General features: G+C 38.5%; 2 protein-coding genes across 2 annotated transcripts in view; both read left to right on the top strand.

The window, feature by feature from the left end:
- EIF3E (eukaryotic translation initiation factor 3 subunit E) overlaps positions 1-558 on the top strand; it is a 21,894-nt gene extending 21,336 nt beyond the window's left edge. Inside the window, exon 13 of the mRNA XM_083862042.1 lies at positions 397-558. Coding sequence (XP_083718168.1) covers positions 397-435 — 39 coding nt within the window. The 3' untranslated portion in view covers positions 436-558. The remainder of the gene's footprint in view (positions 1-396) is intronic.
- A 23,352-nt stretch (positions 559-23,910) lies between these two features.
- On the top strand, positions 23,911-123,983 carry RSPO2 (R-spondin 2; the record flags this gene model as incomplete). The annotated part of the gene is made up of 5 exons (XM_083876516.1): positions 23,911-24,004; positions 79,232-79,420; positions 85,320-85,463; positions 86,174-86,362; positions 123,316-123,983. The coding sequence occupies 5 exons, from the start codon at positions 23,911-23,913 to the stop codon at positions 123,423-123,425; spliced, it is 726 nt and encodes a 241-aa protein (XP_083732642.1). The 3' UTR covers positions 123,426-123,983.
- Positions 123,984-144,179: the final 20,196 nt, after the last annotated feature.

Genomic DNA, 144,179 nt, shown 5'->3' with positions numbered 1-144,179 from the left:
AGATTATGAAGTTTGACACTTATAAAAGTAGTTATAATACTTTTTCCAAGAGAATTGTACTCTAAAGTAGTGTAGATGTATATGTGGTATTGAAAGGAGAATGAATGGTGTTTAAGATTGGAACATGGAGGAAGAATTGTGCAAAACCCTGACTATAAAACCCATTTTGTGAAATTCTAGAAATGTAATTAAGTCCTTTACAGGTTTAAGTAGAACCAGTGTAAATGAGAAAGTTGGCAAGATCATCTGGTTTTACTTCCCTCCCCATTAACACATTAACAACATTCTCACTTCATGTCCATATACAGTATTAGAACTGTTAAAATTAATGTGTTACAAATTTCAGTAAGTATTGGGTAATATAGTAATTTCTTCTGATCTTTATTCATTTTTTAGGCACCTAACTGGGCTACTCAGGACTCTGGATTCTATTGAAAGACTTCTACATTGGGGACAAATCTGTTTATTTGACTAAAAAGCACATAAATATGTAACCTTTCTGAGAAAAGTAATTATGTGTTAGAGCTAATGGTATTTGAATAAAATTGGCTACTTTTATCGGTCTGTGTGTGTTTGATTTAAATAGATTCTTATGTTTTATAAGGACTTATTAACATCACAGTATTCTACTGTACTTTTGATCACATCTTGCAAAATTTAGGATATCAGTTGTGTTAGGTTTGTTTGTACCAAAGAATGCTTTTGTTTTGAGGGCTCTCTGAGTTTGGAAGCAGGGATTTATAGATTTTTATTACCTATTGCAAATGTTGCATTTTAAAAAAAATTAGAAGTGTGTGGTGCAAACAAATAGACCATGTTTGAGCATGTGCTCAAGCCAAAATCTTTTTTTGCACTTCCATGTGTTTGTTGCAGGAGAAGCTTGGAAGAGTGAAGGCATATGTAGCCAGTATCTTTTATGAGACCTAACGTAGCCCATGTGTAGAACAATTTGAGTAGACCTCTTGTGTTCATGCTTCAGAATTTTTCCTGTTTGAAATCACATTTCTAATCTTGTCCTGTGTTGTAAACTTTCTGGAGTTTTTTTAGGTGGGAGGGAGGATTACAAAAGGCCTGACGAGTGAACTGCATATGATTTAAAACTTCCATTCTGAAACTTGAAGTTCTTAAGATTAATGATGCAAACATAAGGGAACAGAACTCTAGTTTCAACTGTTGGGAATTTGGAGGGGGTTTGTAAGTTTCTGGGGTTTTCAACTACTGTTTCACACTTGTCTGGATTGCCTTAGTACCTTTGCACTGCAGAATATGCCTTAGTATCTTTAAGAGAAAATCACAGATCCTTTTTCTGAGTTCTGCCAAGTGTAGTGGCTGATCGCTGAGGCGAGGGTGGATGTTGGAAAGGAAGAGGCACTATCACTGCATACTGTTTTGTGTTCAAGTTTGAGGGAAACACCAATAACTCACCTTCATCTTGTTCCAGCTGTGTGCCTGTTTCCCTGTTAGCCCTTTAAGTTCTGGGATTCATCTACGTGTGTAAAGCTGTTTTAGCTTGCCAAAACTCCTGCTTACTGTCTGGAATTATGTGTTGCCTGGGAAAGGAGAAACAGTTTAATGATAATCAGCCTTAGGGCTAAGACCAGTTTTTACTATTGTGTTCAGTCCCTTCAGTGGGAAGATTCATAAGACAAAGTCTTCAAGCTGTGTGGAGACAGGATAAGTGGCAATGGGCACAAGTTAAAACATGGAGGAAATCCAGTTAGATTTAAGTGGCAATAACAGCCTTTTTGGTTTTATAACCTAGAAGGTGATCAGGCACTGGAAGCAGTCACCCAGAAAGGATATGCAATCCCCACCTTTGGGTTTAGTAAGTACCTCAGCACACTCTAGACCTAAACCTGCATTGAGAAGGGAATTGGACTCTGGCCTTCAAAGGTCCCTTCCTTGGCTGAGCAACTGGAATTTAAGAAGTGGTGGTAATAAGGAGTTAAAAGTTGATTGCTGCTGGTCTATAACCGTGGTACAAGAAATCTGGTCTACAGCACAAGGATTGACTTTATTTCTAGGATTGATTCCTAGGATGGGGGTGAAGTGTCTAAAACACAGCTAAAGTTAACAAGTTGCTTTTGGAGAACAGTTTCCTAAGGCTGAGTGTGCTCTATGCCAGCTTCCTTATTCCCTAAGTTTTCTGTCAAGGGATTGACTAAATTGCATTCTGTAGATTCACTCTATATTGTTACAGCCCCAAAACAGTCACTTTAGAACAATCTAGATTTTGTAATAGCCACGTTCCCTGTTAACACAATCATAGAAGTGCAGTTGTGTAATAATTAAAGAATTTTTAAGTGAGATAAAAGAGGAATGTTTTTTTGTAAACAGCAGGGAAAGGGCCCACACGCAGCTTTTCCTTTGACTGGAAGAATTTACTTGAACGTACAGATTTTAAATCATCTCATCCCAGGATTGAGATACTGTATTGTCATAGATTTCTGTTCTCTGTTTTGGACTTTTCATGTACCAGCTGTGTAGGCACAGAAAAGGTACATGCAGCTTGTAGCACTACTGAAATGCTTGGCAGGTTTGTGTCATGTCATGTCAGTGAAGCTTTTAGCTTTGAGAATGTTGTGTAAATGTGAAAGCCTTAAAACTTCCATTCAAAATGATAACAGTACCTTCTGTAAAAGTTTTGAACAACAAAGTATCTTTGTCATCTCTACACTTAAGTTCTTGCACCATCAAGATGCTCCATGAGTCAAAGGGTGTCCCATTAAAGATTTCAGTCCAGCTCACAAACCCCAACACTTTTACAACCTTCCCGTTCCATAAAGAAATAATCACTACTCTTTTATTTGGTCCTTCTCAGGAAGCTCAGAGGATGAAGTTTATTCAACTTGTAGATGTAAAACTATTGCTTTATAGGTTGATTCTGATTTTTTAAGGAGGGTGGCAGGCTAGGAGTTTCTTGGTTTTGCACTGTTATTTAAATCCTGATGCTGTCATCACTGACAGTTTTAGTATGCAGGTGGATTTCAGGACAGGATTTCAAAACAATTCATACTAATTTCCAGAAGAGTCAGTTTACTAAAATTGAAACCATGAATGTAAGACTCAGAGCAAACTATATTCACTGGTGAGATCTCAGGTAGATGCAATTCTATTGTATGTAATACTTCCCATTTTCTGAAATTGCAGTTTTAAATGAAAGTTATTTTAATTATTTAATTTAATTTAATTTTAGTACTTCTGTCAGTGCCCCTCATTGCTGCTTAGGAGAAATTTAGAAAATATTCTTTTCACTCTTCAAAATAAAAAATGAAACAAAAGGATGGTTGTGTAGTTGGAGAGTGGTTCATGTGTTCTAAAGCCTACCTGCTGTTATACACTTAGGGTAATGTTTCTAAAAATCATTCTTGTAAATTGATAGATCTCCCCTGGTTTTAATGGCTGAAAGGGAAATGCCTCATTCAAAAAGTTGCTATTGAAGCACTTTAGTTCCAGGTGCCTCTTGGTGAAGTAAACCTACTGTGCTCTCAGCAGCCCAGTAAGAATTCAGTCTAGTCATTTTTTTTCTTTATGTGCCATCACTTATTCAGAGAAGAAATCTTAGCTGAACCTACATGTCCAAGAAAAGCCTTGTCATGGGCTCTCCTGATGGTGCTGAACAGCCCTTGGCTCTGTCAGTGGTCTCCCGAGGGCTTTTCCATGTGGCTGAACGTGTGCTTGGCTGGGAATGTCACTGTGGTTGTACATTAAAATAAAAGCTTAACCTGAATCCCACCTGCAGCTTGGAAAAGCTGACATATTTTCTATTCCAAGTCATCACTCGGTTTTATAGCCTAAGACTGTTGTGCCAACAAAGAGCACTGACTGCTGGAATTGTTGAGAGTCAGAATGAGGAAAAAGCAAACGTAGGAGATCGACAACGCTGACAGCACTGAGGGGCTGAAAAGTTGACTTGGCTTTCCCTGGTAATTTTGTAACTCAGCAGAGGATTTGGTGTATGAACTACCTTTGTAAATAAACAAGACAGCAACAAGTAGATGCCTTCCTCTGTAGAACAAGACTTCCAAGGCCAGTGGCTAACAGCCTGGTAAGGTGATTAGTACCAGGAATAGGCTACCCAGGAACTATGGGAGATGCATGTGAGCTCCCTGCAGCTGGGTTCATGAATGGGAGTGTCCTTAGAAAGGATGGCAGCTGGCAACAGAAGCCAAACTGTGAAACAAGTTCATTGCCATGTATGAGTAGCAAGCTGACCAGCTGTGAAATAACTTCCTTCTTTACTTGTATCATGCAACATGGACTAAATAAAGCCTAATTTAAAGATGTGAAAATGCAAATCTGCAAGCATCCTAATGAATACTCTCATTTTGTGTGAGAATGAGCAATGCTTTGCCGAGAGCAAAACCACCACTGATGTACAGCTCTCCAGATTGCTCCATTAGTTGTTCACACAGAGGATGCCTATGGTTTCAAACCAGAACAGCCAAATAACCACATCTTCCTTGACTTCACACACATCTCCAGAATAGTCTACTTGTTTCTTGCTTGGTGCACCCTCAGTGATAGGAGGATATTTTGAATTAAGGGTATGAATAATCCATATCTCACCTTGTAAAAAAAATAGACTGCATGGTAGCAGACTAGACCAGGCATGGCAGGCCTCACCCATCTACCCTGTGCCGGTGGAAAAGTCCAAACTTCTCCATCCATTCTGTCCCAAAGTATCTTTTGCGTGAGGGTCTGTGTTCATATGTGCACTATGGCCACTGGACAAAGCTGAACTTCAGCAACAGGTGAAATCATAATGCAGTATACACATTCCACAGCTTGAGGCATTTAAAGGGTGTATGAATTATATTATTGTCACGTTGGATCTCATCTCCTGGAGCTAAGCAACCCTGAATATACTAAGCTGGCCACGAAGAGAAATTTTAATGCAAAGAACATAAAAGTTTAAGCATGTTTCAGTAGATTGAACTTCTTGTTGCAGTGAACGTCTACTGTAAATGTGAGAATTTGCCTTAAAAAGAATGAGACGCTTAAGAGAGCTTGCACACACTGCAGTAGCAGTTTGGAAAGGTGCTGGCCATGCTGCTCAGCTCCAGCTGCCTTGGCTGAAGTGGCCACAGGCTCAAAACTGCACTGTGTCAGTTTGTAAGAGCTGGGAACATGCAGATAATGTTCCTCCAATAATGACCCTTGGACAAGGCAATTTTTTAAGATAATTATCTGCTTATAACCATGATGAGAAGACTGAATTGAGTTCCTGCAGAGATCAGAAGTGATGGTAGTTGAGGAAATATTGTGCTGTGCCAAATAGCCATTCACTGAAAGTGTAGAAGTATTCACCTTGTGACTGAACCGTGGGGCTGCCTGTAGAAGGATCAAGATTGTACATATGGCTCAAACAGAGATTTCTTGTTTAATCTCACAGCAAAGAAATGTATGCTTTATGTCCTCTCTTAGGAATCAGAAATCAAAGTACCTCTTTGGAGTCTTGGGCTGTTAATTACTTCTGTATGTTTTCATATTTTACAGCAGGGCCCACAGAAATGCATTGTGTTACTTGATAATAATTATTCATGTAATGCATAATTTAGGCATTTCCCCCCTATTTCTACTCCTTTAAGGTGCATTTTCCCTCCCATTATGCCAGATTGATGTATTTTTGAAGAGGCAAAAGGCGATGACATTTAGCTAGTAATGGTTTATCCTACATCAAACTGTGGTTCCTCCGTCTCACTTAGACAAACCTTGTGTTATAGGATTTCCTTGATGTAAAAACCCTTTTCCTAATAAATTTTAAAAAAGACATTTTATTTACAATATAGGAAATTTTAAAGTTTGATCAGTGTATAGAACAGAGAACAGCCTGTTTGTTTCTTTTCCATAGGTTATTTTTGACCTAACTAGCACTATCTGCCTTCCTTACTGCATATGTAGGGAGAGGCTTATTTCAACTTCTTTTCTTCCCTGATCCACACTTCATATTGCCTTGTAAATCTCTCTGAAGGATCTAAAACTCACTCAGGGCAGTCAGCTTCCAAAACTTTGAAAACACTTATTGGAAATTATTAGTAGGAAAAAATATAATCCAATATTTTGTATTATTTGAATATAAAGCAAATGTTACCCAGAATGGGAAATGTCAGATAAATACTGTGAGTCTCCAGGAGGTTCAAATTAGGTTAAAAGTAACAATAACACTCATCTATTTTGGCTTTCAACAAGGTTAGATATTAGTTTCCTGGACAAATTCAATGAGTGTTTTCAACAAATACAGAGTTTAAGCTACAATTTAAGCTACCATCTTAAAGGTACTAATAATTTGTATTGTCCCTGCCAAGTAAACAGAATTTATGAGAGGTCAAACACTTGTGATTCTTGAGTAATTACTGATATAGATAGCTACAGATTGAGGAACCTAATTTAGACAGCCACATCATTTCAAATTTTGGCTACATTTAGTGGAGTACTATAGGAGCCTTTTGGATCAAAGGGGCCTTGTGTCAATAGTAAAGTGAAGGAATATCCCTGATGTGAAATGAACTTTCAATTTTGACTTCACTCCATCCTCATCCCTCCAAAAACTATCGGACTCCATCTTGTGTATATAATTTATCTGTCAATTTTCTCAAAAAGGACAGCTTATGTTACTTGGAGGGCCTTCATGCCAATTCCAAAATGAAAAGCAAAACACACTGCCAATACAGCAATTGCCTGCAAGCTTATTGAATTTCTTTCTTCACTCCTACTCACCACCAAAACCAGCTCAAGGGAAAAAAAAAAATTCCCCCTAAAAAGCTTGTTAGAAGTCAGCAGAACTAAAAGCTGATAAAATACTAAGTGTTTTCCTGGGGAGAAAAAAAAGGAAAAATTAGATATTAAACATTATTAATGAGCTGTCATGTAGGTGATTTGCTCTTGACTAGAGCCAGACTCAGCAGGACTATTGAATGTATAGGCAGAGGGAGCCACAAAGAGATATATGTTATATTAGTTTAAGGCCACATATTCCAGTTCCCCACCATGTTCTCTTTATCTTCACTTGCTCTACAGCTTCTGAGTTGGTCCCATGGAGAGGGTCAACACAGCCCTCCCCTTCCCTCTCTCTGTTATTCCTACATTTGTGAGAAAAGTAAATAGGATATTAAGGGATATCTGTCTGCTGGCAGGCTCCATCTAGTAACAAGTGGCATCCATCCCTTAGTTAAATATTCGTGATGCAGGAACCATCAACCCAGTATCATTGTTTCTGGAGCAGCAGGGAATTTGAGATGCAGTAATTTCCCCCTGTGGGTTTTTCCATCTGTATTGTTCTCAAACTGAGGAATTTTTATGGACTCGTACAAGGGAGTAAAGATAAAGGATGTGAAGGGAAGTCATGAGAGGAGCCTCTACTCCAGAAGTGTTTGAAAGGGATGTCTAAAGGAACAGGAGAAGGCAAAGGGAGGAGAAGCCTGGGAGAAGTACAAGGACAGTGTAAAACAACATAGAGCATGTTATGAAAAAGAGACAGAAAAGAAGCTGTCAGATAAGAAGAATCAAAAAGTACTAAGCAAATTTAGGGAGAAATTAGAACGGAGATACAGGCAAGGTAAAAATTCCAGATAGCCACGAATATGGGGGAGAAGTGTTAAATTTGCATCAGTGCATGGGGCACATCAGCCAATGACATTGGTTGAAATGTAATTTCTAAATATTTGTTGGTGTTAATGGTAGTAACTGGGACATAAAACCTGGACAAAACATGATGGGAAAAGAAAGAGAATGAAACACACTCTGCTGTTTGTCTCTTTATTTTATCTGTTTTCTGTGTATTTGCTCATTAAGTATCCCGCCTGCCTGCCAAGAGAGAAACCATTTTGGGTTTGCATAGTTGTAGCCATATGGGGAAAAGATATAGTGTTCTCCCTGAAAAAAATTGTTTTCTCTCTAATGTAAGATAAGATATTTTGGACACACCATGCTGTTTGCATGGAAATATTACAGTCGAGGAGTTACATGGCAGAAACAGAAATGGAATAATACACTTAAGGGAAGTAGTCTGGTTGGCAGCTTATTGGAGGTTTTGGTTAGTATTTATGACAATCCAAAGTCTTCTAGTACCACAAGCATCTTTCTTTTCCTTTTGGTTTATTTGTGATGAGAGAAGAATGACAGAAATCATCCAGTTTTAAATTTCCAACATATTTATATTTTTTCTCCTGTGTTTGGAATGGTGATTTATTAAGTGACAGGGAAGAAGACTTGCCACTTGGGGAATGGCACATTGCAGCTCTTGCTATCCATTGGACAAAACCTCTAAGCTCTAATTTGCACAGGAGCTCTTATACAAAATGCCACAAATAAATAACATAATGTGGGGATGGCTGAGAGTAAGAAGTCACTGCAGTCCAAACCTCCCTGAGCTAGAGGAGAAGTCTGGCTGAACGATCCTTTGTTTCAACAAGGGATAGAAGGCTTCTCATGTTGGGGCAGCCTGCCAGGAACCTTAAGAATCAATTTATTATAGCTAGACTGATCTAAAATGAGGATAAAAATTTCCAGAGCATAGTTGTTCCAAGCACTATAGGTGGCTTGTGCGTCTTGATGCTGTCAAATGGCCTGCAATATGGAACTAGAAATGTAGCTGTTGTGTTAGTCAGGAGCTTCCAAATCCAGACCTGATTTCAAGATCATTCCACATAGTGTTTCCAGATGGAATGGAAAAGGTATAAAGTTCACTGAAAAATTAGGGCCTTAAGCTTATTCTTTAAATTCTCCTGATCTGCCCCTACAAGTTTTAGTAAATAGCCTCAGGCTACCTCATAAAGACATTAATAGCAATGAAGATGCTCTGTTGCAGGACTTGGTGCATATGAAGAATCCCAGGAAGACCTGGATGTTCTCAGCAGGTGCCCAGCCCATGGTGAATCCCAAACCACTGGCACTCTCCTAGCACCTGTCTGCTGATACCCTTGGAGTTTTACTTTTAGGACAGGCTTAATCTGTGTATTAAAAACCCCCTAAACTATAGTGATGTTGGGATTGCCCTGTAAATATCAGAAAGAAAGGATGTGCTGTATTCCTACAGCAGTATTGCCCTAGCACACTGTGTGTTCCCAAAATTGTCTTGCTTTTAGGTGAACAGAATAACTATCTATACATTTATGTCTGGCATCAAGTCTGTAACAGGTTTCCTGCAGTCTTTACTCAGCTCTTCCAAAACTGAGAGAATGCTGTTTTGTAAATGTTTGTTTCAACAATAGTTACTGATAAAGAAACCAGAAGGATGAGATGTGTTAGTTTGCAGAAAAGGAAGGATGAGATGTGCTAGTTTGCAGAAAAGGTTATGTTAATTTCATGGGCAGAAATGCTTAAGAACACAGTATTAACCACCTTTCTTCAGCCAGGTAGTGGGATTAAATTAGTGGCGAATATCTGAAAACTATTATCCCATCTGTCATCAACCCACAGGCTTAATTAGTGATAGAAAATAGTTTCATTTTCAGGAGCCTACATCCAAAATATAAACCTACTATGCCTTCTATAGCTGCAATCTAACCCTTAAGACTTCTGAATTCCCCATATAGCTAAATGCCCAATTTCATACATGCAGGCTGAGCTTTGCAGGAGCTGCAGTTGTGTTCCTTTTCCTGGAGTCCATCCTACCTGTTGGGCATTCTCTGACACCTGTCCTATCAGGAAAACAAGCAAAGAAAATGAAGAGGGATTTGTCATCTGTATAGCCTAAGAGCATGCTCAGGACATTTAGCACTGGGATTATGTCCCTCTTTTTCCTGATTTTACAACAGGGATTTGAACCTCAACATCTCACCTCTTACAGGGCACTAGGGGGCTTTCCTGGTTTTTCTGGATCCTAAATGATTTCTGGATCTGGACTGCCCCAGCAGGTTTGATAATCCCTCCCTTATAATCAATGTTTAAATGCTTTTTTCAAACACACCAGCTATATCTAAGAAAAAGAAACAATATATTATTTAGGAATCCAGTAACCCCAAGACAAATGCTTTCTATACCTTGTATACAATATGATGCAGTTTATGGAAAGGTTTTGGTATAACAAAAACTCTCCAACAGTGTAAGCGAAGTGACAAAATGGATTTATTTTAACTGAGGTATCAGCTAGTGATATCTGAGAGATAAGAGATATCTGCAGCGGGAATCATTCTTAGCAAAGCTACGCTAATTGCTTACTTCAGGTTTTTGACTCAAAGAGTAGCTTTCTTCTACTGTTTGAACACGTTACAAAGTATTGCAGGATTTTTTGTCTGCAGTCTCAACACTGGACATGTTCGACGTACATAGTTTAGGTTTTTAACTTTTTTTTTTTACTAAAAATATTATTTTTTTTCGTTAGCTATTCTGGTGGTTTTTTTCTCTATGAACATACTACTTGCTTTTACGAAAAACTCTCCACTTACAGAGTATCTTGCTGGAAGATTGAAAAAGCAAATAATGAAAATTATTATGTTGTGTGTGTTGCAGAGTGAAATGGAAAAACAGTTGTTGACAATTTGGCATTTAATTAAACATGCTGCAGCTACCTCAGCCAAATGTCTCACGTGATGTAAACAACACTACCAGGTTAGATGATGTTAAAATAATATTTGTAATGTGATCTTTTATGGCCCCTCTTCTGCTGGATCTGGAATTTTATGGTCATGACAGTTTATTGGCCTCATTAGACTGCCCACAACCAGGTTCAGATCTTTTGTCCTCAGGCTTCCTAAGCAGTCTCAGATCTGACACCTCAAAACAGGTGTCCATCTCACTTGGCCTGTCTGTGCCAGCTCAGAAGACCCACCATCGTTTTTCTCATTTCAAGAGAGGCATGGACTTGCTGGAGTGAGCCCAGCAGATGGGGACTAGAACATCTCCCTTGGTAGAAGAGGCTGAGAAAGCTGGGACTGTCCAGTTTGGAAAAGCAAACGCTCAGGGAATCTTGTTCATACATATAAATAGATACCTGCTGGGACAGGATGAAAAAGAGTAAGCCAATCTTCTGAGTGGTGTTTGGTGACAAGTTGAGAGGCAGTAGTCACAAAGCTAAAAAACTAAATTCAATCTGAACACAACCTCCCTCACACTTTTTACTCTGAGTATAATCAAACACTGGCACGGATCAAACTTTTTCCTCTGAGTATGATCAAACACAGGTTGCCCAATGTGTTCCTTGGACAAATTCAAAAGCCATCTGGACAACCAGCTGTTGATACATGAGCAGGGAGGTTCGAGCAGGTGACTTTCAGAGGTCCATTCCAACCTCAGCCATCCCATGGTTTTGTGATAATTTTTTCATACATGAGACCACAGAAGGGAAATGTGCCAGTACCAAACCCTGCCATGTACCCAGATTTAATACAAAACTATAAAATGGCAACACAGCTGTGCCGGAGCTGAAGTCAGGCCCCAGAAATTACTAGGTGTGTATTCTCCAAGGCTGGCATGACACAGGTCTAAGGTCTCCCCTAGTACAAACCATAAACACAAGAACAATAGTTGGAAATGTCCAAAATTAATTCCTCCCAGCAATTTCAATATGACTGTGTCCAGGATCTGGCGCAGGACAGGACAGGGCTGAGTTCTGATGCAGGTCTGAAAGAAAGCTTGGTTTGATCAGAAGATGGAGTAGTTTCTTGCTTCTGTTGTGAACACCTGAGTCATAACTTGAGCATAAACATGAATAGAGAGGGTCCTAGAGGAATCATCTTCATTTAAAGGTAGTTTGTATTTTGCATTTTACAGGAGTAAAATATTTTTTTTGGAGCAAAGCATTTTTCAGGAGAAAACTTTAATGTAAGAATGATGTATCACAAGAGAGAGTGAGAAAAACATCAGTGGAATGGAAAAATCTGCTCTATGTCCTGCCAAGGGCTTCATGCTCCTACTCTATTGCTGCTACTGCCACTGGTAAGCCTGATTTGCTACCTTCCCTCCCTGTAAGCTTACAGAAGCACTTCAAAACTTCTCCCCTCTTTCCAGATCCCCTTTTAATAATGGCTGATTTTACAGTTGTGAGCTGTGGTTCCTTTGTTTTGGCAGCTGCTGGACGTCCTGCTGCTGGCTGGGCAAGAGCTCCTGCTCCTGTCCCTTCCATGGATAATGCCATTTCCCTTTCTCCAGACCTCTTCCAAACAGGCAGTGGTCATTTTGGATAAAAAGTTAGCAGGATAGTTTCCTCACAAAACTGTATGCTGTGATCCTCTTGTCCTGGTTTTAGACATCTTCTGTGTCCACTCTTTGTGGTTTTTTTTTTTTTTTTTTTTTTTTTTTTTTTTTTTTTTTTTTTCTCCAAGTAGACCACATCCAAGCACAGAGAAAACTGAAATTTGAGAATTCAAATGCATGCACCCTCATGACAGTCATTTCTTAATACCAAAAGAAGTGCATGGAAAAACTTACCTATCTAGACTGGTTTTGTGTGGTGTTCCTTGCCTTTCTTTTCTACCCTCTTCCTGCAGATGATCATAATTTAAGCATCAAGCATCTCTCAAAAAAATCTGTAGTGTTATATGTGAATTATAACCTGAGGTAGCAAAGCAGTATTCACACAACCTTTCACAGGATCACAGCCTCCTGGACTGACCCATCAACAAGGTACTTGGCTTTATCAGTGTATCAAATGACATTAGAGGAGCAAATACCAATACAAAGCATCTTGGCATGGGTTGCCTTTGACTTGGATGAAAAGACATCTCAGTCTGAGGCACCTGAATGAGGCTCAGCAAACACTGCTGGTGCTGGGCCACTTTTTGATCATGCTCTCATCCTTGACTTGTGAAGGGCATTTTTAAAAATTTGTGAAACCATAGTGACCCAGACACCTCTGCTCCCATCACAAATGCTCAAAAGCTGATACATGTCCAAGGCATCACATGGAGCTGCTAAGGAAACTTAGGGGAGCTGGCTTACAGTTTCCTGTGAGTGATGTCCTGATCAAAGGTATTTGGGAGACAGCAGTGTTCCTGCACCTCTCCAAAGAGCCACCATAAGGGAGATACTGCTTTAACCAGTGAAGAAGGTTGAAAAATAGGGTCACAATGTGCCCTTACCTACAGCCATTTTGTCAAAGAACAGACTCAAATTCATAATTCTCTATTAAAAAAACCTCTTAAGGTCACGTCTCTATTTGATACTGTCTCACACAGATGGATAAATATATCATGTGATGGGGGAGCAACTGGCTCACAGATTTGGCACAAAGGGTTACAGAGAATGGAGTCACATCAGACTGGAGACATCACTACTGGGGTTCTGCAGGGCTCCATCCTCAGCCCAGTTCTCTTCAACATCTGCATAAATGACTTGGACACAGGACTGGAAGGGATGAACAAGGATGAGCTCAGGGAAACTGAGCAAGTTCTTATACAATGCAAAACTGGGAGGAGCTGTTAGGTCCCATGAAGGCAGGGAGTCCCTGCAGAGAGACCTCGACAAATTATAGAACTGGGCAATCATCAACCACATGCAGTTCAACAAGGGACAGTGCTGGATTCTGCTCCTGGCATGCAGCAATCCAGGATTTATGGACAGACTGGGGAATGAGATGCTGGAAAGCAGTGCCATGGAAAAGGACCTTGGAGTCCTGGCTAATGGCAAGGTGACCATGAGTCAGCAGTGCCCTGGCAGCCAGGAGGGCCAACCCTGTCCTGGGGGACATCAGGCAGAGCATCACCAGCCAGGCAAGGGAGGGGATTGTCCTGCTCTGCCCTGCACTGGGGCAGCCTCACCTCCAGTGCTGGGGGCAGTTTTCACTGCCACGATAAAAGAAAGACATTAAACTATTAGAGAGTATCCAAAGGAGGGCAATAAAGATGGTGAAGGGCCTTGAGGGAAGGCATCACTGTGGTTACAACTTCCTCATGAGGGGAAGAAGATGGGCAGACACTGACCTCTTCTCTGTGGTGTCCAGTGACAGGACCCAAGGGAATGGCCTGAAGCTGTGTCAGGAGAGGTTTAGGTTGGATATTAGAAAAAGATTCTTCACCCAGAGGGTAGCTGGGCACTGGAACAGCTCCCCAGGGAAGTGGATACAGCACCAGCCTGACAGAGTTCAAGGAGTGTTTGGACAATACTCTTGGGCACAAGCTGTGACTCCTGGGGATGGTGCTGTGCAGGGCTGGGAGCTGGACTCAGTGCACCTTGTGGCTCCCTTCCAACTCAGCTTATTCTGTGATTCTGTGCAGTAATTTACAGGCTGAGCCGCTCAGCTGGGGGTGAGAGATGGGCACTCAAGAATGTCCTCAGGCTCAATGTACATTGAGATCCACATCTACTGCTCCCCAGGCACGGGTAGCCATGTGTTTGCCTAGCTGGAATCATCAAGAGATGCATTGCTGCCTTCACTCACAGCAACATCATGGACAATGTTTGCAGACAGAGCTTGTCATGGGGTGATTGCTGCAAAGGCAATTTATAGCTGAGGGCTTTCAGCTCCCCATTCCAAAGTAGTTTTCTGTAGTGGGACACATAATATTTTAAGCAGTAACTGACAAATGAAAACACAAATCTTTTGGGAGACAGAAACAGGAAGCCATACATGGATCTTTCCTAGAATGTGGGCTTCTTTCTCCTGCTTCTTTCTAATCTAACAAATCTTGATTTCCTGGGATTGTTTAGATCACTTTGTCCCCATCCTGCCTTCCACTACTAATTACTTAGGATACATTCAGAGATGTAGGTTTTGGTATCATGAAGCAAATGGGAAATAGTCACTTGTGTAGTGTTAGGGTACTGTTGCTGTCTAACAACAAAGTCACCACAGTTGTGTTTTGCAAGGATATCATTCCTGGATATTTTCTCAGAATGTATCTGATAAACCACACTGGCAGGGCTAGGGGCATAGACTGAAAACACTGATACACATTTCATGTTTGTTTTTCAAATTAAAATTTGAGAATGTGTTTGCTGAAGAGGGTCTCAGCCTTCTAAATTTGCCAGTTTGAGGTGGAAGCAAAGCCTCCAGGATCTTTGAAATCAAATTAAAGGGTGCTGTGAAGTTTAAAACCTACAGCTGAGAAGCAAGTCAAAATAGGATTTTTATTACTATTGGTTATTTTCATTTTGGATTTAGGTGCAGCAATTCAGGTAAAATTTAGTTGCAAACATTCAAATATGTTTTTCAGGGATTTAGCCCCTAGTCTCTATCCCATATATATAAGGGGTAAGAGACAAAGTACCTTATCTTTCCCTAATAATAAAAAGCATCTTAAGTTTTGAAGGTGACACTTTGTAAGGGTCCAACAGTAACACAACATGAATTCCCTTTTAAAAATCCCTTGTCTGAAATTGTCCCAGCCACACCCCACTTCATCCCTCAGGAGGGGCAGATAAAATGTGGATTTTGGTACTTCAACAATTGCTTACTGTGCAAGATGCTGTTCCCCAGAAGTACTAAACAGCAGGGAGTGGACTTGGGCCCAGAGATATTATTAGATGCATTCACCAAGCCAGCTATCAGTCAGAAAATATTCATCTGCTAGCTGTGTGCCAAACCAGCACTGGGGTAAAGGAAAGTTTGGGACTGTCATGAGGGCATTGAAGATGATCAGTAGCTGTTTTTAGACTGAACCATGTGATTTGTAATATTCTCTTTGTTAATTTTTATGCTAGTTAAAAAAAATCCAAACTTAGTATTTTCCCCAAGGAGAGAAGTTGACATTAAATAATGACAATCAACACAAAGGTCCATCTGATCTGAAAATATCCCTCAAAGTGATGATAAAACACTTCAGTATTGAGCTCAGAGAAAGGAAAGTGAAATATCTGCATTTGGCATGGCCTCACATAGTCCTCTGCTTGAAAGGGCTCAGTGGACAGAAAAAAATGTCCAAAATAAAGTAGAAATTAAATCTTCTAGATTATCATATGTATTATTCTGCCAGTGCATGACTGAGTCCTTTAATACTTATTTAAGCCTTTCAGTCCCCAAGGAACATGATTTATGGGCTTTCTGCTGATCATCAGAAGATAGACATGGTTACAGGCTACAACTACTTATGTACTGTGGTTCATGCTTTTGGCTCCAGCAGTCTCCTCAGCCCCTGGGGTACTGTTGGAATGGCAGACATCACAGTTTCTCTGCCCTATTCTCTAATTTAATTTTACTTTGAAGAATTGTTCTGAAGAATGATGACCTTAAATTTTCACTTTTTTCCCCTTATGTGGCTTTTCTCTATCTTATTGTAAGGACAGACATTATTCTAATTTTGGTTACAGAAGATAGATTTAGTACACTTCTCCAAAACTCGCAATGAAGTAAAAGCTGCCATTCAGCTCCCATCATGACTGCCAGGGTATAAAGCTCAAACAAACAATATCCTACTGTGGTTTATTGCACTTTTTTAAAAATTAAAAGCTTTATTTTGTGGCTCTCTCACATTTTAAAAATATGTCTTCAGTTACATCTGTACAATTCCTCTGACAAAACTGAATGTAAGGTCTTTTAAAGTTGCCCTTTCACTAAGACCCTTCATTTCTGTACTTAGGTATTTGTGCACAGTCATGTTGGGGTTGCATCCCAAGTGCACTGAGATCATGCTCCCTTTTCCTATTCCTGTCACTATTTACTCCTTCAGTGTATTATCATCTACAGCTCCAGGCTCTCTCCTGAACTGGCCTAAAGGAGGTGACTGTGTTTCAGAGAGAATGTTCATGACTTCTCTTTTAATTTGTTTTCCTGAGCTGTTTGTTCAATATATAAGACAAGGAGTAAAAAATGATGTGACAGTGGAAAAGTATAATATTCTGTAGATTATAAAACTGTCTTGAACATATGTTTTTTTATTACTGGAGACAAATTTATTTTTTAAAGTCAGTGTAGATTACTACACAAATTTCAGGATTTTATCTAAGAATTCTCAACTGTCCAAAATTCTTTTTAAACTCCTTTCTTTATTATCATTTGGCAGAGATACTTCTCGTATATTCCAACAAGTATTGCAATCACTTTATTGCTAAATAGATATGCTGGAGAAAACATGCACTTAACATCACAACATTTAACACTTAGCCTTTATTAACATTAAATAGTAAATATCTCTAAATTGTACTAGGAAGACATCTCCAAAGCCAGTTACTAAATAAGAAGGTTATTAAGAAAAGATGTTGAATACAACATATGCCTATGCTGAACAATGCTTCTGTTACGAGAAAATAACCCACAAATTTTGACATTTCAATAAAAAAGTTTACATCATTTCACTTTTCTCATTTTGAGACCCATTTTTCATTGTCATTGGTCATTGTGGTAACAGTTCTGTGTTTACAGGTACACAATCATTGCTCCCTTTCCTTCTGCTACCAACAGAAACAGTGGGAAAACAAACAAGACATTTCAAGATGATAGGGTTAGTCTCTTAAATATTTTCTCCATTTAATGCATAGGTGATAAGGAAACAGAGGAAAAGCAAAATAGAAATAAAAAGTAAACATGCATTTAAACCAGAATAGATTATATATATATAATATATATGCATATGTAATTTTAATATATATTTATTATATATATGCAATTCAATATAAAATATATATCTACAAACATATATACATATATATTCAGGTATGAAAGGGAGTTTATAAGAAGATGGGGTTCACAGAGAAAAGCAAAAGAGCAATGATTACAACTTGCAATGAGGAAAGTTTTCTCTGGAGATATGGCAAAAATTTTCACTATGAGCATAGACAAGCACTGGAAGAAGTCACCCAGAGAACCTGTGGAATCTTCCACCTTGAACTTTGTCAAACCTCAACTAGATAAGGCTCTCAGTAACCTGACCTAACTTTGAAGTTAGCTCTGCTTTGAGCAAGAGATGATCTCCCACGGCCCTGTCCAAACTCAGTTACTCTACAATTTTTTTGTGGTGGGAGGGGTGGGTTTCTATGTGTATGAGAGATAAAACAGTGATTGCATAAAGCTTAGGGCACACGGTGTAAAATCTTTGTAAAAAACCTACGCAAATACCAGCTCACAATTTCATATTTGCATTCCTTGTGAAGCCATTTTGTTGAGATCATATAAGAGCAAATTTAAACCCATATATATGTGTTGCAAACCTCCTCTGTAGCTGCAGTGCCATGAAAAGCATTGCAAAACAAAAAGCCTGAACTTTGGTATACATTAGTTTTTCAGTAATTTTCTGATCTATATGCTGGCAAACTAAAATCACCATTCTCCAAAAGGAGTGGATTTTCTGCAGCTGCCAGGCTGGAATTTGAACTCTCACCTCCAGAATGCAGTATCCACACAGGAGGACACTGGCTCTTGCACACTCCAAGAGAAATATAGTGTCTAAAGCTAGCAGGCAGGAACTAGTAGTCTGGTGCCCATACAGACTGGGAATGGAGGATACACACCATTTAGAATACCTTTTGCTTACTAATTTCTGTGTTTCTTTCCTTTCTTTAATTTTTTTCCCTTAAGAAAGAACTTAAAATTACATTTGAGAGCTACAGAATGTATTTTAGGGTTGTTATCCCTTTCCCCCTATCTTTTCTTCTCTGAGCCATTAATAAAAACATACAGCTTTGATGAATTAATGACTTTGTTCCTTAAGCAAAATGCTCATGTACACTCTTGGAAGCTCTGAAAGAGCAAAGTCTGCAAAAGGAGGTAAAAAATTGGAGTTTGATCATATTTCAGAGAGGGAGAAGAGTCAGAAGTATGACAATCTTTTGATCTCCCCAGGGTTTGAATGGAAGAGATGTGGGTGTCCAGAGGTGCCCAGGGCAGTCCTCTCAGCCTGGTTTGGGAGCTCATGGATTTTATAGGACTGACAGATCCTGAAGGTTGGCAGGGACCTTGTGGGGTCCTGAGTGCAACCCCTTGCTAAAAGCAAGTACAATCAGCAGAGGCCAGACCAGGCTACTTAAGGCCTTGCTGTAGGAAGGAGAGTCCACAACTTCTCTGGGCAAACTGCTTCTAGTTCTTACTCATCCTCAGAGGGAAAATTACTTTCTATTATACCCAGCACAAATCTCCCCTGTTTCAGTACCTGACCACTGTCTTCTGTTCTGTCCAGCACCTCCATAAGGATCCTGGCACTTCCTGCTCAGTAACCTCCTCATAGATGTGGAAAGGAACTGTTTGGTCTCCTCTAAATAAATCCTCTCCTTCAGGGTGAACAAGCCCAGCTTCTTCAGCTTTCCTACACAGGACTAGTGCTCCAGCCCCCAAACATTATGGTTCTCCAGCAGTCTTGCTCTCTGGTTTGAGGAGACCCCAAACTGGGCACAATATTCCATTGTTGTTATTATTTCAGAAGACATTTTGAAGAACTAAAAGATTAAGTGTATTTTAAGAATTTAAAGAAGGTAAAAATTGACTTAGAAATAAAAAGTTTGAACCTGGGTTTTATATGAATATATTTCTTTTTGAAGGTTAGATGTAAAGCATGCCAGATTCATTCATTTCTTTCACTGAAAATAAAGATAAATCTTTTCTACTGCAGTGTAAAGCTGCTAAGACTTATGTATTACTGTTGAGATTCTGGTCTTAGGAAAGATCATAACTTTTATGTAGCAATGAGTTGCCCAGTTATAAGAATACGGATAAATTTCTTTTAAAGTAGATCTTAGTATTGCTTATTTTAAGATGATGAAGTTAGGATATTTACAGATCAAATCCTATGGAGTCCAATAAAGAATTGAAAGATTCAATCACAATTACTTTTTATTGCAAAAGCAGCAGTGCTTTGTCTTTAATACAGCTGAAATGTAGAAGGTAAGATCTTTTACAGTCAGTGAAACCTCTGTGGAGCACAACACATAAAAATTAATTTTCTATGAACTGAAATTTAGTTCTAGAAAATAATATGATTTTTGAACTGTGTAATGAATCATCTCAGCACTACTCAAATACATTAATTTGGCTGCTGAGAGTTTTGAACAATTTATGTAAAATACACCCATTCTTAGCTATCCCCATTGCTAAAGTTGTTGCCCAGACTGTCATCATCTGGTATTTCAATCATTGCCACATCATCTACTTGGGCCTCGACTAGAGAATTCTTTCTATGACTATGTTAATTGAACATGCTCGGATAATTTTCCCAGTTCCTCACTGTGACAAAGCTTGCCTTAGAATGAGTGCAGTGTTCATTAGAGCTGCAGGACACACGAGGCACTACACCTACAGACAAATCCTCTCTGCAGAGACAAAGGTCTACCATGTCCTACAGAACTCATCCCAGTCCTTTCCTTCTTCTGCTTTTTGACCTCCTGGAGCCCCTGACTTTTTTCTCCTCTAACTGTAAAAATGTTCTGGGCTCTGCAGACTCTGTTTTGGCATCCAGGCCACTGACACCACGCTTTGAGAGATGTCAGTCACCTTCAGTGCCAGCAGGACACCTGTCAGAAAGCCCTTTCTTACTTTTATTTCAGACACTTCCAGAAGTGGAGCTGTGTAAGTGGGGAGATCCTGGCATCGTTGTTTGCAAAAAGGACTCCAAGACTCTAGATAACTGTTGTAGAGTCAAAACTGCATAATTATGGGTTTGTAGATGTGAAACAGTAAAGGAGATTAGTTCCTGAAATCCCCAGAGAAGTGTAGTTAACACCTTTGTTTGATTTCCCCTTCTTGTAGTTTGAGTTCTCTCTCTCCCTGGCATTAAAGCCTGGGAGGATCTCTAGGGTGCTGGTACATTTCTTATTTCTGCATCAGAAAATCACAAGCACATACTCTAAATATAGTGCTAATGCAAAAAGTCTCATTTTTAGCTGTTGAGAGTACAAAACATGTCACATGAAATTAGAGTGGATACAGAGATTACACATCTTGGAGAGCTCCAGCTGACAGTAAACACACTTGACTGAAATAAATTATGTCCTCAGTTGCAGCAAGTTTTACAGAAAAGTTTCATTGTCTAAGTAGATTGGGGAAAATAAAGACCATAAACCACATATATACATGCCTTTTTTTGGCACTCTTTCCCTTAGTATCCACTCCAAACCCACTTGGATACCACTGACACTGAGCTAGACTAACCTTGACTGACTGACTTCTTAGATCTGTCTTAATTAGTTGATAGGTCAATCTTTGCAATTCTTAGATTATGACAACACTGAAAGGTACTGGTGCTCTGCACAGCACAATGGAATCTCACACACTGTAATCCCACAATGACAGCTATAATAAGTAACTATTTTGCATCAGAAAATATATCACAGAATCATAAAATGGCTTGTATTTGAAGGGACCTTAAAGAACATCTAGTTTCAACCTTTCTGCCATGAGTAGGGACACCTTCCACTAGATGAAGTTGTTCAGAGCTCCATCCAACTTGGCTTTGAGCATTTGCAGGGATGGGACAGCCACAGTTTTTCTGGGCAATCTGTGCCAGTGCCTCACCACCTTCACAGTAAAAAAATTATTCCTAATAACTAATATAGAACTCTCAGTTTGAAGACATCCCCCCCCTGTGTCACTACAGCCCCTTGTAAAAATTCTCTCTTCTCATTTCTTCTAGGCTCTCTTCAGGTACTGGAAGGCTGCAATTAGGTCACCCCAAAGCCCTCTCCCAGACTCAATAATTCCAATTCTCTCAGGATTTCCTGAAAAAGTGCTCCATCCCTCTAAATAGTCTTGCTGGCCTCCTCTGGACTCACTCCAACAGGTCAATGTCTTTCCTGTGCTGAGGACCCCACAGCATCCCAGGTGGGTTCTCATGAGAGCAGAGCAGAGGGACAGAATTGCCTCTGCTGACCTGCTGCCCACGTTGCTTTTGACACAGCCCAGGACACGTTTGGCTTTCTGGGCTGCAAGTGCACACTGCTGGGTCATGTCCAGCCACCAGGACCTCCAAGCCCTTCTTGGCAGAGCTGCTCTGGTGTTGGTACTGAGGGCTGCCCCAATCCAGGTGCAGCACCAGCACTTGGTCATGTTAAATCTCATGACATTCCCACATGCCCACTTCTTGAGCTTGTTCAGGGTCCCTCTGGAGGGTTCCCATCCTTCAGGTGTGTCAGCTGCATCACTCAGTTTGGTGTCTGCTGCAAACTTGCTGAGAATGTAATCAATCCCTACTGTAATGGGACTTTAAAAAAATCTTCATATTTTATACTTGTGATTAAACTAGTGTAGTGGTACTACTATACACTGGAAAAATATAAAGAAGGGCAGCACAGGGATTACAGAAATATTTGAGAGCTTGGGAAACTCAAGACAGTCTCATAGGCCTCTTTTGCTTTCAGACAAGTTATTTACTCTCTTTGTAAGTCAGTCTTCAGTATGGAAACTGATGATACTGATCCTTCTCTGCTCCAGAGGAATATTATACAACAAATGCAGTAAAAAATTCTGAGGTCTCAGGATGGTATGGCAAACACCATACAGTCAGACTTCACTTATCTGTGGTTAGACTGTTCAGGCCATGGATGAAAAGCCAGCTTGGGTCTAACACGATATATTAGCTCAGGCACAGTGCCACATGAATGCAGCTATGTTCTTTCTAAGGCCAGCTCTGCTGTGGAAAGAGTACATCTGCTTTTGTGAGAACTTAACTGGCTCCATCCCGAGGCAGCTCAGGTATTTCAGCACCAGAATTACTGGCGCGGGGTTCGGGGGGAGGAGGCAAGAAGGAGGAGCAGAAACACCCAGCACAGACCCAGCCTCCATCCTGGGTCCTGCCGGGTTTATCAGACCTGGCTTTGCAGCAGCTGTAGCAGATCCACGCTGTCTCCCAGCTTTTGCACCTGCTCCACAGCGCTCCAGGTCCTGCGGGGCTCCTTGGGTCAGGCACAACGGGATGGGCATCACAAGAAAAGAGTCACCGCCTGTCCATGCCTGTAGTGCTGGGAGTGAGGAGCAGAGAAATAAACGGCACTGAGGAGTCAGTGCAGTGGATGCTATGAGGAATTAACAGACTTTCCTGTATCAAAACTAAATTCACTTGTAAACTCTTGGCTTCCCCCTTGTTTCGGCCTTCCTTATCTCCACTACTGGGATTCCCACTTTACAATACCTTTGCCAAGCAGAGATGTGGCTGGAAACCAGTACAAATCACTTACTGAAGCCACACTTCAGGACTTCTAGAGCCATCTTGCTAAGACAATGAAAGTGGTGTTTCAAGGAAGGGACTTTGAAACGTGTCAGATCAGACTTTGGGAAGCCAGAGGAGGAAAAGGGGGGGTGGAATAAATCAATCAAGGTCTTAAATCCAGGGCTGAAAGACACAATTATCAAGAAGAAATGAAAAGGGGAAAAAAATAAAAAGAGAGAGAGAAAACAGGGCGAGAAATGAGGAGGAGTAGGTTGCAAGCAGGGCAGAGAAAGAGAAAGGACGAGGTTTGCGGAGAGAGAGGGAGGTTTGCCCGCCGAGGAAGCGCCTCTAGGCAAAAGCATCAGCGGCTGCGGGGCCCGGCAGAGGCGGGAGGGCCGGGGCACCACCCCCGTCCCCCGTCCCGCATCCCCCGGAGCCCGCACGGCCCCGCCGAGCCGCATAAAGGGAGCGCATGTGCCCGAAGCCCCCGGAGCCCGCCCGGGGCTGCCCCGCGGCCGGAGCCGCGCTCGGGACCCGCCGGGACGGGACGGGACGGGGCGGCCGCGGGAGGTACCGGGGGAAGGGGGGGAATGGCTTCGCCCCGCCGAGCCGCGACCTGAGCGCCTGTGGGCGGGGAGCGCCCCGCGCCGCGATAAATAGCGCTGTGCCCCGACTGACAGCCCGGCCCGCGGCTCTCGGGGACTCCGCGCCTGCCCCGCTCCTGCCACGGTGATTTCTCCTCTCTGTTTGTGTTTGGAGAGAGCCGGAGCAGGGGAGGACCCGGGTGCGAGCTTTTCACCTCCCTCTCCCTGCAGCGCGGGGGAGATGCTGGGAGCGGCGGGGAGCTCGCAGCGCCCGGGAAGGGCGGCCAGAGGCGCGTAAACTCCGGCGGTGCCCCCGACCCTCCGCCCGCCCCTCCTCGCCCCTCGCCGCCGCCGGAGGAGGCTGCCCAGCCCAGCGGCCCAGGATGCGGTTTCGCCTCTTCTCCTTTGCCCTGGTCATCTTGAACTGCATGGATTACGGGCACTGCCAGCCCGGCCGCTGGAGACGCAGCAAGAGAGGTGAGTGAGTGAGTGGAGCGGCGTGGGCTGAGCCCAGGGAAAGGGGCTGCCGGGGACCAGGATGTGAGCGGTGGGCCCCCGGCCCCCACGGTGTGTGTACTTCCCCGGGGTGTCGCTGGTGTGGCCGTCGCTCCTCGTCCGGCGGCTCACGGCTGGATATCACGGGGGATCGGGGATAGCCCGTTAGTTCAGAGTCGCGTGTCCTTGGGACGGACTTTGAGCTGCTCTCCGTGGACCTTTCCGAGGCAGAAAGGCGGCTTCTCTCTCCCCTTCCATCCCCCGGCACCGCCGGAGCGCACCGCGCCTTGCCCAGCGCCGAGGGCATTTCTGTGCCCCAGCCTTGCGGAAAACGTGCAGATCCCCTGGAGGAAAGGACGTGAACGGCGCGCTGGGGTTTCATCGGATTCCATGAACGCCGGTGTCGGGATGCCGGAGCGGTGCAATGTGCCAGTACAGCTCCCGTGTGGACGGAGAGGTTACTGCAGCGCCTTCCTCCTGGCAGCCTGGCTGAGGCTTTTTATTTTTTTTTTTTTTTTTTTATTTTTTTTTTTTTTTTTTTTTTTTTTTGCTAGGGAGGTTCACCTTATTGTAATTTTTTTTTATTATTATTAACATATTCTGAATTATTTTTCTGCCCCTTTTCCTGTTATGTTTTCTCTGCCGCGCATCCCCTTCGCGTTTCTAAGTTAGATGAAAATCAGGTGGCTCAAGCTTCTGAGAAATCCGTATTTCTGAAAGAATTGTGCTTTTGGTGGTATTTGGAAGGGGTGGGACTTAACATCTCCAGTGTTAAGGTGCTATAAATAGTGGTAAAGTTGTGCAAAGAATATATAGTTTGCACTTTCATGCGTGTATCACCTCCAGAGTGGGTACAAATAAAATTGTGAGGCAGTTCGGTCTTGATGGTTTTTCAACAGATGGTTTCCAGAGTTTAATTTATGTGTGTGTGGCTAAAACGATAGCAGTCCTTTAAAGTGACCAGACTATCTGTGCTAACAAAGGGTATACTGTGTCTTTAATTAAATGTGGAACTACTTAGAGTGCTGGCTAGACAGCGGAGGGTGATAGTGGTATTTCTGCTTTACAACAGAGCTTAAGGGCTGCATTGTGGGAGTGCTGAAATGAATAGGCATCTAACCCAAGTTGTGTGAATTGTCCTCCTACAAAAACTTAAGCTGGTTTTAATTGATCTCATGTTTGCTGATTGATCCTGGACCGATTGTTGTGCTTGTTGAACAGTTGGCTTTTCCAAAGGCGATTGATTTAAATTAGTTTTTAGTTTAGTTATTGGATAAATACGATCGCTATTGACAGTTGACTTACTGGCACTGTTTTGTGCTATCACCTAAGGGTTTTGTTTTGGGCTTTGAAGAATGCAGTCTTTTTCAGTTAATAAGTCTAAAGAAGTAAGCATAGCCAGTTGTAAGCACAGAAAGCACAAGCTAAGAACGTATTCAAATTGTAATAGATATTTGCCATGATACATCCAGTCTGAAGTAATGCTTTCATACAGGACCCAAAATTCCAATAATTTCACAATTTTTCCATATCCCATCTGCTAATAATCAGGCAGTCACTGTGGGGTACTGGCAGTTAAAATTTCTTTGGCATTCTGTTTTGTCTGTTACATGATCTCAGATGCTCCATAATACCGTTTTCTTAATGAAATACAATTTTTGGCATAGATTAAGTCTCCTGTGTGGTAGGAATCAATTCCATTCAGTCTGGAATTATGGGCAAAATATCATGTGTAGCTGATTTTTTAAAAGCAGCTAAATGTGCAATAAACTTTAAGTGTATATGCCTGTATTGCCATTTGTGTGGATTTGTTGCTCATGTAGAATACTCTCGTAAAGAAGACTTAAGTAAATTTGGGGAGATGTTCCCAGAATTCCTCATTCACCATCTGCTTGCAACCCTTTCCCAAATCAAAGCTTGCAAGATTGCAGTAGAAGTGGAATAACAAAATAGGGTTTAGAAAGTGGTTTCTACCTTGCATTGATTTGTGTTTTGCTAGTCAATGTCACTTCACTAAATTTTTTTTTGTTAAATATGTAATAATCAACAGGCTCTACTTATTCCACTGCTGCTCCTAGTTACTTTTTCAGCTCATTAGAATATTGCTTTGCATAGTTGCTCAGAAAAGAACCTTACTTTTCTTAAGACACTCCACCAAATTCTCCCTCTGAAAGTCACTGCCTTGAGCAGGTAATTACGGCCTTTTTTTGCCTTTCCTGCGGAAGATACTTGAAAACCTGTTTAAGGTCAGTGGTGTAATATCACAGCTGGCTTAGCCTAATCTTTCTTTTTCTTGTTGAATTGTATAACTTGATTTTTTTGTTTCTCATGTAAGCCTTCTCCAATGAAAATATACATCTCTTTTTTTTGCATTTCTCTTTATTGGTCGGTATAAGATAGGCAGTTTCAGGTCTTTGCATTTCACTGGATATCACAGGGTGCATGAAAGACCAGTGGTTTTTCCCTTTGAGATGTGATGAAAACAACTTTTCCGAAGAGTACCACAAGTCAAAATTGGGGTGCATAGATGAAGGCTCTCAGGCTGGCTTACTGGGAGGTGTGATGGTATTCTGCAAAAGTTTTGACAGAAGAGAATATAAGGAAAATTATAAACAGCCATCAGAAAACAGATACTAACAAAATCCTCCAAGGGAAAAAAGTCAATATGATAGCAATGTGTGCATTGATGGGAAGACTCAGGAGTCTACAGGGAGGCTTTCTACAGTTGGTGAGACCAACACAGGAGTAATAAAAATGTGAATGGGACACATTCACATAGTTAAACCAGAAGTTGTTTATATCCAAGAACTCAAAACCCGTGGCTGTAAAGTACTTGTTTATCCATTTAATCCCTATTCATGGAATGTCATGAGGGCTAAGTTGAATACTTCTCCTAGATACTTGCACTCTGTGTTAGAAGTATATAAAGGTGGAATACCTGTGGCAATGAGTGAATAATGAGTGGTGATGGCAAAATATCCACAGGTGAAAACAGGAGGAATACACGGGGCAGGAAATTTTCCAAGTGGTTCTCAGACCTCAATATAACTTTGTGCATACTATTTACTGAAGTATATGCATAAATGGAGGGACACAGTTGCTAGGTTTAAAATTATGTCAATTAAATACTTATGATCATAATGTAAGATGGGAATCTTGACTACAAACCTGTTGTTATTATATGGATTTTCAACTAGAAGAAAAACTTGCTTGGATATTGGGGGTTGTGATTTAGCTTTCCTAACAAGGAATTTACCTGGGATAATCTTAGAACCTGTCTCAGTTGGATTGTATGGTCAGGCTTTGGGAAAGATAGATGATTTGAGCATTAGGGAAAAAGAAATACTTGACTGAAATAAATACCACATCTACTTTTACGAAGACTGTACTAGCTCCTAAAGAGTAATTTATCTCACAAAAAGTCCTACTACATGACTTTTGATTGTCTAGCATTACCCAAATATTCTGGCTATTATTAGCTATTCTGGCCTTCTCTCTTTGAGGTCGAAATATGTTTTATGTTTGAAGGACAGTTAAGTTTTTATCTGTGGGCTAAGACTTAAAATCCTATGTGGAAGCTGTATTTTGAGATACTTTTTTCCCTCACGTATGACATTAAGCAGTTGTAACAGAACCTGTAAAAGAACTGAGTTGTGCTAACACAAGTGGTAATTTTTCAGGTACTCATGATCAGGAGAAATGCTTTGGAGTGTAGTTTCTGTTCCTCAGACCTGTACTTAGGATAGTTACTAATCATTCTTCATACATACATAATTACTACAGCAGTTAGAATATTCTAATGCTGGAACCATTGGAAAGTTAAAACTTTTAAACCTTTGGCTATTTATGCTTATTATTGGCTACATCTGAGGAAGTTTCTTGAACTGCCACAAATCAAAATTTGTGTGAATGACTGGACACTGAACTAGATAATGATGCAGTGTTACTGAGAATAAGCAATGCTCACACTGTATGTGAAGATTTGCAGAAGAATGCTCCAAACACCAAGAGCAGGATTCACTGTCAAAACAGATATCTAAGTTTAGGTGTTTCAGCTTCCCAAAGCTGGTTTGTAATGATGCCTATATTTTAAAGATCTGCTTCTGGGCCTGGTATGTGTGTGATTCTCTTTAGCAACCAGAGGCTGGACAGGATACCTTGGGGCAGGTCCTATGCATTTGACACCTCTGGGTGTCCCAAGACCTGTTCCTGGGAAAGCCAGAAATGAGGAGCATGTTCTGGCACAGTGTTGGTGTGTGTATGTTTTCTTTTCCTTTAGGTTCCATTATAGCTCACTTGGGGTTAGGATGCTGGGCTAGATGGGTGTGCCTGATCAGACCTTGAAGTCTGTGTACATATTTGTGCTAAAACCTGCTGTAAGATTTACACTATGATGAAGAGCTTAGATTTGTATGCTTGATAAACTTGTCTTAACTGTATATTTTCCCCTTTTGGGGGATGGAAGAGATACACATTTTCTAAGGCTTGGCTGAAGACTCTCACTTATGCAGCTCAAAATGTGTGACAGATACTGAAAGTGAGTTTTTACACTAATATAGGGATGTTATGATGATAACAGCAAGAATGTAGTTTCTCAATTCAATGTGTCATTTACAATATACAGGCCAGCATAATTACTATATTAAAGTATAAAGGTTAGCGTTGTTTACATAAGCTGCCTTTAAAAATATGAAAAATATGAAATTATTTAAAAGGTAGAAAGTGGAAGAGGTGCTTACTATCAAAATTCAAAGAATATGAAATAGACAATGGTCTCTTTCTTTGTTGGGGTTTTTTCTTTCTCTTTCTGCCAAGACTCTGACTATTGCATGGAGGTCTGCATTTAATTTCTGATCATCTAGATTTTTTTTTTAATACTAAAACTTTAGCTAACTAGAGACTTTCTAGTCAAACCTGCAGATCATCACAGGCTGAAAGCATTGCCCAGCTTACCATACCTCCAGCTTGAAAGTTTATAGCTCACCATAACATCCTTTCCAAAAATGTGTCCTTGATTTTGAATTCTGGGGTGGGATTCATGTGACTACAGGTAACTATCTGGAGCATGAAGGTCTACATTTTCTTTTATAATTGATATAGTGCTAATTGGTGCAGTCCATCAAGCTGTTGGTACAATTTAACTCATCTTATGGCAGGTGCCTGCCTTTGATCAGATAAAGCATACCCCTAATTAAATAAATATAAGATTACTTGATTACCTCTATCTTTAGTTGAAGTATAGTTCAGCTGTACATGTCTTCAGTGTTAGCCCCTGAACTAAACTGAGATCAATGAGCCTCCAATGAGAAAGGATCCACCACCAATATTAAAATTAAATGTTTGTGCAGCTCTTAACTTTAACAGATACAGTCCCTGAAAGTTCTGATCTCTCCTGTATTAGAGATTGATTTAGTTTCAGGTATTTTTAAAATAAATTCAATTCTTAAAGCATGCCCTTTCTTTTCACCTCAAAGTTTTGTTCAGGCACAGTTGGAGAATCTTCTCTATTTGTCTAGGCTCCAAGTATTTGCTAATCCTTTTCTTAGTGAAAAGCATGACTTCATATGTGTTGGCTGTTGATAATGCACAAATGTAACAGCTTGATCCTTTCATCATGGGCAGCTTTAGACACTGAAATTAGGTGCTGCTGTGGTTTGTATACTCATTGTATTTGTGGTACGTGTTTAGCAGATGTAATGCTTTGGTGTCAGTGTGGTGCTGCAAAGTAATTTTGTGCAAGAGGAGTAAATAGATCATTTTTTGGGACAGTAGTGATGGGTTTAAACCTGTCCCCAAGTAATTTTTAGGGTAGAGGATGGAATAGATTTTGTATCACTGTTTGATTCTTGCATTCTAACTAACACATGTTAGGAAGTGAGGTGTCCAAGTGTCAGTTGGATCTTGCTTGTGAGCACCATAAGGCAGATGCAGAGCTCTCTTTCCTGCCTACATGATGGCTTTGTTCAGGCAGCTCCATCCGTAAAGACCCTCAGACTTCAGTGCTACACTTGTTGAGCTTTGCATATCTGTGGGCAGTAAGGTCACTTGAAAGTCTGACTTGAATTCTGGCTGTGTCACTTTATTCTCTCAATAATTGGCTACTGTCCATTTTCACTAATACTTTTCAAAACTCTGAGGAGAAATGAAGTTGAAAAGGATCAGGATGGTGGTCTCTGCGGCATATGCCCCAAAAATACAGATGGTAATGCTACACAGTGTCAGGCCCAGGAGAGGCAAGAGTGAAAGCATAAGTTTGCCAACACTCTAATGTCGCCTTTCCAATGAAGTTTCTGCAGTGGAGGGGATGGATGGGATGGAGGAATTACAAGAAATCAGTGTTTATACATAATACTATATCAAAATACTTATTTGGTATGAAACCCATGTTCTGAACATGGAATGGAGATGACAAGCGTGGCTACTGTGAAATGGAGTATAATGATGTTTTCCTCTGTAGATCTTCCTCTGACCCTAAGAGGATTTAAGACTTTAGTTGTATGTCCTTACTTTGGGATTTCTATTGTCTTAGCACTTTGATTTCAAACAACTACACACATCTCTGACCTTTGTCTGTCAAATTGTGGTCCATGGAGCAGCTGCTGGCATCTTCTGGATATGTAAGGATCACACTCTCATCCTTGTGTTTTTCACTGAATACCCTTGAATGAAATACTCCAGTGAACTTATGTAGCTGTGCTTTAATCTTTTCATATTTTGATGCAAGTGCTTATTACTTAAATTAAAATTTAAGCTTAAAATTTCTTTTTAGGGGCCAGCATATGAAAGATTGGCAGTTAAATTTTCTGAAATTTCCTCTTGTTTGTGGACTTGAATGTGCAAACTGTGAAATGCAAAAGGATGTTTAAAAAAGGAATAGAACTATAGTGTGAGGAAGAGATTAATTTTTATGGGAAAAGAGAGAAGCAATTAGTATTTGAGGTACTTTGATTCTGTGATCAATGGGTAGTTTTTAAGATCTCATCTGTTAAGATCTGGTGAGAAGTACAAAAAAACCCTTTATGTTCTTTGTTTCAGTAATTAATCTGTTATGTATTTATTTTTGAAATACAAATTTCAGTAGAGCCAAGTACTTGATGTATCTCTAAGATTTTGTTCTTTTATGAGGAAATGTTGTCTCCTTCCTTTTTTGTTGTTTTTATTGTATGGCCATAAGACTGTAACTAGGGAAATGTAAGCAATTACAGGTTGCACACAGAATATTTAGAAGAGGTATGCAGTTCTGTAATTTTTTTTTTAAATACCCCCTCCCCCACACTTCCAGTGGAATTGTGTGTGATATTTGATGAGGATAATGACAAATCTCATGTGTAGTTAACATAGATCCAGAATATCATGAAAGTATTTCTACTGTGATTTTCTGTTTGTAAAAATATTTTTTTTCTCTAGGATTTAATTCTAAAAATAATCAAAAGCATATGATTTATGGACTGAGTCTCAATTTTACCTTTGTCTATATTTTTTCTGACGCTTGTGAAGATTTTCTCCATCTTGATGAAAATCAGACCCAAACACAGATGTAGTGAGATGGAGGAAGGGACATGGAAGATAAGCAATATTTGTGATGTTGGCTTTTAGGTTGGTGTTTTTTTAATCACTGGACAGTTGCATGAGCACTAACTCCAAAGTAGACCATGTGCAGCAATAAAGACAGTGTTTGTGCCTTTTTATCTTGGAAGATACTTGTACTGCTTTTGCACTGCAAAGGGACAAGTGTATCTGTGTTAGAGAATTGCAATGCTGCCATAAAAGACAAACTTCCTGATCCAAGAACGTTATTTTCTTTTTTTTGAGTTGAAATGCTGGCTGAAATATGTTGCACACACACATACACTCTGCAGCCATGTATGGCCTTCTCAGCCGTATGGTTGCCACCTTTGGAATACCAAAAAAACCCCAAACTAGCCACATCAGACAAATGGCTGTTGTGCACGCACAGATTAATCTGCCCATGTGTAGCAGTGCTGACAACATCCATCACATCCATACTAAAACTTTATGGGCAAGATGGAAACAACTGGAACAGCAGTTGTGCTTAGTAAAGATAGGTGTTACTGATTCACTCTTCTTTCTGGAATTACTCAAAAATTTTGGTAGATAACACATGTTTTTATTATAAACCTTCCAAGTTACACAATGTTTCCACTGCCAAGCATGTGGCTTTGACTCTTAAATGGGTACTTGTCTTGGTTTGGGAAGACAGGTATCTGCCAGGGAAAGCTGGAGTTTCCCTTGGAATGGAGAATGTACCTCCCCCCTCCCCTTTCCAAATTATTATAATTTTGCAATTAAAGGCTTTTCAGGCAAAGATTTGGGAATAGGAATAACAGTTCTTTACTAGAAATATTAAGAATGCAAATGTACAAAAAACAAGCAACCAAATTAACAAAAGATCCCAGAAACCCTGACAGAGTCAGAAATACAGCCTGACACCCTGTTGGTCAGGGTGTTGGAAGCAGCCCAAAGCAAGCCCTCCTGGAGTGGCAAATGTAGTTCTGTTGGAGTAGGGATGGTCCTGTAGAAAGGGTCTAGTAATGATGAGATGCATCCGGTCTTCCTTTGGGAATCCAGTGGGAAACCAGGATCCCTGCTGTTCTGGCATCTCAGTTTTTATCTAGGTAGGAACAGTTTGGCTCTCCCCACTGGGTGGAGCATCTCACAGTGGGATGATGTCATGTGTCATGTCATTGGTGAGCCTTAATGGCCCATTACCAGAAGGTATCCCCCTGGAGGGTGTTATGGGAGGGATAAGGAACAATGCCACACCTGGTTTTAACTGCTGGCCCATTATCAGAAGGCACCCACCCCCTTCCCCCTGGAGTTACAAGAGATGAAGAAAGACATCTTCCCAACTGCTTTCAACAGATGAAATAGAATACATATTTTATTTTTTTTTACATAAGTCAAGACAGCACTAAAGTTCCATCATCTTTTGCTTTGTCTATATTGAGATGGTACTTAAAGGTCCCAGCCGAGGTGAAGCCCTGTAGTGCTGGCCCTGCTGAGGGGAGAGCCTCTGAACCAAGGTCACAGAGTGGAAATCAGAAATCTGTCCTGGGTTCTCTTCCCATAGCAGGCAGGTTCTTTGGCCCTTCACGTGAGCTGCTTCAGACCTGGTTTACATCTCAGTTTATACAGTGCAACTAATAATGTGACGGGCATGGGTTCAGTTTTAACTCAGCCAGAGCAGCTGTAACCTGGCACTGTGATGCTCACGAGGTGCATCCGGTTGTGTTCACAGCACAACACAGCAGCTGCTGGTTTTAGTTTGCTCAAAGCTTTTAGCAATTATTGTGAAATACTTACAGCTAGCTTCTGATGTGAGATACTTCAGTCTTGCAACAAACCTAAACCCAAAGAGCATTTCAAAGAGTGTTTGCTTATTTATCTGTCTGCATCAGGTTACATGTTTTACCTTCACCATGAGCATTCTCAGGAGGTGGTTTTACCTCTAAATTTGGTTTCCTATCTTCTCTGAAATGGGTCAGTGTTCTCTCCCCTACTTTGTTGAGTGCAAGGAAGGCTGACACTCTGAGGGACATCTGAGGCAAGGCACCCTTTGGAGTAGGGTAGTTTGATCACAATTTGCTGTTGTGATCTATTCCTGTGGCAGCAGGACTGTTCTTCATCTTAAATTCCTTGCCTGGGCTGTGCAAAATATGCCAGGCCTGGATGCATCTGTCTTGGTCTTTTTTAAGTTGTTCAGCAAATATTGATTGTACATATGGGTACAATCATTATTATACATTATAAGTTTGCTTTTACCTGACATGGTTCAGTGTTGGGAAATCTGCCTCCATGGTAAGAGGGTACCTTCAGGATGTCAGAGGGATTGTTTTTGTTGTTAGTCTTTCTGCCTGTAAAGCTTGTGGTTCATATATGTATACATCAATGAATATGATAACAGAAAATAAATTCCTTTTTTCTGTAAATGCTGAGCAGCTTGCCAGTGTGAAATGTTAATACTATGGCAGTAGGGATGTAAATAATGTCAGCATCTAATTGCAGTGGTGCTTCTAGGCAGGTGCTTTGGCTTTCAACTCCTTACAACACTATTGCAATATGCTGGAGTGCAGCATCTTTGCTGAGATGACACTGGGTCATGGTTTCTCTTTTTAGCTATAATGGAACTGCAGAATTAGAAGTACTTATCATAGTTCTTTTATTAGTCATTAGCTGAATTTTGTCTGTGGCCTTTAAAGTTGTTTTGGAATTCAGTTTTAGGAAATACTTATGGCTGTAGTTAGGAATTAAAATGAGAGGAATCTCCAATATTTTTTGTAGTGTTTAAAGTAATTTAATTTTTTTTTCTGTAAATGCTGTAAAGGCTACTTTGGCTCCACTTTACCTTTTTTATTATTTTTTAATTTTTTTTTAAATATACATTCTTATGGAAGTAGAAGAATATGACCTTTGATGCAGAATGTGTGGTGTGAAACTGAGAAGCAAATCTGCAGAATCTTCTATTTAGGTGAACAGAACTTGTAGAGCACCTAGTTTGGTGCTGTACTGATATGGAGTAGTAAAATTATACACACTTCTTTTGAAGGATTCATGTAGACAAAACTGACACATGGAGAGGAAGAAGAGGCATAGAATAACCTTTTTATTACAGGACAAAGTTGGATATCTGAGCTGTAGTTTGGATTCTCAGATTTGCCCATATTCACTGGATTATGTAGCCCCTCTGTGCTGGGAGTATATACTTGCACAAAAAAAGTATTTTCTCCATTTCAGATTAGTGTTCAGCCTCATCTGTATCTCTTTGAGCAGAAAAGACCATTTTTCTGTTATTGTTCTGCATTTGTGCTGTACGTGCTCTATCTATCTCTTTTGTATGGTCTCTGCAATCCAAGACAGAGACTTGTATATTATTTCAAAGGGAATTTAGTTTTGCTCAGCTTTGAGTACAAGAAGAGGATGGTACTGATTGTTCTTCTCTAAGAATGTCTTGTTATTTGCATCTTATGCCAGCAGTATTCTGGAAAATACCACCAATCCAGGGGACATCAACAAGCTGGAGAAATCAGAAGAAACCTCAAAAAGTTCAACAGGAAGTGCAAAGCTCTGCATCTGGGAAAGAACAACCCCACACATCACTCTAAGTTGGAGGGCAATCAGCAGGAGAGCAGCAGGCAGAAAGGGCTCTGGGGGACATGGTGGGTGCTATACTGAACGTGAGCCAGCAGTGTTCCTGTGCTGCAGGGAAGGCTCATGGTGTTCTGGAATGCCAGCAGATGATCATTCCCCTTTGGTCAGCAATGGTGGAGCACAGCTGAATGCTGTGTCCTTCTCTGGGCTCCTCAGTACTAGAGAGAGTTCAACAAAGGACCACAAGAATGTTTAAGGGACTGGAGCATCTCTCCTGCAGGGAGAGGCTGAGAGAACTGGGTCTGTTCAGCCCAGAGAAAGCACAAAGGGGTTCTCATCCATGTAGCTGAAAATGGAGGGCCAGGCTCTTGCCTGGTGGTCAGTAACAGAACAAGAAGCAGTGAGCACAAACTAAAACACAGGAGGTACCCTCTGAACATCAGGAAAGACTTTTTTACAGTGCAGCGACTGAAGACTGGTGTATGTTGTCCAGAGAGACAGATCCTTGTATCCTTGGAAATACTCAAAAGTCATCCACATGTGGTCCTGGGCAGTTGCATTTGTCTGGCCCTACTTGAACAAGATAATTGGACAAAATGGTTCCTTTCACCTCCAGAAGTTCCTTCCAACTTCTGCCATTCCAACTGTCTCCTGCAAGATAGCTTGGAAACGTATTGGGTACCTGGCTAGAACCTGCTTTTTTAATAGCCAGCTGTGGAGAGGAAACAGTCCATTCCCTTTAGGAATCCTTGGGATAAATGACAGAATCATGTGCACTTGCAATCCCTTTAATGTTATTGGAGTACTAAAATCAAGTCAAAGAAGCTTCTTGGTATTTAGCAGCATCACAGGTCATAAAAATAAGATTCTATGTCATGCTAATTTTGCATCCCATGACTTCCTTACTCTTCCACTTTTCTTCTCTCAAATATTTACAGATACCAAAGAGTGCACTGTGAATGTAATAATTAAGGTACTAGACCCAACTCTGGTCTCTCTCATTTTGTTGTAAATCTGGGGGTGATGTCTATCTCTGTCAGGCATTGTGGATATTCCTGAGATGGTGCTTGCTCTGGGATATTGTTGTCAGTTTGCTGATGGTGTATTTGAGAATTCTTTAGTTACTTTATCTCATTCATCAGACTCCTGGAAAAAGTTTTCCTGCTTTGAAATTTTATTTCAGTTATTGTAATTAGCAATGGCATCAATATGTAAAGGTTTATTTCAACTTTGGAAGAGGCTTTTCTCCAATAGCTTTCCAAGCAGGTGCTAAATGAATCTACTGCATATTGAGCCTGATGTAACACGAGGCTCATTGGGTAAAATAACATTAGTCTGTGCTACTTAACCACACTCTGGAAAGCTTAAGGAGGAGAGGAAGGGAGATATTTGAAGAGATCAACTGGACGTGGTTGAATACATGTAATGTCACCTGAGAAGGATTAGAATTTGTCAAAGCTTGACCTGAATGAAGACCTCCATTTAGGGCTTGTGGTCCTACCAGATCAGCTACAGCAGTTTTTCTATGCACAGTTCTCTACCAGCAGTCATGGAGTGAAAAGTCCAGTGATTTACTTGGCTTCTGTGTCTCAGCTGTAGTAAGTTAAAAAACAAAAAAATAAAAAGGTCTCAGTTTAACATTCCTTCTCCTTATTAGCTGCAGCTGGCATTTTCTAATTACTAAAGTCAACATTTTTTTCATCTGTGTTCTGTTGCTTTTATCTTTGCTGGGAGCTCAGTGTATACACTCTAGCTGATAAGCAGCTACACGTGTAGTCCATATCCATAGATGTGGACAGCTTCAAAAAACATACATGCACTGACACTTCAAATTCCAAGAGAAGACCCCGTGGAGTAGTTAGTAGCAATAGTACTTCATCCACCAGGGTATTTGCTTTCTGAATATGTGGTGTTAGCAAAACCAGTGACCTTTTTCTTAATAACATGATTACTAGGATTGAGTCTTTGAAAAACATGTGTTCTTCTGTTTCATGGTAGTGTTTTAGAGTGCTTGGGATGCTTTCCCATGCACCTCTCTGAAGTGATGGGTGTCTCTTATAGGTGTGGGAATGGAGTCCTGGGGTTACAAAATGGAGTAAAAGTGAATGAAAATTGAGGATGCTTAGTACCTTAGTACTGAAAAAACAAGTCAAAAGTGATGATGTCTTTTTGCTCAAGTCTGCTTCAGAATTGGGATAGGGGTTGAAGAAAATGAAATGAGTGATGGTGCCACCATCATGCAACGAGACAGATGTTCATCACAGCAGGCCCCTACAGCCATTTCTGCTTAATCTGAGGTTTGACTATTGAATGGTAAAGTAGGTAATAATTTTACGTAGCAATAAAAAATTAAATTTTTTCTTAAGATTGTAGGGTTTTTTAGAGAAATTACTTAATCTCATGCTTCTAGATATAGACTTGACTGTCACGGTCTGGGAATACTTTTAATTGGGAGATGAATTTGCCTTTACCTACAAGAGGTTTCTGACACCTTCCTCCAAAGCACTGACTGCTGCTGGAGTGAGCAATGCTTTTGCTCACTAGAAAAATTTCCATGTAAAAATTCTGTTGCAAGATTTCTTTTTCTACACAAAATGGTAACTGAGTCTATATTTTTGGGCTTCAGCAGAGCATGTGCCATTCTGGGCTTGATCTTAAAAATACCTTAAGTCATAGTTAAGTTTGGTGGATATGTAATGACAAAAAGCACACAATGAAATGCAGTGCTGTGGAGGAATAGCATGTCTCCCAAGAGACTTATATTGCAATGATTTAATGTTAGAACTATTTAGAGTTAACCTTCTTTTGCATTTACATCTCATACCACTAAATTATGAAATTGTGACTAAGATGTAACCATTTTGTTTAGCCACAAACATAGTTATCACTGCTTGTTATTGTTTATTTGTTTCTTGTTTTTGTCATTCATTCTTAGTCTATAAAACAGAAACACTGTCCTTGTAGAAGTCATATAGAGATCCCCATGATATTCTACTGTGTGAAATAATTTTTCTTTTGTTTATGTATGTTTAGCTAAGAAGAAATCTGATTAGTTGAAAGCTCTTGATAATATTCAAGTACATCCTAGAGCTTTGCATTTGCTGTTTGATGTTCCATTTTACAGCTTTACTTAAATGCTCTGCAGGGATTGTGGTTTAGTGGTGAGAGCATGAAATTTGAATCCAAGGTGTCTGGTTCTCTTACCAACAGAGCTGGTCAGTGTGTTTAAAACCAGATTCTTCTACCCCACCACCCCGTAACGGATTTTTGCTTGTGTGTCTACAAGTTTTTTTCCCCCCTCTGTTTTTCTTAAATAAATACTGAGCAGCTTAAGCAGGCACTGCGAGTCTTTCTTTCTCTTCTGTACTTCTGGTGTAGAGTGTAGTGTTTTATCACAGTGTAGTTTCTATTATATCAGTGATATGCCTGGCTAACAGGGCCTAGAGTGTTAATCTTTAGGCATTTATATGGTTATTATGAAGGATAATAAGCACATAAATAAGTTTCCTGCCTCCAAGTTTATTGACTGAGCACACACCAGCATGTAGAACATTGCATTCATGACAATGATTTGGGAGCTTTAGAAACTGCTGGCTCTGTCTGATGTGGAGACTTTGGTGCTGTCATGTCTATCAGAACTGAGACAGCAAAATCTGTTTGACTCTACATCAGTGCTCTGTGGTGTGCAGAAAATACTCCTGCCTGTTTTCATTACTAGTATGTGTATGAAAGTAGTTAAATGGGGCTTTATCCTGACATTTGAACTTCCAGATATGAAGGATGGAGCTCTTCAATTTCAGGTAGGTATTTCCAGTAGTGTGACTTAATTTTTGTATGAAGAATTTATGTATTCCCTCCCAATTTTGGGTTATTTCCTTCCAAACTGAGGTAGTTATATTACCAGATGTCTCAGAACTCAGCTGTGAAATTAAGATGTTTCAGATTGGCCCACAGTTAAAGACTTATTAAGCTGAATACCTTACTAAATTTACCTTATCAGAAAGTGGAAACAAACCTTTAAAAATTTTAACATATTCTCAAAATGAAGAAATGTGTATTTCTTGTATTAAGAATAGAAGAGAAGGAGATAATTTTTATCTTTGCCTCTTCAGGGCTTCCACTATGTTTTGTAATTCTCCAGTCTCTCACTATTCACATTGCAAATATAATCTGTGTAATGTCAGCCAAGTAGCTTTTAGTTTTTTTGAAACATATCACCTGTCTGATGTTGAAACTGTATTTGCATTTCCATGGATCATGCAAAAAACAATAATCAATAGGCCCTTGCCAAATACTAATTCTAATTTCTGCTTGAGATGTACTGAATGGTAGGCACTCAGAGTACATAGGTAAATTTACTAGATTTTTATCTTCTTTATGAGGGAATTCTCATTTCAATTTAAAAAAGCCCTGTAGTCATTAAGCATCATTTTTCAGGATGACACCCAGCCTGCTGTGATTTAAGTGGATCTGAAATACAGAAGCTAGTACATTTAATTTCATTTTTAATAGTATTCCTGCAAGATGTGGAGGTAGGTCTATGTATCTGAGAAGCAGATATGCTCCATCTGTTCTAGTTCAAGATTTCTAAGTCTGGTCCATCATCTTTGAAGTCTCAGGCTCTGATGCCTGGGGTTGACAACAGGGAGGATGACAGGAGATTTGGAGGAGGATTTGAATGTGGCAAGTACAAGCAGGATGTAAACCTCAATGATTGAATTAAAGTGATGTCCTGAAGCTAAGTGTAGATTTGTGTAGTGTGGAAACATTCAGTTTGTCTATTTAATATATCTTTTTCTAAATCAGATACTTTATTAATTTCAGAATTCTAATTTTTCAATCCAGTGTTTCTCCACTGTGGTTAAAGACACCTATTCTGCTCTTCTACCTTCCCCTTTCTAGTTAAATTGCTTTGCTGCTCCTTTTCTCAGCCTTGCACAGCTGAGGCAGCATAAATAGCATTTGTTCTTCTTTCACTGTTTGTCCAAGTATCTATAAACTCTTTAATTTGCCTGCAAATCCAGCATTTTCCCAGAACACATTGCTGAAAATTCCATATTTATTTGAAATACCACTTTCTTGTCTCCCAACATTAAAAAAAAAAAAAAAAAAGTCCTTATTGAAAGTGGTTTCATTGGTTCCTTTTTGTCGTGGAAGATGACTTTGTAGGAATTTTTGAGGTTTGTAAAATTTAGTAATTTGAGGGGTTTTTTAAGAGTTCTATAAATTATGGTTTTGCAGTGATTATGTTCAGTTTTGCTAAATGTTGAGAGCAGAAAAACTGCAGTGATAAGGATCTTTCTCAGGTGCACAGAAGATATATTTTCATTTCCTGATTCTCAACATATGTGACCTTGGTGAGGTTGCTCAGAAAATGTCCTGTATCCACCTTTATTTTTCTGGAAAATGGGACATTTACTCCTTGCATTGTCTTGCAGCAGCTCTACAATGGTGAAGACTTTGTACATCTGGGAAATAAACTCATTTCTGTTGTCTAGTATTTTAGTTTTGCTTGTATTCTGCTACATGCTTTTTTTTTTTGTTTGCATGTTTATAACTTGGAAGATCTGTTCCTTAACATTACATGTTTTCTTCTTTGAGTGCCTTTATCTGGAATGTTCTTTGGAAACTTTCTTCCTAGAAGCAACAGAATGGTCAGAATCTCTTGCTTGGACTTTAGATTATAGTATTTCAATTTGCTTAAACTCCTCTCTAAATTCCTTAGGGCAAAGATGTAGGGAGAGTCCTGGCCCTATGAGATGAACTGCCCATCTTATGCTGACCTGGGTGGAGTGAGAATATCACCATTGGTTTAGAAGTGTCAGATGAAATGTTGTAACAGTTGGATGTGTTTGTGAAGAAGCTTTGGTTATCCCATGCTTTTCCTGGGTTCTGGTAGGACTGTTCTCCTGTGTTTGTTTTCCCAGTGGTTTTCATGTCTTACGTAGATTATAATGAAGCCTTGGGTGCCTTAGATGTAGCTGAAGTGAGCTGGAAAACAGGCTATTTCCAGTACAGAGCCAAGCTTGTTACTAATGCTCAATAAAAGTAAGAGAATGGGATTTCCTTCAAGTTTCTGAATTTTATTTACTCAGCTTAGTCTTAGCATGTAAAATCTTATGGGCATGAATGAGATTAAGTAACACACGCTCTAGTTAGCATTGTTTCAGACTTGGCAATAAACAAACTTTGCTCTTTTCAGCCTCTCAGTAGATGAATGCTTCATATTTTATTAGAACAATTTGGCTCCTGACATGAACTGTAAGCCTGTTAAGCCTGTAATATAGTGATTAAAATTGAAAAAATACAGGATGCAAATATGTTTCTTATTATGCACTTTAATGCCAACCAGATATGTAGTGTGCAATCTAGAACATGATAGTTGGAGTGTACTAAGCAACTAGCAAATTGTTGACAAGGCTCATCTGCTATTGGTTTGTTGTTGGGGTTAAGAGCAAAAGACCTTAAGAAATTTCAAGTGTTTGACATTATATGTTGATGCCTGTTGCATCTAGCTGGACACAGCTTAAATAGACAGGGCCAGTACATTGATTACCTTCAGCTCAGTATTCTTCATTTAAGCAAGAAACAGGACAAACTAAAGAATATGTGAAGAATTAATCAGTAAATGTTACAGAAGAAAAAGACTCCTCAGTTATGAGAGTGGTTACTTTTTTACATTGGGAATAATAAAAATAAAAAGTAATTCTAGTCTATGAAGCAGTAAATCCAAGAGATTCTATTTCACCTACCCTGATCTTTTAATGTGGGACTGGTTTTCCTTCCCAAATTTAATTTGAGAGTTGAGATCACTTGAAAGGTGAGAAAGAATGAACTCCTAATGATACCATTGCATCTACTATGAGGATTTTGCAAGTGATGGTCATGGTCTCAATTGCCAATAAATGAGTTGCTCAGTGGAGAAAATCAGCCTCCAAACACTGGAGGTCTCCACACTGGAAGGTGGGGAAAGGAAGGGCACGTGGAAAGGAAGCTTGAAGGCCTTTTGAATAGTTTTAGTTTTCCAATGCTCTGTTTTTCTCTTGGATTTTCAAGATGTTAGACTTCTGCTTGAAATTAGTGAAAGACAGAATATGGATCAAGAGTCCTTGTTATATAATGGAATCATAAAGTCATTCACCTTGGACAAAACCTCTGAGATCAGAGAGTCAAGCTGTTAACCCAGCACGGCCATGTCCACCATTAAACCACACCCTTAAACACCCCATCTGCGTGTTTTCTAAATCCCTGCAGGGATGGGGGCTCAAATGCCTCCCTGGGCAGCCAGTACCAATTCTTCCTTACCATGGCTACAAGAAATATGCAAGTTATCATTGGTATTAATGGTTCTTCCATGTCTGTGGCTAAACTCAGCAATACATTTCTGCACTTGCTTGGATTTCCCTGTGTAAGCCACTGTGCAGCAGCTCCCCAGCCTTTTTCCATCTCATCTGGCACCACAGAGAGCTTGGCCAATGTGGACCAACCTTAACAAACTTTTCATTTGGTGCCAGGAACAGCTTAGACCCCTTTTTAGGTCCTCTTTGGCAGATTAAATCAATTCAAGCCTCCCACATGGTGCACAAAATGTGTGCGCTGGGTTCACACCTCACAGCTGCTTTCAGGAGATGTTCACTCCTTCAGAAATCCCACTCTGTTAAGCTGGAGTTGCCCCAAGAGACAAACTGTCCCTCTGCACTTGTTCCACTGTGCACCTGGACAGGCTCTTCCTCTGGCACAGGACAGCTCACCTCAGCCCTGCCTGCATTCCAACACTGCAGAAAGCCTTGAACTTCTTGCTGAGCCCATTTGTGTCTCTCTACCAGGTACCCCATGACCAGACCACCTGCTCACAGTGGTGATTTGTGATGTTTCAAGGGTTTTTGAAGTCCATAAATGGTCCTGTTGTCCCAAAATAGGTTTTCACCTGAGTACATCAAACTCACCGTGTGCTGTAGAGGTTTGTATTGTTTGTACTGAAAGCCATCATGGTTTTTAACAAAGTCCTTTTCTATTCCATGGAGTTTGTCCTGAAGATATCTGTGTGTTGGCTTCCAAGCCAGACAGACTTTTAGTACGCTTGCATAAGTGAAAGAACCGTCCTTTTATAAATGGAGGAAACATTCTTTTGAAATCACCAAATTGATGATAAATTAATTACTGATTTAATAATGCAGCAAAATTAGTACATTGCATTAGTGTGCTGGTATATTATTTCTTTTCTCTTCCAAGACAGCATAGCAGAAATTTCAGGTCTTCATTAATGGCTTTTATACATGTTCCATGGCACTGGCAGTTGAGCAGTAAGAGATACAGTGAATCTGTGCCCTTACTTTGTCTCTTTCTTAATCCTTAGACCTGTCCTTTAGGATCAAAAACACTGTGCTTCCACAGCAAAGACTGTGGAAAAAGTGAAGGAATCAGTGTACTTGGTGGAGAAAAACAAAAAGGTGCTTTCTATTGGTAGTCGAGGTTTGGCAGAGAAATAGGAAAAAAACCTCTTTTTCATAAAAAGCAGACAACTATCATAGAAGGTATCATTCAGTGAAAAGAAAAATAATTGCCAAACAAGATGTTAGTCTAGAAGCTTACAAGCCCCAGAAAACAGTACTAAATTCATTGGTGTGGGATTTTGGGGTGCAATTTTTATTGGATCTGATAAAGTGTGCTGTGATCTCTCTGGAATGAGACTTCATAGAACTATATTAACAGCCTGCACACAGATTCAGAAAACATTCCTCTATTTGAAGTGGTTTAGCAAAATTCATTTATCCATTAAATCAAGAATTGTGTTTAGGCTGCAGGACCTGATGGTCCACATAATGTGCACTGGGCCCCTACCAGTCATATGTAAACTGGCTAATTGCTCTCAGCTGTGTTGTAACAAATAATTGGAAACTGAATATCCACCAGCAGCCCTACCTGTAGCTGTACCAGTAGCAGATATTCTTAGAGTTCCTTGAAAAAAACGATGAGAACCTTCAGAAAAAGTTTAGTTTTCTTTTTTCTTTTTTCCTGCTACTTTAAAAAGCTGCTGTTGCAGCATGACTTATCTGCCTGTTGTCCATATTGCATTGTTTTCCTTGAACAAAAGCCAGTCCCCTTTTTGGCAAGTATTCTTGCCAGATTCACCATTTGAACAACTGTCAGTGGGGAGAGATACATTTCTGTGTTGATACAGTGATGATTTTAACAGCTTGCTGATGCAGTGGGGGACACTGCAGAAACCTTCCTGGATACAGAGATCTTTGCTGTGAATCCCAGGGTGCTGGATGGTGGTGAACTCTGTTGTGTCCACCAGGTAGACTTTTATGTCTAAAAGACCAGTAAACAGCCATGGTAGCATTTGATATTATTCCTTGCTCACTTTATGTGTGTGGGATGCAAAAGCAATGAAAAAAGTTATATCTGATGTTCAGCAGAAGGCTTGTTTCTGTTTTTGTAATGTTACCTGATCTATTGGAATTTTCCAGATATTGAACTGAGGAACTCAAATCTGCTCAAATGGGAGAGGACCCTGAAGTAGGGTTATGGCATTAGTTAATAGAGCTGTGCAGTCCTCTCAAAAACATAAAGGACACACTTGTGTCAAAAATTAGAAATAGCTGAAGCAAAGCTGTAATGAGATCTCTTGAAAACTATCATTATGTACACTTTCATTTTAACTCAAGTATGAAATGAGAAATCTTTTCTTTCCTTCGTGGCTGTGTTTAGCAGATGTAACTATTTTGGTGTTCTTTAGTTAGCCCAGTAATTAGCTGATGATTGCTCAGCAAAGAAACCAACAAATCAAGAATCTAGTGAGTACAGTGACTCATCTGAGAATATTTGCTGCGTGTTATATTTGATTGTTAATTCTTGGTTATATGATTGCTGTATGAAGTATCCAAGGTTTTGTAACTGGATAAAGGAGATAAAGTGTAAGAGCTGGTTTTCAAAGGAAAGTATTTTCTTGGGTTCATGTGGAGAGGATCTTTCACATTCAGGAATAAGCCAGTGAGGCCAAAACGGGAACGAAAAAGCTTTGGAAGTGTCACTGTGAAGTTGCAGGTGATAGTATGACTTAAACATTTAATTGGGAACCTTGTATTCATCTAAGTTTAGATAGTGTTTAACAGGTGCGGATGTGTATTAACCACCAACATCTTCCAGGATATCATCACCTGCTCTTGGTGTCCTCCTGATCTGAACAGGTGATGGGCTCAGTGAGACGTGAAGAACCTTGCACATTCTCATCTTTGTGGCCTTGTGACCTTCACAGGCTGCCAGCTGGTACCTGAGGAGAACAGTCAGTCTTAAATCATAGAATAGCTTGGGTTTGAAGGAACCTCAAAGATCATCTAGTTTAACCCCCCTGCCATGGGCAGGAGCACCTTTCAGTAGACCAAACTGCTCAGAGCTCCATCCACCCAGGTCTTGAATGCTTCCAGGGATGGGCCATCCGTAACTTCTCTGGGCAACCTGTTCCAGTGCCAGGAATGTGTGGTCTCCTCTTCCCTCCCATTTTCTTCAATGTATCTGTTTCTAATGGCCAACATCTGTGTGGGACTTTTTATTTGTGGACTTTCAGACTCTCTTAGAACTCATAGCAAAAGCTTAAACTTGGTATTAAATGTATGTTAAGTTGAATTTGGCGGTCTTATGGACCTGAAAATTTGTAGTTGTCAGTAACAGAGGGGAGGTAGTTCTTTTACTTCCATTTATGACTTTGAAAATATTCCTTCTTAACTACTGGAGGAATTTACGAAATCTTAGCATTTTAACTACATTTCCCAGCAATAAAGGGATGAATAAAGATAAGGAAGTTTTCTTGTGCTTATCTTTTTTAGTTACCCTCTGCTCTGATTTTGGGTGACATAGCTTTTGATTAGCAGTCCATATATATATGTATGCATACAAGTGCAGTGCAACTATATTTTTCTAAATATTTCTTAAACTTTGCTTCCATGCTGTTTGTTATTTAGGTAAGATGCATTTCAAGAACATAGTCCCCTGAATCTTGAGTATGCACTTTGTTCCTTGTCTCTTGGGTTTTCTATTGTAGCCCTTATCTTGACATAAGGTATAATGCAAGGTATTTTGTAGGTCTGTGATGAACTCCACTGAATTCAGGAGCCATGTGTAAGATCAAGGCCTAAATACTTTAATCAGGAAGACCTAAAGAGTATAAATAAGGAAATGAAGGTGGTAAAAGATGATGCTAATGTAAGGGAGCAGAATGTGACATCAAGTGGAAGGAATAGTAAAAAAGGGAGTTTTTATTGTGGAAGGGAAATCAGTTGAGTTGATTGGTTTCATATGTGAGATTCTTTTTTAAAATATTTGTTTAAGAACTAAATGGAAATTCCTTACTTGGGAATATTGTGGTGGAGTATGATTATATATGTGTGACAGAGGGTAACAATGTATACATTAAAAAAGAAAAGACCCAAAACTACTCAAAATATCAGGGGATTTATGGGAGAAGCACTTCTTCATTGACTTTAACAGCAGTTAAATTGTGTGTCCCTGACCTAATTAGTGTCAAAGTTACTTGGATATCATCATATTAATCTTCTATTTGTAACAGTTAACTGAAATACAGTTCTCAGGAGTTTTTTAAGTTTTAGGTGCTGATGGACGAAGTTTGTACATCTTATAAATTGCATGCACTCTGTAGAACTCTTATTAATTGGTGGGGGAAGTTACAATCCATATTTTAAATAAGTAGTATAATACAGCCATTCAGAATTACACCACAAAAAAGAGAGGGGTTTAATGGACTCCATATGTCTGCTTTTAGAACTGGTTAAGTAAAACTTTGTTATACCACATAATGGTAAACCATCAGTGCTATAATGTCCTTGGGGTCTTTTAAGAACCTCCTTTATAGACACTCTTCTGACAAAGATTAATTCATTAATGGATTCAAACTAACAGGAATATAGTTTATATTTGTGCAGTGAACAGGCATCATTTTTGGTTGCATTGTCCCTTTAAATTCCTGGAAACTGAAATGCAATATCCTTGCTTGTGAGGAAGAATTAAATTTGAACTAGCAGCAGCTTTTCAAGTACTTCACTTGTATTTTAAAACAATTGTTTCAATGCATACTTTAGTTCATGCTCTTTCAGAATAAAGACTAGAATAGTAGATGTATCTAGGAACACAGGAATGTAGGATCAGGGTATCATTTCCTGTATCAGAGATAATTTGGGATATGGAAATGTTAATAACTATTTCTTAAAAGTTGTTTCATGGTTAAGCATTTTAATATAACAGGTCTATTTATAATTTCTAAGTTATAAATAGCTAAGGTACTAATGGGTAGCTAGCCTAGGGCCACATTATTTAAATGGTTTGATGGCCTGCATCTCCTTCCCCCCACCATTTCCCTTCCCCCCACCAAAGTCGTGCTTAAACTTGGGATTATTTCCAAACCCAGTGACTGTACATGTGTGCTGCCTGGCCTAGCCACTTCTTTCTTATTGAAAATTAGATCACTGGGATCATTCTTGATCGATATTCCCATGGGGAGCATGTAAAAAACTGTAGCAATTTTCTCTCCTTCATTTGCACCCCTGGGGCACAGGGTAGTGAGGAATGTGCACACCCCCATCACATCAGGATATTCTGCTTCTCCATTCACACCTGTCTGGGTCTGCTGCTCTGTGGATCAAAACTGCCAGTGGCACCAACACATCATCTGTGGGGCTGGCAGAAACTAAAGGTGGGAGCTGATTGCTCCAGGAATTCTGGACATTGAGACAAGCATGTTTTGGTAGAAGAAAAAGGCCATGGCTCTATTAAAAAGGCATAGACAGGAAGCAAATCATCTGTTTTAAAATTAAAATGATTTGTGCTTTTCAGAATAGTGTATGTTAATCTCTATGTTTTTAAGTATGTGAGCACATACAAGAGAGTTACTACATACTGTTGCAGTTCTTAAGATGTTCCATTGAAGTGTCAAAATTAAAAATTTTACAAAACAAGCATATAAAAATTGTCTTTTTCAAGATTCTTTTGAAAAACTAACAAACATCAATCTTTTTATTACTTTTATTCAAAATTCTTCCATATTGAATTATTATCTCTGCAAAATGTTAAGCTTTTTTAAAAAATAAAGGTAGACTGACTTTGAAAGGAACTGTTTTACTACACACAGTTGACTCCCTCAAACTCATATTCAGAACGTTTTGTTCTTCTTTTCAAAGCAACTGCCCCATGTTCAGATGCATCTCGCACTTCCATAGTCCACATGGATGTTCACACCTCATCTCAGGATGGCTGCATGTGTCCAGGCATGATGGGATGACCTTGGCTGGAGGTCAGATGCCTGCCCAGCCACTCTCTCACTTCTCAGCAGCAAAACAGTGTGGGGGAAATCAGAATATAAAGCTCACAGGCAGAGATGAAGACAGGGAGATCACTTACCAAACGAAATGTTCTTTTGCTACGTGGGAGTAACAGCAGTGGGATCTAATTTTGACTCCTGGAAAGACAGAAAAGGCATATGGGCCACTTCTTGAGTGGTGTCACAGTGTTGTGTTGTGATAATGAAATAAAACAGTTTCCTCAAAACTTAACTGGAATTCCTGATATTTCTACAAATCAAGGGAAATAAAAAAATGTGAACTGCTCTTGGTCTGTAAAGTAGCCCATGTATTTCAAGGCTGTTATACAAACTGACTGCAAACTTAGACGTTGCTTCATCTATTTTTCCTTCGTAGTTTTGCTTTGTTGATTTTGTTTGTGTTTTTTTTTTTTTTTTTTTTTTTTTTTTTTTTTTTGAGAAGACAGAAATGCCATTGCTTGCTCTTTTATTTATCATAGGAATCCAGGACCTATATATTTAGGATCCCATTTTCCCATATCTTAAGTCTTAAAGCAATACCTTTGGAGGTTCTGCATTTCACCAACAATCCAGTTTGCTGCCGGAAGGGAACTATATGGCTATCAAAGAAGGACAGGAGAGGTCTCCTCTCATAGAATTTTATTTATAAGTCATCATTTCTCCTTTCAAAAAGGGCTGATTTTTATTAAATAATTCAGTTATTCATAAGTTCACTTTTTTCATCAAGCAGTAGTTACTGTAGTAACAAACATAACACATTAGTTATTTCAGATGTTGGGATTGAATACATGCTCGCAATTACCTTCTGCACATATGTGATACATTCTAGCTTTTTATAAGGCTGTTGGTTACAAATGGCTTTGAAATAACTACCATGCCTTCCAGCTATAAAAATCCCATAATAATTATTCATTATATCATCATCATCATTTTTATTATGTTAAAAGGGATTCTTCCACACCCCCTCCCACAGCAGAATGTCGTAGAAGAGATTTCTTTTGCCCACATTAATTCAGGATTGTTCAGCACTGCAATGCCACCATATCATCTTTGTTTTAGGGAAAACTGAATGGAGTGAGACAGCTGCTCCATGAAACTCCAGTAATTGGATTCATGTTTAAATAACTTGGGCAAAAAACCCCTTCAGCTTCCTAGCTTAATTCTTTTTATTATCTGCATGTAATCTGAGTAGGTTCTAACTAGAAGTTCTCTAACAACTAGGCTAGCTGGCTTTATAGCTATAATTTAGGCGTAGTTGAACATACCTCTGACAATTCCCACTTCCTGTTACATATTCAGAACATAAAAGACAAGGATGTTGAGATGGTAATTTGTTTCTGAAAATGAATTCTGATTATTTTAACCCCCTCTTCCTTAAGTTTTAAAATAATTTCTGGAGCTTAAGGCCACTTATTTGTGTTCTGTTTTGTTTTCTTCTCTTTCATATTTAAGACTACAGAAAGAATCAGATTTTAACTTAATTTTAATGTGGTATATGATGTTATAATATGCAACTGCTTAAACATATTTTAGGCTATAAAATACACTCATTTAAACTACTTTGGTTCCAGAGCATCTGATTTAGATACTTGTGTGTTCACTTCTTAAATAAAGTGAAAGCATATTGTGTCATACAAGATTATTTTTTTTCTTCACTATCTGATCCTTATGCATTTGAACTTGGGCTTCTGTGACAAAGGCACAGTTGTTTGCCTGCTGATTGAATTTAACAAGAAGCTGGTGTTCTCTAAGTACAAGTCCCTCATTTCCTATAGCATAACAGTACAGTAATGCTAAGGGCACATATGTACAAAAAAGCATTAAACTCCAGAAAATCCCCTTTAATCTCAAAGCTGGAAATACAACCACTGAAAGGTAATTGTACTGAAATTTAAGCCCAAAGTAATTTTCCTACATGGTTAAGGAGTTTTAAATGTGATTAATAAACTGCAATAAAAGTGATCTTTAGAGGCAACTTCAGGGAGATGTTATGAACTCATATGCTGATCAGTGATCATAGTTCCCAGCCAAATGTACAGCAAAAAGATATTTTAAGACCTCTTGGGAAATAATAATAATAATAATCATATTCATTTTACTGCAGCTTTTCATTTTCTTCTGTTAGCTATTTATGTAAATGAGGTATTTTTGGAGATGCTGCCTAATAAACAGGGGCTATAGGCAAGTGTCTCTCCATCTACCCCTGAAGTGTAGCACCCTTGCATTTCAGCAAAGAAGGTAGAGCACTAGTTTAAATTAAAAGTTAGAGAGGGACCCATTTCATTCAACTGCAGCCATCTGAAGGTTATGCTCTGTCTGACTTAGCCATTAGTCAGTGAAACAAAGTGGGCAGCTCAGCAGGGACGCTCATCCCCTTTAGCTTTTAGGTTCCCCTGGTCAGTGGAACACCACGAGAGTCTCCAATGGTAGTTTGTCTTATCCCAAAGGGCTTGCCTAAGAATGAATCATTAAGGTTTTAGCTGCTGAGATTGAGGTGAATTCCATCCCCAGCTCACTAAATATTGTTACTGGAGCATATTTGTTTTTGACTTGAGAATGATCCAGGATCTCTGTGCTGGAAATTAAACCTTACAAACTTTAGTACAGCAGAACATTTGTTTTAATATCATAGAGCAACACAAAATTTTGAATTGGGAATTTCTGAAAAGAAATACCTTTTTCAAAGCTCGGGATCCTCAAGGGTGGGCTCTCGTCTGGGAAGTTTTGATGGAGTCTAATGACTGAAATTTCAGTGATTTTTTTTTTTTTTTTTTTTTTTTTTTAGTATCATTCCATTATGATAAAGGACTATGGTAGCAAAACCCTTTTAGGATTAAACTTAAACATGTATTTTACATTGTGCAATGTGCACAGATCCTGTCCTGTTCTTCATTCCTGTATTTTCTAATCTTACCTGTACAAAAGTTGGAATCAATATATCCTGCAAGCCTTCAAGTGCACAAAACTAACACACTTCTATGAGTGACATCCTTTTTCTCACAACTATCAGTGAGCTGATGAAAATACCCAAACAAATGAAGAAAACTCCTTGTCTCCAATTCCATTAAAACAACTTAAAAGTTTCAAATTATTCAGCAGTATTGTTTGTGGAGCATCTTGCCATAGTACAATAAATTTCTGGGTTGCCTAGAAAGATGTTCTGCTAAGCTTCTAATCTTAGTATGTTCACTTGTTCAGCAGTATTAACCTCTTCATAGTATTCTGTATGTGTAAACAGGTTATTTTGTTTTTCCTCTGGTTGGTATCTGGCTCTACACATTTACCACCCTGAGCTTTTTTTTGGTACATGGGTGGGGCAATGGATTGGCTCTTAAATTGTTTTGCTTTTGGCACTGGTGCCTGACTGGCTTCTGCCTTCCGTTTAACTCCTATTTTTTTATTTTGATTGTAGTCACTGTTCTTTATCTCTGATACTTACATTGTGATGTGTTTGTTTTAGGGTTTCCACAGCATGTGATAGCTTGTTCTTTGCATAGTCCCATATGTTCACCTACTGACTTGGACAGCAAAGAGGAAAAAGGAAAAAAAAAAAATGGAAAGAGCATATGTATTTTTTTTCCAACATTTGTTCTCAACACAAAATACACTATGGAAAATACAGTTATTTCAACAGGCTCAAGGCTGAGACCTGGGTAAAGTTTATGGTTTCAATGAGACTCAAGGGAACAAGTATTTTTCTGCCAACTCTAAAAAGACTTGAAAATGTGTTGAAATCTTATATGTATTGTGTTTGTTTTGTCTGTGTAGGCAAGTGCTTCTGTGTGGCCCCTGTATTTCTTGATGTTCTCTACAGCTGACCTTGTAGCTGGGTTTTATGTCTCCAGTGTTGATCAAAGGGAGTTTGTAAAGTGCTTTTTTCAAGTTCTTTGAGAGTTGGTGTGACTCGTATTTCATGGGTTTGAAGTATTTATTGAAAATATGTTCAGGAAAGTAATTTTTATTTCTATGAGGAATTTTAATTTAGTTTCTTGAGTGCCAGGATTTTTTCCCCTCTCTACTACAAAAAAATATGATTTTTCGATGATATTTGAGTGGAAAACTGAGAATTCCCATTTTATGATTTTATGATCTGTTGTATCTGAGTGTGTAATTTTGCTCATGGTAAAGTTACTGGTCACTTGAAGGCGAAAATATTAGACTTATATGCACCTGTACATTAAGGTAAGATTTTTGGAATGGCATGTGTTGCAACTTCCTACATGTCATTAGAATAATTAGTTCTTCTTCAAACACCTATAATTCCTGTTACCAATTTTTAGTAAATGTTATTCAGTGCAGCTAGGGAAGGGTTAGGGTATTCAGCTGTGCCACTTCAGTTGTCGAGGAGGGAACAGGTACCTGCTGTTTGATGTCAAGTGAAAGAATAGATCTCTGGGACGTGACTTGATTGATTTATGGTCTCAAATGTGCTTGTTTGGTACCACATATTGCCTAAACTCTGCTATAACTTTGAAAGTTACTTTCTATACTGGTGTTTCCAAACAAATTCAAATGTGTACAGACATAACTGATTTTTAATATCCAGTCAAGCCAGGCTGGTTTCAAGACCAGTGGAAGTAAGAGGTGTCAGTACATTTTCCATTTTGGCCGTGTTGGAACTGTTTTCATGAAATTGCTTGCTGAGTTGGATTATGTTGGTAGTGAATTCCTCCAACTGCAAGTGGAGCTGAGCAGAATTTAGCCTTGTCACTCCGTCATGGTGCTTTCTTCAGAGAGTTGTTGTTCCTAATCTGTGAAAGACCTCTGCACAATAAGTATGTAAAGATGGGAGCTGTCACAGGAACATTACTTAAAACTGCACCACATATGTAAGCAGATGTTATTTTGTGGTTTAGAAACATTAACTTTTTTTCCCCCCCCGCTGTGTACCAGCATCTTCCATTTGTGCACTTTCTGGATACAGTCAGGAGTTTATGTATCAGTTTATCAAAGACCAGTCTGTTCTCTCTTGCATTTGTGCCTGATATTGCCAAAGACACTTAGATACATTTGGATGAGCTTTTCCACTTTTGGATGTGTTTTTATTTGTTTATTTTGATACATGATATTTTGAGATTGCTGCTCTGCAAGAGCAGCAGCCAAAAGGAGATGAGACTAATCCTTTGTTTAAACAGTTCAAAGACTAAACTGATATAGTAACTGCTTTTAGACTTTGTTACTGTGTAACGAAAACAATATATTTAACTCTCTCCCTGTTATACTAAACGCAGTTTTGTTTAATCATCTTCTCTATTTGAGAATGAAGTGATTTGGGGTATGGCAGTAGGAGTCCTGGTCAGTTTGGGTTGTCATCTGCCTTCTTTTCTCTTTAGTCACACTGCATCATGGTCTCTCCTTTTCCTAGAAGAGCACATCTCTGCTACCCACATTGGACCTGTTCAGCCACAGAGATTGAGTGTGTGTATGTATAGCTTTCTCTTTTTTGGACAAATTGTTTTCTGAAATTTGTATTAACTCCTGTTTCTAAGGTCAGGTACTTTTCCTTGCCTTCTCTTGTACTGCAGTGTCAAAACATACCTACTACCAGCAGGTGGAGATCAATTAAAAAAAGAAATACATTGGTTGATCATTCCTCTTTATCAAAAGTAACTTTTTCAGATGTGTTCTGGATATCTAACTTCTTTTTTCCTGTTCTAAATCCCACTTCACCATAACCTGTTAATTTCTGCTGGTGGAACAGTTTATGCTGAAAGGGATTTGGAGGGAGATCCCTTGATCTCCAGAAGCCTTTGAGGAAAAGCTGATAAATGGACAGAAATATTGCAGCTGCCCAGAACACTTTCTGTGCCTCAGAAAGCCTGGCAACTCCCTGCCTTTTCAACTGAGGGCCACTGTGAGACTCTTCTCCAAAGGGATGAAAAGCATTCAAGATATCTCTGAGTTGTTTGAAGTGTCTAAATCTAGCAAATCTACCATTTGCTACTGCAAAGCAAGAGGGAAGGTTTGAGGATTTGCATTAGCAGTTAGTAATTTCAGCCTTTTTGATCTGATTCCAGTGAGCTTTTTTCTTGATCGTCCGTTTCGAGGACTTTACAGGTAACATACTACCATGAGAGATCTCACGGTCAAGGTTTTATTTAGCCTAAGGTGGTGTGGTCTTAACCACTGGGCATATGAACTAGGTTTGGGTTTCTTGGAAGACAGCAGCATCAGAAGCTTGGGACAACCTTGACCTGTGCTGGAGGCCAAGCTCTGCTGCTGCTCTCCTCATTGCCCCGTGATAAACAGCAACTTGTAGTTCTGCTGACTCCCTTCTTCCACTTGGGAAGACTGCAGTGCTCAGGTTTCTCTAAGGCTGTGACATTGTGGGGTGGCAGATGCTCCCAGCCCAGCTGTGTGAGAAGCAGCTGTCTGGTTTGCCTCCAGGGAAAAGGCACTGAGCCAGATTCAGCTTGTTAACTTCCAGATGGATCTTACTATCTAGTCTGTCCCAACATCATGCAGAAATAGCAGCTGACATTCAGGAGGTAAGCACTGAACTGCAGACTGTTTGAGAACATACTGAGACAAAATTTGAGGCACCTCTAAAGGCATTGAGAGGACTTTTATAATACAAAGAATTTATCCAATAATCCATTGTCAATTGTGCATCTGAACTGGGATAGGTCAGACCTGAAGTCAGTCGGCACCCTGAAACAGACTGTTAACAAACTCCTTCATTGGCTTTACTTCAGCATTTATTTTATCTTCCTTTTTTCATGAGAATTTTGGTCTACATCCACTCCTCTGCACGCCACTTTCTTCAAGAACCCTTGAAGCCTGAGGAAGTGGTTTAACATTAGATACAGACGCAGGCACACAGACGCACACAAGCATAAAATCCCACTGATAGAAAAGGAGTGTGACTTCCTGTACACAGTGGGATTGATGGGGGTGGGAATGGCACTGTTTCTAAAATGCAAACAGCAGAAAGGCAATCCCCAAAGTATATAAAATTCCTATGATTTAAATTACTAAATCAGCTGATGCTGGTAAATGTTCTACTGGTTCAGTACAGAGTTTGCATAACCCGCAGCCTCTCCATCAACCAAAGTTGGACTGTGGAGCCAAGCATAAGGACCATGGGGGTGGATTATAAAACAAGGTAGTAGGAATGATTTTAAGCATCTTACTACACAAACTTAATTTCTATTTTATTGTCAAGTAGAATTGAAGATGGGCAGCCTATCTGCAGCATACAAAACTTCTTTGTTGAACTGTAGCCTGGGCTTCCTTGTTAATGAATTTCTGCTTCTCCTTTGTTAATATGCATCTCACACACTGAAGTAAAGATCTCAAGTCAATGCATCCTAGCCCACAGTAAGATTGATTGTGATATATTCAAGGTGGAATAGCAGGAAAATGGTGTGAATGTGATGGAGTAATTTTCATTTTTGAATTTATTTTTTTGTCTATACGTCCCCAACTTCCCTATATGTGTTCTCCTCCTGTAAAATTTTTTGCACACTCATCTCCCTACAAACTTGTTGGAACTCCTTCTGAATGCCCTTGATGTTCCCATGTGCCCTCAGAACAGCCAAGCATATGGCCCTGTGGGGTAAAAAGTTGATGTGACCTGCTTCCCTGCTACAGAACCCATTTAATTGGGTACTTGGACATGTAAATGCCTGAGTGTCTTGCTTCTTAACTGAAATATTTCTAATTCTCTGTGCACCTAATTAGAGAATGCAGGTTCTTCCACAGAGATCCATGCTTTGCTGAGTGGTTGTACTGGGGCTGCAAGAGGACCTGGTAAGACTGCATTTGTCTGGAACTTTCCTTTATGAGGAAAAGTATAAGCAGATGCTGGTACAACAAAGAGATTTCTTATGGGCCAGTTGAAGGTTTTAAAGGTGTTTGTCTCTGCAGCAAACTCTAGCAGTACCTGTGCCATCAGTAGGAACAAAACTATGAGAAAGATCATACTCATTTTAAGTAGAAATGAAAAGCAATCAGCTGAATAAACCCAGAAAAATTCATCAGCTCGCTCATTACCAGCCAAGGTAATTTCTTGCTTCTCAACCAGCTATTTATGGGGAAGAAATCCAAATCTTGAAAAGTGGTGTTGAAAAGATCATTTATTTGAAACTCCTTCTAAGCCTCGTGGTGGTGCAGATTTCTAAGACCACAACTCGGATTTGAGGGAGTTATGACAGGCTTTTCTTTCTTTCCTAATCACCAGATTCTTCAAAAAGACTGTCCCAGTATCACTTATTGTTCTCTATTCTTTTTCTCTCATGTTTTTGAATATGATCAACTAAGTTTCACCCTTAGATAAGCTTGTGTCCCTACTAAATTTTATTTAGATGTCTACATTCCTAAAAATAATACATGGATGGAGCATTCCAAGCAGTAAACCACAGCTTCCTGAGGTATCAGTGGCTGTAATGCAGTTTCTAGTTCAAGGATTTTGTTTTATAAGTGATATAACATTGCAGAGTCTACATCCAGTATTGCTTTGCTGTTTGTGTTTTTTTAAAACATTTTTGGGTGTGAAACATGTGTCATTTAGTTGACTAACATAAACAGAAGATGGCTGAGGTGTGTTTTCTGTGATATGTGTTTCCATTCCTCTACTTAACAAGGTTTTTTTAACTATATAGTGCTTCTAGACTTCAATCAAAACACTGCCCACAAGTTTTAGTCATATATTTTATCACATAATCAAAGTGCATTTACTTTTGCAGAAGATTGATGTATATTACTCTGATTCTTGGTATAAATTGTTTTTCTAGTGTCTAAAGCCATGTTTGCTCAAGCAAACTCTTGTGAAAAGGAATCTGACTGGGATTCAGTAGCCAAATGTTTTTTGAAAAGGCATCATAAATGGTAAATTATGATTTCAAGTTCATTTGTTTGGGACAAAGCCAAGCACAATAGGTGTTATGTTCCAAAATTGGTTCAGTGACATAGAGTGAGGACAGATGAAGGGGAGAGAGAAATGGTAATTTGGCAATACCAAAATGCTAAATTTTCATGACAAAGTTCTTATATTTAATGCAATTCCATTGTTTGGACAGCAACCATACACATTTTAATTACTGGCAGTAAAACTAAGGATTTAAGAGCTAAGAGTGTTACAGTTGGAGGAAGCTATAATTAAGGCTCTGTTTTCTTAGGGAAAAGAGAGTTCAGGCAGCCTTTCAAAGGAGATGGTAGTTATACATGAACTTCTGTGTAGACTATGTATTGATAAATACATGTTCTCTAGTCTTACTCCAGTAAGTTCAGCAGTAAAGTGTATCCTAAGTAACTTGTTAATTTGTGTCTCCCGATGTGCTTTCAGCTCTAAGGTGATTGACCTAGTAATAGTTATAATTTCTTCTAATTGTAAGTCAGAATTCCTTAATTCTATATCTTTTATTGTTGACTGAGAAAGAGAGGTGTAGGAATTTAATGGATATGCTTAAGAAGTAAGCTGGTTCTGAAATATGCACTGTGTATGTATTTGCACTCTGTTGTAGCCTGTCTGCTTTGACAGAGTCAGGGAGACACTGCTACTGCTGAGCACAATAGCTGGAAGATTGTTAGTCGACAATAAGTGTGGGTGTACTTAAGTATTGTCAGTCAGCAGGTCATTACATACAACTCAGTCTAGACCATCTTGGAATCACTGCAGAAACCACTGGCATATAAATCCCTCTTAGTCTGATGGGCTTCCCTGGGGCAATATTTTTTAGTCGGGAAAGATGCTGTGGAGGCTGGAGCTTGGAGTGGTGATTGCGGCTGCTCCTGTGCGCTGGAGCTCTCACTTTACCACAATGTTCCAGGGCTGTCAGGATTTTGGCTGCCTTCTCCACTGGCTTCCCAGGCACTGTGGTGAGAGCAGACTGGTGTGTCCTGGTGCTGAGCCATGTGGGCTTCCCCTTAGCCCTAAATATGCTGGAAGGGCGTGAGTACCTGGGAAGGCCTGTGATGCCTGTTCCCAAGTGCCTGTGTCCCTGCTCTTGGTGTGCAATGAAATTCTTTCATCAGATGGGCAGAAACTCACTTATCTTTGAATTATTTATTCCTGTGTTATTCTGCGCTGGAATGAAGATTGATTTGAAACAGGAAGATCTGTAAAGTGGAATAATATTTTCTCAACGTTCCTGCAAATGAGAATGACTGTTTTTTGTATCATAGGATTTTGAAGTACTAGGTAGATTCAGCTAAAGAGTTATGTAATTAGGGAACAGAATACCTCAGGAAACTTTGTTTAGAATGTCATCACATGAGTGGTATAGAAGGATAGTGTGACATATAAAAATCTCTTCTACATTATATTATTTTTCTAATCAATTTAACAGTCATTGGCAGATTAATTGCTGTTTGCAGAGTCAAGAATTTGTGGTGATTTTATTTGAATTTTAATGGGGTGGAGTTCAAGTCTCTAGTGTTAAAGTTTATTTTGTGAGTGGGTTAGAGTAACCAGAAAATTTTGTGTGAGTGTATGTAAACAGATGATTTTGCATGTGAGATAGTTTGATTTTGAGTCAACTTCAGAATCTAGTTAGAGCTGTCCACAGATAAACTGCTGCAGTGCTGTGAAGAGGATGTGTGGTCCACAATGTAATGTCCTGATGGACAGTGCTGTCAAGTGGTGTCCCTGAGGTGCCCACAGTGGGCCCAGTGCTGTTCAGTATCTTCAGTGTTGACACGGTGGGATCACGTTCACTTTGAGCAAGTTTGCAGAAGACACCAAGCTGAACATGTGGATGATGTGCCTGAGGGAAGGGGTGCCACCCATATGGACCTGGACAAGTTTTACACATGAATCCGTGGGAACCTCATGAGGTTCAGCAAGGCCAAGTGCTGGTGCTGCACCTGGATTGGGGCAACCCCCAATATCAATCCAGGCTGGGGGATGAACAGATTTAGAGCAGCCATGCTGAGAAGGATTTGGGAGTGCTGGTGGATGAGAGTCTGGACCCAGAAATGTGCATGTGCAGCCCAGAAAGCCAAATGTGTCCTGGGCTGCATCAAAAGCAGCATGGCCAGCAAGGAAGGGGTTTCTGCCCCTCCACTCTGCTGAGATCTCACCTCGAGTGCTGCATACAGCTCTGGGGCCCCCAACATAAGAATGATGTTTGTGATAAGACAAGGCATAATGATTTTAAACTAAAAGAGGGTAGATTCAGACTAGATGTAAGGAAGAAGTTTTTTACAATGAGGATGGGGAAATACTGGAACAGGTTGCCCAGAGAGCTTGTGGATGCCCCATCCCTGGAAACATTCAGATTGAACAGGGCTCTGAGGAACTTCCTCTAGTTGATGTCCCTGCTTATTTTGCAGGGGGTTGGAATTACATGACCTTCGAATGTCCCTTCCAGCCCAAATGGTTCTGTGAAATTGTTCATGCATCCTTCCATCTGTTTTTTTCATATCTGAATAATTTTTAAAAGCTAAAGTAAAATGAATACGTTTTACAGTGCTTGCGGCTAAGCAGAGATAAGAATAGCACCATGTTTTTGTACAGGTATATATCACAATTACGTTTTTCTCTCCAGCTTTGGAGATGAAGGAGGCAGCTGTTCAATGAGGACCATAATGGAGAGTGAGGGAAAACTGTTCTTTTGGCACCTGGGACTCTTTTCCAGTTTCTATTTTTTACATTTAACCAACCCTGAAAAAGCACACAAAATGTTGAAACACAAAGTGTTAAGAATGACTCTCCAGGTCACAGGTTATGTTTTAAAGTGGAATCATGTTGTTATGGTTCCTGATAATATTTTTGGAATTAGAAACCTGTCAGTGTTTCCATTTGGAGATAGGGAGCTATAACTGGCTATAAAAATATGTTCCCAGCCAAGGCATGCCATATGAGGTTGTTACTGAAAAGCAATTAAAGTCTGGCAGCTTTGAAATAAGAGGCACATCAACAAGATTGGGAAATCTGCTGTTTGCTGTTGGTGCTGCATTTCTAGAAGTCAGGAAATGTATGATGATAGGTGTATGGTGGTTGTTCAGGGTCTGCTTTTATGGGTCACTGTGCAGAATCAGGTCTGGGTGGATGGTTTTGGTTTGTCTTTAGTGTTAGGTTTTCTTGTGCTCTGGATGTCATTTCACAAATTAAGTTCTTGATAGCTATTTTAACACCTTCTATCCATTTCCTAAATCTTTTGTGCAATTGGTCCTTTTCCTTTGGTTCACCACAACTTTAAGTAGCTCCAGCACATTCTTCCAATTTACAATGTCTCCCTGACTCACCAGCTGGACTCCACACATAGTCTTGGTGCTCCAGGAAGGAAGACTTGGCAATAAGTGAGTATGGGGTTAATGAAAGCCTGGAGTGGGAAGTTATAAAAATCAGATGGTTATAGTAATTTTAAGGGGCTGTACGCTGAGTTTAATAGCTCTGTGGGGAATGGTGATATGTATATAAGAGAAGTGGAGAAGGAGAGAATGGGCATAGTAAGATGCCATTATTTATATATATTAATGTGTATATACATACATATATATATATATATATATATATATATATATGTATATATATATATCTCCCTCTTCCCTGTCCCCTTTTATTCCCTCTTTTCAGGATACTTGATATGTTTTGGCCAGAATCCTAGTCTGACCTGACTGCACTACATCATCAAACAATCCCTACAGAAAGCTTGCAGAGAAGGGAAGCTGTTTTCAGGTTCCAGTTTTCTCCTCTGGCTGCCATGAAATATTTGACTCTGATAATCACACATGATTATTTCTCCTGCATTTGGCATGTTAATTCTAAATCATCTACTGTATCTTTTACCATGATCAGATACTTATCTGTTTCCACTTTTGTTCAGGCAGATATAAGCTTTTTTTAAAAGGAAAACAGCCCCAAAGTTAACTTGGATTTTGATTTGCCCCAAATTCAGGGTTAGAATCACATGAACCAATGCTCCTGCTCAGGTGGAAAGAGGTAGTTGCTGGAGGCAGGTAAAATGTTGTCTGTAATCACAAACTTTTCTTGCCTGGCTGCCTATGATGCCCAGTGTGAAGGCAGTGTGCAGACTCAGAGTTCACAGCTCCGTGTGGAGGCACTGGCAGGTGCTGTTTGTACAGGGCTTGGTGCTGCCATCCCTGTCCCTGTGTGGAGCAGAGGGCAGATGCTTGATCTCAGGGAGTTGGACCATTGAGCCTTGTCCCATGACCCTGACTATAAGGAGATAGTGATGTTGCTTATTACGCATAAGAGGACATAAAAATTAAGGGTCGCCTCATGTTGAGGGTTATGCTGTATCTTAATGATTGTAATCTGTGGAAAATGAGTGTTCAGGTAACAGTGAATAGTACTATGTTGAGGCATGATGATTAAAAAAAATAGATAATACAACCTTTTAAATATAAAAAATCTTTTATTAGAAAATATTTTCTATGGGACTGTCTTGCATTCATTCTCTGTCATTCTAGCTCCATAGTACCAAAAGGTGGTTGTTTGTCTTGTTGGCTTTGCAAAGTCAGCATTGTGACAAAAAAATTCTCATATATTTCAAGAACAATGAAAAAAAGTTGTAACCTATATTCTGCTTTTACTTACATCTTTTAACTATGAAGGCTGTGTTTTTAAAGTAGTCTAAAAGAAAGAATAGGGAGTATAAAACATTTGAGGGAAATACAAGCCCTTTTTAAGATGTTGTTTAATTAGTTGTTTTGTAGGGCTGGTTTTGGCAGGCAGTATTAATGCTTGTGTATATGTGTGCATGTACATAAGTGCACACACATGCTCATAACGTGAGCAAACTATCGTGGCATATCTTGCTACTCAGCTGTGGAACACCACTTTTGGTTTAGCAGTCATGTTTTGGAGAGGAACTGTACTTTGAAGCATATTCTAACTACATAATTTATTCAGTTTTTAAAAAATATACTTGAAAACAAGAAATAGCTTGTTTTCTGTATGCTTCACAATGTCAGAAAAATAATAAAAGCAAACAAAAAGCCAATACCAAAGAGATTATGTATCTTGAGTTTTCATTTTAAGTAAAGTGTTCAAATAGAGATTGGAATATAAATGTGTTTAATGATGTTTTTACAGAGGCAAAATTGTGTTAGACTTCCTAAAAATATGCTTCTGGTGGTAGAGATGAAAATGTTCTTATGATTCTCAGCTGCAGCTTTATGTGTTACAAATACCCCTAAAAATCTTAGGAACTAAAAACTCAACTAAGTCTGAGCTACAAAGGGAGAAATTAATTTAAATATATTCCTTTCTTCCTATGAAATAACTGTGAAGCAAACAGATTTATTAGGGGTCATTTGAGTACATTCTCCTTCCCAGTACACAAGCTTCCACTTCACATGCAATGAAGTAAATTCGTTCTCAGTAATTTTGACTTCATGTTCTAGAGCCCAGAGATACCCACACAAAGAAAAATAAGAAAAAAACCCCAAAAACATATTATATATAGTTTTGTGATTTTTTTTTAAATTTTATTTTATTTTATTTTTTTTTTAGGTCTTAATATGGGACTTCAGACAAATAAATAGGAGAGTGTGTTTAGTACTACTAATTTTTAGGCTTCACTTGTTAAATAACAGTGTAGCTGGGACTTTACTCAGGTACTGTTATTTGGGCCGTCCATAGGCTCTCTTGAGAAAGAGTTTTTGCCTGTCGTTACAGAAAACTCATATCATCTACTTTCATCGGGAAGAGAATTTTTCTTTCTTCCAGTTAATTACTTGGAGTCAAAGTGTCTCGTAATGGGAGTTGTGATCATGAGCAGGTTGTGTTAAAGACCAGAGTTGCACCAAGGCAGTACTACACCATCCCTTCTTTCTGGAAAACTACCAACAAACATTTATCATTCAGAAAACTGTACCAGGAGACCTATAACTAGAGCACTCCTGACTGCTCCTGTCTTAGTTGAAATGATTGGAGTCTGTTCATGTTCAGCAATTTCAAAAAAAAAACAACCCTGTTTGAGTATTTATTTAGCTGCCAGGTTTTTAGTACCTCATTGGAAAATTTTTCTGCATTTTTCAATAGCCCTTTTTGTCAGTGGCTTACGTAATTGTTACATCTGGTGGTCTCTAAAAGAAATGGTTTGAGAACTGATAGGAAAAATTTGGAGGATTAATTTTTTCTTTTATTAAATACTCCAGAAATTATTTTTTTTCAATTTTTAATAGATTGAACTCTCTCTCTTTTTAAAATAAAATATAAGCCTATGCAACTTCTTACTTTTAGCCGCTGACCCTCCTTTCATTCAGAGATAGTGAAGTTCTATAATCTGACTTTTTAGAAAGAGGAAAGAATAAGAAAGTTTTTTACTCCAGTCATAAAAACAGCTATGCCCAAATTATTGATTGAACTTATGTATGTCTTATCCTAAACTGAGGGCTCACTGAGCTAGTTCAATCTTCCTCTCAGAGGTACAGCCTTTGTAATAAAAGGGAATAAAAAATGAAGTGATTTAGCATATTGTAATTTGATTTTTTGCAACCAGGAAGGACTGTTACTAAAATACATTGACAAGTATTATTACCTTTTACTCAGATGTATGCGGACTAAAGATTCAAACTGGCTCAAAGCACTCCAATACAAAGTTTACTGAACTGTGTGTCACAGACTGTAGCAGTGACCAAGCAGCCACAAACCACTTCTGGTCCTTGGAAAAGTGAGGATTAACTAAATGAAAATGGTCCAGATAGTCCCAGCTAGTAAACCATGCCACATGCTGTAAGTCTGAGCTGATTTGATGGAAGAAAATTCCTTTCTGTATGTAATCTGATAATTAGGTTGACTCTAAGTATGTTGGAGATGTATATGAATTAGACACAAGTTTTGATCTAGAATATTATTTCCCCCTCATTATGGTCAGTCTCTGATCATTCAGAGGAAGGAAAATAATTTTGCTTCATTCTTGGGAAGATGTATCTGCTGGTTGCATGTTAAAGTTGGCAACCTTTCAAGGTTATTGGCTGGGCCCTGAAGTATGAGATTATGTGTAATTTATAAACTTATGTGGGGAATTGTTAGCAGGTTATTAGCCAGTAGAGGATATTGTCTTGTTCTTTCTTGAATTTCATGGCATTTGAGTTGAGCTGCATTGCTACCTGTAGGTCTTTTCCTCTAGTAAGCAATTTTTGTCTCTTAAGATGACTCAGTTTGTGTGGGAAAGGGTACTTCCAGCTGTGAAGATACCCTTTTTGTTACCTTATTTGGAGTTACAATACATTTCTAAAATGCCTTGTTTCTGTTTCATTCACCGATACTTGTTGCGTCCCTCCATGGGAATTCCTGTGTAAAGGAATATACCTGAACATCCAGAAAACTTTGCATGTCCTCACGTGCTCTGTTATCTATTCCTCCTCCATCAAAGTGTGTTTCACATCATGTAGCTCAAGCTCAGATTTCACTTCAGACAAGAAGTGAAACCTGATGCATCATATGCAGGTTGTAGGACCACAGGCTGGGTCCTGTGAAAGTGACCTCTCTGGCAGGATTTTGAATTTCCTTTAGCAATCTCCTGCTCAAAGCAGGGTCAGGTGTGATGCCAGACCAGGTTAATTGGGCTTTATCTGCTTGGGGCTTGAAATGTGCCTTTGTTTAACTGTTCAGGAGTGTTGTGACAGCACTTGGAGTCCTGGACTTACTCAAACTGAGTAACCCTTGGAGTAACCACAGCATCCAAGTAGCTTTGAATTTCCTTCCTGGGCAAGGATAAGAACAATATTTCCTCTCTGCCTAGTGCTTCAGGAAAAATTTGGCAAAAATTCTACTTGAGTTCTAATGGGTTCAGCCCAAGAAGACAACATGGAACTTTAAGTGCTATCAGTTTTCTACTTCAAACAAATCATTATCTATTCTCTGCAAGTTGCCATGCTCAGGGGATGCAGTGCTGCATCCACACAGTACCCAGCTCAGTTTCCCTTCAGACAAATCATATCTACCAGGAAACTACCAGCTTAGTCTTCCACAATACTCTGAGGAGCAATTTCCTTCTGTGTGGTCAAAGCATCATTCCCAACCTGTGATGCCTAACATGAAACCCCAGTCCTGTCCATTAGGCTTGGACATCTGGCAGATCTACTTGTACAGGCCATCACTGAAACTTGAGTCAGAGCTAGCTTTGCTCAATGTAAAGAGTTGTGCAGCATTCCTTCTGCAAAACTTGTGATACTGTGAATGTAACCTGACATGCCTTTTAAAGTTCTCTACTTAGCTGCTTATATCTAAGGACATGAAATCTTCCAGACTATTCAAGCTATCTAAACCTTAATTTTCTTAATTCCTAGAGGCTACCACTGTCTGTACCTTTCCATTTAATGGTGTTCCCAAAAATGGAAAAAAGCAAAACCTCCATTTACATGCTGTTCGCTATTTCAGATGTTTGGTATTTATGAAACATTAAGCAGTGTGGTCACTGCTGTATAATCTGGAGAAGTAAGGCATGTTGTTCTTCATTGTTACAGATTTACAATTGCAATCAAGCATTTATTTATTTCCTTTGTCATTTCCTTTATGTGCCAGTTCTGTTGAACAATAAAATGTGACAGTATCAATAGCTAAGGTGTGGTCATTAGTTTACTGGTACCTAACATAACAATGCAAATAGCTACTTAGTCTTTGCTTCTGTTTATTTCTACTGGAATTTCTGTATGAATGCAGATTTGGTATCTATGACTTTTAAAATATGTTTCATTTCATCTTCTGGAAACTGAAAAGAAAGACTTTGCTTAAACCCCTTCTCTAACTGCATTTTTTTCTTTGACAGAAAAAATCTTTTCTACCTTTTTAGGAATTTTTCGGTAAAAGTATGAAAAGGTAAAGTGAAATATCACCCATCATGCATAAAGTCTTCTTGTATATCGTACTTTGTGTCTTAAGCAGAGTGTTCTGGATCTTCACGTCTATAGCTTCACTGCTGCCAATAGTGTTTTGTCTTCTGTGGTTTGGGTGGATCTGGATTTGGAGCTGTGTTTTTGTTGGAATGCCTCTACATTGGATCCCTGCAGTTTTCAGTGCTTGGAAAAGTTATAACTTACAATGGAAGACAAAGTAAACCCACCATCAAAGGGGAAAAATTAAATCTCTGTTTATTCACCTGCATGCTAAGATGAATCTTATTCATAGCAGCTAGCTGAAATATTCTAGATATTAAAAGACTTGGAAAAAAGCAAATTTTTTTTAAATGCCTGGGACTTTGTTCCAGTAGGATTTGTGTCCCAGATGTTGATTTGCACCAGCAATATGCTGGATGAAATTTATGTTGAATGTGCTAGCAGATAGTGGCAAAGAATATTTACATGGAAAAAATGCATTTCTGTGCAATTTTGTAATTAAGGAATAAGCTGTGACAGCCTCTGCATTTCTGAATGACTATAGCATGGGAATCTGAGATGGAAAAGTCTAAGAATTGTGTGCAAGTGACTTTTGACCATCTGAGAGGTGAAAAAACACTGCCTTGTGGACTCCACTGGCCAGGCCTCCCCACTGGAATGGTGTTATGAGGAAAGAGTAAAGGAGAGTTAGTAGGTTTAAGTTTTGCTTCCCTTTGCAGCTTTCACACCAGCACTATATATGTAAAGAGTTAGTCCAAGGTATAGTAAGTCTAGCTTCTAGATTTCTAGACTTCTTCTAGCTGCCAGAAGAAGCATGACTATTTTTCTGTATTAGAAATGTACCGAGCAGCCCCAGTTTGAGCATCTGCTCGTGCTTCCCAATGAAATTTATATTCAATGGAAGGCAAATAGAACACCCACTTGAAATAATCTGGGGAGCATAGTGATTTTCATGTCTTCCCTGCATATCTCTTTCCACATACAAAACTTAGAAGGAGCTCCTGTGCCTTATATATAGGTAAGATGTAGTAGATGTAAGTGAAAAAGAGATAAATTCTCAGCTGAGGAATGTGATTTTTCAAAAACCTGTTTGGCAGGACACAGGAATTGGTTTTGAAAGGCCACAATTTCTGCTGTAGATGGTTGAAGGCCAGGTCTGTGCAGGTTCCCTGTCTGAGCAGCCTGGTGTTCAGTGGACACATTCCTGGCAAGACACACACTGTCTACAGCAGAGCTGAGACTGGTGAGGTACTGCCTGGTGTCCTGATGGAGGGGACCTGTTACTTCATTGAAACCAGCCTGCTGGGCCACTGTCCTGTAAAAAGAGGAGAATTCCTCAACCCCTAGCATGGGGAGATTTCCTCAACCATTAGTATCTCCTTTGTCTATCAGTGTCCCAGGGAAGCTGAGACCCTTGTTCCCAACCAGTCTGTCAGTGTCCCATTACAGGGACCCTTCACTGAACAGTCCTGGATCAGAGGGTGGTTTGACTGACTTAGGCAGGGACACACACCAACAGCATAAAGTGGGTCTTCAGACTTTATTTGAGGGTGTTACCTGCTGCTGGTGACTGCTTGTGCCTGTGAAGGATTCAACACTAACAGTTTACAGAATAACACTATTTATTAATATGAAATTGTGACAGATTAAGATTTGAGGATTGCCAGTGGTAGTATCAGACTGCAAAAATGTATTCAAAGCAATATTGCTAATCCCCAATTAAAGTATTCAGTGTGCATAGAGTATGGTTCTTACCCAGTAGAGTAGGGTTGTTACCCCCCTATGGGGGGAAAAATAGATTCAGCCCATTGACTGGTCCCAGCAGTTATGACAGAGTCTTCCCTGACATTTCCCCATTCTCAACTTACTATTTCTTTATGTTTAGATAAAGTGACTAGAGCCACTCAAGTCATACATGCCTCTGTTACTGAGTGGTGTAAAATTATCTTACTTTGCTCTTAAAAATACAGTAAAAAAATACAGAGCACATGTTTAGTGAGGGGTGGTCGTATCTTGGAGTCTGGTAATTTTGGATTAATATTATAATTAGGTAACAATGAACTGAGTTCATCCAAGGAGAACATTTTCACACACTTTTTGGCTCAGCAGCTGGACACCTTCTCCTGTCTCACCTGGCTGACAGGTGCTGTGTAGTTTATCAGCTGCAAAGTACCATCGAGTTCCCCTCCGTGCCAGGATTCCTGCAGAGCCTGGCTGTGGTGTCTCCACTCTGTTCCACCCTCGTTCCATCCCTCTTGATTGCAGATCATGTATGTGGGGAGTCATTGTGGAGCATGCCAGCCAGGGAGCAGCAGCTGTATTTTATTCTGTGATTTCCACAGCATTACAACTTATATTAGGATGTGAATGTAACTTCTCAGTTTCTGCTTATTTTACCCCAGCCCTCTTTCCACAAAGACAAAAGAGGCCCATCACTGCATGAAGGGCATTTCAGAGAGAGCTGAACATTGGGGTAGATCTGAGGAGTAGAGCAGACTGGCTGTCTGGCCTCTGTCCCATCACTTGATTTGTGCAGTCCTCATCAGATGTAAATATTTTGTGCTGTGGCCAAAGTCAATGACTGAGGTGCTCTTCCTCCCTGTCTGAATTGTTGGAGTTTGAGGAAAAACAGCAGCTTCTTTTTAAGGAGTGGTATAGGAGATTTCTACGTTTGACTCTCTAGACATGTAAAGAGGAAGAAATGTAATAATGTAAAATCTAAATAACAGCATTTGAGGGACAAGTTATCCTTCAAAAGAACTGCATATTAAAAGTCCTCTTGAGTTTTATGATTGGAATTTCCTGAGGTTACTCTACATGAAGCTACTGACATTTCATCACATTATCTGGGACTTATAAAGTATCCTAAAACCCAGTGGGAGTTTATGCAAACCTTATATCAATAATATTTTTACTGAGACTGAAGATGCCAATTAAGAAAAAGACTTTTGAGATTTGGAGTAGACAAAACTGCTCAGAGCTGTGCAAATAGTACACAATTGGGAGATACCGTCTTTGTTTCAGCACTGTTAGACCTATAGGGTTTTTAAAAAAGCATCAATCTATCAACTCATAAGGAGATGAAACAGAGGTCATCTTGGAAGGACTCTTCTCAGTGTGATGAAAACTGAAGCAGCCACTTTACAAATCAGCAGCTTCAGCACATTAAAAGAAGTGGCTGGTTCATTTGTTGGAGTGTAATGCAATTTCTTACTGTATCTGAAATGGATTGGCCTATAAATCAAAACTCAGAAATGGGATTGGCAATATACACATGAATGTGCATCATGTAAGACTTTCAAATACCAAAATGGTAGAGAATGAGTGGAGAACTAGGCTTCAAAAGAAATGACCTGTGAGTTGTATTTGTGAACCAGGTTGGTAAGGCTTTGTTGTTGGTTTTGTTTTGTTTTTTTTCTGGACAAACTCTTTAGCTGTCCTGTTTGCATGAACACAATGGAGCAGGTTTTTTTTTTTTTTTTTTTTTTTTTTTTTTTTTTTTTTTTTTTTTTTTTTTGTTTTGTTTTGTTTTGTTTTTTTTTTTTTTTTTTTTTTGGTCTCTGAGTATACTCTATGGTTGTGATACTAGGACCTTTTATCACCAGTGTTTCAAGTGTGTTCAATTACTCTCAGAACAGGAAGACCTAGAATAAAACTGGTGAATCTGTGAACAGAAAATATCAATAAAAGCTAATATTTCCTAGGGCATTGCAACAGGGAGTATGACACTTTCCTCTCTCTGTCTATTTCTGTAGTTGTTTTTTAGGAAGGCAGGTGATGGGGTGGTGTTTATGACCTGCAACAGATGTTCTGTATTTTTTTTCCATCCTGTAGACAGAATGAACTTCCCATGGATAAAATGTAAATTGATGACGGCTCTGGATTTCCATACTGGAAAGACAAGTACCTTTAGCAGGGAACACAGGAAATAAAAGAGTCTGAGCAACCAGGCTGGTCCATTTTCAGGGGAAGAGGAAATGTCTATGAACTAAACAGAGAGAAATTGTGGAAGAGAATTCACATCCCAAGTATAAAAATGAAGCAGCACTCAGTAGTATTAAGGCAAGTGAGGATTGGTAGACTGAGCAGTGGACAGAAGAGGACAAGAGGAGTTAAATGTTTCCAGATGAGCAGGCATCCAGAAAGCGAACTATGAGAGATACCTTTAAAAGCTCCAGATGGTCAAATGTAGAAAGATGGCTGAGATACCTCTGTTAGTAAGAGTTCATCCCAACTGGAAAGAAAATCAGTAGTTTTCTCAAAACATCTAGGTAACCAAGCATCCTGAAACCAACATACATGTAATTTTATTGGTAAAGTACACTTCTGAACTTGGTATGCAATGGTGCTAATGCCTAGAGTCACTAAATATGGCAAAGTATCTCAACATATAGGTGATTCCTTGAAGATTGCCAGGGTGCTGAAGGAGAATAATATCAAACTGATCCTCACAGAGATTCTCCATTTCATGTTGATGGGGAAAACCATACAGAAAATTCTGATAGTATTTGGCTCAATAGCTGTGTAGCAACAGTAAAATGTTTTGATTTGGAAGTGGAATAAAATGCCACTGTCTTTTGAGTATAGATGGAATGAAGACAAGTCTCTTGAAAGTCAACACTAGAATAACCTGAAGGACATTGTATCAATAATGAGATAATGAAATGAGCTGATAAATGAGAATAGTCTTAAGCATAAAATTGTGATATTGAAAATATAATGAAGACCTCCAAAGGAAGTGAAGGAATAATAACCAGGCAAAATTGCTTGCTTACAAGCAAAATTTGATGAGAATTATACCAAACTCATTTAAGTGAAATGCCACCTTACAGTGAATCTATTTTCAGGGGAAGAGTGGGGAACATGCATTTTCTCCGTTGTGGAAAACTTCAAAGAAGAGAAACTTAAGAGATTGGAGTGTTGAAGGCCTGGTGCCCTGAGAAGGAACGCTGAGTGATCTCCTATGAAACAAAATTAAAAAAAATGGCTGCATCCTACCCAGAGCAACATGGTACTTTGGAAATAGTCTCTTCATGGTCAAAAAAAATTACACCACACATGAATGTTTCAGGAGAGTAAAATCTAGGAAAAGTAGAGAAGTTGTATCACTTCTTTATTTTGTATCGGTATAGTTGCTTTTCCAATGCTGGGTTTTTTTAGTATCCATAAGGCTGTTGATAAAATTGTAAGGGATTGATCAAAGTACTGGTTACTTTGCTTTGCGGTGAGACATTCTGGAATCTTGCTCTGTTTATCTTACCCATGAGAAAGCTAGGACTTGACCTGATCAGAGGGTCTGCATTGGGAAAAAAAACTTGAAAAACTGTTAACAAACTGGCAGGCAAGAATATAAAAAGGTCCAGTGGTTGGTCCTTAAAGTTCAAAATTCCACTGCACATTTTCAACAGTGCAAGTGATTAGCCCCTATGATATCTTAACAAAGGTTGTGGTGGTTTCCTTACCACTGACAATTTAAAAATTAAGATTGAATGGTTTCTTAAATGATATGTTTCAGTAAAGCAAAAGTTCTGTGGCTTTTTTGTACAGGGCACTGGCCTAATTTTTCATAAAAATCCCCTTTGACCTTGAATTTCTAAATTCTCTTTAAGATATTTACTAGAAACAAACTAGTCTTTTTTTTTTTTTCCCCTAGTTGAAGTTTTCTGTTGAAAACTTACTTTTGCTTTTACAAAGTTCTAATGAAAAATAGGTATTTTTCTTGGCCAGCTTCTGTTCATAGCCAGTCAGATGTTTTTCAGCTGTGAACCTGCAGTGTTACAGTCTTAGTGCCTTGGTATACTACGTACTGTTGGTTTATCTATAGGGCTGTGGTTTTTGTTCAATTCCTTGGTGCCCCTGAAGACATAAGCCAAGCACAGGTGTATTTTATTGAGATATGTAGGGAATATCTTCAAAGCATTAATTGAATTCAGGATTATGAAATCTACTGTTTTGCAATAAGTGCAGCTTGTAGTGGTCTTTTAGTTCTTCACCTCCTCTGAGTCCCGTCTGCACATCTCATGGTTACAGTGGTGTCTTGGAGACTTTTCTGCTAGATCTGTACTAAAACCCAGTCACCAGCATTACTGTGGCTGCAATCCCAGTTAGGATGAGAGTGTTATTAAGCTGGACTTAATAACTGTTAGCTAAATAACTAATAGCTGAGAGTGTTATTATTGTATCAGCAAGCTGTTTCTGACTTCAGAGAGCTCAAAAGACCAAGGACTGCCAAAGGGAGACTCAGAGACCAGATAGCAAGTGACATTAGGGACATAAGTGAGCACGTTAGCCTGGCTCTCTGAAGAAATGCTTATTAGGCAATGACTTTACTGCTTGTTTCTCTGCCAGGATCTCCTCTTTCTCCAACTGGTTTTGGATTCATTTGCCTATTTCAGCCTGGTTTTTACAGAAGCATAAAAATACCAGGTTCTTGTGGTGAGCTGAAGCACCAGGTTCAAAAGAGTTTTGTGGCACCCAACAAATGGGTATGTAAGAAAGACGCAAATTAGAAGCAGAAGTAGTATGGGCTGCAGGACAGTAATATCACAGGAAATCAAATGCTCTAAGTTCTCTTGCTTACAGAACAATTTGTATTCTTGTGGGGAGCAGGCTAGACTCATTTTGATTCTCTTGTGATTTTAAATAGTCATAACAACTCACTTAAAACTGCTTCAGCAATGTGGCTTAAATACATTTGATCTAGACAAGAGTTAAAGTGATTAGCTGACATTTGATTTTACTTGATATGGATCCAAACCATGAAACTTTGAACACCCTTAGGGTTCAGAAGTGTTTCATTCAGTGTTTGGGTACTAGTCTGTGTTCTCAAGTAACCTTTCAAAACTTGGCAAATTTAATACCAGATTTAAAATAAAGGCATGGGGAATCAAGTCTGTAAATGCTTTTTCTTTAACTATAGAGGGGCTCTGGACTATAGTTGTAGAAGCAGAAGGAATAGAAAATGCATTACCTATATTAAGGTGTGTGCCTGTGTTTATATGCAGTGTTCACACCTGTGCACATACTTATGTGGCTGTACAAAACATTACTCCTGCTGCAAGGACCGTACAGTCTTAACTGAGAGCCAGGGCAATCATATGCTTTGCGAGCCAGAGGATGGTGCTAACTTACAGCATGTGTGCATTTTCATGTGATGACAGCAGCACTCTGACACTGGTTAACATTTGTGGACCCTGTGGAAGGAGCAGGTCTCTATAAGGGATTTGGCTGGAGGAGACCTGCCTGCCTCTGCCCACGGAGATGAGGAGGGTGTTCCAGGCAGGGTTGAAATAAGGATGAGTAGCGTGATGTTTTACATTGCCTGTGATGCAGTCAGTAATCTGGAATGTGATAAACCATGTTTTATAAGCTTGTTATTTTTTCTTGGAAACAAATATAGAGGGGGGAAAAAAAAAGTTATGAAGTATGAAGAAATTAAAAAGGAAGTGTAGAGATGTTTCTGTTCACAGAGCAATTATATGCAAACTGGAAAAGCTGTATGTGATAACAATACATCCAATTTGCTGTGTTGAGAAACTGAGACGGGAAGGGAAGAATTTGAGGCAAGGGAGGATTTTGTAAGATTTAATTATGGCCTATATATTTAGGGCCAAAAGAGGCACAGCTAAGTGGGTATCTTCAAGATGGCATCCTTATGTGACCCCAAAACCAGTGCTATGGTATTTGCTTTATTAATGTGTATGTCCATTGTCCAAGTAATTTGTTAGTAGATCATATCACAATTTTCCCTGGTTCTGGGAGAAATTGAAATAATGGAAAGGTTTCAGAATTCAGAACTTCCCATGAAGCTTGGAAAAGAAAACAAGCAAGAACAACGTGGAAGAAAATCAGTTCAGTGGTACACACCTTACAGTAACTTACTATATACAAATTACCTGGAAATTATTCAGTTTAATGCCTAAGCAGCACAGTGGGAAGTTTTCAGATTCTTTCACAAAATTTTCTACATGCAAATCATATTACCATCTCCTTACCATTGTAATTCTTCAGTGATTTTTAATTTCTTAATGTGCTAAAGAAAGAAAAAAGCTAGGAGACCAAAGCTAGGGAAATTCATCAATATGTGACCATTGATTAAGTGATGCATTTGAACACTCCAAATTCAGTGTGAGTTAAATAATTGTTCATTTAAGTAACAATAAATAAAATATATCTGAGGATTTCAGAGCAGTTTACAATTTTTGAATCTCACAGAATTCCTATAAGAAGGTAAAAAAATGCATCTATAGAAATAAAAAAAAAAAAATTTTAAGCCTGCTCAGGAGATGAAGAAGAAGGAGGGTCCAGATATCATGACTTGGGAAACCTATACAAGTTACAGAATAAATATATTGCTGAATTCTTTAATATATCTCGAGTTGACCTTAAGCTGTGAAAGGTGTGCCATCCATTTCCTGAACAAATAAGAGCATAGGATAATGGAAGATAATTTTATCCTGTTAGCTCCTTTTCTATGGAGCTGAAGCCCAGAGGAGTCAGCATAATTAAATTTGCCTGCAGAAACAAAGGGTTGTCAATAAAGGCTTCTTACCAGAAATGGACAGAAAAGGTGCTTGGGAAGAGTAACACGTGGCAGTAATACAGGAAAGTTGGACAGTAGAGTCAAACTCAGACACATTTTGTGGCCAAGAAGTCAGAGTTTTTTGAAGATCCATGAGAGAAGATGGCAAAAAAAACCTGCTCCAGAGCCTAATTCTTGCTCCACAAGATCATAGAATTGTTTAAGTTGGTAAAGACCTGGGGAAACCTTTCCAAGACTTGACAACCCTTTCCACAGAAAAAGTTTTCCTAATATCCAATCTAAACCTCCTTGGCACAACTTGAGGCTGTTTTCTCTCATCCTATTGCTTGTTACTTGTCCAGATCCCTCTGCAGACCCTTTCTGCTCTCCAGCCAATCAACACTCCTGCCCAACTTATGTCATCTGCAAACTGACAGGAGTCCCCTCAGTCCCCATATCCAGATAAAGACATTAAACAGCACTGGCCCCAGTACTCAGCCCTGGAGGGCACCACTGGTGACCAGCTGCCAGCTCTGTTTACCACCACTCTCTAAGCCTGGTCATCCAGCCTCATTTTTTGTTGAATGAAGAGTACTCCCATCCAAGCCATGAGCAGCCAGTTTCTCCAGGACAATGCTGAGGAAAATGGTGTCTAAGGCTTTACTAAAGTCCATGTAGAAACATCCACAGCCTTTCCTTCATCTGGTATGTGGATCATCTTGTCAATGAAAAGATGAGGTCAGTCAGGCAGGACCTCCTGCTTGTCCTGTGTGTGCTGCATGATGGCACTTAAGATGATTTGCTCCATGACCTTCCCCAGCACTGAGGTCAGACTGATGGGCCTGTAGTTCCCTTATCCTCTTTCTGACTCATCTTCTAGATGGGTGTTGTCACACTGGCCAACCTCCTGTCCGCTGGGACCTCTCTGGTTGGCCAGTAAATGATCCTCCACCAGCTCCCCCAGTATCCTTGTGTGGATTTCATCCACATAAAATTGTATGAGTGGTGTTGCTGACCATTTCCCTGGGGATTGTGAAGGCTTCATTCTGCTCTTTGTCCCTGCCTTTCAGCTCAGGGAGCTGGGTACCAGAAAAAGACTAGTCTTGTTAGTGTTACAGACTGAAGAAAAGAAGACATTATGTACCTCAGCCTTTTTCTTATCCTTTGTCACTCTGTTTCCCCCCACATTCAGTAAAGAATGGAAATTATCCTTAGCTCTCTTGCTGTTGCTGATGTATCTGTAGAAATATTGTTACTGTTGCTTATGGAAGTAGCAGATGAAGTTCTTATTGGCTTTTAGCCCTTGTAATTTTTTCCCTGCAGAACCTCATGATATCCTTGGCGTCCTCCTCTCTCCTCTTCCAAAGTTTATAAGTCTGCTTTTTTTCCCCAAGTTCCTGACAAAACTCTCTGTTCAGCTGGTCTTCTTTCCCCCTGGATTGTCTCTTGGCATGTGGCCATTCTGCTTCTATGTCTTTAGGATTTCCTTCTTGAAGACTTTTTAGCCTTCTTGGACTCTGTTCCCTCAAGGTAGAGGTTTTGGTGACCCTCTTCCTTACTTCACCAAGAACCAAAAAACTTGCCATTTGGTGATCACTCTGCCCAAGATGAGCATAGTGATCTCCAGCCATCACATCCCCCACAAGTCTTTTTCCATTCCCCAGCAAGAGGTCCAGCAGTTGCCTTCCCTAGTTTGCTCCCTCAGCAGCCTGGTCAGGAAGTTACGTGCCCCCACATTCCATCTTTCCTCTTTGCTGTGCTATGTTTTGAACAGACATCTGATAAGCTGAAGCTCCCCATGAAAACAAGGGTGAGTAATTGTTAAACTTCTCACAGCTACTTAGAGAATATTTTCTCTGCCTCTTCCTCCTGGCTGAGGGTTCTGTCACAGACTCTCACCATGACACCTGCCTTGTTGGCTTTCCCCCAGTTCTTACTCATGAACACTCAACCCTATCCTCACCATCACTAAGCTCTAGAGAACCAAAACACCCCTACCTCCACTGAGACAGCAGACTGACAGACCTTGCTAGTACCCTGTCCCTCAGGCTTTGGCATACTGCTCTCAGACTTCAGTGAGCCTTGTTTTATCCTTTTCTCCCTTCAAATCTCTTTCAAGTTCTTTCACTGAGCCCTGCTAACTTCTGTGGAAAGATCTTTTTCTCCCTTTGAGACAGTTTCACCGTGTCTGTTGCCAGCAGGCCTACTGTTTTTTTTTTCCTTTAGCTACATCCATATGTATAGCATTTATCTCTATCCATATATATGTCCATGTCCATGTGTATATGTATATATATATATATTTATATGTAAATATGTGTGAATATATATACCTTTTAGCTATATTCATGCTGTTCAGCAATTGTCCTAGCCCTAAGTCAAAATCATATACATAATTTCAGCTGTTCAAACTCCAAAAAAAACTGAGTAGTGAATAAGTTCAGGCATCTTGCATCCTTGCTTTGGCTTTGTTCCTTATAACTCTTTTCTCATAATACAGGCTTCTCTGAGGAGAATAAGCTAGAGGTAAAGATTTACTGAGTGACCTCCAAGAGAAGTCAGAAGTCTCCAGGATTGCCCACCATGTGTTAAGCAACAATTGCTTTGGTGTACATGGTCACATATTATTTGAAGTGGTTACAGTAAGGCAATCCCTGCTGACAGTGAGAGGAGGGATGCATCCATGCCTGGTTCATCATTTGTTTGTTTGTCTTTTTGTGTGTCTTTGAAGAAGTGGGTTGGGAATGAAAATAGTTACAAGAGGAAGTGCAGGAAAAGTTTTATCTCAAGTCTTTTAGGCAGCAGGAGATGGGAACTGAGTGTAAGGCAGTTGGTCTGTAAGGGTGTCTCGTTACAAAAGGGTTAACTGAGTGCTAAAGAATCATCCATATACCATGAAGGGTAAGGGCTCTTTTCCCATTGAGAGGATCTCACCTGGTGAGGCTGGTTCCAGAGGACTCCAACACTCAGAGTGTCCCACTGACTGAGCTGTTTCACACCAGATTGCTTTGCTTCTTGTCCTGCCTGCCACCCACTAGGATTGTTTGTACAAGATTGGAGTTGAATGCTGTCACACTGAACTTAGTGAGTCCTGTGTGGGGGATGGGAGCAAGGAGGGAATTGGAATGTGGTGTGCAGATGTGTGAAGGTGAGAGTAAAGCTTATCAGCTACTGGTTCCAGAGGTTGGTGGGCTTTTCCTTGCTTTTTTTCCCTGACTCTGCTGGTGAAGTCATCAGTTGAACAACCTCAATTATCCAGCCATACAAGGTAAAACTATAAGATCACTACATAAGGGTGTGAATAATTTTAAATATTAAAAAAATTAACAATTAAGCATAGGCCCTTTTGGTGTGCTGCTCCCTGGGTGGCCTCTTTTAAAAACCTCTTGAAACCCTAAAGACACTTTCTTTTGTTGCATAATACTTTTGTTTTCAGTAAAACAGGTTTCAACTGGCAAATTTCTGTGAAGTCCTGTAGCCAATTTAATATTTAAAACAGACCTGCAAAGTTATGCTGGTTTCAGGAATGTCTTGAGTCATCCTCCCTCTGCTAACCTACTGTGCTGACCCAGCACCTGAGAAGGACTTGACAGCCCATGGGGACAAAGAAGTGTTCTGCAGTTTTGCAGAGAGGCAGGATAATAAAAGCTCATAAGAACAAACAGTGATGTAGCTGAAGATTGTCTTGTAGTTATCAGCCAAGTAATTTGAAAGAGAAATAGAAAATAACCCAACAAAATCAGAGTATAGGCTTGAATGCACAGCAGCTGGTGACCTAAAATGGTAACTTGCACTAAATGTGCTCCTTTGGTAATGTCTGTGCATATGGTTTTCAGCCCATTTTGGGTAAAAATTTTTTGAAGAGGGCTCTTATAACTTAAAAGTGCTTCTCTTAAAACAAAAAAAAAAAAAAAAAAAAAAAAATCTTGATATCCCGTCAAGAAGAGTCTGCAAGAAGACAGCTGTTCTAGGACCCTGAGAGTGAGGGTACAGCACACATTGCTGGTGCTGTACCTGTTCTGCAGAGGCTTCTGTATTCTGACTATTGTTTGCTTCACAAATCAGAAATTACATTAGTGGTGCTGCTCAGTTCCCATGGGCATATCATTCCATGTGCATACATCAGGGTGCTGAAGTTCTTACATTTTGTTGCTGTTGTGTGCTTATGTCCCCAGCTTCAAACTAGAATCCAGCATTGCATTTTTAACTTTATACCCTGAGCTTTATAAAGCTTGGTCTCTGCTTGCCTGTGCCTGTATTTTAAATGTGTGTAAAATCATTAAACTGCCCTGCATACAATTAAAAATTTTAAAATTGCATTTCTTTTTATTCAGTGCCAGTGCAGATGTCTGAAAGTGAGTGCACTTTCAGAACCCTCCATTCAAAACTTTTTGTAGGTATGCAAAAGATGAGTAACGCTTTAGAGGATAGAGGACCACCAGCCAAAATACTTTTCAAATGACCTTAAAGTGTAATTTATCTTCTTATTTTGCAGCTAACTATGGACCAAATCCAATTTGCAAAGGTTGCTTATCTTGTTCTAAGGATAATGGGTGCATCAGATGCCAGCACAAGTTATTCTTCTTCCTGCGGAGGGAAGGGATGAGGCAGTATGGTGAGTGCCTGCATTCCTGCCCCTCAGGCTACTACGGACTGCGAACACCAGACATGAACAGATGCTCAAGTGAGTTATTTTTTGAACCCTTTTGAACATTTTTGTCAGAAGGCCGTAATTCACACTCAGTCTTCAAGATGATACGTTATGAAACAGAGTTGTATTTTCACAGATATCTCAAGATCATCTTAAAACTTCTTTGCTAGAGAAGGTCCCAGCTCATTCTGAGATATATGACATTCAGCAGATTTCTTAGTTGATGAATTGACCTATTTTTTATTGTTGTCATTATTATTATAAGTTTAATTAGAAGGGTAATATATAGAAAAATAATATGATTCATGCAGATGCTCCTAGTTTTAAGAAACAAATTCCCACTATATGAAAATAAAAAGGATTCAGAATGAATTTAACATGTAGGTACACGTCAGTATAAACACTAATATATGGGTGGGCTTCTTGTCATATTTTTTGTTCCCACACAAATTTCAGGTGACCAGACACCTCACACCAGACATGCTTTAATATGTAAGCGTTGGTAATTTAATAAAACAGATGTACTATTAAAAACAAATAACCTACCTTTCACTTTTAGTGAATCATTTTATTTGGAAATTTACAACCTGCTAATGTGCAACAAGATTCTCTGTTTGCATGTTTGTGCCTAGAAGCATAATTGTTAAAATCCATGAGTGCTCTGGTATCACACATTGTTTCACCTCTGTCTGGCAGTTGTGCCTATTCATATTAATTTTTCCATACACTCATATGTGGAGTATTACAATCCATATGGATTATTAATCATTGCTGTTACCTCTAATTCCTGTTTAGGGTGAAAATGTTTTTGTCATAGTCTAACCAGAATCAGGTCACCTGACATAAGAACCTGAAGTGAGAAATAGCTTTTCTTTGTTTCCTGCAATAATCAAGTGTCTGTTGAATGTGTGGCACCTTTCCCCTAATGCTGTGCCATGTCATTTGGAGGCTGTGAGAAAGTGTGTGCTGGTTTTCCCATCACACATAATCTCTCATGAGGTCACTCAGTGGCAGTGTGTGCTGGATGAGGAGCACTTATGGCCATGCTTGGGCCTGTCCCAAGCTATCCCACCTCTTTCTCCCCATTCCCTGCGTGGGCTCCATGGATATAGTATTCCCAACAGCTGTGTAATATTGCAGAGTGCTGCCTAATGTGTACCAGGTGGTTAAATTTTGATAAAAAACTAAATGAGACAGTATATTGTTTATGCATCCATTCTGTAAAGTAATGCAGAATCTTGGCCTTAATTTTCATAGCACATTTAGGAGTTCAACAACTTCTCTACTGGAAAACTTTCAAAACCGGGCTGTAAATACTTCACCATGTAAAAATGTTTTTTGAATATATTTGTAGGTTTAGGAAATAGATTAATTTATTTGTATTAGCCTGTGGTGTGCTCGTGAGGAAGGCAAAGTAGTCTGTATTAGCAATATTTACTTTCTTGAAGATAAAAAATAGAAAAGTAAATTGCAGAAGGTGAAAGGTGAATTCAGTGTAGCTTTTTTTTGTTTTACCACTTATAAAGTGGCCTTTTCCCCTGAATTATGGGATTGATTTTGAAAAGCATAAATGCAAGTTGTGTCTAACCCATACTGGCATGTTTATCTCAGCCTCATGCCTTTGACAGTCTCCTCCTGTGAGAATAATGATGCAGTTGCATTATGGACCACTCCTGGGTCCCCTCTGATGATTTTTATATTGTATATTTTTATGTTAGTGTAACTGCTAACTGGTGTATTTATATATCACTTGGTTTCTTTTTTTTTTTGATTTGGTGATCTTGATTTGCACATATGAAGCATTGTGGACACACAGACATTTTGTTGATTGAAGTTGAGTTGAAATAAATGTCCTTAAAAATTGAATAGTTTTTTTCCTACTTGCTCTTCTTAAGTATGCTTACAGATTCCATTGCTCATATAATATTATCTCAGCTAAATATATTAAAAATTTTGGTTTTGTTGAAATCCTTACGGGAGTTTTAGGGCTTGAATTACATAAACTGAAATAATTTCTGCCCTAATAATGTCTTCATAGGCACAAAAGCTTTTAAACTTTTTTTTTTTTTTTTTTTTTTTTTTTTTTTTTTACTGGAACACTTTCCTGTTTTTATTAGAGAAGCTATAGGACATGTTTTTATGGAAAATGTTCCCTTGATTTTAAAAGCCAAAAATGGGCAGTGCCAAATGTAACACAATAAATACCACAGCCAAGTGCAGCGGCTCTAAAATTATGGAAATTTTGTATTTCAAGACAAATTTTCTTTTCTACATGTAAGCAATATGTGTGCCTAGAATTTGCTAAGTGGTTCTAGACTGCTTTTCTAGTAACAGTGAATCATGAAATTTGAGACTGCTTGTCTCTAGAAATTGGTTTAGAGTTTCTTGCTGGATGTGATTGCCACCTTGCACACTGCAGTATGAGAATGCAGTCCATTTGGACATGAACTTCAAAAGTGTTGAATCTCTTCTGTAGAAGAATGCCCAAGAGACTAGCTACCTTTTGTTAATTTTCCAATAAAATTTTAATAATTAATGACTTTGAACTGAGCTGCTCCAACAAGAGATAATCTCATGAGAAAAAAATGGAACTGAATTTAAAGAGTAAGATGAAACCTGTCAGTTCAGTGGTTGGAGAGATTAATCTATCAAGACTATCTTGAACCTTTCAACTTAGTCCATGGCCATAGTAACCTCTATAATTTTAGGAGAGAAACCACTCAGAGATTAGAAATTACAGCTCCCTTCAGCTTTGGTTGACTATTTATTTGTTTAGGTTCTCCCTGTTTCTCCTAGGTGGGCCTGACATTGTAATTTCCCCTTCCATTCACCTTCAGTAAAAACAAGATAAAGAGAAACTTTTAAACAAATTGAGCATTTATTGAACAGGTGTAATTAATTCAATGCATTAAGAAAGGCAATGAATTATTTTTAACAGTATTACAAAATAGCAAGAGTTCATTAATATGCTGTTACTTGACCTATACTTATGTAGTATAGCAGAACATACGACCTTTGAGAGTGTTGTAATTGCAATTGTAGCAGTCAAGTGGTTCAACTACCAAAAAATTCTGGAGAGAATTAGCACAGAAGGTGCTGCTGGTCTGTGACAGATTGGTGCAGGGTGCCAGTGGACATTGTGGGATGTCAGTGTGAAGTTAGATCTGTAGCATCAATGCTGCTCTAGCGAGCAGCAGACGGATGGGAGCAGGATCTGGAAGGAGTGAGTGTCATGGTCTTGGGGACAGTCTGGAGATTGGTGAAATTAGAAGACTCAGGTAGTTTATCTTCAGCTACAGTTAAATTACCATTATGATTAGCACTCATTAACCCTAAACATTGTGATGAATATCACTCTGATGAATTAATATTTTAACTTCAGAATTCTTACAGTATTCCTAATACTCTTTCAGTTTTTTCCCCTAAATTGCATCTGATTAAATAATAGCTCTTTCATGTTTGGAGCAGTTTATTTTCATAGGAAAAAAAAAAATGAAAATAAACTGTCTTGGTTGAAATCTTCATCCAACCTTCACTCTACCCAACCTTCACCTAGTCAAGCTTCTAAAAGATAATTATCTCAAGGACTCTGCTGTGAGCCAAAAGGAAACTGGCATTGCAGGTAAAGCAGAAAATACAAACAAGATGGGAGTTTTGAAGTATGATCAAAACTGAAAGAGGATTTATTCATTCATTTAATGTTTAAAAAGGGGTAATTCACATGAGTACTTATGTTAAATATAGTTTTATGGAGGGAATCCCCATTGTAAAGTGAGGCTGGCTTCCACCCGCCAAGCATGTCTGTATCATAACAAATGGTAACTCCTGTTGAGAGTTTTTCCTTTAGTCCTTTTTCCACACACAGAGAAAAGCTTTTAGCATGTTACTCCCAACATGGTTTTTGAAAACAATAGTTAAAATGTTGTTTAAAATATGTTGTGTCACTTGGATGTGAGGGAGGGTTGCAAGATGCTGATTTTTCATTTAATGTTTAGTTCTGCATCTTATTGCTGGTACTACACAATTTGTAAAAAGCTTGATGTCTTTTCAAGTGTCTCAGATGGATGGGCAGGAGGCAAATGTTTTTTCTTAATATTTAAACACACAGGATGTTTGACTCAAGCATTTCTTTTAATAAAATACTTGCAGGACACTTTGAGTGTAACAAACCAGATTAGCAGTTAAGTGTTGTGGTACATCTTCAGAGCAGCTCACCTGGTTGGTTTTGCCTTGCAATTCATTAATCTAGGAAAGTGATTTTTCAGGGTCACTGTGAAGACATTGACCAGGATCCTGTTCTTTAGGGACTGGTTCAACCCTTGTGAAAAAGAAATTATTATTCTAAGGAATTTCCTATAAACTGAAGGGTGGACAAGGAGCTCATTTTGTGCTGCTTTTATGATGAACTCAAGTTTTAAAAGCCCCTTTGAAAAATGCTGGACACAGGAGTTGGTAGCATTCAGGTTATGTGTGGTTGTGTCTAAACAGAGGTTATCTTTGTCAGGGCAGGGCTTCAAACTGATGTTCACATTCCTTTTAACCAAGCAAAGGTCACCTCCACTTGAAATATACATTTTTCTTTTCATTCAATCTGCCTAATTTGTTGTCCAGTGTCAGAAGAAATCTGATCTAAAAAACCTCATATTTTCCTAACTGCTAACAAAGAATTTTATACACTTGCACTTGTACACACACTAAGTATTGTGGGATGCCCAGTTTTGGCCTGCTGAAGTTCAAGAATAAATATTTAAATCTGTTTCATAAAGATAGGCTAAATTTGAAGTGTTGATTGGAAATATTTACTAATTGCTGTTTCAGAATAGTGACCTTATTTTTTTTCATTATAAAGGATTGAAGAATAAATGAATGACAGAACTACAAAAATTACTATTATATTGTTGCATTACATGAATAAAAAATGCTTCTTGCTGTGGCTTCAGATAGCTGAAGAGAGCATGCAGTTAATGTAATTTACTTAATTTTGTTAGCTGAAGGATTAGATTTTTAAAAAATTGATTATAAAGTGATCCTTGCTGTTCCAAATATAATGGCTTATCCTTTTTAATCTTTGGTATATTTTTCCCTGGTATTTCTTGTAGGTATGTATGGTATACATATGATCATTCATAACTAGTTCATTTTCAAGTTGACATGTTTTAATATGGAATAGGATATTTCTGAAAAGCCTACACTTGAGTCTGTCATACTATAGTTCATATTCCTCTTAAATTTTCAGAGAAATACAATATTTCATAAAGGCAGTAGTTTTTTTGGTTGGTTTGTTTGGTGTTTTTTTTTTTTGTTTTTTTTTTTTTTTTAAATCAATTGGTTATGGTGTATGTCTCCTAGTCATTTAAGAATGGTTATTTTTTGTGGATTACATATCTTAATAATAGAGAGGAGTTAAATCCAGAAAAATTGAGGCTTTTTGCACATGCATATGAGTAGACACAGGCATCAGATATACTACATGAAAGTATCCACTCAGCTATTTATAGGGCCAACTCATAGAAAAAAAATGTATCCTGCCTTCAGTGATAAATTATAAACTGAAGACCATATGTATAATGCATGTATACTTCCCAAAATAATTTGTTGCATCTCAGTTTCATTGAAATTACTTACACATGAAAATAATTTATATTGAACATATTTCCTCAAAAAAGGTTTCATTATCTCAAGTACAATTAAACTAGGGGCTTTATTTACAGCTTTATTTACAGTTTGATTTTAAAAAATAGGATTAGAATGACATTGACGAAACTGTGGTAAACACAGTTACCTCTTATTCCATCTATATACTGGATGGATTTCAGGATGACAGTATTGTAACATTTCTGGCTTTGCTATTTTATTGCTTTATAAGTCCCTTCATTTTTAGTCTTATCCTAACTTTGCTGTCTCATTGTTCCTTATGATCCTTTTGATTTAGGATGCAGAATAGAAAACTGCGACTCCTGCTTTAGCAGAGACTTTTGTACCAAATGCAAAACTGGCTTTTACTCGCACAGAGGCCGCTGCTTTCGAGGATGTCCCGCTGGATTTGCAGCCTTGGAAGAGCTTATGGAATGTGTGGGTGAGTCTTCCAGCACAGCAGTGTTGCTGAGGTAGCTCTTTTGCCAGGTGCAAATTCAAATATGGCACTATGTTATGTTGATGCTTATTATTTCCTATCAGGAAATACTCAGTAATAAATTATTATTGATTTCTTTACTGATAATACTACTGAATTTTTCCAAACTTTAAAATCCTGCCTCATTGGGAGTGCCTCTCTGTTGTGCATCAGAAAGTTCTGTCCTCTCAACTGTAAAATCACCTTGTATGAAGATTTGCAACTCAGAATTGTTTGAAGATTTACAACTCAGAATTCCTAAGCTTTCAGGACTTGTGTCAGAACAAATGCTTCCTTTCAAGAGTGTTGCTTGCATTTCATGATGGAGAGGACTTGTAAATGTGAAGTTTTCAAACCTAGGTGACAACCAAATACAATCTACATATTAGATACAGAAAAAAGTCAATCTCATCATTTTAGGAGAGTTTTTCAATATTGTCATAACATATCAAACATACAGTTTGATATTCTGATTTTTTTTTGGTTGGGTTGATGCTGGCTAAAAAGATTCAGGTTCTGTAATAGATTTTAATTTTGTTTTTAGCTTTTACCTGCTAATTGTAAAACTGTCAAGTGTTTCTTTCTAACTGTCCAGTGTATTCTAATAAAAAAGAAAAAAGAGCAAAAAAATCCCCCAGAGAATTGCTCACTAGTATTTTCTTTTGCTTTATCAGAAGGCTGTGAAGTGGGTCAATGGAGTGAGTGGGGAACTTGCAGCAGAAATAACAAAACATGTGGATTTAAGTGGGGCCTGGAAACGAGAACAAGACAAATTGTGAAGAAGCCAGCGAAAGACACAATACCATGTCCAACCATTGCAGAATCCAGACGGTGTAAAATGGCCATGAGGCATTGTCCAGGAGGTGAGTATAGTCCGTGTCAGAAAAAAGTTTATGGGCTGAAGGCCAAATTCTGTCTCTGTTCTGTCAGCCAAGGCTGAAAAAGCAGCAATACCACATCAGTCCTAGTCTGTAAAGCAAGACTGCAGGGAAATGCTCAGCAGGGGAGTAATCAGTCCATCAGCAGACTGTGAAATTGTGTTTTTCCTGGTGTGGCACTGAGGGTTTTTCAAAGAGGTGCCTCATGGAAGAGCCATAACAGGTTGCAGTTTGCACTTCAGCATGGAAACAATGCAAATGGTGGAAGAACACCTTGTTCTGCACATGGCAGAAAAGATTATGTTTCTAAACCTCTCTGCAGATGGCACACAGTGTTGGTGTGATGGGTATTTAAATTAAGAGAAGTTAATTACACATGGCAGTGTTAACTGGAGCTATTAGCTGGAACATGTTATTTGTTTTGAATATTGTAGAGTGGGGCCAAACTGTCATAGATGTGATACAAGTAGGACAGTGATAGATACCAAGATTTTCGGCATGAAATTGCCTATGGCAATTGCCCCAAATAAATAAAATCAAATTTCCTTACCTTGGTGTTGCAAGACTTAAATAGTGATGCTGATGTGAAAAAAGAAATCGAGTTTCAAATTTGGGCTTGGTTTTTTTAGACCCCAAACTGAAGACAAATCACTGGTAGAGAGTTTTAAGTTGAAAAGTTTAACCTCTCAGTTATGCATCTTGGTTACTTAACCAAGTTTCAAAATTTGTAGGAGAGGGAGGTGATCAGCGGGTGATAAAGATGCCATTCCCTTTGAAATCACAGGGTTAAATAAAGAATGGACTTCAGGAGATCTCTAGTCCAACCTCCTACTGCTAGCTGGGTCAACTGTGAAATCAGGCAAATTAAAAAAAGAAATAAAGGGTTGAAGAATCCTCAGGAAAGCCATAACATGATGATTAAGATAAACCTGAAACAGTCTTAGAAAAGGTTCTTAAATAAGCTGCTTTGTATTTTGGGATTGTTGAAGATGCCTATCTTGGCTTGAACATTCTGCCTACCAGTGTGTATGTATGTTATACATAGAGTTTTATCTTATGGTAATGGGTTAAATCTCTGAAAGCTTCATTTTTATCTCTAGGACTGCAGGACAGTCTGGAAGAATATATAAAGTTGATTCTCTGGTATCCAGGTTGACAGTCTATGATGTACTTTGCTTCCCTGTCCCACTCCCTGTATTCATACGCATGTGGTTGCACACGTAGGGCATAGTCACAGTGGTACAGGGGTGCATTGTACAGCACAGTTAATCTGCAACCTAAATAAACTTCTCAAATACCCTGAGGAATGAAACCTACAAAATCAACATCTCTATAGGAAAGAAGAAGAAAAGGTAAAAATGAAGGCTGATTTGGGCTGCCATGGTATGTGTGTCTTGGTATCTTTGAATGTTAGTCAGCTGCCTCTACATCAAGGTAGCCACACCTGCTAGTGCTTGCAGCCTGCTGAGTGAGCCAGTTACTTCTAACAGACTATGAACCCCAAATGGGGTTAGTAATCAGAACAGCTGAGGAAATGTTTTACTCCTGAAATGAAAGGAAATAAAAAGGGCCCAAATGCAGGCAGTGTAGCTTGTAGTGGAAAATTTGAGAAAATTGCAGAATTTTTTCAATTCAACATCATGTGGTACAGATTTAGTAAATGTACTGAGTGTTCATAAAGGGAAGTATTTTATGGATGCAGTGTCCAGCTTCTATAAAAACTCCTATCAAGTAGAAATGTGGATTTAGTCTTGACAATTTCGTTAGGATACAAATTATTCAAATTTTTGTAAGTAGTTTGAGGAGTATGTTAAAGTGAACCATAATATTCAAGAATGCTGTAGCATGGTCATGTAACTATGTTAACTTGGAGCTATCAAACATTCATACCTTTTTATGTCTTATTCTCTTAGGTTGTGTCAAATTTTCTTGTCTAGCAATTCAGGTCATTGCCTAAAGATTTACATCTCAAATTTATCTTTTCGAAGGCACAATGGCTTTCCTAAGAGTGAGGATATTTATTGCCTAGTGTCCATATTGTCTCTGTATTAAGAGCTCTGATCAAATCTGTGCCCTTTTTTTCACCACATATCAGGCAAGTTGTAGCTGCAAATGAAAATTTAGTGTAGTAATTGTAGTACTCTTTCATGGACTCCAGCAAATCCTAATGATTACAGTTCTCTCCTCCCATGGCATGGAATTCCCTGCATCTGTTTTCAGAGAGATAAATAAATGTATTCAAAACTGCAGGTTTGAACTCCCCACACTGAATACAGTGTTTAATACTGCTCTGTGCCATCATAGAAAACACCTCCTGGAGTATAAACTCATTTCTCTCTCCTCAGAAACTTCTGGGAGAGTGTTAGTGGCATTTTAAATGCCTGGGGTAAGTCTTCCCTGGACCTGGTTATCTCTGCAGGTGAAGAAGCCACAGAGGCTGCCATGTATACAACTCCTGCTTTGTAGTATGTTTTAACTTATACTATATCCAGGGCTGGTCTAAGGCCCTGTTCCTTTATCACATTTTAATTAGCAGGTTGCCCCATTAGACACTCAGAATGTTTTATTGCCTATTTAATCACTGTGACATAGTGGGAGGCACCGACACGGGTTACAGGTTCTGGTGGCTAAGGAAGAGATTCTGTGTCTTTAAAAATATGATGTTTTCCTAATGTTAGGAATTTTGTAACTGAACTTTTAAACTGAGGAGAAATAAGAGAAAAAAATTGTAAGGTTAGCACTTCTGGGAGACCGAAGAACCATAATCCCCTGTAAATGTCAGTTGAGAGGCTGTTAATAAATCCTTTCATCCTAATGTTCTCAGTACATAAACTCACACAAATGTGGATAATAAATATTGGATTATACAGCTAAAATGATTGAAGATTGTGATGGATTAAGCTGAGCACAGGAAGTAAGGATATTTTTGGTAGAATAGGGTCAAATAAAGTGCTTTTGTCATGTGCTTTCTACTTCTGCATATTTTAAAGTTACTATTTATGGTCCACACTACAGAGAAACTTCCAAACCAGATTTTTATGCATTGGCAGTAGAAGGAGAGTTAAGTTCTGTTTTACTAGTAACTATTTCAGCTTCATATTATTAAGGTGTTACCCAGTTGGCCATATGGCTGTCATACAACTCCAGTTTTTGATGAATTATTTATCACTTTCCCAGTATCTGCAGAGTTGTAGAGATACAACTGGAATACAAGTGAAAGATGATTTAATTTCTTTCCCTATGATGCCAGCAACATAAGGATAATATTGATTTCATATTTGTTACTTGCAGATATTTTCTTAGTGTCAGTAGTTATCTATTTAACTGTTATTATCATATGGAAATGTCACATTTGTGTATCTGTTAATGTTGTGTAATTTACCTGTGGCTTGACTATAATATGAATTCTGCTTTGAGAGGTTAGACTTATTCAAAGGAGATTTGGATTGTTCAGGCCACCTTCTATCCATGCTGGTCTCTTCCTGATAAGGAGTTTATTTAGTTCAAAAAGAGAGAAAACCAGAAATTTTAAAAAATCAGTGGGGAAATAATCAGCAGTCAGAAATGTACAAGAGACTGATAAATCTTGCTCTCTTCATGTTTTCCCATGTATTTACTATAAACATTTTATTTGTACCTCTTATTTGTATGTCCCTCATGTTTACCTCATTAATTGCTCCTCTTTTGTTCGTACACTCCAGGAATCTGCAGGTTGATTTAATTTTTCATATTAAGTGTTACATAAGCAAGCAAAGCAGTTCTCTGCTATTTTAGTGTTCATCAGACTGCACTTCTTCAAGCTGTCTGAAACTTGAATATTGCTCTATGCCAAACTAATACTTGTGCAAGTGCACATTGCTGGTGCCTGGCCAGCCTCTCATCCTCAGTTGCTCTTCATAGGGTAAACACTTCAGCTCCTGACTGTGCTGGTGATGTGCCAAACTATCAATATTTTTCTTTTCTTGAACTGGGGTACCCAAAGCTGCATATGGTGTTCTAGATGAACATCAAATAAAGGTAGATGATCACTTCCCTTAACCTGCTGTCATGCTGTATTAACAGGTAAGCATATTGAAGGAAGTGATCACTGCTGCTATGACACAGAGTTGGCTCACATTTAGCTCAAGTTTTATCAGGACCTTCCCAGGAGAGCTGTTCCCCAGACAGTCCATATCTAGCCCATATTTTTTTCAGGGAGTACTTCCTTCCCAGATGCAGGACTTTGCACTTTGTTGAATTTCATGAGGTTCCTTTCAGCTACAATGAATCTTTTCCTCATAAGTGTGAAATAAAAAACAGTCAAAATAAATACAACACCAGAACTCAGTGAATGATCTTTGTGATAAGGCAGTTGATCATATTCTTGATTGAAGATTGTGGTAGATTAATTCTGCAGCTGCATTGGACCAAATCTGCCCTTGTTTGCACTCACCAGACAGGTAGAAGCTGCATTAAATGTACCTCTACTGAGTCCCAGCTCTGCTGGAATCCTGGTGTCACCAAGCAGGTTTTCCTCCTTGATGTGTTTTTTGCATGCCACTCTGGCCAAGAAGATGTGTCCTTAGCTTGTCTGAAATATAACCCATCATCTTCATTTGCAAATCATGACTCTCCTTCTCTGTTTTGAAGGAGAGAAGGAAAACTTTCTTCAGCATTAGTTTACAAGGAGTAAACACCTTGTAAACACTTACTTGCACAGTGCAGGGTGGGAAACAATAGTAATGAGGAAATATTTTTGTGAGTATTTTAGTTGATGGCCATTCTGCACATTTTGTGAAGGACCTAAGAAGTGGGAGCAAGAAACGACAAAATAGTCTGATGTATTTTGGAGTCTTTTCAGGAAATAAGAACTGTTTTACAGTGTGGCTTAACCCTCAGAGCCTGGCATGCTTGTTAGTACATTTGTTCAGGAAACAAGCCTTTGTCAGCTGCAGATTCTGATTGTCTGGATTGTCAACATCTACTTTGTACAGAGAATGTTGTGCTGCAAGTATTAAAATGTGAGTCTTTTTCTACCCTTTAGCTGATCACATTCAGAAGGGACTGCAGCCAGTGAAAACTAATTGTAAAGGAAGTCTAGACCCTGAAGAAAATGAAACACATAATACTGCTCATTTCAGTGGGAGTGCTTGCAGCTAGACTGTGTATTTTAATTAAGGCACATAGGCAGGAGCTCTAGTTATATCATCAATAGTCAATTAAGTTTGTAGCAGCTTCTAAAAAGAGCCAAAATGTTTTTATCTCTGTTTGGTAACAATAAAAAAGTGAAAATCAAATCATAAGTAGTTTCAGGTTGGAAAGGAACATGGAAGGTCATCTAGTCCAACCTCCTGCTTAGATCAGGTCAGTTGTGAGAAAACCAGGATTAGCCATTACTCTCACAATCCTGAGACATTAAAGAGTCTCTCTTTTTTGGTCTTAGGTCTATTCCTCTTCATATGCTTATTTCAGAGATGATCATTTACAAGTCATTGTTTTTATTTGTTTCAAAGTGGAAAATATAGAAATGCCCACCAAATTTGTAGTTATATTTTCATGACATTTGCATTCATTGGCACTTAGAGGAAACACATGCATGTGCCTGTATTGGAGCATCTGATGCTTTGCAGATTTGCAGGTAAAAGTTAGGCAGTGTGATAGCATACTATAACATACTGGTAACATACTCTCAGGTGATAACATACTATAAAGTAACTCAGCTGAAGCAAGAAACTCTGATTTTTCTTTTCTGCATTAAGGTATCATGTTTCCTGTAATCTTTTCTTCTTAGAAAGAAAAAATTACATGGGTATTTCTTGTGCATTTTTTGGAGGGCTAAGAGAGCAAATAACTCTATTATGCTTGCATTTGATTCATATTCATTAAAATGAGTTCAAGTATAAACTTCCTGTGACTTTTAAACAATTGCTGTTATTTTTCTTTTATATTGTTGGGAGCAACCCATTCCTTAGTTATTTTCCAAAGAGAAAATGCAATCCAGTTGGACTCATATTTGAAAAGTAGTTAGAAATAGTTTTCCTAAGCCACATGAACTTGAACATCAGTTTGAGTAGCAGTCATGTTCGATTCTGAAGCCAAAGACTATCCATCAAGGATAAACAGGCAGATTTTGCAGGAATGGCTCCTCTTTGCTGCTTCTAGATTATATCACATTGCTTGAAGGTTGAGGTGGTTCTTAAAGCTTTGTGAACAAGATATAGCTGTTGACTGATCCTCCTCCTTTTTCTATGTGTTTGGAATTAGATGCTCTAGAAAAATATCAACACTTACTGAAAATAATCCTTCTGAGATTTAGATCATTTAAGTAACTGTTCAGTGTCTAGGTTTATATTTTCCTTGAAAATGGGATGGTGATTCTTGCACTGGGAGTTGAAGCAGCTTGTTACTATGTCACTGTGCTCCTACAAATTTTTTTTTGCTGTTTTTGTCTGGATAAATATACTATGGGTTACAATTGGAATTATTAAAATTTGTGGGTTTATGTGAATGTGGTGCAATATTGCATTACTTATATTGAAACCTGTAAATTAACTTAGATAGACATAACTAACCTAAACTTCCTTGGGGTGCTGTTATAGTGAAGTGTGGTTTTGGTTTGCTTTTTTAACTGATGGATTATGTTTTAAAGCTTTTAAGGGACTTCAGTCTCCTTGAATGAAGCAGAATTTAAAAATGAAATTAAATCTGTCTAAAGTGACCTGTGAAGGGTACCTTTCATGACATTAGCAAAACACTTTTGCAGAAAAACATTGTTGTAATTTGATTTCTGGTTTAGTTTTCCCCTTCAGTATCAGTGCCCAAAGCATATCTTGTAATGGACTATATACACTGAGCATAAGATTTTAACTTTACATACTTTATCAAGATGATTCAGCCTGTGGAAAGTTATGTATTTTATCATATTGGCAGGATACATTCTCCACTTATTTTTAAAAGCTTTCGAGGGAATTGCTGGCAATGCAGAAAAGCCAACTCAAGTGCATTTTTCCCTTCCTTCTGAATATAAATTATCCTTCAATCCTCCTTTTTAATTAAAGTAATAGGAATTATTTCCTTGGGAAGACATTAACATAGTTTTCCCAATCATTAAAAGGTAAGATGAACAATTTATTTATTTATTGCCATTATTATATCTTAGACCAGATAAGTAATTTCAACATGTGTGTTTCTTTAAGTATACCATATTTCAGAAGTAGCATGAGTATTGAGTGATGCAGTGTCTCCTATGGGAGTTATCTGTTTTTAATGAATTACTGAGTGCACCAGAGTGTAAATCCGCATAAATGACCAGAGTATGAGTTAGAATGGTCCCATGGCAATTATACAATTCAAGGTTGTTTAAAAATACTGAAGGAGAGCCAGCTGCTAATCCACATGGAAATACAAATACTGAAAAGACCTGTAGCTGATCCAAGTGCACAGATTGAATTTGTCCATAAAAGGTACTTGATGGATTTTATTGTACATACCCTTGTGAAGTAACTCCTGTTGGTTTTTGTCTCTTGCTCATTCTGAAACTGCAATCCACTTGGAGGAGAAAGAACCATATACATACTCATTTCTAATCCTTGACCAAAGAGCTGTTTTCAAGTCTCAATTTTTGTACATTATGGTGTCAGCCGTTTCAGTCACAGCAGAGAAACCAGCAAACACTCACCTGCCTGAGATTATATGTTCCTCCCTTAGGATCAATCAGTGAGGCACAGTTCTGTGCATATCCTCTGCCAAACCACAAGCCTGGGTATGACAGGTCTGGAGAGGCATCTGCCTCAGGTGTGGCATGACTAGAGAGCAATCAGCCTTTCTCAGTTTTTAAAGGTTCAATAAGACTTTCTTTGCACAGAATTTTCTTCTTAAGTAATAAACCTATAGTATTTGTATTCACAACATTGGTACAAGGGCCACATCCTGACTGTTCCATGGTATCCTCAGGCACAAAAGTAAAGCTTACAGGTCTGTATTTCCCAGGGTTCTGACTCCTGCACTTTTTAAAAATGGATATAGTATTTCCCTTTTTTTCAGCCACCTGGTATTTCACCTGATTTTTGAAACATCATAGAGAGGGACTTGGTGGCTCTATCAGCCAATTCCCTCAGGACTCTGGGATGCATCTCATCAGGCTCCATAGGCTTATGTACATTCAGGTTCTTTGGGCAGTCATGACCCTGATCTTCTCTTACAGTAGGATGGATTTTACTCCCCCCATCTTCCAGTCTATTCACTCAAGTCGTGTGGGAAGAGAGGTTGTTGGTGAAGGTTGAGGCAAAAAAGTTGTTGAGTACCTCAGTGTTTTCCTCATGTGTTGTTACCAGTTTTGTCAGTTTTGCTCATCACAGAGGTACACTTTCTTTGACCTTCCTTTTCTGACTGACACACCTGTAGAAACCCTTTCTGTTATTCTTTGTGTCCCTTGCCAAGATTAAGTCCAGCTGTAGCTTCACCATCCTGACTCCATCTCCATGCAACCAGGTAGACTATAGGCAGAGTGTCTGTATTCTTCCCAGAATACCTGGCCCTGCTTCCATTGCCTGTGCATTTCCTTCTTGCCTTTTAGTTTGACCAGTAGGTCTCGACTCAGCCATGCTGCTCTTGCCTTTCTTTCCTGATTTCTTACACTTGAGAATCACAAGCTCTTGTGCTCCATAGAAAGTGTCTCTAAAGTTCTACCAGTTCTGTTCTACCTCCTTGTCCCTGAGGGCAGTTTCTTGGGGGAAAACCAGGGGTTTCTGTTGACTAATACAAAAAGGACCAGAGGATCCTTTTGACCAATTCCTTGACCAGCTGGAATTTTGCTTTCCTAAAATTCAGGGTCCCAACGTTTCTCTTTGCCTGACCGATATCCCCCAGGACTACAAACTCCACCAGTGTGTGATCACAGCAGCCCAGGTTTCCTCCAGTCTTGGTGTCACTTGATGTTAATGATCATTTATGTTAGTGACCATTGGGTGCATTGCTCCTTGTCTAGTACCAATGCAAATTATCTAAGTATAGATCACCCTCCCTTGCAATAGGCCAGCAGAGAACACCAGCTAATTGCAGCTGCTTTACTGTTAAGATAGAAACTCATTACACTGCTGTAATTGTGATTGTGATGTCTTGTCTCTTGCCTTCATAATAGCTTTGTTATTCTGGAGAATCATTTTGAATGCTCTGTGGCCTGCTTGCTTCACACCTTGTGGCAACCTAAGATAGCCTAAGACAGGAGCCTCACAGGTTCCTTTAGGCTCACTGCTAAATTCAGCAGCAGTTGTTTACTTCTTATCCTACAGCCAGAGAGCGCAAATGTGGAGGGCAAATAATCCAGGAAAGAAGAGAAGGAGAGAGGAAAGAAACTGAAAAATAGAGTGAATGCTTCTTCCTCTTCTTTGGTTCTTTAGGCAGAAAAAATTATGAGGGTTCCTAATTAATGGCTTTGTTAGCCAATGGGAGAGGGTAAAGCCTATTCACACCTGCTGATTCACTGAATGATTTCCAATGCCTCTTAAAATCAGACAAAGAGTGTGCAAATTCTACAGTGATATGTAGCTCAGTGACTCGTAAGCCAATGCTGCATAAAGTAGCTCAAGAAATGGAGAGTTTAAAAGTGTCAGCATAATGCTGTGCAGGAGTAATGGTCCCTGCTGAGACACACGATTTATTAGATCTGGCATGGTGCTTTGCAGATATAATGTTTTCAGGTCATGAGGTACTATGTTTGGGGTGAAGAACTGTGATTTGCTCTATGGGTCCATAGATCAAGAATGCTAACTTGGGGGACTCATTCTCTTGTGGGATTTATTCCTATCTAATTGTTACAGGGGCTCACAGTAACTGTAGGGGCACACTGCTTGATGCATAAATGCAGCAGCTTCCAGTACTCTGCTGCAGGCCAGATTTAATTTAATTAACTTGCAGCAGACGGCTAGAGGAGTGAAGGAGGAGTGCCAAGAGGGAATATGTGAAGGAACAATCTCCCCAGCTGCTCTCACTTGCGTGACCACCAGTGCTAGGACTAGGCTGAAGGCAACTGCATTGATTTTTAAGGCTGTGCAGTGAAAGTCCTACACAGAAAGCTTCTTTACCTCTTCTTTACCTCTTGAACACAGTAGAAGAAAGGGAATGGAAGAATAGATCTGCTATGCTTTTTTTTTTAATTATTGCTTGGCTTTGCTTTTTTTGTTGTTGTCATTGTTGTTGTTGTCTTTTTAGAGCTTTCTGAGATAATTTGAGATAATTTTATTTCAGATTGAAAAATTTGGGCACCAATGATTTCTATAATACATTTTGCTTTAAACCTCAGAGGTGAATGCAAAGAACTTCCTTTTGAACACTTTGAATTCCTGATTCATTTTGGAGAAGTACAAAAATTCTGCAGAAGTGTTTGGTAAAGGAGTTGGAACTTGAGAAAAGGAAGAATAAGAGAAAGCAAGAATTTCTCATGATGAACAGGGGCCATCCATCAACTCTCTATTGCTGTTACATGGTGCACTCATTAAAAATGAGTAGGTTTAAATAATTTTCTGAGCACAGTCTTAAGAATAAATTAGCCTAAAATGAGCAGTAGCATGTAAAGAGCAATGCAATACCACAGAGATATCTCAGTACTTTCCCTGTGTCAGTATAACATTCTGCACCAAATTATCAAACACAGAAGCAGTATTAATTATGACAGACACAGTGCAGGGCCCCTTTGTGCAATAAATTATCTATCATAAACATATTTATTTTGTATGTCTAAACTAGCACTGTTTAGATTTTGAAGGGGCCTCAAAAATCCGTTTTAAAGCGTCCTCCACTGAGTTAGTATTTTACATCATCCTTGGCATCTAATGTGAGAGTTTATCAGATTGTGTTTCTTTATAAAGTGTGAATCAGGTAGAAGGCTATTGTGGTTCAAATGAGGCTGAGTTTATACAGCACCTTCAAGTTTGACACTTCAGTTGTATGTTATGTACATCTATTTACTGCATAGAAATATTGCAGACACAACAGCAAGCTTCTAGATCACTTGTGCTACTTACACAACTGTATTAGCTTGGCTGTTCATATATTTGTGTATTTTAAGCCTTTTATTGGTTTTCTGTGAGCCTTTATTGGCATTCTTAGCTGGTCATACATGAGTGTGATGGCTTCTGCAAATCTGGTGCCAAATCAGAGGTATTCAGTTGCAAAGAGCAGCAGCAGTAGGACACCAAAGCAGGTGCTCTACATCATGTCAGATTTCTTAAAAACTTTAAGAAGTTCAAACAAGGAGCATGACTTCCAACTCCAACATAGCTGCATGGAACACAAAGATCCCAGGGATTTCCAATGACTTCCCATGTTAACACCATGGCACTTGTTAAGAGTAGATCCTGATGAAAATGGCAGCCAGCTCTTAAATTATTCTGCTTCCCTGTCAGACACAAATGTGAACATTTTGAATGGGGTGCCAACTGTACTTACACAAAAAGTTCAACACAGTAGAAAGAGTACTGTAAAAACTGTCAAACTGTTTTAATTCATTGCTTTTAATGTTGCACAATGAAACCTTAGCTGTTGACTAGAGGCAAGGGCCAAGCAGCTTTGATCACATCTAGCACAGCTGCCCTGAAGCTAGATTGCATCTCTAATACTATAGTATCTTCAATACTGACAAAGTTGCTACATTTATCTACTACTTGACATGAAAAAATTTTAAAGGGTTTCTAAAACAAAGCTACTTATAAACTACCAAAAAGATGGTTAATTTCTGGCTTTTTATTTTTGCTCTGAATTTATGGACCAGTTTATTTTGTTACCTCCTTATTTACAATCTGGTCCTTATAACATCTAAACAAGATGAAAAAGCTTCTGTTAGGGTTTGCAGAGAAAAAACACAATTTGGTAAAATATAGAGGCTAATGTTAAGCATTGCAAAACATCGTGCAGAGGATATGCACTAAAAATCAGTTTGCAACTCTGCCATATAGCACTAAGAATGATATATGAGTAGGACTCCGAGTGTACTTACAACAGGAAAAAAGACTTTGTATTTGATAACTGATGGCTGAAGAAATTTCTGGGCCATAAAAACTTGACAGATGAAAAATATCTACCAAGCAAGTTCTGTGTCAGGCTTCAGGTCATTGCTCTGGTTAGGCAACTGGAATAACTGGTGGGAGGTTTCTAGCTAAAAGAAAGTCCTGTGGCAAAATAAAGGGAGGTGAGTCTGAAGAAAAAGGAAGTTGTTTCAAGATCATTACAGATTTTTTTCAGTGTGATAATACAAATTACTGACATTCTGATGTGAGGTCAGAATCAGTTTATCATAGTCACTGAAGGTGATTCTATATATGTTCTCTCTGGGACGAATAGATGCTATGAGCTGTAATTCCCAGCACTCAGCACATGATTGTTCTGCCACCAGACTTTGTTAATGGTGTCTGCAGTCCAGTGCCAGCTTGAAGGTAGGCTGCAATAATTGCTCTTTTGAGAGCAGGGGAAGCCACTGGATCATAAGCCCTTGACATATAAATGGAAAAATCCTGGGAGATAAAATTAATTTTTTTTTTGCAGCTGTGGCAAGGAAAAAGGGAAGAGGATTTATTATTTTTGCAGAACTCACAGATAACTCAAAAAACAGCATAGTGTTTTGAGAGAAATTTTATAACAGGCTGAACAGTTCTTTCAACTGGAGTTTTTAAATTAAATAAGTAATTGTTCTTCAAATTTCAAACTCTAAAACAAAAGCTGATTCATACATCTTTTCCAGAATAATTCTTTTTGGGTGGAGTGTGTTGTGAAATAATAATATTTTACTTTTCTCTTAGTTTTCTTCCAAACATCTGAATTATTTTTTCATAGAGATAAAACACATTAAATTTCTTTGGAGGGGAACTTTCTCCATCTTTTAATACAGTGTCATAAGTTTACAGTATCTCAAACTGTGACTCAAGCTTATAAAACATTCACCCTCTAGTTCTTTTGGTGAGATACTTATTTGGAATAGGTTGGTGGTGTTTTATAGAGAAGTTGCTATTAATACCTCATAGCATTGATGAGCATGAACTTCTTGATGATTATTTCCAAAAATCAGAAGTCCCATCAAAGCCAGCAAAGTTTAATTGCTTGGTTGGTTTAAATGAGAAGCAAATCTATCTATTTTGTAATTATTACTTCTTCCACGAAGTAATGGGATCTCAGAACTTAAAAGTGAATGTAAAATAGGGGCCAAAATATAACTAAAGTCCTTCTCACTTCATTGAGCAATTTTAGAACCTCTCTAAAATTTAGAGAATTTCTCTAGAACTTCTCTAATTTAGAGAAGGTTGTCCTAGAAGAAATAATTAAAAAAAAAAAAAAAAAAAAAAAAAACAAACCCAAAAGTGATACACTTTCTTCAACTAAATATAGAATAAGAGTTTAAATAGCATTGCTGGACTTGGAGTTATAACTGTCTGCATCAGTGGGTGCACTTCAAAGCTGGGAGCAACATGTTTCAAAACAACCACTTAAAATGATTATTCTTTTTTAGACAGTCGTTCAAGTCAGCATCTCTGTATCATCTTTCAGGGTTATTAAAGAAGGGTGTGGATCTACTGATAGGAGTTTTATTTTCCTATGTGAACCAAAATTTCATCTAGTTGGACAATTAGCTGTGTAAATTCTCTGGAATTGGTAGACGTTTCATGTCAGCTCAATAGCAATTGGGTTGGTGCCTTTACCTTTTGTACCATTTAAAGTAATTTTTCTAATTGTCTTCTTCTAAGACAATAAGAGACAAAAGAGTAGTAGAGACCTTCTGAAAACAGTGTCATGTACAAACTTTTTTCTTCTCCCTCAACCAAAAGTGACTGATTTTGGAAAGACACTTCTTTTAGTGAGTGAACCTCCAATGCTGTCGGTGTGGCAATGCTTCAGCTGCCAAAGGAAAAGTACAAATGCCCTGAACTGTGTAAGAGTATTTGTTCCTTGTAGACACTTTGAGGAAGTTCAGATACTTCCTTCAGCAGAACTCTTTGAACTGTGAAAGTTAACATGTATCACTGCAGGAATTGTTATAAAAAGTTTTACCTTATTACTTCCTAAAACGATTTAGAGAATAAAGTAGTAATGAGGACATTAATGGTTAATCAGGTCACCAGTTTCCTGATTTCTTAAAGCTCAGCTGCTGGAACCACCACATAATAACACTTTTAATGTTTTAGCTGTTTTTCCAGTCTTTATAGCTGCAGGCAAAAGTTGGAGAAAAGGGACACTTTAAATGTTTCAACACCAGAAATTAAATGAAAAGCACTGGAAATTAATTATTCCATTTAAAATCCAGTGGTTTTAAATTTTACTTGCAACTGGCTTATGATTTTTGGCTCAATGTCATTGTCAAACCTGACATCCAATGCCAAAGAGAACATGTTTAGAGGTGCTGGTTTAGAGTTTCCAATGTTTTCTAAAACACTGCATCTTACTTAGGTAATCACGTGAAAACTCTGATGTATTTCTGTGTGAAAACATTTGGTTTTCATGGTATTTACAAAAAACCTAGTCAGCAGCAAAAAATCAAGTGTTATTAGTGAAGGAACACTTCAGTGCACTATCTGGCATGCTAATTTGAGAAGATTAAAAATTTGTATTCTCTATTAAGCTCTAAAAAATGAGCTAATGCAATGCATTGTGACTGAGCAAAAGAATAGCTGGTAATTTACTTCCTTAGTTCCTGTCAGCAGTTTCATTTGTCTTGAATAGGTACAATTGTGTGTCCAAAAAGAGATTGCTCTAAACCCGGTTGTGATATAGTCAGACTTTCCAAATCCTGCATTAAGAACAGCAATTTCCTGCTTCAGATAAAAATACTTCAGTCTTCAGTTATATTTACATTCTGCTATTAAAACATAGCTTTTAAAAAAAATGTGCTCCTTGTAATCTTCAAAGCTGAGTTGATTGAAGTTGTCCTATTACAGCAGTGTTCGTGTGAATATGGTGTTCAGCTGAGCATAAGTTAAAATCAAAAAGCTCATTTTAAAGGGCTGTTGAAGGGTAGTGATGTCACCATGCTACCTCAGGTATGAGATTTGGAAAGCAAGCACTTGCTGATTTTTTAACAGTCATGAGTTGTTACAAGGGTCACGTGTGGGAGGTTTCAAGCCTAAGCCATTTTACAGAAAATGAAGTGATAATAGTTACTGCCATTAGCCATATGAGTCAGTAGTAACTCAGAGAAACATTGTTTATGCTTGGCAGAAGTTAATACTAAACAAGCTCCATAATCTCATCCTTGCTATCAAATATATTTTCCCATTAAAAAGGAGCTAAAATGTACTTTTTGTGATCTTACACTTCTGAAGATAAATGTAAGAGATACTTTGCTTAGTTTGGAAGTTTTGGAGTGTTTTTCTGCCCAATTTATAAAAATAGTGATAATAAAAATCAGATCTGGATCTTCCTTGCTTTAGGCTTCATACAGTGTTTATCACAGTCTAGCTTAATTTTGATGGAAAAATACCAGGAAATTGAGTATCTAATTGTGTATATAATAGTAAAAAATAGAAATATTTTTATCTGAGTGACTATACCTCAAGAGCCAACATTTATTATTCTGTTTTTATTTTTCTTCCACTCAACACATTTAGCTAAGATACGGGAACTTAGATTTTGTGTGTGTTTAGATTTTTTCTGATTAAGTTTGTTTTGTATCTTGTTTTTCATTTATACCTGAAGCTTACTGTGTTATCCCAAAAAGCTAACACCCCCACTTTAGAGAGATTGAGACAATAGACATCTGTTTAGATATAATATTAATACTAAAATGTATTGCACAGTACTAAAAGTGCTTGTGCACAGAACTAAAAGTGTTTGTGTGCATCCAGGCTTGCTGGTATTTCCTAACTCCAGAAGATGCTTGCAGCTAGAATAATTTTAATCTTTCACTACTGGTGTTTCTTTTAATACACAGCACAGCTGCTGTTGTTCAGGCTTTCAAAAATTTTTTTCCACAACAGTTTTGTTATTATCATGCCCTACGGAGTGCTGGGCACTTTTGAACATTTGCTGCTGAAGAGTTTTCTTTCAGAAGGATGTGTTCAAAGTTTCCTTCAGCTTTTATAAAAATGCCTTACTGACTTCAAGATGGACTTGCTGTTCTAAATCCCTCAGAGGGCTGTGAAAGTGTTCATCGTAAAGTTAGTCTTTTCTACCCAGAGTAATGGTATTGCAGAGCATGCTGGAAGATTTTTTGTAGTCTTACACTTCACATCATTAACTTCAAGATTATAAAATGCTAGATTAAAAATAGTCCCGTAAAATCATATTCTCTTCTTTTCCTCAGAAGCAGTATCCTAATTTGTGAAATACTTCTGACTATGTTACAGTTACACATATCAGCCCAAACGAGACAACTTAGTGATCAGATGTGCTGAACACTCCACAAGGAGCCCTCCCTGACTGGTTTAGAAATGGGAGTTTGAAACAGTTTGGCAATAAAAATGTTGTTGCACTATTCTTGGAATTTCTTGATATCAGTGAAAATATACACAATTTTTGTTCAAGTATATAATACCCTATTTTTGCAAGGCCTAAATTAAGAGATAGAATAGAAGGACAGAGAGTTTTGTGTTGTAGCTACCTGTGAATTATATGCTAGTTTGGAATAATGGTGGCACAGTATATCTTTGAATGTCTTTGGATATTAACCCACAGCCCTAGAATTCTAACCATGACCTCAAGAGTATTTAGCTTTTTGTATCATTGCAAAAAGTCTTGATCATGATTTAATTTATCTTACCATTAAAAAGGAATGTAGTATCTTTAAAAGTCATGCCATAAGAACAAACTTTCTTCCAGGATTTTGGAGCTTCCAGTACTACTAAAAGTAGGAATTGCAGAAGTACATGAAAATATTCAAATTGTGGTTAATGGATTGTGTTTTGTTTTTTACGGTTATATTGCTATTGTACTGTGTATAATTGTGATACTTGATATACAGCTATTTTTCTAAATGTCAAGATGTGGCTACTAAATAACCCTAGAACTCCAATTCTTGGTTACTAAAATAAATGATTTTCAATAGAATAATGTAGTTTGGAGAGGAGACATAGCTCACACTGTGCCTTTTTTGTTGGGACATTTCTACTTCTGGGTATTTTATTTTTTTTTCTAATTTAGCTCTCTAACATAACCACAAAAAATTGATATGTTTTCTTAAGTCCCTTGAGGAAAAAGAAAATCCATAGTGTTTCATAATATTCCATTCAAATCATGCAAATTTTTTCAATCCTATACTGAGACAAGATTTGATATTCTTGTTTGATTGGAGTGACTCTCCACTCAGGATGCTTGTACAAAGATAGATCCACTCTTACATAGGTGCTGACACAGTGCATATTGAAAATCACAATTTCAAGTATTCATGAAATGGTTATAGCTTTGCCAAAACCTCCATTTTTGAAATTGCTGAGCTTAGCAGACATGCATACCGACGTGAGTCTTCTGCCCTCTGTAAAATAATTACAGTATTTAATTTTAAAAGCATTATATTCAATTATTAATTGCTTTATTTGGTGGATAATTACAAAAATTAACATAAATTCACCCAAAATGTCAACATTTCTTCTGACATAGCGTTGGTGGTGTCTAATGAATACCAGGCTTCTAGCACTTTCCAAAACTATTTCTGGACACCTGTGTTTTCTTCTTCCTTCAGTTTTTGGCACCTTTCTCCCTGTTTAGCTATATTCCTCCCCACTTCCCTGGTTTACTTCTGGTTCCTAAGCTTGTATTTCATTTTTCTTCAATAACCAGGGGGCTTTACTCTGTATGTCTTTTCTATTTACTCACTAATGCTATAATTCACTCTTTCAATCTGTGTAAAATAAATTTATTGATGTAATTAATCTAGAGTGATAATTTTTATCAGTCTGCCCAATAATTTTGGTGATTGGTGATAATACCACTTTGATTTAATAGGTAGTCTAAGTGAATGTGGTTTATTTATCTAACCTTTAAATAAGGAATCTCAATATATTTATGTATTTGAGCCAGCCGTGTGCCACTACAGCCTTTACAGCCTAGAAGGTTAATGGTGCCTTTTGCTGTTTTAGGAGAAGTGTTGCCACTGGGATGAGGGAGATCCTTCTCCTCTACTCAGCAGTGGTGAGGCCACAGCTGGAGTAGTGTGTCCACCTCTGGGCTCCCCAGTACAAGAGAGACATGGACATAGTGGAGAGAGAGTTCAGTGCAGGGTTCAGTGAAGATGATTGAAGGGACTGGAGTGTCTCTGCTGAGGGAAGAGCTGAGAGAGAGAGACAAAGCTGTTCAGCCTAGAGAGAAGACTCAGGGGGATCTTACTAATGTGTTTAAATACCTGAAGAGAGAGAGGAAACAAGGCAATGGGCATGAACTGAAACACAGGAGGTTCCTTCTGAATGTCAGGAAACACTTTTTCACTGTGGGGCAACCAAGTACTGGCACGGGTTGCTCAAAGAAGTTGTGAAGTCTTCCACTTTGGAGGTGTTCCAAAGCCATTAGAACATAATTTGGGGCAAATAGCTCCGCAGGGTCCTGCTTGAGCAGATGTTGGACCAGATGACCTCTCTTTTTAAGCTCCAAATCCTTTCCAACTTCAACCATTCTCTGCTATCTATAGTTCAATTTCAAATTTGAAGCAGTGATAAATTAATCAAAATTGTTATCCTAGCTATCTTAAAAAGCAAGCATATTTCGAGAGGTAAAAAGTTCATGGCTTTTTTATTAATTACATGGTTCTCCATTATTAATTAAAAAAAAAAAAAAGTAATGTAACGTGCTTTCATGCTATGTAAATTAGAGAACCTGACATTTTAGTTCACCTGACATTTTTAGTCTGTTGCTTTACCAGGGAAGGGCAATTTATCTGACTAGGTGACTGATGGGAAGCTGTACACCTCACTGGAACGTTGAAGGTGATTGTAGAGAAAATGTATCATACTTGTAGTGTACTAAGGAAAAATATTAGTGAGAACTTATGTGAGATGTATAATGAAATATCTGCAGTTTACTTGATGTAGCTGGAAGCAGAAGGTAGTTCTTTGCTATACTCTGGATGCTCTTTTGTTACAACTGAGACATTAGCACCATTTGTGTCTATTTCTTACTATCCTAAAATAATTCCCCTCTTTTATTAGGCCCTCTCTCTTTCTGCTACTGTAATAACTAAAATCAATATAATAATGGACTAGAACCTGAAAAGATTGTCTGCCTTGAAATGTCAATACAGAGGTCTGAAATCCCTTAGGCTCTTGGACTTGGATTTCTGAGTCGACCTATGTTGTAATCTCCTCAAAATAACATTTACAACTGAACATTTGCTGTTCTGGTGGTTGAGACAATGGGCACTGTGCTTAAAATTCTCTTTTATAATGGTTGTTAAACACACCAGCATCTTCAAAAAGCCCAGAGGATTTGGCTGTATTATATTCCACTGCATAGCTGCAACAAACTGTTGCATTTGCATTAGCACAATAGTTGGCTGAATAAACTTGCCTCACAACAGAATATTAATAGATGCCTTTCTCTTTTCTGACCCCATTTAGTCACAGTGAAAATAATTTTCTGTTTTCTTTCCCAAAGGTGATAGAAGTCTTACTTCAGTGTGTTGTCTGCTGTAGACAGCTTGTAACAGGAGTCTTAACCATTCATTTTATCAGAAGTTAGTGCCTCCACATGATTTCCTGTTTTGTAACTACCATCCTGGGCCAGTCTTTCCAAACTGTGGTACTTGAAAGCCATATGCAAAAATGCAATTATTTTTTATAGTAGTAAACTTCAGATAACAGAAATGCAGGCATTATGTGTGCCTGATTTATAAAGCATGCAAATTAGAAATGGAGTGATGCACACATTTTTGTATGAGATACTATAGAGCTAGAAGTTTTAAGTGGCAGCATCTTGATGGCTACATGATGCTATAGGTTGGCATTGCAAAAGAAGTAGATTCATAGCCTATCATGTCAGGACTGGACCTGGTGTTCAGGGCATAAGATAATAAATATCCTGATTTTAGCATGAAAACACTTTTATGGTGAGCTGAACCTCCACTTTCTTTTACTCTCCATTAGTGCAATCTCATACAGCAGTTCACATTTTCCCTTATTGTTTCTGATCTCTCATATCTCAGGCACTACATGTGAGACTTGCCAGTTCAATCCATGTCTTGTGCTTTACTAATAAGCCCCGATTTCATACATTTTCAGTTTCATGCAAAATCAGCTGTCCCTTTTGTGCAAAAAAGTTTGTCCTAATCTATTACCAGCTGAAAAATTCTAAGTCAGAATGTCATAGTTACATGGTTCTAACTAGATTTGCAGGATTAGCATTGTGCAGTGGCAAAGAAGTTCTTGAGTGGTGGAAGGTCAGGTTGAGGCTTTCCCTTACAAGGGTTCTGCCAGGACAAATGCTCTCCAGCAGAAACCTGTTCCCAAGCCCTTGTGCAGTGAGGGCCTCCATATGGCCGTGGACATGCCAGGCCTCATGTGTGTTAGGAAAGCTTCTTGTGAAAGGGAGAACTTGTCTTTGTTCTACTTTTATACTATTACTGACATGTTAGTTGTGGGCTACTGCTGCAGCAGTGGTTTTGGTGGATCCTTGGTTGACCCAGAGCAGCCACTTTCATGTTTTTGTATTCTGATACCACCAGCTGACTCTTGCAGCCCATAACGTTATGCACATAGGCTTTTAAGGATTTGTGAAACTTGAGTTTCAGTGATTGTTCAAGACTTATGGCCAGCATGGAATGAGCAAAATTCTGCTAGGACAGTAACTTATATCTGGTCTGTTGTTTGAAAGCTCAATTATGTTTCCAAGTAGTAATTCTTGTGTATAAGAAGAGAATAAATCAGTTCTTCAAAGATGACCAAAATTTCATTGCCAGATGAAATTTCAGAAGAGAATAATTTATCAAACCAACATTTTTGAGAAATGATGAGATCAGGCTAGTTAAGTTGTTCATTATTTAAATTATGGATGAAATCAATCCCATCTATTATTATTTAAAAAAAGAAAATCCCATCTTCCCATTTAGTAACATATTGTTCAATGTTAGTTTTAACTTCTGTACTTGGCCTATTCATAGATCTGCAGCCCATTACAGTGGTGCCTGTTAGGGCAAATACTATGAAAGTTTTTGCCAATTTTTCTATGAAAAACCCTGTTTTCCAGGAATTCTTACTTAATCATAAAATATTCGTCACAGTTGAGATTTGGCTTGGAAAGTCTTGATTCACAAAAATTTCACTTGTATGTTTATATTCAAAAATAAATCAGTCATCTAATATATTAAATCAGAGGTATTTCAAAATAATGTATTGCTTAAAGATCAGAGAATTGTATTTGTTGGAAACAAATAATATTATGATCACTTAATCTAAACAGACACATTTCCTGACAATGGATAATTGATTTGTTGCTCTTACCTTACTAATCACTCTTAAATGTTTCTGTGTGTTTTGTCTGTTGGGCACATCCATAGTTTAAAACAGTCAAATTTTTTCAGTATTCTAGAAATATTCAAATGTCTAAGATACTTTCCTTTGAAAAGCTAACTGTGTATCAATAAAAATCTAAATATATAAATAACTCTGTAACTTGTGGTATGATGTTGATATTACATCCTAATGTGCATTTTAAAACTTTTTTTCTAGATGTCATGTTTATATTGCTGGTGGCAGGATTTTTTAGTTTAGTTAATTACATATGAATAATGATTAATGCAAGTTGTGAATGTTCCTCATGGAGATATGAGAGTTAATCTGCTTGTTACTCTTACTCAGGATGTTTCCATAGTTCTGATAGGGACAAGCTTTAACATTGGCAATTTCTAAGTAATAATCCAAATAATTGTGCAGATTTAAATTGCCTGTAATTGACAGACAAACCAGTGAGAAATGCTTGTTCTGTAGTACAAACATTTCTTTTCAACTGTGTATTAGTTTCCTGTTGAAATCAGGTTTGAGGAAAAGAGCTATTACCTAGAGTTTATTTACACAGAAATGAGCAACAACAGAAATCACATGTTCAAAGCCCATATATGTGGAAAGAAGTTTAAAGAAGAATAACTAGTTAGCGTTGAGGAGTAAGTACTTGTTTAGCGACACAGAAGGAAACTGGAAGATATTACGCATAACTGGAAGGAGAATAAATTCAGACAAGATTTTGAAAGGAGTTTTGTGAAGTCAGTAAATGAGAAGAAGAAAATCCTTTCCAGTCTGAGTTAAAGAGAAGGAAACTGGCTGTAATAGTGGTTTAATTGTCTCAGTAGAGAAGATAAACAGTTGAGAGGATGCTTGTAACTAATTCGATAAGTATGTCACACCCTAAATGATCTGGTTGTCATCCACTATTAATCTTACAGGACAGTTCAAATCAACATATGGAATAGATTGTGATGAATGTGCTGGCCAAGAAATGAGTATTTGCTAACATGATGAAATAATTAGTGTTTGGTAGAGATCAGTCATACCTCAATGTGAGAAGCTGATAATAACTTAGCTGAACTTTGTCCAAATTAATAGTTCCTTCCAGCACTTAAAACGGTATCAGCCAGTCCAAGTATGTAGCCACAGTCGTACATTTGTGCTAATTTTCTTCCTTGTAGCTGGTACAGTGCTTGGATTTAGGATGAGAATGATGTTGATAACACACATGTGCTGGTTGTTGCTGAACAGTGCTTATACTAAGGTAGGGACTTGCAGATTCTTATGCTGCCCTGCCAGCAAGGAGTTGGAGGGGGCACAGAATGCTGGGAGGGGACACAGCCAGGACAGCTGACCTCATCTGAACAAAGGGATATTCCAGGGCATATGGCATCATGCTGAAGAATAAAGCCAGGAGGAATTGGCTGGGAGCTAGCAGCTACTTCTCAGGGACTGGCTGGGCAATTGTACTGTGCATCACTTGTTTTCTATATTCTATCATCATCATGGGTGTTGTTATTCTTATTTTCCTTTCCTTTTCTGTCCTATGAAATTGTCTTTATCACAACCCATGGATGTTACCTCTTTTCCAATTCTCCTTCTCCATCCCATTGAAGAGGAGTGAGCAACTGGCTGTGCAGTGTTTAGCTGCTTGTTGGGTTAAACCACAGCTTGCATGTCTGGTTTTTAGGACCACGTATTCCAGGCATTTATCACTCATGCATCTAATCTGTAAAAATTGTTCAGCTTGAAAAACAGCTGTAAATTTGAAGTAGTGAAGTCGAGGGCTCAGGTAAATGTTTCATCATCTCTTTTTTGCATTAAACAGACAAACAGGAAGGTAGCATTCTTGGAAGACACTTGGCACAAGAAACATGCCAGGAAACCTTCAAGTGTTTCAGGACCGTGTTCAAACCTGTGCTCTGGCTCAGTTTATTTTCATATAAACATAGAATGGTTTGGAGTGGGAGGGACCTTAATGACCCTCTAGTTCCAAGCCTCCTGCCACGGCCAGGGATGCAATCCACCACACCAGGTTACTGATCTTATTCATAAGATGTAGTGCTTGGAGCTGGCCACCAGTTTAGCAAGAATTGTGGTTTGTGCTGCTCTACTGTATTTCAGTCTCTGACTGACAGCCTCAGTATCTACTGGTGGAAGCACCTCTGGCGCACAAAGAATTATTAGCATCAGGCATTAAAAAAAACCCCAAAAAACCAAAACCAAAACAAACCCCTCCCCTCCCTCAAAAACAAAAACAAAAACAAAAACCAAACAACAAACCCCCCCCCCCCAAAAAAACCCCACAAACAAACAAAAAAAAAGAAGAAATAAAGAAGAAAAAAAAGAATTGTGAACAGTTTCAGTCTTTAAGCTAATACCGTCACAAAATAATGAAGGCAAGATCTCACATACATTAGAAGCTCACCCAATGTAGCCATAAGAATCTGATGATGTGGAGCTGGAATAGCACGTACATTTATATTTTTCATACGGTTAATTAAACCCATAGAATCATTCTGTACATACTAGGGTTTTATTGGTATTAGAATAAAGAATTTCTTTTTTAAAAAAACTGAAACTGATAATTACTTCTCTCTGTGCTTCTAATCAACAGTCTTTGATGTACATCTGTTTTTTAAGCACATCTGTACTGTAACTTCCAGTCAGGAAAAGCCTTTTATGGCAAGTAGCCTTTAAGCTACATGCTGTGTTTATTTCATGTATTCTTTTTCCTTTTCTTCTTAAAAAAGTATCCACACATTTTTCTTCAACTTTCAGTTGACTTTTCAGTGAAGATAGTCTTTAAAATGTTTTATGCAAGAAAAACTTCAGTTTTTCAATTTCATTTTGAAATGAAATTTCAAAATGAAATTGAAAAATCAGTTTCAAATCAGTTCAGCTTAGATCAATTTCAAATCAGTTTCAGCTGATGGTAGAGGTCATAATACTGTCTTTCTTGCAGATACATCTCAGAATAAGAAGAGAACCTATTTTCCCACTCCACATGTATTATTGGACACCATATTATATTGCTTCTTATATCATGTGGTGCCAAGTGTGTCTCCAGCTGCTGTGTGTATGAGGGGGCTCTGGGGGGAAAGACAGCCTGCTGTGATGCTGAGAGCATCTACAGTGCTAGGCTGCTGTAACAGAGATGCTGCAGACCATTCATTGATTCCCCTAGCAAATCAGTCTCTGACCTCTGGAAGGGGAAAAAAGGCATTTTTTGAGTTGTGCTCTTCAGGTCAGTCCTGAATGTAAAAAATACATTCTTTTGAGTATGTGTTTAAACATTGGTGCACTTACGGTTGAAATACATACTTGTTATTTAACACATTTAAGCATGTGAATAGCTCCTGTGGATAAAATTATTGTCATGGGTTTATTTCAGTTTAGTGAAAAAAATGTTCAGATAAGCCTTTGTTCAATTAATTCTGGGTGGTTGCTGTACGTGAGGCCAGCACTGTCCTGCTGTAGGTGTTCCTGCAGCTGTGCCAGAGGAAGAGACATGGGAATACACAGCTGTGGCAGAGGAAGGGACATGGGAATACACAGCTGTCCACAGGAAGGGACATGGGAATGCACAGCTGTTCTGGAGAAGGGACACACACATGCACAGCTCTCCATTCCAGCCTCCAGCAGCACAGGTGGAGCTGAGCCATCCTGCACTTTGCTTCAATGGGCCGACAATTTTCATATGGCCTTTCTGTCTGCAAACATGGGAGTAGTTGCTGGGTTGGTGGGCACTGAGGAAGAGCTTGGATAAAATTGTCCCCAGCAGCTGCATTCAGAAAAGGGGCATTCCCTGTAATTGCAGTAATCCTGGTTTCATTCTGAAAATACGCTCAAGTTATGTTTCTAGTGGCTTTTCCTAGACATACATTTTAATAGTGAAGATAAGTAAGTATCAGACATGGGCTCTGTGGCACCACCCCGAGGCATCACATTTTGCTTATGGCAGCTTCTGATGTGAAAGGTGTTATAGGCATATGGTTAAGTTCAGCCCAGGTTATTTTGATTTTCTTTGGTTTTGTCATGCCATCAGAAGAGTTTAACCAAATATAATTACCTTAAAAGTAGAATTTCTTTTTGTGAGACTAAGCCTGTACATTCATATATGGAAAGCTTCCGCAATGTTTTTTTCCTTTTGGATTAATATTTGCAGCCATAGAAATGAAGCTAACAGAAGCATCACAGGAGTCATGTCCATGTCTGCCTTCCACACTTGAATGTTTTTGGACTTGGGACATTTATAGATCTATTGAATGTTCTTTATCTCTACCACAAAATAAAATTCAAGCATTTGTTGGTTGAATGTCTAGGAAAAAGTGGTGATGGCCTCTAGCTGTATCTGTAAGCATTGTTTTAATCTGTTATATAAACATCTTTTAGAAAAAAAAATAATCTGAGGATAATGGTAATTATATATTTATAAAATTTATTTATATATATATATATATATATATATATATATAAAATAAAGGTATACTATGGAGTAGAACCTATAATATACTATAGAGTAGACACAAATAAACACGTAGGTTACTTTGTAAAGCAATCACAATTACTTTTCATGTAGTTAAATGTAAAGTTATTCTGGAGAATCAAAGAGTTATAGACCTAGGAAAACATACCTGCAGGTATTTTTCTCAAAGGAAATTGAGTCCACTACAATATATAGAGAAAAAAAATCAAATTCAATTCTTTTTGTATAACTTTGGTAATAAGGAAAAAACAAAATAAATCAATTTCAGAATTCTGACATCCAGAGACCTGTATTTTATAGAAGATAGTGGAAAACTAAACTAGTAATTCAGTTGGAAACTGCAGGTACAAGTGAAAAAGAATTATACCAGGACTGAAAAATAAATTTTAAAGAAAGGTTTACAAAATCAGCCATATGTTTATCTTCTCAGATGATGAAAAAATATTTATCTACAGTCTGATCTAGGACAGAATGGAATAATAAGACCTGCATAATAAAATTCAAGTTAGGAATTTGACAGGAATTCTGATGGCTGGAACAATCACCAAAATATTGGACCATCCATCTCCTCTTGTCTTTGGATTTAGATTGGAAAAATTTCGTCAACAAGTTAGTAGCCTCAACAACATATGAAAATAATGTTTCATTTCTTGTGTTTATGTAAAAGGTCTCATTAAAGGTTCTCTTGACCCCAAGTCTCATTTGTAATCACTGCATCATCTTAAGTTTAAAGCAATAAAATATGTTTTCAATTACATTAATGTAAAGTGTAGTAATTCTAAAAGAGACATATATTATCTAATTTGCCTATCTATTTATTATTTAATCTACAGACTTTGAAAAGTTATGCAGGTATGAATCATTTAGGGCCTCATAGTCTTGGGAAAGTGCTTCTCATGAAGCCACCAAGAAATCTACTGTAACACATTTAGGGATGAAGCCATGTAACTCAGGACATCCTGTAACTCCTGACTGGTCACAGTTGGAAGATAGTCACTATCTCTGTAGTAGTTCACTAAAGTTGCTGGGGTGTTACCTGGCACTGCATTGAGGGGCACAGGTTGGTCCACATCCTTATTGTTCAACTGAGAGCTCCCAAGCCAGGGAGATGCCTGCAGGAGCAGCCCTGGCCTGTGCTCCCTCCCTGGGAAGGGCAGGGCTGCCCCAGATCAAAGCATGACAGACAGCTGAGGTAGGGTCTGGAGATGTTCTCCAACACTTGAATTTAGTAATGCAGGCCTAACATTACTATGGAGAAGTCTGTGACCATAGTGTGTGGGATGTACAGGTAAAGAGAAGTCCTCAAAGCTGTATTTGGATCACTGGTCTGATCAAATGTCTGTGGAGAAGGACAAGGTGTGCCCTGTATTCAGCAGTGGAGTTAGGGATAAACAGAGACTGCCTGGCCACATTCAGGCAGACACTGTGAATATCCTGAGCACTCTGACAATATAAACCCAGTGTCAGTGAGCAGTGCAGGTGCAGAAGGTCACCTGGTGCACTCTTCACTACATGAGAAGAATGAGGCAATAATTTTACATCCTATTAGAAATAATACATTCATAATCACTTTCAGTTATTATTCAGAGGGAGTCTTCCTGCTGGACTGTACTTTAGTATGTTGTCAGGTGTTTGATTTAGCCTCTTTTCTTTCTCAACATCTATAGGATTTACTGTGCAATACTTAAAGACAGGCTTGAGGGATAATATAAATAAGTTTTGAGCTGTCTCAGTTATAAAAAAGGGAGAAAATGAAAGAACAAAAAGAAGATCCTGGAACAAATTTATTCCTCAGTTCTTGACCTGAATCTTTGAAGAGAATTAAAAAAGGACTAACTCTTCATGACTCAATAGTATTCCACAGAATAAAATATGTCTCTAAGAAAAATTAGCTGCTCAATGTAATCTTCCTCTCTGTAAGAAATCCTTAATTGAATAAAATGCAATTTCCAGTATGAAATTAAACCTTGGGGGTGCCACAAATAAATGCTTCAATAGAATTCATTTTTTATTTGCAATATGATGAGATAAAAATAAAATTAATTAAATTCACTTGGAAAGAGGAAGAAAAATAAATAATCCATTTTAAAATACAGAGCAGAGGGAGTTTAAGGTCAGATTGGTATCCAGTCAAACCTAGAGAAGTTCAAACCAATTAGTTTTTAGCTACAACTGTTGCTTGTAGAGTTAGAATATATTTACATGTGTATGCATACTCTTGACAGCATATAAATATTTTTTATTATTTTGAAATTTGCTTTATATTTCTCTGTAAAAGGAAGGAAAATAAACCCAAACCTTTCATTGTAAATATTTTGCTTGGCTCTGCTTGCAAAGCATCTGATCTGGCATGGCGTTGATTAAGACATGAATAGTGAGTACCCTGCATGCAACTGATACTTATATTGTTTTATTCTGAGCTAAATTTACATTAGACAACTATTTTGGCTGCAGTGGAGACTCACTTGTTTCCATGCAACGGTGACTGAGAGGTCAGTGGGACCCAACATTTGAGCATCTGTATATTTACTTAAACATGGGGTCTCCTATGAGAGTTTTATAGAATTTCCTTGTCCCCTTGAGTTTACTAGTTTTCCTCTGCCCCGAGAGTGCTTACTCTTGCTTTCTTCTCTGACTAGGTTTGTGAATTTTTAGTCTTTCACTTTCATTTCTTTAATGAATATATACTTCTACAGATAAAAAATAATATTCCTGGAAATGTTGGAAGTGCAAGCCAGTTTTCAGTTCATATCTCACTGCCATCTACTGTATATGCTGGAAAACTGCACTGTGGGAAATGCATTGCATTTCAGCAGTGTAAGATGAATCTTTTCCCAGTTAATTTGCCCTAAACTTGAGGGGAAAAACTACTGAACTTTCAATAGGCTGTGACATGTAAATTCCATTCTTTGTGTAGGAATCAGTATTTGTTAAACAGATTACAATGTCTGATGACACTGTATTATCCAGAAGGAAAGAACATCAGATTATAGCATTGCTTAGTTAGTTTGTATTCAGGCCAGATGAAAAATAGATGGGTAGTTTGGCAGAAAAAGAATACCTCACTTGGCTTATTCTCATACCTTTAATTTATTAATAGACATGTCAAAACAAAACCTATCAGGATTTAGATGCAGGAACTTGAGATATTTTGACGTTCCTTTTAGTTGAAGAATTAGTCTTTGAATCTTTTAAATTAGCTTTCCTCTCAGTAGCTGATGTCTAGTGTATGCAAACATGGAGTATATGCAACACTAAGTGGTGGTCGGGATAGATATAGATATAATAATTTACCTAAAGTTGTGACATTATTAAGTTAAAAATAAACTATCAGGATTCTGGGTGTCAGGAGTTGAGTAAGATATAACTCAGATCAGCTTTGCAATGACTGCTTTTGTAATGGTTTGTGTAGAAAATGCAAGGTTTACTCAAGAATTTTTTCTGATTTGATTAGGAAAGCTGACATCAAATAGACAAGAATACATGCAAAACATCAGACTCTGTGTTTGCATAAGTGAATTCCACTTCTTAGTCTATTATTAATTTCATTAGGCTGAGAATATTATTTATACCATTAGCCACCAGTATTACACCAAAAAGAATAAAAGAAGACCAGTAAGCTTGCAAACTCAGGCATTTCAAAGCTGAAGAAATGCCTTCATTTGCTTCTTATTTTTTTTCTGTTGTGATGATGTCCATAATTATGATATGGTTTTTTTGTATTCCTATTCAGTAATTGTTCTAAGACCTCATTTGCTGAACATTATTTAACCCTTGGAAATGAAGAAAGAATGGTTAAAGAATTCCTTAATTTTTGTGATGTCCATTGTTACCATGTTTCAGGGCTTTGCAAATGTTTATTAACTAACCTTTACATATTCTGGTCTTTGGGGATTTGAAATGGCATTTTGGGCAGCTGATGTACTCTGTGTGATCATACCATCTCTTCTGGTGTCTTCAAAGGCAAATATGTGTTCAAAAGACTTTGTCAAATGACATCAGAAATTCACCCAGGAAAATGAGGAAGTCACACTTTTCATTATCTGCTGCATCCCCTCAACCTTATTTCTTTTCCAGTGTCACCACCGAAGACCAAATGTCTTTCACTCCTTGTCCAAAAAGGTATTTTTTTTTACTTTGGTAAAAAAGGTATATTTAAAAAGGTATATTTTACTTTGGCTGATTTCCTCCAAATCATATTCCTCCTAAAGCACATATTGAGCACAGCCAATTTCAGCCTAAATGTTATGGCGTTAAGAAAATCTACAAATGCAAGCTAGTTTAGGAAAACTGTCATAAATTCAATAGTGAGGGACATTGTAGAGATGCCCATGGCTTCTGGTTTGCAGAGTTATGAAAGCTCCCCATGTTCCCTTCTTTCTTGTGGGCCACTTGTCAGTGTTGGTTTGTAAATCACACTTTAGGAAGAGCATGACTCTCTAGCAGTGAGGAATTTTTTTTTCCATTGAGTGTGTGTTTATAAGATTTCTTAACAATTTGTGCATTTCTCTGGCAGATTCAGTATCCAGAATTTTTAACTGAAAGCTGTGGGAAATAATTTATTTCTGGGGAATAATTTCTGGACTGAATTCTTTGTTTGCTTGGCTTTTGGATTTTTGCAGTCTGTGTTTATGTGCAGCTTAATGGGTGGTGCAACTGCAAAGTAAGTGATGAGACATTTGTGGGTCTGTGCATAACCAGTGTCCTGTCAGAGGGGGCTCCTCCAGAAGCTGACCTGAGGAATGGCTGAGGCAGCAGGGGCTGTTTCCATCGGGAAGGGGAGGATCAGGGGAGACCTTATGGCTCTCTGCAACTCCCTGAAAGGAGGCTGTAGCCAGGTAGGGGTCAGGATCTACTCTCAGGCAGCAAGTGACTGGGTTAAAAGACATTGCTTCAAGCTGTGCCAGGAGAGGTTCAGGATGGACATCAGAAAGAATTCATTCACAGAAAGGGTTGTTAAACCAGGGTGGTGGTGGAGTCACCGTTCTGGGAAGTGTTCAAGAAAAGAGTGGACATGGCACTTAGTGCCATGGTCTGGGTGACAAGCTGGTGATTGACTGCACTCAATCTTAGAGGTCTTTTCTAACCTAAATGGTTCTATGAGTCTATGATTGGAACATGGTTTTGTGGCAAACATGGTGGTGGTGCTTTATCGATGGTTGATGATCTTACATGACCTTTCCAACCTTAATGATTCTATTCTTTGATTCTGTGACCTGCCATCTTTCTCTCGAGCTGAGCTCATTGACTGGTTAATCACTGAGTATCTATCATCTTTCAACTGCTGTCATTAGTTCCTTGATGTTGCCATCCTTCAGTGATATGACTTGATAATAAGTTTTCTAGCTTGCCACATGGATGAAATGGTGCCACACAGGAGATCTGTGGTAGAACTGTGGCTGTAGGAGCATGATGTACAAACATGCAGCATTTAGCTCCCAAAAGGAGAAGTGAAAGGGAAGAAGAGGCTAAAACGTTTATTTAGCAGGGTCTGCTGTTATCTTAGGACTCCCCTGTGCCTTTGCTGCTAGCAGTGAAGGTTCTGTGTATGAAAATCCATGTAAGGGAACCAGGCACACACATATAAATCCCATAATTCAGTAATCATCAATAGAAGAGAAAGATGTTTTAAATAATGGAGTATAAAGCATTCTGATAGCTCTAATATCATGGTTTGTATGTAAGACTGCTGAAATTACACTGTGAAATAAAATTGCAGATGGTAGTTTTGTTTTTTCCTTTTATTAAATGTTTTAAATGTGCTGCCCTCATGTGGCTGTATACTATATTTTCTTTGCTGAAACTCCCAGTGCACAGGATTTGTTAGGACAGCAGTATGTACAGCAGTGTTCATACACCAGACAAAGGACAGTTCAGACACTGAACTGATGCTGTCTGCCTGAGTCAAGAATCTCAAGAAATGTGGCTGGGAGACCCTGTGAATACATTTTCTGCCTTTTAACTCTGGAGGGCCATATCTGCCCTGGGTGTTAGGAATCTGCTGCCCAAATTCTGTCTGGAGAAAGCTGCCTTTGCAGCTGTCAGAAGGTGATAAAGGCTCCTTCTGAACCAGGTAATGTGTGTCCCCAGTTGACCAGGTAGGTTCATCCAGAAGGAATGAAATTGCATTATTTGCAAGTGTCTTTCAGCTGGGGTATGAGAAAAACCAGAAAACTGAGCAGAAGTGCATGAGTTGTAGGAGGAATATGGATAAAATGGTACAAAAGCGAGATAAAATGAAGAAAAATAACCCAACAAGATCCAACTTAAGGTTGCTTTTGGGGTTTTTTTTGTTGCTGTTACTCTTTGGTGTACAGACAATTGCTGTGTATATTAGTATAAATAATGTTTTTTCAGGAATTCATGTTATAATTGCATTATAATCTGTATGTTATTTGACCATTACTTATATATTGCCATTAAAAGATGTGGTACATGGTTAGCTAAAGGTAATATTTCATTGCATAGCATATTAGTTGCCCAGCTACCTACCAGAACAAAAGTTTAATGAATAACACTGTAAAGACATCACCCATTGGCATAAGTTACTTAGAAAATAAATACTTACTCATTAGTAATTTATAAAGCATATTGCAAAACAGAATTTAAAAAAAAATGGAATAATGAGTTTAAATTAATGGCTCTATGAATATTGTTTCTGCAAAATAACCTGTGCAGAAATGTGTGATATAGAATGATAGATTGGGCTTTCAAGGCTTTTTTTTTTTGGTAGTAGTTGAACACTGAATTCAGCTACATTTCATGTCTTTCTTGGGCCCTATACATTTCAGTGTATATATATGACTTTACAGAGAATTAAACAAATTATGTAAATCATGTTCAGGGCTAACTTTGATGAAAGGAATTGAGGAGCCTGTTTTTAGACAGAAATAAAAAAATGCTTTCCAAGGAAAAGCTAGTTAGTGCACACAGTCAAAATAAATATCAGAATAGTATAAATAAATAATAAATATAAAACACAGTCAAAATAAGAATACAGTAACCTGAACAGTGCTCAGATATGTGCTCTTAGCATGAATTATTTGTATTTGCTCTCGTTGCTGCTAGCCTCAAAATCTTAAAAATAAATAAAGACAGCAGTCATAAAACAAAGATTGAAGATGACGCCTGATCTGGAGACCTATAACCCGAAAAGCAGAAACAAGGTGCATTGCCATCTGCCAGATGACAAGCAGATGAGCATCCTTCCACAGGGAGGATGTAATGTCACTTAACAGATCAATGCTGACTGTGGATCCTAGGCAGTTGCAATGGATTGTTTGCTTCCTCAGATACTGCTTCTGATCAGGAGGGGTTTATAAGGTAGTTGGACCAGACTTCATATCTCAGATATTCATATAATCATAGAATGGTTTGGGTTGGAAGGGACATTAAAGATCATCTACTTTCAAACCCCTGCCATGGGCAGGGACACCTTCCACTAGACTGGAACTACACATGCTCAAACCTCATCCATCCTTGGCCTTGAACACTTCCAGGGGTGGGGCAGGCACAACTTCTCTGGACAACCTTTTCCAGTGCCTCACCACCCTCACAGTAAAGAATTTCTTCCTGATATCTAATCTTAATCAACTCTCTTTCAGTTTAAAGCTATTTTTTCCTGCCCTGTTCAGAGCATGTCCTTCCTTGTAAGAAATCTCTCCCAACTTCTCTTGTATTGTCACTTTCTGTTCTATACAATAATACTATAGCATGTTTTTGATGGTGATAAAACCCTTCCAAAGACACAGAGTCCTTTTGTTCACCTTCCTCATTTGTTTCAGTCAGGAATTACCTTTTTTTGTGCCACAGCAGGTTCTGGACTGTAATACAGTGCTGCTAAAAAAATCCACTCCTTTTCAACTGCACAGCAGAGCCAAGCATGGCAGAGCCCTGCTGCTTCCTATGGAGAGAAGAACTTGGGGTCAGGGCTCTTGCTCTGAGGAGCAGGCAGTGATCATGGCAAGGTGTGGAGAAGGTTGTGCACACAACCTGCACATGGGGTTGTCCACATCTGACCCTGACTCAAAGGTGAGATAGCTGCTGCCATCCTGGCCCCAGGGGACAGTCTCCTCCATTGGCTGTCCTTGTCCCACTGTTGTCCAGTCAGGGAAATCAGATATCTTGGCTCACAGATCCTCTCAGAGGACCTACATTGCATATCATAAACATTATGTTCTTCAGAAGATGTCTGCAGCGAGATATTCAGAAGATACTTCTGTTCACTGTCCTTCTGTTGATAAAATAAACACTGTAATTGAAATCTGCATTTAATGAAAGTTCTCATGCATGGGGACTCCAACAGCATACTTTATTTGAACTCTAGTCTTTATAATCAGTTTTTCTTGCTAATCTAATCTCTGTTGCATTCTACTAACAATATGGGAACTGATGGTCACCCAAGAAATACCTTTTACATTCAGTTTTCTGGTTCAAATGACGTGGAATTTGAGACTCTTAGCATCACCAAATAATCTGGGTTTTCCCTGTGTGCTTTAATCTTGTCCTGAAAATAATGAAACATAATCTGTACAACAGGGCAATTTGAGATATAGGGAGCAGCCAAAGAGCTCCTAACAGAAGAACAAACTCTCATTTTTCAGTGGCTCAGGGATGCTGCCTCTGTGTGGGTATCTAGTCCACAGCATGTGTAAAAGAAGGTGGTTTGCCTTTGCTGTCCTTTGGAATAAGAAAAGCAGATACAGAGGCAGTTGCTGCAGAGCAGCAGAAGCATTGTAATGTGCTTCTTGCACAGTGGCATCAAATCATTGAACTCTGGTCCCGTTCATTTCTCTTTTCAGGATGTCTTATGGGGAGTGCGCTGGCAATTTGATTTGATGTTTGTGTCACAGGAGTTACTTGCTAAGGCTTAGACAGATACCAACTGTGTTGTGTGTCATTTTATCAGTGCAACTCATGTTTTTTAGAGGAAAAATAATAGGATCTTTCACTACCTTAAACTTAGAGTAAGCAATTAATCTAGTTCTCTGGAGGAGGTTGTAGAGAAACTGGATGAGACACTGCCGAAGTTTATATTTCTTTTACTGATTGGTCTATTTAATGAAAAATTCTAGAAGATAAGATCACTGAGCAAACTGGGTAGCAAATTTCCAGTAAAGCTCCTATTGATTCTGCTGGGCTCGTGAGAATCAATTGACCAGCGGAATAGGTCACTTTTCTCATTATTTCCCCTTATCTACTCCTCCTTAACAAGTGTTTCAGAGATTTGGGTGAAAAAATTTAGAATATTGAAAGTGCAAGTTAGAATACAGTGTTGAACAATACATTCATGCAAGTTCTGATGCCTTAAAATATACCAACTAGTACAATTCCTTTAAAAAAATAAAATTGCAATTTCTATAATTCAAACCACTTTGTAATTGTATTGTAATGTCACTTTGTGTCAAGAGTTCCTTCCCTCTGACCTCATTAGGCGTGCCTTGTCATTAGATACACTGTTACTAAAGAGTTTTAACTTAAAAGCTGCTTTGATTAATGCTTGGTTGGACTGAGGATTTATTGTGTAGGATTAACTAGATTTAAAAATGGCAAAATGCCACAGTAACTTTAATGCCAGACTTTAATGAGAAGCAGAAGTAAAGTCCAAGGACCCTTATGATTTTTAATATGAACTAAACTCATGGGCTTGTTACCTTAATGTGCTGCTCTGTTTTAGATATAAGTACTCCAATAATTCCTAGAGAACAGTAGCCTAGAAAGTGTATTACAAATGTGTAACCTGAAGTACATATATATTTTTAATGAATCATAAATTTTGATAATTTTATAAACAGATTTATTCAGTATTATTATCAAATAATACTGAATTATTATCAAATTATCAAATTATTATCAAATAATACTGAGAAAAACTCTTCACACTGGTTTAGGCCTTTTTAATTACGAAACAATATGGAAGTTAGACAAAACCAGACTAGCAATCATTTTTCCCAATTAATAATGTACTGACAATGTAGATGAAAAATGCATTTTCACATTTTTATGTAATCTGCTAATTGAATTTCTTTTTACTGTCTTCTCAAGTTCATTAAGTGCTCCTGAAAGTTTACAAAGTTGGTGCTTTTAGAGTTTAATAACCTTATTCTTTTACCATTGATCACGTATTTTAGTATATGATACTGCCAAGAAAATCCAGACCATTCTCACATCCGACAACATTTGGTCGTCTCCTTAAATCCTACTAGACTTGATAGGATTTAAGCATATACTTAAAAGGTAATGCACTGCTCAACGAGGGCCTTTGTATCTGACATTTTTTCTCTCCATGCTATCTTTGCGGAGGTAACCAAAGGGCACTGATTTATTATTAGAGCTAAACAGAAAAACTTTCTCATTCAATAAGCTTGTAAACTTTTTTTTTTTCTGAATTGATCCTGATTTCCCAATTTTGTTCATTTTTCAGTGAACTTCCAATAGTAGAAGCATATAATTAAATTTTTTGTTTCTGCACAGTTATATACTGTGAGAATTAGGCACAATGTGCTAATGAGCAATAACTACAGTTCTTTGCAGAGGTGGTACTGTCTCTACCAAAGCATGTAGGATGGCATCCAACCAAGTTCTTGGGCTGTAATGCCTAATTTCATTGAAATCACAGATGTATTGGGCATGACTTAAATAGGATTACTCACTCAAGCAAATTTACACAAGGGTCTAAGGCATATATCCAGCTTCCAGTGAGTAAGGAGCCTGCATACTCATTTGGCTCAGGGCCCTGGGCACTTGCATAACATTGCTTGTGTAACTTACCCTGCCAAAAATGAAACCTGCATCAACATGGTTACTCATACCAGAAAAATTGTGCCTGTGGAGAAGTGATGACAGTCGGGGATCCTGCTTCCTTTTGTAACACACTGAAAACTTCTGTTTTCGCTGATGATTGAAGCTCTTTAGCCAGCATTACCATTGCAGTCCCTATTGATAATTTCTGTATCACTGAGTTGTTTTTGTTGGGGTTTTTAATCACTTCTGGATTCTCTATTTGACTCATTGCTATTTTTTTTTCCTTTTTTTTTTTTCTTTTTTTTTTTTTTTTTTTTTTTCTTTAGGGAGAAGGCCAGCAAAAACAAAGGACAAAAAAAAGAAGAAAAAGAATTTGATGGAAAGGGCTCAGAAGCAGCACAGCATCTTTTTAGCAACAGATAAAACAAGCCAATAAAGACTTGATTTTCTTTAATGTATTTTTTTGCAAAGTGCGCAAAAGCTGCTATATGCTCCTGCCCATGGATGCACTACAGTTCAGCTGCTTTGACAGTATTGGTGGCAAATAACTTGTGAAAATAAAGCCCACAAGCTTGTTTGTTTTATTTATATATTTTTTATTTTATTTTTTCCTCTCATTTTTGACCTGAAGACTTCAAGGTCAGGAGTTCACTGAGTTGGATCAGTGGAAGTGGTCCTGAAGTGCATCAGAGATATTGTTCTGAGTGCCTGGTCAGCATGTTGACAAGGAAAGAAATCTACAGAGCACCAGTAGGTGGACTTGTGCATATTTAAATAAATAAGAAAAAGAAAAAAAAGAAGTCTTGGAGGTATAGGTACAATTGCATTTATGGCCTTTGTTTCCTATATTTGTACATTTCAAGAGTAAATGGATATGACTTACCTACTTAGTGTTAATGTACATTGTTCTCACACCTGCTACATCGACATAGTTGTATAATAAAACTGCTTTAAGACAACGTGCTGCAGGATCCACTGCTGAGACTCATCGAAGCACAACAGACTCTGTGTACATACTGCTCTGTCTACATATAAATGAACATATTTACTGTACATCTATGCATTTATATGTATAATACTTTATACATGTTTAAAGGTATGTCCTGTTGGTTCTAGTAATATACTTTTAAATAATCCAGTAAATGTTTACTTTTTGCTATGTTTTAAGTATCTTCTCATGTTCCTCAATAGCTACAAACTGGATTTTTTTTCTCATTTGCAAAGCACACTCATTTGCAAAACTACTTTGCACTGACCCTCACAATGGAGTGTCAGCTCTGAAGTATATTTCCCAGACTAATAATCCACAAATTCTTTCTGCTATTCAGTACTTCTATCTCAGCCCCCATGTATTTTGTCTCAGAAAAAGAAGTTTAATGTTTTTTAAGATGAGGCACAATGATGATAAAAGTTTTGAGTGTCAGGGGAGAAATTACTTGTAAAGTTCTTGGTATCTAAGACTGTATGTGTAGAGGGTTTTTTTGTTTGATTTGTTTTGTTTTGGTTTTTTCCCAATGTAATGCACAATGTTTGATTTCAGTTAGTCCTGATGCAGTCAGATAAGAAAACAAATACCTGAATAAGGAGGAATCAAAATAAAAGTCATCTGAGGTCAACTATTCAAAAGTATAGAAAACACCAATGTCTGATTATTTGTAAAAGCTTATTGCTGATTATTTGTAAAAGCTTAACAAATTTATTCTGCAGCTGTTGTTTCCTTTGGGATGATTTTTGTGGGGGAGAGGTGGGGACAATTTTCTGTGGAGGACATTAAAATCACTCAGGATATGTAATTTGGTGATCTTGCATTATTGGGCTAGTATTGAAGGTGATTTTTGGATACATGATAGGGAAAGCCTACACTAAAATACCTGTTGTTTAAGCTGACACTTGAAGAAAATTATTTCACTTTTAGGCCTAAAACTTGCATATGACCTACACAAAAAAATGAAACAGCAAAACAGACCCCAGACCTCCACAAACCTCTTTTTGACATATACTTTAGAAAAATCCCAAAAATATCAGTTTTAGTTTTATGGGTTATATGCTTTTCAAATAAACCAGGGAAATAAAGCATCTGTAAGCACAAATGTATCTGTATTTAGCTCTAACAAGTGTTACTACCAAAATGTGCAGTAGTTAGACACATATGAATGTTCTATCAAACTGCTTGTGGACTTCCACTCAACCGTGAGGTTTTCACTGTATGTTCATATTTACCTAGAACATAATAATGTTACAGACAGTAAGATTGTTCTAATCCTGGGATGCTATTTTGGACATAAAATGCTCACTTAAAAAAAAAAAAAAAAAGAGACAGTAAGAACTGTAGCTGTCTGTTTGCTTATTGGTTATCAAATTTGGCTGTAAGTGCAGTTAATGCCCTCATACAAGCCTTTCAGTAGTGGTTAAAAATACTGTATTAGGCATGTCACGGAAAGAATGCTACAAAATACAATAAAATGGTGTCACAATCTCCTGAGTAAAATATTTTTGGTCCTTCTTAATTCAAATAGCAAATTCTTTTGTAATTTCATACATGTAGAAAAATTGCAGAAGATGGAGAGGTGCAGATTTTCTTCCACTGTAGTAAAAAAAAGTGAGGGTTTTCCATACAATTGCTTTGTTTGAAAAGACACTGAGCATTAGATGTACATGGATTTCTCCTGTCCCAGCCACCTTCACATTTAGAATTTTCTTGGGAGTGTAGAATGAAAACAAATTATCCCTAAGTAGCCCTGTGTAGTTCCTCCATTGTCCTGGACATCCTGCCTTTGCATGGTGGACCCTGTCAGTGTTCATGGCACTGGGGTTTTGTAGGATCATGCTTTGGAGGTTGGAAAGGACAGTTCCTTGGACATTAGGAAAAGGCTTTGCCCTGAGAGGGCGTTTGGTCACAGGCTCCTCAGGGGAGCGGTCATGGCACCAAGCCTGTCAGAGTTCAAGGAGTGTCTGGACAATGATCTGAGTAATATGGTTTGGGTTTAGGCACTCCTGTGAGGAGCAGGGATTGGACTCTGTCATCCTTATGGGTCTTTTCCATTTGAGATGGTCTATGATTTGATGAATCTATGACCTTGAGACATCAGCTAGTCCAAATATTTGCTTGAAACAGGGCTACCTCAAAGTTATCTTCAGATACTTGTTCTTGATAAAGTGTGCTCACTGTGCCTCTTATTTCCTTTTGATCAGAAATGGGCTTATAAAGGTCTTAGTTCTTTTCTGGTAAGCAACTGACCAGGTACAAATGCCGTGTTTACCCCCTTTCACAGCTGTCACTCCTTTTTACATCTGTTTCTCTCAAACAGCAGAAGATTTCGGAGCAGTGGAACTTTGGTGTTCACAAAGCTTTTATGCCCTAGTTTAATGAATCACTATTGTAAATTTATTTTAAACTACAAAAGATTCAAATTAGGAGGACGAAGAACTTCATATGCCATAGTCATTGGTTTTAAAAAGCTGTTAAATTCTGTGATGAGTAGAAAGTGCTTTTTAAAAAGTATACACTATTTTATATCTTATTCACATGTCCCAGAAAAGACAATTGCATACTGCACTGTGTATTTAGGATCTCTCTATTCTCAGTTTGCCTTAGCTTATCCTGGCCTCCTAATATCTGTCTCTAAATTAAAACAAAACAAAACCAAGCAAAACAGAAAAAAAAAAAAAAAAAAAAAAAAAGAAAAAAAAAAGAAAGAAAAACAACCCTAGGTGCATCTTTAAAGCAATTATTTTGTGGTTGACTGGTCTTTATTGCATCTCAGCTGCTCTTGTTAGTAAGAAATTATTGTTATATGTCTCTTTGTTTGTTCCTGGGGGACATAAACAATGTTGCATTCCACATTATGATAATACAAACCTTCCATATTACAAATATCAGTATAAGGAAATTGTCCTCTTACACCTGTATGCTCAGTATAAAGATGTCAGTGAAAGAATAGTGAATAGTTACAGAGCTTACATGATGTGTTTCCATATATCAGTATGAGTTACAGAAAACTGCAGAGCAGAAAAAAAATAAAATTTATCCGTGTTTGCTAAAAACAAACCAAAACATCAATTAAGTGCCATGTTAACATTTTTAAACAAAAATATTGCTAGAATCCTGATTGGAACCTTATCAAATGAGAAGACAGATCTTTTCCAGACAGATTAAAATCAAATTCAGTGCTTCAGCTTTGTTATGCTGATGCAATAGAATATAGAACAGAAATAACCAGATATTTCCAGCACAAGTGCCATGCTTTTTTAATTGGGTGATGTTACTGAGGGCTGATGCTACCACTTACCAGAGGGTATGAGAGTTGTTTGAATTCAAACTCTCTCTTCACCAACAAAATGTATTTGTCTTTTGACACCAGTTCACTTTCACGTCCAGTGGTGTAAGCCAGCATGAATTCCAGTAAGCTCTAGACTGAAGTTATTTTGGACTGACACCAATAAGAACAAAATGTACCCTTCTGAAAGTGTAACCCAGAAACCACTGTCAGCTTTTTTGTTTAGTTCTTTACCGAAAGCTCTGTGCTGAACCTGGCATTGTTTCTTTTATGAAAAACCTCTGTCCAGGACTGAGGAAAGGATATTAACTTTAGGATGTATTAGAGCAGCCTGATCTGCAGGACATCTGGGAGAAGAGCAGTCCAGTATTTGAAGTGCAGTTCCTTTCAGAAGTGAAGAACTTTAAGAATAAAGTGTGACTAGAGACATTGTCCAAATGAGCCCAGCCTTCAGTCCATTGCCAAACTCTTCCAGACTTCAACTGATTTTCTTTTTTAAATGCAAACTAGTTCTGTTTATGTCTAATAAACATATGTCTTCAACCCCAGTGAAGCTGTATACTTACTTAAAGGGCCACTAATATATCTGTGGTCATGCCAACAGCAGAAATGCTCCCAGCCTCCTTGTTTTCAGATTATGTCTTCAGTGACACTCATGTAACACTTGATTTTAATTGGGCAATACGGATGAAGCTAACTAACAGTTCATGGACCACAAATGAATAAACACTGAAAATGAGGTTGGTTTGTTCTACCCCTGTGACTTCTCAAAACAGAAATTCAGCTCAAGAAAACAAACAGTAGTAGTTAGAAGATATATCTTGGCTTGAAACTGTTTCTTAGCTTCCCTTCAGACCTCAAAGGGGCTTTTTGGGAAACCTGAATTTTGGGGGTTTCGTTGGGGTTGTTTGGTTTTATTTTTTCCCCCTGAAATCTTTTTTTTTTTTTTTTTTTTTTTTTTTTTTTTTGGTCAGAAACTGCAGTGAGACTTTACGTTTGCTTTCTGTTTCTGAGTGGATTCAGTTGCCATCTACAGAAGCTAAGGGCCACAGCTATAAGGGGGCTCCTGATATTTGCTCCAGAATTATTTCGGTCTTTTATTTAATTGTCCTGTGGTAGGTGCATGAAAAGTCTCAGGGACATGGAGTGCAGCCACAGGATTTCTCTGTCACGGTTTGGTGCTCTCCTTTTGGCCTCATGTTCCTTGTTATGCTGTAGCCTGGCTTCAGCAGGAGCACTGAACAGTTTTTATACCATAAATGTCTTCTAGTCTGCATATTCTCTTGGCTAGGGCATGTGATTTCTAACTCTAAGGCTGATCCTAGTAATTTATTTTGTGGTCAGATATCTTCTCTCTAAAGAGAGTTAAATTCAAGGACTAAAGATCTATAAACAGATGATGAGAGGAATAGGCAAGTATTTAACCTCTCACAGCTGTAATCTAATACAGGAATAGGTAATTGTATAGATAAATAGAATGACCATCCCTGATCTAGTGATTGCAGATGCTGAGGGAGTATGAGATGAATGGACGGCAGATAATGGCTCAGGTATTACACAGTATTGCCCATGGCTAATGTTAGAGACAGAATATTAAACTATTGGTTTGACTTGTTAGAGCTTCTCTTTTAGGCTTTTATGGAAAAGTATGTTGTGTTTGTTGCTCTACTAAGATAGTTTAGATAATGGGTTTTCTGCCTTTTTCTTTTAGTTCATAATGAATTTATAAATTCAAATCAGTTTAATCCCAGTTCAATGGATCTGTTTAAAATCAAAGTCTTTGATCGGTTCTCTTGGGACTGATAAAGGCAGTCAGTGATCTTAGCAGGGAAGGTAAAAGGTCTTTATCCCATAAAGGTATATTTGACTTTGAACTAAAACCATGACAGTTAATGACAAGGTAGAAACTTGGCAACAGATAGAAAGATGTGGAAGAAATATTTTTCAGTCTTAATTTTATATGCAGTAATGATAACTATGTGTGAATGCTGAATGATAGGATTTTAAAGATCCTCAATGAGATGAACAGAATTGTGTTTCTTCCGTATGTAAGTGACTGCAGTTCTGCAATGCTGATTAATTGAATGAGGCAATATATCTTCGTTTTTACTCTAATTTTGGTTTTATTTTTTCTTTCATGCAAACAGTGCAGCAAGAGGATTTGGAGGTTTTGCCTACTCTTTCTTCCCCTCCCCTCCTGCTCCCTGCCCTCTGTCTGCCATAATTCAAGGGATTCCCACAAGCCCTAAGGTCCAGATGCTTTGCAATATGCAGCTGAGTTGGATATGTTTTGGCATGTATTTTCAAATTACACAGCCAGGCACTCTGAAAAAAATCCAGATGCTATTCTGAGAGAGAAAGTAGGTAGCTCATGCATTCTAGATAAACATATGAATTCTTATTATTTCCCTGGTCAGCTCATTTCTTTTAGATGTGATGCAAGAAAGAGAAGATATATTTTCTAGGAGGCCTCCAAATCCAGTTCTTAAAAATTTGGAAAATATTGGTGCGGTTTTAAACAGAATGCTACTATTGTTGTGCTGAATACACAGCAGAGAGAGAGAACTCAGCTCCACAACAGAACTTCATGCCACAAATAACCTTATCATAAAATTTCCTTCACCCTGTTAAAATGGCAATTAACAGATAAAAATATAGATGAAGGCTTCTTGAGCAAATAAAGATCATTTAAGGCTCAAGGACTCTTTGGTAACAGTGAAGAAAATCTGTGCATTTCAGCCTGGACTACTGTACCACCAAGGCATTATTCAACACCAGTCTTGAATCCTAGGATTGGTTTTTTAAGATCTGGAATAGGACTTGAAACATAGAGCAGGCAAATTTTCATTTCTTTAGTGCAATGTCATGGAATCATAAAATGGTTTTGAGTTGAAAAGAACCTTAAAGATCATCTAGGTCATTAGAAATAAACTCTCTAACCAGTTTGATAGGTTAGAAAGTCAGAATTATTTTATTCAGCATTCTGGGTGCATCAGGTAGCTCCACCCAACATGCACACACACACTTTCAAAACTTTTCATTATTTATACATTTTTGCAAACAAATGAATGTTTATTGGCTATAAATTACATAATTTACTTTATTAATTAGTATTCTGTCTTCTACTGCTTATTGATTTCTCACTTCTCATGCTAATTAGTTCACCTACATTGGATTTCAGGACAATTGCTGAATTGTCCCAGTTAGTTTCTTTTTTTAGCTCAGGGCTCTGAAAAATGTCCTTGTGGTCCATAAATTCTGCATGTCTTCTGCCCAATTTCAGCAATATAGCTCTCTCCCAAGGCTTTGTCCAACCTCCTTCGAGGTCTGAGCTCATTGGAGCAGATCAAGATTGATTACAAGTGCTTTAGTAAAACTTAGAGTTTCATTAATTTTCCCAAGCTGTATTCCCACCATAGCAGCTTATCACAAACCTTACTAAATGCTGGCTACAGTGGGATGTGACAGAGTGGATAATTGCACTGCTTATGATTATTTAAAGCAGGTAATTAGAAAATTATTTAAAACAATTAATTATAAAAATTATTAGGAAAATTATATAATTTACTGTGTGCTGTATGGTACAAACCTAAACATTAATCACAGCAAGAGATGAAACACTATTGTGTTAAGGTTAAAAGAATTTTCCATGTCTTCCCCCTCTGCTGCATAGCTGCCTTTTTAAAGAAATACAACTGGTTCTGTAACATCCTGAAGGACCAGGTGTGCGTATGGCCAGAAAGAATGGCAGCACCCAGCAGGTAATTTTTAATTCTTGTATAAATGTATCTTTACAGTTGAGACAGTATGGCTGAGGTCTGAGTCACAAGCCTTCTTTGACTTAACTGTGGTAGCCAGATACTTAGGAGTTACCACCCATCTACTCCACAGGGCTCATCACTATTAAGGAAACTTCCCTCTCCCAACCATGCAGGACCCACTCTGGCAGGCACTGTCCTACCACACCACCTGGGCTGGGACCCAAGCCCCTTCATGACCACACACCCCACACTCACATTGTCAGAACAAGTTTCCTCACCAGCTGGACCCTGGGTTCCCCAGGGCAGAACCTAAGACATGGGAATCCTTTAAATTCTTTAATCATGGTGGAACAATTAAATAACAAAATAACAGCTTGAGCTGGTGCCTCCCAGGAGAGACCTTGAGCAAAGGGACCTGGGCTTTTATACCCTGACAGTCCAAGTCCACAAAATCCTGGGGATCTGTCCTGGGTTGCAGTGTAGGATGTACACAAAGTATTTATTCTATCACCATCTTCATGAACTGTTAAACCAAGTGGGGCAGTGCTCTACTGTTCCCAAGCCCCTGCCGTTGGGGTGTCTTCTGCTAATGGCCCATCAACGCCTGGCCCATGACTCACAGGTAATTCCCTCCAGGAGTTATCTCTGTTTAATGGGCCATCAAGGACCCACTTCACAACTCATCACCCCATTGTGAGATGCTCTGCCCAGGAGGAGGAGCCAAGCATTCTCACCTGGATATAAGCTGGTATGTGGGACAGTGCAAGCAGCTCTTACCTACTGGATTCCCAGAGGAGCAGGGCTGCCAGACCTTTCTACAGGATCACTGCTTCAGGAAGACCACCTCACCTGGACTGCTTCCACCACCCTGCTCAGGTTGTATTCTGACTCTGTCAGTGGTCCTTTGTGTTATTGCATTTATTTTATTTTATTTTTACCTTTTTACCTTTCTTCTTATTAAATTGTATTTCTGACTTGGAGCCTCTCACTCATTTTACTTTCAAACCACAACAGGATCATTGGCTCCTGCTAAGTCTCTGAGTGTCTGGTTCCCTGCAGTCCTCATGACATTTGTTGTGTAAAGGGTCAGCAGTTCATGGCCCCTTGCCTGGGGCTGTCACCACAGGAGCTGAACCTGCAGCTGCCAGTGACTGCACACAGAGACACCAGCACTGTGCCTGCTCCTCAGCAATTGTCACCAGCCCCTGTCCTCAGCTATGCTCACTGAGACCCACATGTAGTCACTGAAATTGAAATGATGGAAATGCATCTGTGTTTAGCAGTTTATAAATGACAGCACCTCAGGAACAAATGCATACCCTGTAGTGAACTGCTATGTTGCATTAGTCTTCAGAGTGGAACTGAGACTGTCATCTAAGTGCAGGTGCTTTGTTAGATCTTGCAGCTGAATTTGTAGATCTTGCTGAGGTGAAGCTATCAGACTCCACTGTGATCATCTTGTTAGTGAGCTCCCAGAAGGCACATAGAAACTTTAGTGAATTACCATGGGTTTACAAATCTGTAAAAATACAAACCCATCTGGGATCCTCAAATATTATCCCATTTTTTGGAGAAAATTCATACTGGTACCCAGTCAGATGCAGATTAAGATAAAACCAGACATATTCCAAAATTTTCATCTCAAGCTGAAGAACAGTATGATCTTAAGGTAGCAAGAATCCTGAAACTCTTAACCCTCTTGGAAATTATCAGATGTATTCAGAAGCACAGGCTCACAAGCACTGTTAGTGAAGTCTCTCCATGGTTAGATATTATTTAACTTTAGACCCTCAGACCTAAACACATATAAAATGTGTTTTTTACTTTTATCTTTGACAACTGTTTAACAGCAGCAGTAAGACATGAAATGGTGTATGTACTGAACTAAAAAATGGCACTTGCACAGGACACAGATCTTTAGAGGAAAAGAGGGGATCTCACAGGCTATGCCCAGCTGTATGTGTAGAGTTGTTTGAAGTTATGTGCCATACAGAGAAGGATGACAGATTTAGATAATTAGTTGAAGATTTAGACACCTGGATGAATCGGGGCAGTATTTTCTTTGTAAATGTGAATACAAAGATACTATGTTATTTTTAAAAGATGGCCTTACAGATGAGCTCTCCTTTACTTCTTCCCATTTGGTGTGTGTAGGTAAACCTGTTGCCTTCTTGGGGAATAAGTTCTTTTTCTTGACTTCATGAAAAAGAACAATTGTAAGGGCAGTTTTTCATTAGTGGGTGACAATAGCAACTCAAAAACTGCTATAAGCTTAATAAGCCCTTGACTTTCTGAAAATCCACACATTTTTTCCAAGAGTATTATTTTAACCAATCCTGGATCTCAGGATCATGGGAGAGATAGAAAGCATGTGTACAAACATGAACTTCTCAACAGCATTGGAAGCCATTGGCTTGGACTCAATGCCTTTCATATTCAAAGCCATTTCAATGCCAATTATGCAAACTGCTGCTTAGAGGGCTGAGAGCTTCATAATTGTTACTTCCCTTTTTAAAGAAAATGCCAGGTTTTTCATTTTTGTGCTCTTTTTGTTTGAAAACAAAAAAAGGAAGAAAATACTATTTCTACCCCGAGTTCTTTGTTTCAGTTAATGATTCAAAGATACATGATCGCAAATTACTAACCAGAATTGAGGTAAGATTGATATCTGTTAATTGGCAAAAGTACTTTTAAAATAAACCCTCCAAACATAAATGTCTAGTTTATATAAATAACAAGTTGAAAGGATTCTTTTGATGAGAAATATTTGGCAGTTTGAAGCATAAGAGTATGACATAAATATAAATATAAATAAATATCAGAGCTGGTAACAATTCAGTGCTGTTTTCACAATATTTTGTCAAAAGTTATCATTTTATTTTTCAGCACATACTAATTTAATCTGAATTTATTGTTGGCATGTTAGTAGACATAAGTTGCATCCCCTGAGGGGATGCAGTGACCTGTGTCAGGAGACCATGAAGTACACTGTGATGTTCATAGCTTCTTCCAGCTAACTCTGAAAGAACTGCTGTCAACAGTGGTAAAACCCATCCTGATTAAAACTTTAGTTTAACCCAGAAGGTGGTTAAACTAAAGTTTTGATCAGGTACTGCCATTAAAAAATATTTTAGAAGGACAACTGCAACTCCTGGGGACCAGAGATGCACTCTTGGAGCAGGCGATATTCCATGCTTTATGTCCAAGGGTATGGACACTGTGGATCCTGTGAGCAGCTCAGATTGGTGCAGATACCTGACTGAGGCTCATCATCTCACTGGATGGATCTTGATGGATTTAATATAATCCAGGGCAGAAGGAAGGAAATACAGACTGTGAACAGAGTGAGGTAGAGCTTTTTATTAAGGACTTTTTTTGTGTGTGTGTGTTTTTTTTCTCAACACAGAATTGGTAAGCAGAGATTTGCGTTCATTGGCACTCCAGCAAAAGTTCTCAAATCTGTACTTTGCCCCCAGCCATGCAGGTTGAAATAGACTGGTAGAGTTGATGGGCCTGAGGTCCCAATTTTGCAAGCAAAATTCTTTTTTCTGTATGTGTTTGTTTTGCAATATTCCTGAAAACCGTTTTTCAAATTTGTTGAGTTCTCATGGGAAATGCTGAAGGCAAGCCTACAAAGAAAACTTAGCACCCATCAGATGAAAAGTGATTCATAAACCTCTGGTTTGTGGAGTTGTGCCGGCCTGGGAGAGTTTTCAGGATTGGTCCTGATGTGCATGGTCTGTTACTTAGGGTAAAAGTAACAAAAATATATATCAAAAAGTCTGTAGCAGTAGAAAAAAAGCATGTTAAGCAAACATATGATGCTATAGAGAATAGTGACAGGCTGTTTCAGTCATATTTCAAATGAGCACAGCTGCAGTTTTAATTTCAAAAGTCTCCATACCCTCAGATACTTGACATGACAAATAGTGTCAAGCTGAGGGAGCTGCTGACAACACTCAGATTAGAGAAGTAATAAAAAAGTCCAGAATAGATTAGGACTTTGGACAAGACAACTTTTTTTTTTTCCCCAATCTGAAAAAATCTCATAGAGCTACTTCTATCAGGAGGCAGTAAAGTAAATTAACTGTGTTGGTTTTGTTGGGAGATTAACATTTATTTTGGTTCTTTGCTTCCTTGAAATTTTGTGTGAGTTTGTGTGCAAATATTTCCAGGTCATTTATTGCCTAAAAGGATGCATTTGGCAAGAGTGTTGCAGAAACCAATAAGTTCCAATCTTTGATTAACAATGCAAAACCAGCATTTAAAAATAAAATAATGAAACTACTTTTAATAAGGAACTTATGTAGTGCTTCCTTTTCTCTATCTCAAAAATTGTGTCAACTGGTAGCTAGTAATATTTTTTGCAGAGTTTAATGGCAACCTAGAACAGAAACAGATGCTTCATTTCCAAACAATTGGAGTTTTTAAATGCTCCCATGTTACTGGATCTCTGATGATACCCTTCTGTCTCTTTGGTAAGATTCAATTCAAATCCATTTAGCTATGAGCTTGTTTTCAAGGGTGCCTTGGCTGAACATGCTGTCCTTGAGGCACATGCCTTGACAGAGCCAGTGCAAACCATGGCTCCTGCAGTTCGCAAGACACTGGTTGGAGACATAAGGTGATGCTGCAGGTTTGCTGGCTGAACAAAAAGGAATTACTGTAACTTGTCACAGCTGTGTGGTATTGCAGTGTTAATCCTCCTCTTCTCAAGAATCAGTCATTCAGGTGAGTGCTGAGATCACAGTGTTCTCTAAGGAAAGAGTGTTTGCACAGAGCTGGAGTTCTGTCCACCAGTCTGTGCTGGAAAGCAGTCGGAGAGTGTGTTGGTAGAGGGAAATGTATGAGGGAAAGTGGTTTTCCCGTCAAGATTTTTATGTTTGGCTTTGTTCCCCAGTTCTGTGGGTCAGATTTTGCATGAAAAAAAAAAAAAAAAAAAAAAAAAAAGCCTAAAGAATGATGTATCTGTGTCCCAAGCACAGTTCTCTAGCACTCTTCTTGCTCACTAGACATCTGTGTATAGATCACTTTGACTAGATTAAGATTATTCTGATAAAAAAAAAAAATATTGATAAGAGAGGAATTTCCCTTCTTGATGTTAAGAAATACAACTAATAGTGCAGCCATTCTGCTACTTCTTTTGGGAGCCCTCTGGAGATCCTGAGCCTTTGAGGGAGAGACACATGTCTAGCTCCAGCTGGAGAATTGTCAGAGAATGCCATATCTACATAACACATTTTTGTCATGAACTTAGAAAGAGAAAGGAATTTCTCCCCGAGACCAAAACAAATTAAAGAGTCAATGGCAGAAATACCTTCATGAGAAAAAGCCAAAAGCTCTGGTTATGTTGCTGTCTGCCCAGAAAACAATAAATGGGGGTTCATCCATCCATGTCTGGGAAGAGGATATGGGTGGTCATTGAAGTATCACAGACAGTATATTTTTCATAACTGAACCTCTTACTCTCATCCATGAGATCTGGAGATCTGGAGAGGTCAAGACTTACCCAAGAAACCAGGCAGACTGCAGTTTGAGCATCAGTGCTGTGCATGCTGTGGAGGAGGAGTTGGGCCACCCTGACTGTGCTCTGTTCTCTTTACTTTTGCACGAGACACAAAACTGTGCTCTGCACAAAACTGTGCTCTGCTGGATATCAGCTGTCTGCTGCAATGCTAAAAAAAGCTGTGATCTGTACTTAAGATTAATGCAGCTGTCAAATTTGAAGAATTTAATATTTTCAAAATCTTCAGTTTCTGCATGAAATCCTCAGTCATGGCTCATAGTGCTTGCTATCCTGCATTTCCCTTGACTTGCTATCTGGTCATAAAATTCTCATACCCCTGTCCTTTAATTCAGGCTCTCTGCACAAAATAAGTGGAAATATTCAGACATTGCACAACAAAAATGTTTATAATAGTGGAAGATACCAAGACTTTAACTAAAACAATAGGAAAGATGTATTAGCTCAAAGATGCATTAATAAATGTAATATTAAATAAAGCTGAACCTTCAAGAGGTAAATATTTAAATCAAGACAGAGATGGCTCAAATTGTATAAAGCTTTGAGGAAGTATGGAGTGTTCTGCTGAACAGAGTTCTGCAATGTGAATGGTAAAATTTGCATTAAACTTTATGCAGATTTCTCTGTATCATAAAACTGAATAGAAATCAAAAAAAGGATGTTTTGCTTTGTTATGTAAACTGGAAGACGACACAGCACTCGGAGGGCTTGACTGACTGTTGTTTGCCCTCCATGCCTGTAACAAGTGTTGCCAAAAGAATAGCAGCACTTCATTTCTTTCTAGTCTGTCCAGACCCTTCTGGATAAGACACTTGTGAAAAAAAAGCCACCCCAGAGGAGAAGGAGGGCAACAACATTCCAAAACTCTGAGCAGAACATTTTCATCTTTGTTAACATGAAAACTATGCCCAGCATGTTCTTCAGCTTATTATCACCATTTCCTTAGAAACTACAGAACTACAGCCCATATGAAGAAGAGAGCTCTTACCCAGAGAAAGCCTGGCAGGTCCTCAAAGAAAACTGAGAAGGGAACATGAGCTTCATCTCCATTCCTGCAGAAGGCCATGGACTGTTTAGAGACTTCTGTGGCCCGTGTTATAGGAGAGGGGCATGATTCAGATAGAGCAGCTGCACAGTGCTCTGTTGGAGCCCCTTCTGTTACAGATGTCAAATATTGCCTTTAAAAAGTGTGGACGTTATTCCTTTTTAATAAAAATCTTTTCCACAACATTCTCTCTTATTGCCTTCAGGAGACAGAGATAGGGACTATTTCGAGAACATCACCTCCTAGGATTTCCTGAATACCCCTTTGTCTGACCGTGCCTCTGTTCTCCTCATTTTCATTTTTAGCATTTGTTTAATTGTCACACTTTTGTTTCAAGAGTAATATGCCAGTTTTCTATTAATGCAATAGAATTCTATTTCTGAAAGGGGTGTTTGACAAGATCAATATTTTACTATTCCCGTTCAGTATGCTCTTGACTCACAGCCATTTTTGTTCAGGTAGGAATAAAAATCCTTTTTTTTTTTTGGTTGCCTGGCATTTCTTTTTTCTTAGTCTTAAGTCTTATGAAAAAATACTGCTGCATTCATCTATCATACAAGGTTCTTAATTAGAAATGTATTAAATGTTAATAATATTATCATCTACACAGTAACGAAGATACAATGATTAACTCTTCTGCACACTGTGATTCATGCACTTGCAATTCATAGGAGCTTGTTGAGGGACATAGCTTACCAACCTTTCTTATCTTGGAATATCATCAAGGTTGCCTAAAATTTCTGGTCTGTGGTTTGTGAAGCTTTTGAGCTCTAATGCCAGCTCTGAGCTGCTTTTGAGATGCCCCACTATTAGATATAGTCCTGTCCAGTTAATTTTCCATTACCAGACCTGCTTTTCTAAATACATCATCATACACTTTCCTGGATCAGCTGCCATCCAGCTTCATTACACTGATTTGCTGTTATTTTCCACAGGAAGACATCAGGACTCTCAGCACTCTGGAGGAAGATTACTGCTAGTTTTTCATGCTTAGTCAAATGGAGTCTTCATCTTCATCCCATCTGTAACCATCAAACAGCCTGTCACTGTTCAACAGGGTAAAATAGAACATTATTATCTAACAGGTATTCTGTTCAGGTATGACTTCTTGCTAACAGCTTAAAAGTTTTGCATTAGAAGTTTAACAGATTAATTCTCACTAAGAACCCGCATCACACAAATCTCCAAAAGATCTTCTCAAAGGAACAAGATCAAAATAAACATTTTTTGAAATAAGGCAATTGATCAAAATGGACCACTGCTTCCTTTGAGAGTAATCAAGTGAAAATTTGTGGGTAAAAGGCATCCTCTGGAGGCAGCAAGATTGCTTGATATTTTAAATGAAAATCTATACATTAATAAAGAATTTGAAGTACTTAATTCTGCCTAAATTCATATTAAAAAATAGTGCCATTCCTCTGCGAGCAATAAAGAGGAAAGAACACTTTTTTCCTCGTCATCACATTATAAAAATATGGTAAAGACAGTCGTATGTGCCAAAGGTGGTTTGGACTTCAGATTTTTTTTATTTCAGATTCAGTTTATGAACAAAATAAAGCACAATTTCTACTTCCTTCTTATTAAACATTATCTGGCAAACCAAGTATTCTTTGATTTAAGAAAAATTATCTGCATCTTAAGTAGAGATGAGTGATTTTGCTGTCATAGCTTTTAGTAAAAAACAGTGTCTTGTTTACAAAACCAGTCTGACACAGAAGAAAGAGTCACATCTGTTAAATGCAGAAAAATACTTAAAGAAATCTTACCAGACTTGGGCATTTTGCATGAATAGAAAACATACATACATAAAAGTATATACCAATATACCAATACCATATACCAATATACATAAACCATATACCCAATATATACCAATATATATAGCAATATAAAATGTAAACAAAAATCTAGGAAACTTTAACTAAGGATTTTTTTTCCAAGTAACTAAAATGCATAATAATTTGCTAATTTCCTCCCCCACATCCCCACGCCTATGGATTAGAGTAAGAGCATTTCAATAAAAAAGAGACTGATCCTTCAGATTTATCTCTGAACAAAATCATAACAGTAATCTGTGTGTGTGCATGTATGTTTATTTTAATATCCTTATGCAGAATGAGAAATCCTGAGTTACTATGGGAAGCTGTTCTCTTGGCACCTCCATCTCGGCCAGAGCCAAGCATAAGAGTTACTTCATAGATATTGCGCAGTTCTTTTGTTTTCCATTAGTTTTCCGGGGATAGTTCTAAGAAACGTGCAGATTTGAAAACAGGACTGGCTTCTGATGGGAAATGGCCCTGCAGGGTGGGAATTACAGAGACGCGAATCTCGGGAGCGCACAGCGGCGGAGCGAGAGTGCCGCCCCGAGGGCACCGGGAGGCTCTGTGCCTCCTGCTGCTGCTCCTGGTTCTCCTCCTCCTCCTGCTGCTGCTGCTCCTGCTACTGCTGCTCCCGGTGCTGCTGCTCCTGCTGCTCCTGATTCTCCTCCTCCTGGTTATCCTCCTCCTGCTGCTGCTCCTGGTTCTCCTCCTGCTACTCCTCCTGGTTCTTCTCCTACTCCTGCTGCTGCTGCTCCTGGTGCTGCTGCTGCTCCTGCTGCTCCTCCTGCTGCTGCTGCTGCTCCTGGTGCTGCTGCTTCTGGTTCTCCTCCTGCTGCTCCTCCTGGTTCTCCTCCTCCTGCTGCTGCTGCTCCTGCTGCTGGTTCTGCTCCTGCTTCTGGTTCTGCTTCTGGTTCTGCTCCTGGTTCTGCTCCTGTTGGTGCTGCTCCTGCTGCTCCTGGTTCTCCTCCTGCTGTTGCTGGTGCTCCTTGTGCTCCTGGTGCTGGTTCTGCTCCTGCTGCTGCTGGTTCTGCTCCTGGTTCTGCTGCTGCTGGTTCTGCTGCAGTTCCTCAAGGTTCTACTGCTGCTTCTGCTGCTGGTTCTGCTACTATTCTTGGTTCTGCTTCTGCTCCTGACCCTTCCCTGTCACCGCAGGAGCATTTCCTCAGTACACTGGGCTGTCTTGGGAGATGTTGTGTGCACCTCCCAAGAGTAGCACAGGTTTATGAGCGCCTGTCCACCTCTTAGGGCCTTAGTGTTTGCTTTGTGTGGGTGATGCAAAAAGGTTGTGGTTTTAAACTTTTTATGTCTCTCCATCTTATCAGGCACAGAGGAACAGAGTCCTGGAATTTTGTGCTTCTGCAGGCTGGGGGAAAATGGCCTTTACAGCAGTGTAAGGCAGCATATGCAGGTATATAATTTTTTATGAAATGTGAAATACTTCACATCAGAAGAAAAAAAATTATCTTCCAGAAACTCTAGCTCTCTGATTTTCAAACTCTTGCTTTCCAAACTTAGCAGCATAACAGAAACATGAAAGTGACAAAGCAGGCTCCTCACAGTCCACATTTACAAGTGTATTCCTGCACCTCACCAAAGTTAACTAACATTTAATATGTTAGATGTTGAATCTTGCTTCTAAATTGTATTTCCTTTCTTATTTGAATAATGTAAAATGTGTGTGCAGATACTTCTACAAAACTGATGATAAATAGCTGACAATTCACAGCTATAAGAAAGTATAAATCATAAAGTATTGAGGCTGGAAAATACCTTTAAGATCATTGAGCCCAACCATATACCTGATACTGCCAAGCCCATCATTAAACCATGTCGATAAGTGCCTCATCTACACTCTAAGCTGGGTCCCTGAAAGTTGCATTTACATGTGGTTCTTTACAAAGGAAGAATGTAATCCTGAAAGGATGTTATATTTTAAATGAGGAATTTTTTCATACTTTGTTTGATTAATTTTTTATACCCCTGCAGAAAAACCTAGGAAATCATTGAGCAATATTTCTCTATTGAAGCATTTTTTGTTTTCTGTGTCTGAATGGGGGCATATGTCCTCCTACATTATAATACCTATTGTGTGAAGACTGTGTATTCTTTTAATTAAAAAAGTTTTCAGATCAGGGCATAGATTTAATTATTTTTTAAAAAATATAGACATTAGGACTTGAAGATTGTTGTAGGTCTCTTCCAACTGAAGTAGTCTTTTCTATTCTATTCTAACTGGACTGAGTTGAACATTCTTTACAAGATAATCTGGTTTAATGTTACGGAATATGATACTTAATATGCTATTTTTAAAGTTCAGTTAGGATTAGATTTAAGGAGATCCTGAATCAATTCTAACTTGGATTTTTTTTCCACTTAGTATTTTTTTGTCTAGTCTACATTGGGAAAGAAATGCCCACAGCTAAAACCAATATGTTTACAAAAATAAAATATAAATTAAATATAGCATAATTTCCTTTCTTTGACTGCTTTTAGTTCAGCTATCAGGGTTTAATGTAAGTTGCCATCATGTGTTCCTAAAGAAATATTGCTTATATGGCTTCCAAGGTATCCAGGATCTCACATTTGCCAGATATGTATTTAAAAAAGAGAAGCCTAATATCCCAGTTAGAAGTGCTGGTGAGAACATTTACTTTACAGTTCTATCTTTTTTCTCACTAGTTACTCTCAACTGGTCATTAATTTTTTGTTTTGTGAGAGTATTAGAAATCTTTACATTTACAAGATTAAAATGGATTGAAAGGTTTAAAATTTTCATTTGCAAAAACGGGGACATAGACTTGAAAACAGAATCACAGAGCTAAGGAATAGTTGAGGTTGGAAGGCATCTCTGGAGATCCTCTAATACAACTGCCTGCTTAAAGCATGGTCAGCTAGACCAGAGTGATCAAGACTGTGTCCAGCCAGGTTTAGATTATTATTAATAAGAATTTACAATATCTCCATTGTATTCAATATCTCCATCTAGGTATTCAAGCACGTTTACAATGAAAAAAACCAACAAAACTCTACCCCTTTTCTAAGTCTAAATGGAATTTCTTTATTTCTCTTTGTTCCCATTTCTTCTTGTCCTTTCACTACACACCAATCAAGATTCTGGCTATGACATTTTTATTCCCTCTCATTGGATATTTACTTATATTTCCAAGAACCTTCTGAGCCTTCTCTTCTACAGGCTGAACAGCACAAGCTCTCAGCCTCTCCTCATACGATAGATATTTCTGTCCATTAGTCATAGGATCACAGAATTTCCTGAGCTGGAAGGGACACAAAAGATTATCCTACACAGGACAACCCCCCAAATCACATATTTATATTCCTATAAATGTCCTGTCACTGGACTCACACTCTGGAGCTGTTTGTCTTGCCCATCTCTGCATGCTCAGACTGTTTTTATATTCCTCCTGTTTCACCTGTTGTTGCTTCTACCTCCTCTATAATTTCCTTTTATACCTGTGTTTTGTCAGGATGTTCTGGTTCATCCATGCAGGACTCCAGAAAACTGCTGTTGTTTGGTTTCCTGCACATGAGGATGATCTATCCTTGATCTTGGCAGAGGTGATCCCCAAAAATCAACCAGCTCTCCGGGACTGCTCTTCTCTCCAGGACAGTATCACATGATATTTCTCCAAGTAGGTCCCTGAAGAGGCCAAAGTCTGCTCTCCTGAAGTTGAGGGCTGTGATCATATTATATTACATTGTGTAATTTTGCTCTCTACCTTGATCTTTTTCCTGTAGTGTAGAAACAAAAATAGATTGTAGATGTATAAATTATAGAAAAATAGAGTGTAAATGTATCTCATGCTGGTTACCACCTACATATATAATAGCAAAATAATAACTTTTTTTTGGTCGGATTTCTCTATTTTAAGACCTTTGATTCATCTATAATCCAACTACCACAGTACTAGCTAATGAGACTTCCATACTTCTTTAATTAAGGAAAAAATTACATCCATGGTAAATTATGGATGAAGGAAATGCCTTTTATGTAATTTTACGTCCTTCATATTTAAATCTCAATTCCATTTCAAAATTCAAAACCTAAACAGAGATGTAAATCAGAAAAGATTGCCTTTCTCCTAAAAGTGATGAGTGTATTTTTAGCAGCCAGACACTGAGAACTGTCTACAGAAAGTTGAAGTTTGTGTTTTTTCCTAGCTTTCTGTCCTCTTAGCTTTTGCCACTATTTTGTTCATTCTGGTAGCACGGGGTGTGTGCACATCTGACAAATATCGTATATGTCAGAGAAACTTGTGTTCTGAGCTTAGACCAGAGCAGGGACATTGGCTGCTCTAAGTAGTTAACAATAATTGTGCCATTAAGGATACATCAGTAGGTAACAGGAAAAAAGAAATTTTCATGTAGAAATGTACTTGAGGAAACAGAAAAGAGCCAGAGGAAAGTTAAATCACTTTCTTTTCTCTCCCTTTTTCAATGTCAAGGACATATGAAAGTCAACAGGGGGAAAAAGTCTAGCATCAAACAATGAAAAAAGCTTTGTTTAAAGATGTTTCTTTTGTATTTTTCCTTTCAGAAATGCTAGGCAAAACTGAGGAGAGAATGTCATTCCTCCCATCCCATGCCAGAAGTAATCAAAAGGTAGAACACAGGGAGATCAGGAGTTTCAGAGCAGCTTGCTAAGGAAATTGTTAAGAGAGTCACAGAAAATCAAGAGGTTTTCCAGAGCTATAGAAATTTCCTAAAGAGGTGTGAAAGAACAAAAGAGATGGGAAGCAGCAGGC

The sequence above is a fragment of the Zosterops lateralis genome (genome assembly GCF_965231275.1).
Source record: "Zosterops lateralis genome assembly, chromosome: 1".
Lineage (NCBI taxonomy): Eukaryota > Metazoa > Chordata > Aves > Passeriformes > Zosteropidae > Zosterops > Zosterops lateralis.
The sequence above is the reverse complement of the archived record's forward strand: the minus strand, read 5'-3'. Positions and strand labels throughout refer to the sequence as shown.